At 40.6% G+C, this 144,179-nt stretch overlaps 3 protein-coding genes and 1 long non-coding RNA gene across 12 annotated transcripts; 2 read left to right on the plus strand and 2 right to left on the minus strand.

Moving 5' to 3' along the window:
- Positions 1-5,472: 5,472 nt before the first annotated feature.
- LOC133387904 (holocytochrome c-type synthase) lies at positions 5,473-22,905 on the minus strand. Of its 4 annotated transcripts, none has more exons than XM_061633725.1 (7): positions 22,798-22,905; positions 16,391-16,536; positions 13,126-13,268; positions 11,801-11,949; positions 9,107-9,226; positions 7,593-7,679; positions 5,473-7,463 (listed from the first exon to the last, which is right to left on the minus strand). In XM_061633725.1, exons 2-7 carry the CDS (start codon positions 16,494-16,496, stop codon positions 7,265-7,267), a joined length of 804 nt encoding a protein of 267 aa, XP_061489709.1. In that variant the 5' UTR covers positions 16,497-16,536; positions 22,798-22,905; the 3' UTR covers positions 5,473-7,264. The 4 variants fall into 4 exon arrangements, with proteins under 4 accessions (XP_061489709.1, XP_061489708.1, XP_061489711.1 ...); XM_061633724.1 differs by having other exon boundaries at positions 16,391-16,564; positions 22,798-22,902; XM_061633726.1 differs by lacking the exon at positions 5,473-7,463 and adding an exon at positions 8,163-8,385 and having other exon boundaries at positions 7,590-7,679; positions 16,391-16,564; positions 22,798-22,902.
- LOC133387906 (uncharacterized) lies at positions 22,894-36,464 on the plus strand. Its single transcript, XR_009763601.1, has 3 exons — positions 22,894-22,996; positions 34,668-34,785; positions 35,071-36,464. It is a non-coding gene; the product is annotated as an uncharacterized LOC133387906 (long non-coding RNA).
- TLCD4 (TLC domain containing 4) lies at positions 33,536-69,926 on the minus strand. Of its 4 annotated transcripts, none has more exons than XM_061633729.1 (8): positions 69,730-69,926; positions 69,077-69,137; positions 58,552-58,717; positions 56,081-56,170; positions 53,198-53,256; positions 51,219-51,313; positions 40,424-40,497; positions 33,536-34,749 (listed from the first exon to the last, which is right to left on the minus strand). In XM_061633729.1, exons 3-8 carry the CDS (start codon positions 58,707-58,709, stop codon positions 34,434-34,436), a joined length of 792 nt encoding a protein of 263 aa, XP_061489713.1. In that variant the 5' UTR covers positions 58,710-58,717; positions 69,077-69,137; positions 69,730-69,926; the 3' UTR covers positions 33,536-34,433. The 4 variants fall into 4 exon arrangements, with proteins under 4 accessions (XP_061489713.1, XP_061489712.1, XP_061489714.1 ...); XM_061633728.1 differs by having other exon boundaries at positions 69,569-69,926; XM_061633730.1 differs by lacking the exon at positions 69,730-69,926 and adding an exon at positions 69,262-69,548.
- A 21,122-nt stretch (positions 69,927-91,048) lies between these two features.
- On the plus strand, positions 91,049-132,980 carry ALG14 (ALG14 UDP-N-acetylglucosaminyltransferase subunit). Of its 3 annotated transcripts, none has more exons than XM_061633735.1 (4): positions 91,049-91,267; positions 93,843-93,994; positions 111,145-111,267; positions 127,509-129,163. In XM_061633735.1, the coding sequence occupies exons 1-4, from the start codon at positions 91,126-91,128 to the stop codon at positions 127,608-127,610; spliced, it is 519 nt and encodes a 172-aa protein (XP_061489719.1). In that variant the 5' UTR covers positions 91,049-91,125; the 3' UTR covers positions 127,611-129,163. The 3 variants fall into 3 exon arrangements, with proteins under 3 accessions (XP_061489719.1, XP_061489718.1, XP_061489717.1); XM_061633733.1 differs by lacking the exon at positions 127,509-129,163 and adding an exon at positions 131,281-132,980 and having other exon boundaries at positions 91,057-91,267; XM_061633734.1 differs by lacking the exons at positions 111,145-111,267; positions 127,509-129,163 and adding an exon at positions 131,281-132,980 and having other exon boundaries at positions 91,054-91,267.
- The last annotated feature ends 11,199 nt before the right edge of the window (positions 132,981-144,179 follow it).

The raw sequence follows: 144,179 nt of genomic DNA on the forward strand, positions 1-144,179 counted from the left end.
TTTCACAGAACCTTGAAATCCTGCATATCAAGGTATCTTTCATGAGAGATTTTGTTTGAAGGAAGAATTTTTCAAATGATACACATTTTGTAAAATTATGTCAGATAAACCATTAACAAAAAACTTATTTGAATCTTTAATTGCTATTATACAGTCAACCAGCACATTTCTTTGGAGAGTAAACTGTACTTTATAAAGGTCAGAAGAGATTTAAAGGTTGTAAATATAGTTTTAATTTTTTTCTTATGACTCCTCAACTTCACAAATATCTGATGGCCTACCATGACATTTGTGATGTTAATGCAATCACAATAGCATCATCCGGTGGAACTAATTCATATCTACAATTTGAGAAAGGTCAGATTTAAGTCGGGACCATCTGTGCCTTCATAAAGTCTTAACTGCATGTTTTATTTCACCACAAAAGGCAACATAGCTGTCATTTTCAGAGAGAAAAAATCAAGTCCCTTATTTTTGCAAGGTAGAGTTAATCATTTAGATCTGAGCAAATGGCTCACAAGTGCTAACATATTCCTGAATGAACTTAAAGGTGTAAAAAAACCTGACTAGGCCCAAGACAAGAACACTGTTCCTATTCAAGCAAGCAAAGTATGATGCAACTGTCCCTAAAGGAACAGTAAGAGCACAGAAAATTCTGTGAAAATGAATTTAAAAACAAAATGCAACTTAACATCAAATAAACTTATTTTCACTTATAAGAATGGCAAATGTTTCTGCAGAAAAAAGCATTCCTGAGAACAATTCATACCACAAAACAGTCTTCTTTCCTCAAAATGCAAGGGATGCAAATCAGAAAGTTAGAAAGCTTAGTATATTTACTATGAACTTTTTGCCAGATTTATTATTTATGTATTTATTTATTAGATTTATATCCCACCCTTTCTCCCAGTAGGAGCCTAGGGCGGTACTAATCAAATACATATTCTGTAGAGAAAGCATTTCTTGGAATGTTCGTATTACACATTTGTACATGCAAAGTCCATACTGATAAATTCAGGTCCATGTATTTTTAAAATTTAAAAATGACTGAGCATTTGGTCCAATATATGGCATACTAGAACCCAGACATAAGCTTTGTCCTTGCAGACATCCATGCTTATAAATGGGAAACTGTACAATCTTGACAGCAGCATTGAGAGGGCTTTCCAATCTTCACAAAATCTCCCCAATCCAGCAGGGGAGATCTGTAAGTAAATTAGGCTTCTTCACACACAGCTAATGCGAACACACACCTGTGTCATGCTTCACTCTGGCTTTATTGAACCAGTCAGGCTAATCTTTTAAAGCAGGTAGCAATGGGCATACCAACCAGGGTCACTAGTTACATGTGATAAGAGATTGATCAGAACCAATAACCTTTAGTCCAGTGGTTCTCAACCTTTTTTGCTCCATTCCCCCCTTTCACCATTGTTCAGAATATAATTCCCCCCTTCCCAAGATAGTCTCTCATAGCGTGTTGACGTTTCGAGAGTGACAGTGGTGTTTCTCGTGAGAGAAAAATATCTCAGTTTATATTATAACAGAATTTCTTGGAGCACTTTCTGGTCTTTAAATAATAATTTTTTGCAAATGAAAATAATGCTGCATGTTCAAGGATCGATTTTAATCTGTGACATTCAATAAACTTTATTGAATGTCGCAGATTAAATTAAAAACAAACTACAATTTTACAGATTGTACATAATCTATAGGACATCACACTTTGCTGAATAGTGGTCCCAATTCCCCCCCTGGAACCCTAAAATCCCCCCCAGGGGGGAATTCCCCCCTTGTTGAGAACCCATGCTTTAGTCATATACATTTTTGAGTCTGCATTCCTATGCACACTGATACAGAAGTCAGTATCTCTAGACATCTCACTCCATTGGATTAAGCTGTGAATTTTCCACTACAATGCTGTCAGCCTGGGAAACAAAACTACATGTTCTATACATCAAGTTTAGCTTTTGGTTTTCTTGTTAATTGTTTTCTTCCTAATTATTGGTTATAAAGACATGATATTTATATACATACATTGACATGGACTACTATGAGTTTGTAAACATCAAAGTAGAAAGTTTATCCTTTTACAAAGATGTATATGTATTAAAATCAATTATTTACAAGTGATACATAGCAATGTATTTACTATTTTCATTTACAGCTAGCCTCTTGAAAGGAGTAGATAAAAAGGAAACGTAAAATAGATAATTTCACTTAGCCTCTCTTTATACAATCTTACATGAATCCCCATGAATTATTTGAGCATAGAGAATCTTATATACAAAAACTATTTGGATGTGGAATTTCAGAATCCAAAATCCTTTGCCAAGCAGCAGCTTTATGTATTAAGGTGGCAATATGCTTCCTGCTGCTTCCAACACACTGCACCTTGGAATATAATGAAATATAAGAAATGTTCAAAAAATTGCAGCAATAAATTAACTGAGCACATTGCATGTTGCATTACTCTTGAGAGTAATCTTATTAGTAAGCAATATACAAATGAGCAACCACTGGTTATTTTTACTCTTTTTTACTCATTTTTGTGGGGTTTGAGTGCTGCTAAAAATTCAGGTATATAATTGTTACTTTGGAATATAATTACTAAAGCACAAGTAAACAAGCAGCTTTTAATTTTTTATTTTTTAGAAGAGCGTAACTTACAAGCCACTATACATGCATGAGATGGAGATTAATGATGACATGTTAGGGCAATTCAAATATAAGTATTAGAATGTGTCCACACATGACTTGAGGAATCAGTAACAAGGCAAACCGGTTATTGTCACTGAACCCTAAAGGGGTAATCCTCCAGCCAGAGAGCAGGATAGCCTGTTGTAACTCTTCTGCCAGCTGCCTTTCTTGGTAGCACACCACTGCTCTTTCAATCATGGTACAATCCAGTGAGACCATTCAAAAGCAGCCAAAGCCCTCCTGCATTTAGTTGTCACATTCTGTTGCCTGCTCCTCCCCAAGGCCTATTATGTATTTCTACTTCTGCTAGAGGTAATTTGCATACAGGAGCTCTGGGGTAGGAGGAGCTGCTGGATTTTGATGGTAGGGTAGAGTGAAGGCCTCTGCTGCAATTTAATGGCCACAGCACCCTGCAGGTAGGGTTGCCAGGTTCAGGGCCTGAGACTGATTCTGTATCTTTACGAGAAGAGAAAGTCAGCCAAGTGCAGGTGTTCTTCCAACCCTGTAATGGGAATACCACAAGGTGGAATTTCCCTTCCCCTGCACAACTTTTAAAGATACAGAAGACCTCTTGGTTGCCAGGCCCAGCCTCCAAGAGGTCTTCTGTATCTTTAAAAGTTGTCCAGGGGGAAGGGAGAATTCCACCTTGTGGTTTTTCCCATTGCAGTGTTGCAAGAAAACCTGCACTTGGCTGAATTTTCTCTTCTCTTAAAGATACAGAATTATTCTCAGGCCCTGAGCCTGGCAACCCTAAATGAGAGCCAGGTGCAAAGGTCATACAGTTAGAAGTAATGAACAGGGTGAGGGTGCCTCTGAGCACATTCTGAGTCTAGGAATTTGTTTTCAGCACCAGAACTAAGCCAAGCACATTCTCAGGCCCTGAACCTGGCAACCCTAGCTGCAGGTGATGGTGGGAGAAGCAAGGGTTACAACAGGGCCTTACAGGTGCCACTCTACACCCTGCTGTGAACAAGCAGAGTTCAAAACTGCACCCTAAATTTTCAATGTCAAGGCAACTTTCACATGAATATACAATGCCTTGCAAAAGTATTCAGACCCCTGACCAATGCTTGCATATTACTGAATTACAAATGGTACATTGTAATTTTGTTCTGTATACTTTATTTTGAAACACTGAAACTCAAAATCAATTATTGTAAGGTGACATTGGTTTTATGTTGGGAAATGTTTGTAAGAAACAGGAAAAAGTGGAACATGTTGCTTCCATAAGTATTCAACCCCCACTCATTAATATTTGGTAGAGCCACCTTTCTCTGTAATAACAGCTTTAAGTGTTTGGGGGAAGGTATGTACCAGCTTTGCACACAGTGTCAGAGGGATTTTGGCCCATTCTTCTTGACAGATTTGCTCCAGGTTGTTCAGGTTAGTTGGACATTGCTTGTGGACTGCAATTTTCAATGAGCGCCGCAGATTCTTGATGGGATTGAGATGTGGACTTTGACTGGGCCACTGTAGGACATTCACCTTTTTATTCTTGAGCCACTCCAATGTTGCTTTGGCCTTGTGCTTGGGATCATTGTCCTACTGAAAAGTGAATTTCCTCCCAAGCTTCAGTTTTTTAGTGGACTGAAACAGGTTCTCTTGCAGCATTTCCGTATTTTGCTCCATCCATTCTTCCTTCAGTTTTAACAAGATGAGAAGCATCCCCACAGCATGGTGCTGCCACCATCACACTTCACTGTAGGGATGGTGTGTCTTGAGGCATGAGCAGTGTTAGGTTTGCACCACACGTAGCACTTTTGAGTTTGGGCCAAAAACCTCTAACTTGGTCTCATTTGACTACAAAACCTTTTCCCACATCGCAGGTGGGTCACATGCTTTCTGGCAAACTCCAAACGTGCTTTCAGGTGGTACTTTTTGAGTAACAGCTTCTTTCTTGCCACCCTCCCTCACAGGCCAGTGTTACAGAGCAATTTATATGATGACTGGTACACCATTACTCCACTCCCAGCCACTGACCTCTGTAGCTCCTTCAAAGTGATTGTTGGCCTCTCTGTGGCTTCTCCCACAAGTCTTCTTCTTGTTCCAAGTACTGACTTTTGAGGGACGTCCTTTTCTTGGCAGTGCCTGGGGTGGTAAGATGCAGCTTCCACTTCCTGATTATTGATCCAATTGTGCTCACTGGGATATCCAAACACTTGGATATTATTTTGTACTCTTTTCCTAATCTATGCATTTGTATTATATTATCTTTCACTTCTGTAGAATGCTATTTAGTCTTCATTTTCCTTCAGATACACAGCCTGACCAATGATCCTTCAACAGTGGGGGTTTTATCCTGACAATGTGACAGCAACTTTAATGGTTCACAGGGGGATGTCAATGGTAAGGTAATTGTGTCCTTGACAGGGCAATTTCTTTCATCTATGTAAACTGGGAGTTTCCACAGCACAGGGGTTGAACACTTATGCAAGCAACATGTTTGTTTTTTGTTTCTTACAAACATTTCCCAACATAAAACCAATGTCATCTTACAGTAACTGATTTTGAGTTTCAGTGTTTCAAAATAAAATATCATACAGAACAAAATTACAATGTACCATTTGTAATTCAGTAATATGAGAGTATTGGTCAGGAGTCTGAATACTTTTGCAAGGCACTGGATCTTGGAGGACAGAACTAGCAGAAAATTTACTTTGGAAATTAAAAAGCCCACAGCCATTTAAGAAATTTCACTATATCAAATGTTTTGTGCATTAGTAAGTTATCACCTAATCATTGGTTTATAGCAAGATAATAAAATCAGACAAGTAATAAAGCAAAAATAGTTTAATAAAACCAAAGTCACACCTATGAAGTACAGTTGTCAGGTAACTGAAATTATCTATATATACAATGGACACACACATTAGAACACTGGAAACTCATATAGCAAGCGCATTTTGCAAACATGCTAATAGTCCTTGGATATCAGTCAGATGCAACATCCATAATGTAAAGAGGTAGAATTATTTTTATACATCTATTACTTGTTTTATAGCTACCTTGTAAAGATTTTCAGAGTCATAGTTAAAGATTGGTTTAGCAAATCTATTGTGAATCATGCTGAATAGATAAATCTCTCAACATTATTTGATCTCCTAATCAACATTATATTAATGATTGCTTCACTAGCAGATATACAATTTTATGCTTGTTCCCCCAAAACTTCTTTCCAAATGTTACTATATTGTTATTTTTTATGTAACGAATTGCTTCCCCCCCCAAAGACTTATTTGAAGAAGTATTCTCAAAAGACATGTGAACAGGCAATGGTTCATGTACAATAGTCTTACAAATAAGGTGAATCCCTCAATACCATCTCCGTTCACCTTGCTTTCTGCCTTTGTGCTCTGTCCTGTTAAAGCCAGGAGTGAAGGTAAGAACAGATTAAGTGTTCAGTCATTGTAACAATGTACTATGCTTCCCTACATACAAACAGCAGCACAGGTATATACTGATTACCAACTCAGCTATATAGATGCTCGACATAGTGGCATGTCTATAGCTATATGAACAAGGAGATGGTACAGGTACACATATGCAGCTTACCATTCACACGTTACCTGGAAGCAGTTGCTATTTTTCCAACACAAGCCGAAATAATAAAAACGCTGATGTACATATAGGCTTGAATTTAGTAGCAAATTTTGTCACCATTGGGAAATAAAATTCTTGCCTAACAGTCTTCAAACTAAAACAAAAATGCTTTGCCTTTTGAAAAAATTAAATGCAGTTCCTATGAAAATCTAATTAAAAATACATTTTTACATTGCATAAGTAGCTTTCGCATTGATATGTATTAAGACATCTTTCTACTTAAAGGGGCAAGTAGCACAGCCCAATCTAGGGGCACATAGTTCAAAACATGAGCAATTTTTTTCAGAAGAGCAACTTAATTAGCCAAACTCTATGTTAATTTTAACTTATTACATGGGCTCAAAAAGCAGGATGAGAAAGCTGTTGACTTGTATGATTTTTGACGGCTTGTTAAGTCAGTCAGCTATGCAACAAGTGTTTGTGCATGAAACATGGTTACTTTATGAATGTGTAAGGTCAGCATGGGATAAAATCTATGGGGACTTTAGTATATGTCACTCAAAAAGGATGTCAAAATGTGGATTTTAAAGGACTTTTAAAACACCATTTTCTTTCCTATTTTTTACAACAGAAAGCATAATTTCAAAACATACACACTCTTGTCCTCAAGATATTTTTAAATAAACTACTTTTAAAAGGTGCAATTGTTCTTCTGACAAGATTTATAATATCTCGTAACAGCTACTCCCATTCATAACAGTGATGCTCCACTCACAAGTTGAGTGCCTTCTATATTCCTTATTGAGCATAGGTTGCCATAAAGTTTTCCAGTTTTGGAAGAGCATGACCAAGAGGTAAACACAGGTGGGGATTTTTTAAAAAAGAAACACAGTTTGTCCCCCAGTAGCAAATAGAATGCTATTAAATAAATGTCCAGTCACCATAACCTTTATTAAAGTCCAAAGTCAGTGCAACATTATTTTATCATAATACGGTTCTGATAATTGTTCATACTGTGCCAATTTTGTTATGAAGTCCAGCGCCACCAAGCCACTTTCATCCTGTCCCACACAGCAGACAGGGAATCAAAAGCTGGACGGACATCCATAATGGTAAACTGATAGTTCTTATCTACTTCTCCTCCATCGTAATAGTCAATGACATATCGGACTTCCTTTCCACAGCGGTTAACAATCCAATCGTGTCTATCAAAAGGTAGTTCATAGCTAGAAATAAATAAAAATTATTATGGAAATCATATGTATCAAACATTAAAGTTAAAATACCCAGCAGAGCCCTGCCCCATACTAACCCCATTCTGTTAAACACAAAGATTCTAACTTAAGCCAACTTACCCCATCCACGATCTCATTCTAGCTCTTGGCGAGTACTCCTTAGCTTTACCACCAAAGCTAATAAGAGTTGGCCCACATGGACACTCCCTGAAAGGCAATTTCAGAAACACAATCAGCAGTCTAGGCTAAACCAGTATCTAGACTACACAAATACACAGTATTTGTCCAAGGCATATGTCTACCACACTGCCATAGGTACACTCCTTAGCATCAATTTCATAACAGTAAAATGAAATTATTAATTGATAGATATTTCAAATCCAATATATTACTTAGGAGAATAAAATATTTCTTATTGAAAGTACAGTAGAAGTATCAACAAAACTTCATTTTAAGATATTAACCTTGTGCAGCAATATTTATTTACAGAATAAAAACACAAAACAGTAAGTTAAAATACATAAAATACAATTATTTAAAATACATAAAATACAATAAGCATATATATACAAAAAACCCGAGAAACCTACATGTATATATATGAGTACAAATATGGAGAGATAATAGTAAAATCCACAAGATAAAAATTAAAAGAGAAAATTAAAAATAAACATAAAGTGTCAGACTCACCCATCAGACCCTCTCAAAGGCTCTCCGGAACAGGATAGTTTTTACAAGTTTCCGGAAAGCCATCAGGGAGGAAGCAGAACGGGCTTGAGGGAGTGAATTCCAAAGCCTGGGAGCCACAACTGAAAAGGCTCTCTTGCACGTGCCTGTCAGTCTGACATCTTTAATTCCAGGCACGCAGAGGAGACCAGAGGTAGATGATCTTAAAGCTATAGTTTTGTTCAAACTGGGGGAAGGGGGAATTAGTAAAGAGCTATTATTTTGAAGCCACTTTAAAAAAATCAGCAAAGGATCTACATTCAGAATTTAGCTAGCGTCAGACACAGAACATTATGAAAATGCCCATTATGACAGGTGAGTGGGAGAGAAAGGCTCCATAAGCTCCCTTTCAGTGGAGATCAGGCCTTCCGGTGTCAAACAGAGCAGATTTTTCCCTACAACAGTGTCCTTGCACATTTTTTACTTCACAAAAATAACCTCTTCAGAAGCTGGGGCTTCCCTTGAAATGCAAAAAGCAGCTTCAAAGAGGCAAAATTTTTGTCAGGACTGTGGCAGAGTTAAAATCCCCACCCCAAGTCCCAAGAATGCTCAAGCTCCCACTGGACTACTATTTATGTAACAAAGAATGGGCATGCTAATTGCACTCACATAATTCAAATATTATCTAATTTGATACTTAGGTACTAATTACAGATCCTCAAGGCCACTTGCAATAGTCCCCAAGGGTTAAAAAGTACCTGAGTAACATGCTAGTCCAGAAAGTGAAAAAAGCCTAATCATTGTTAGTGAAATTATCTAGGAACGACCTGCACCAACTTCTCATTTCCATTCAAAACAAAAATTCACAAGAACTAGAGAATTATTATGAGAAAACACAAATTCACCTGTATATTATTTCATTAAGATTTTATATCAGACTTTGAAGATAAAATCGTAGCTGTACTTGCCTGGCATGAAGCGCTTCCCATTTTAAAATTTCCTTCCAGGTCTGCTCATTATTCTGATTATGAATCTTGATTATATTAGTCATATCTTCAGGTTTTATGTCATCATCTTTCCACCTCCATCTAAAGATGACAATAATGGAAGAAGTTAGCAGGTATCAGAGGAGAACTATTCTATATAGTTCCATGTCTTTATTTTATTAGGGAGAAAAAAATCTACTGAAGGAATCTTATAGGATGAAATCAAGTTCCCATCTCCCTCTGACTCTCTTCCACTAAACAAAGATATAACTAAGTAGAGATGTTGTTTACCAAGCACGCACAAAGTTCAAATATGCTACTACTCTTATGTTTTAGGAATATATGACTTGTCAGCTCCTTGTTATTGTGGTAAGTCTTTGTAAGCTTTGTGGCTTTTCAGCAAACTACGTGTATACGTAACAGAATGTTGCCCTTTTTTCAAGGCACAGTCAAAAGAACTGTATTTAACAGGTTGAATCCAGTCAACTCCTTTTGTTCACAGAACTCTGATCCAGGACAGGCTCCTGCTCTGTGAAGTGGACATTCGGGTGGGCAGAAGAGGAAGGTGGTGATTTTCTGTGATTTCCCCTGCAGCCCCCTCCCACACTGTTTTTGAGGATTCTCAGGGAGGAAAACCAATGAAGATGACTTTCTCCTCCTTCCACCTATATGAACATCTAGTTAGCAGAATTCTGCTGAAGATAAGTCTGGTTTCAACCCCAATTCCTTACCTTGAGGACAAGGTGGATTATATTTTATTTTAATGTTTTTAGCCTGCTTTCTGAAAAGGCCTTTAAAGTGCCTTACAAAGTAAGAAAGGAATTATAATTAAAAAAGGAAAGAGAATACACACATTAAACATAACTAGTGCAGAGCAGCAGAAAAACAGGAATTAAACAGCAAAAATCACAACAAGGGAAGTAAAAGTCCTTCAAAAGCAAAGGTCTAACGAAATTAAAATAGTGTTGTACAGCCTAAGCGCTATTACTAAAAGGCCCTTTCCTGTATTGAGTGAACAAAAATCTACAGTAGAGAACCTATTCCTTGACTAATAACCAAAGACAAATCAGCACATAGTCAAGGTCTAATAAAACATGATATATTCTAAAAAATATGCAGAAATAAATAGTGGAAAATATGGTCTATGGCTGAAAACCAACAGAATGCACAATAATGACCAATTTCTAACGTACATGTAATTTACTCCCACAAATTTGTGATGTAAACTGCTTGCTGTGCTGACAAAATGTACATGCACGCCCAATGACAACACAATGATAGATTACAAAGGTATTCTAATACAGAAGTATAAAGTGCAAAGATAAAATACACCACATATATCAAATAATTTGCCAGACGCATTTTGACCTGAGACAAGTCTTCTTCAATGGCATCTATTCGGAAAGTTTCTCTTTGAGCGTGGATTTAGATAAGGCAGTACTTAAAAATATTTTTAAAATTTTAAAAATTATTAACATAAAAGAATATACCTGTTCTTATTAAAAATATACTTAAAATTTTAAAAAGGCTTACCAAGTGAACTAAGTTGCTGCTGCAGATACCATCTATGAAAAATACTTTACAATCCTTCCATAATTCAGCAAGATACAAGTCTATGTAAACATAACCACTCAGGATTATATTCCAATTCAAACAAGAATTTAAAATATAATTTATCTCAATAATCCATGAAAAGCTAACTTTATGGTTATGCCACTGAAGAAGACTTGTCTCACCTGGTCATTATTGTACAATCTGTTGGCTTTCAGCCATAGATCATATTTTCCACTACTTATTTCTGCATATTTTTTAGAATGTATCATGTTTTATTGCACCTTGACTTTATGTGCTCATTTGCCTTTCCTGTATTGCCACCAGTAACAACAGTGACAGGTTTAAGACATGACACAAGACATCTCCAGATTATCTCAATAGATGGGGAGGTTCATATGCCAAAAATCTATTACCATAATTAAAGATTAAAGACGCTATACTATCTACACATTTCAGTCTTTTCCTGTAGCTACCCATCTTCTAAAAAGCTTGAAGACATTTTTGATTAACCATGCAATGGATAGGTATGTTAGAAAGTCTGTCTTATAGTCATGCCTAGAATATGGTGTTCATACTCAATATTTTAAAAAAATCAGGGTTGATGGCCTTAAGCATAGCTTCTAAGCAAACTGACTTAGAACATAATCCTATGCATATTTATTTATAAGTACATCTCACTGGGCTTAGTGGGGTTTACTCATAGATAAGTGTGCAGAGGACTGAAGTCTTCGTAATCTGGGCTAGGCCTTTTCATACCTACACAGCAACATCAAATGGATGCTTGAATGAGTAGATGAGCCAACACTAGCAGTTTTTACATAATTTCAGATGTAATACTTTCCAGTTCCTTAATAGTCTAGATTTTGAATAGGGGTGTGTGTGTGAGAAAAGTGGGAACAGGAATAAACTAGGGAGAGAAAAAGATGGATGGGAGAAGCAATGGATGATGATGTACGCATTTGGGCGCTTGTGAATCTGCCCTAATCCCAGATGTGTTGGGGCAGGTTGCAATCAGTCTGAGAGGATAACAAGCATGAGCAGAGTGCTTTCAAGGCACTCTTTGGTTGTTATCAGCATCACCAAGCTACTCAGCAACTGATACAGCATCTATAATTCACTTACCCTTTTCTAAGCATTGCATTCCAAAACATCTGTTCTGAGGGATAAACCCATTTTTGTTCAGAAGCTGCTCTAGGAATAGATGACTCTTCTCTCATGGTAGACAATGTGAATGGTTGATCAGGGGATGGGAGCTGATTAGGAGGTGGCATCTAAATAAAATAGAACAAAAAACAGCTTTTCCAGTAATCAACTTTCCTCACTCTAGGTATACTTTTCACCCGCTCTATGTTAAGACATCTTTTAACAAGAACAAGTTTCATTAAGTCCAACACTTCAGGGGAATGGGGTTTTGTCCAGAGGCAGAATACTCTGAATAGTCCAACACATTGGTCACTTGCTATTCCACTCAGGTGTTACTTAATGTTTGCTTGCAAGACTTCTGTGCTGTTAAAACACAGACATTAATAAATTATTTTATTCATGCTTTATCATTCCCTGGTTGGCTTTTCATGAGACCTTCCTTTTTGAGCCTTTCGAAGGATGCAGATGTTCTCTGGGTCCGGGTCCAACACCAGGGGAGCTGATGCCCTTCATTAACAGTATTTATTTTTAACAGTTCTGTAACACCCTTCATTCAATTCAGATGATGTTTCAGGCTTAATAATGAACTAAGTTAGTGCGCATGAGTAAGTAAACTGACCAGATGATACACATTTTAAACACAAGTAATCAAGTCTCCAAGGATACTGACAGAGATGTCCCTGGTAGGAAAGCAAGGAGGCCAAAGGGGAATGATAATAGAAGAGAAATACTCATTTCAATAAATATTCCTGGAAGAACAAAGGGAGGCAATATCTAAAAGGCTGAAGTTTTCACCTTTCACAGGTGTTAGTCAAGATTCCTATATTTACAATCAAAACAGCATTAAAAATAACAGACATGAATAATATGCCTGTCACAAATATCCTAAGTTGCTTGCAAAAAATATAAACAGATGAACAGCAATAACTGTTTCAAAAATGACATCAGTTTGACAATTTTATAACTGGCAGATGTGGAGAAATTAATATTTTGAAGGCTACAATTCTATTTTTTGAGAGCAGCAAAATGCAATAATGCACTTTTCAAAAGCAGCATTGGGATGGCTGCCTTTTCAACCTGAAGACTTTAGTGCTTGTCTGCACTGCAGGATAGACAGCTCAAAGTAACCTCAGTTCAGGTATGTTAACAGATAATGTATGTAGAAGATGAAATAGTAAGCCTTTAGGAATTTAACTTGAAAGCTGCAGCAGAAATATATCAACATTGCTGTTGGCCTTGTAAGAATTTTAAAATATCACTTTTATATTTAATAGCACACCTCTAGGAAAAAATGTTGAAGTTACCATATTGCTAGGATCAATCTTCTCATGTGCTTGAGATTTAACAGGACACTCTACATATTCATAAGCTCTTTGTTGATGTGCAGGAACAGGCGAGTTCTGATTCACATCAAGAATGTCAGCTGGTTTATTATGCATTGGACAATCTGAAACAAAACAAAGCATAATTTTGTGTAGCAGAATTTGAATTTAAAGACAACTGAACTACTTTATTTTGCATTAAGCAAATAAATCAAAGTTTAATCATGCTGCTATATATATAGTCTAAAGTAGAGTGACCAAAAATGGATTTTGTAAGACAACCTTTATGGTTTATTGTGACACAAGGGACTAATTCTCTGCCACAACAAACTATGGATTCAAGACACTGAGGGAAGCAGTAGGTGGAAGGCTATGTCTACAGTCCTCTCAGAGCAGTGACTTTTCTCTTGAGCATTAGACCCATCGCAGAACAAAACCAACTAAATATATGGTTCAAACAAGCCTAATTTGCCATTCAAGTGCTCATCCAGAGGGCAACTGGTACTAAGCATAGGAGAATGGGAAGTTATGAGACTAATCTACACTCAGAACCACAGACTGAAACAGCTCTCTGTGAACATTTGAGATGGATAGAGCACTCCAAATCCCAGACCTGTCACATGGGTGAAGCAAAAGTATATCTCTGCACAACTTTGTTGTGCCAGGCTCCACTGCTACAGAGATCCCTGGCCAATGACAGCATGGATGGGCGGAAGGTACCACTGGCAGTAGCCAGTGCAAAGTCCTGAAACGGCATTTCGAAGCTGCAGTAGCTAAGGTTTCACTGGATCCTAAGCCAGCCCAGTGAGCCAGAAGTTACAGCCAGAAGGTGGGGGTGGAATCCAGGCCACTTTGCCAACCAGTCCTGGAGTTAATGTAGCAAAACACCCTGCTTTACCTAGACAGCACGAGTGGCGGGAACGTGGCAGCAGCTCCTCCCCGTCCGTTAAGCATAGCTGAAGCCCAGCAGAAGTTAGGATCAGATCCTTAGTTCACCTTTTAATTGAATTAATAGTGTGTATTTCTCTTCTGTAATTGGAGAACAGTCATTCACGAAGTTTAGTTGTTTGTTAGATTACTAGCTGGGGTTCCATTCAGAACTCACATAAACTGTTTTAAAACAGAAGCACTGGTTGCCTGTTTGTTCAAGGGCCAATTCAAGATTCTCATTTAGGCTGCAATCCAATACATGTTTGCTCAGAAGTATGCTCCATTGTGTTCAATGGGACTTACTCCCAGGTAAGTGTGCATTGGATTGAAGCCTTAAGTGTTTAATGCCCTGAATGACTTAGGCCCCAAATATCTGAAGGGTTATCTCCACCCCTACCAACCATCTCAAGTGCTAAGATCTGTAGAGAGGGCTCTTGGTAATTCCGTCAGTCTCAAAAGTGTGGGGAACGGTGGCCTGGGAGAGTGCTTTCTCTGTGGCAGCCCTGAAATTATGGTACTTCCTCCCCACAGAGATGCATCTATATTGTACATCTTTTGCTGTAAGTTAGGGCATTTTGTTTTGCTGAATTTACGTTGTTCTGGAGCAGTTTTACATGTTTTATCATTCTATATTCTATTGTTGTAACCTGCCCTGGGACCTTATCATGAAGGGCAGGTAAGAAATCTTAGAAGTAAATGTCAGTTATCAGTAATATCAGAATTCTAATCTTGGCTAACAGAATGTTTAACCTGAATTTACAAGCTTCTTGTTGCAAAGAAATAAACATAAACAAAAAAATCCTCTTGCTTTAACATCCATAGCAACGTTCAAGATGCACATCTGGAGCCTACTGAACCAGCCATATTAGCTCCAGGTCCACAATTACTGGCAGGCTTTGGTAGCTAAGTCCTACCGGGAGGAAGGGTGGGATATACATTTAATAAATAAATAAATAAACGTTATGGTTGTCAGGATCCTGCCTCTCCCCTTGACACAAATCTCCTGCAAGGTCAGGGGCAATCTCCTTGCTTCCCTTTCCAGGTCCAGGCTTGTTGGTTTGGTCCTACACTACTAGTGTTCTCCAGACACCTTGGCATGTAGCAGCCAAAGATGCCTTCCCTCCCCAACCTTTTCCTACTCCAGAGCTGGAAAGACTGGCAGGTGCTTGACTCGGCCCAGCGTAGCCAAGGCACTCCAGCTACCTCAACAGCTAAACAATCCCCACCCTTCACACTAACCTTTGAGTGGGAAAGATGATAGTGTTGGAAGTGAGGTAAGAGCAACTGCTGTTTGGGTTCATTTGTATTCCAGAAAGAAGATAGGGTTAGGGTCCTCCAGCTGGCCAGACTTGCCAACCTTTACCCATGCTCTTCTCTACCCAATTTCCTTCTGTTGTAAACTGATATGCTCAGGGAAGCTGACCTGCCCCTCCTTCATCTTCTTCTTCGACTGTCCGAGGAGAGAGGAGACATCTCTGTATTTGTTCTCTCTCCTGAACCATGAGGGCAATACCAAGGCTGTGGAGTTGGTACGCCATACCTTCGACTCCAGCTCCTCTATTTTTCTACTGTCTGACTCCGACTCCTTCATAAATGGCAAACGTATATTAACTAGTAATAACAAATTTATTGTAGTAAAATGGTAGCACAAGGCATTCCATCACCACCATGATGGGGCTGATGGGAGTTGTAGTTTAAAAAAGTAACTTTTCCAAGCTCTGGATTCACGTGGTGGTGATGAAATGCCTTGTGCTACCATTTTACTACAGTAAATTTGTTATTACTAGTTAATATACATTTGCCATTTATGAAGGAGTCAGAGTTGGAATCGAAACATTTCTACTGACTCCGACTCCACCCAAAATTGCTTCCGACTCCAACTCCACGACTCCAACTCCACAGCCCTGGGCAATAGCAAAGTCTGGACATTGCACCTCCAACGTAGTTAGTTAGAACTAGGTATGCCTTTCCTATCTACTATGTATTTCTATAAATAAAGTAGCTTTTTCTTATTTTACTTAGTCTTAAGTCTCAGCTATTTAGATGCAGGGTAAAAGCCTGCTTCTTAGGTAAATACACACGCTGGCACACACAGCTCAGAATGCTGAGTTACTCTGCATATGCATAACAGACAGAACCTATAAAGAAACTTTGGGGATAGTATTCACCCACCTGTGCAACTCCAAGGTCAGGACAAAGGTTGGGGCTTCTCAAGTTTACAGACCAACAAAAATCTATTCTTATTGTTAAAGGAGCCTCTTTATAAAATTTTAGAACCACTTTTCAAGAGGGTAGCTTGTTTAGATGAGGCAGTTACCTTCCATTTTCTTTTGGTGCATGGGACATTCTGAAGGTGCGGTCTGAGGCTGTTCTGATATATTTGCTTGGACTGCACTCGATGGAGAAGATGCAGACAAACCCATGTCAACTTCTTGCTTAAAATCAGATTTATTGACGGGGCATCTGAAATGTAGCTACGTTGTATTATTTACTAGAAAAAGGAAGAAGTAAAACCAAATGGGAGACTTACTAAGAAAAATAATAACTTTGATTAATTATAAAAACTACAAATTGAAGAACAAAGTTTATTATGAAATGGGAAGAAGCCAAATACCCCCTTTAAAATACAGTATACATGTGTGCGTGCACATATATGAAGTAAGAACATAACAGCGCTTTCAAATATGGCAGGTCGGCTTCTCTTACACTACACAGTAATCTAACCCATTGCTTTTTTCTTTTGCATAATGCACAGAGGAAACATGATATTCTCAACATGCAAGTGTACCTTGTATACCACAGAACTGCAAGTGTTTGCTCCCCTCAAAAAGAAAAGAGGTCCATTTTGTAACAAGTATCAGTCATTTACTGAAGTTCACTGGGTATTGGGTATAACTGTCATGAATTATAATCATGAACTATAAGCTTTAAATGTTTCAAGTTGTTCTCAGAATGCTCTCAATCTTACTTCATTTCCAAAAGGAGAGGTGCTTCAGCTCAGGCCTACCATCTAACATAGGATGGGTCCTATTCTTTAATTCTAATTGTATAGGGCAGATGTGACTTCCCATTTTGTTACTGAACCTTATTTAGAAAAGCTTTTGGGAATGCGTGACTGCTGTCTCAATGAATTGTTTTTAATTTGCTAGAAACTGTCTGACTGAATTCTTTATTGGCTGTTTGTACATTTTATCCTGTAGCATATTAGCTTTCTGTACATTTTATCCTGTAGTGTTTTATTGCTATATTATATATGTTTTAATGGCCTGTTGTTGCCTTGAGCTGTACTGAGGAAAGGTAGGGTATGAATGTTTTAAATAAACATATATATAAATAAATTAAAAGCAAGAACTATCAACTGCAAGTACACTCATATTTCCAACTACTTTCTACACACGTCTTTGAAACTTACAGAAAAATATCAGGAGTACTTCAGCCTTTACAAATATTCCTACTTGGAGAAGGTTTCACCTTAGGAATTAATGGCAAGCCACATGCAGAGCATTTCATGCAGTAATTGCATAGATTGGTTTTTCCACATTCAAGTAAAAACTGGGTAATGTATAAAGCAGTCCAAGTCTGGGTGCTTTCAGGTGGCCACAACAAGTATTCACTAGGATGGTAATAATCCTCTGCATGTCAGGTGTACAGAAAAAGAGGCAGCTACCTGAAGTGCATGAAGAACTGCAGTACTGAAGCAGTGGAGGCTGATCCATTAGGGTGAATGGGGCACTGGCCCATCAACCTCAGTCTGTCCTTAGTCAGCCCCCACCTGCCTGTCTGCTTACTTACAACCAGCCCAAGGGATGGCCCTGGCTGTCAGCTTTCTCCTCCTTAGTCTCCAAGGGAGGAGTATGGGGGGAAAACTAGTTGGCTCTGCCTTTCATTAGCTCTGCTCCACTTACTGTCAGGTTCCCTGCTTTCCACCTCACCAGTGTCAATGGGCATCAGCTACCACTGACTTGAAGGCCTCAAAATGAGGGGAGAAACAGGACAATTCGTAATATTTTTTCTCAATCTTTATAAAGAATGAGGGCTGAGAAATTGAAGGAATACAGTCCTTTATCTAATTCCAGTACCAACAATTAAAAATGTCTGAAACAGAAATATACACTTAGGGCTTATCCAAACGGAGCGGGATAATCCACAGTTTCCATATTCGGTTTGTCATCTGATAGTCCTCACTTTGCCTTTTAGTTCGCTCTTCCCCAATTAAAAAAAAAGCTTTTTTGCACCCGCACACGCAGCGGTAAGACCCCTACATTCTTTTCGCTTTTTCCAAGCTCCGCCTCTAAAACCTCCCCCTATCAACCAATTGGTCAGCAAAAAAATGACATATGCTCCTCTCCCCCTTTGCAACGAAGCACAATATGATATGGCTGTAAAGGAGTTCTCGCCTCTGAAGGAAAGGCTGCTGGTCGGTTTCAGGCCTGCCTTGTTTGTATTCTCCCTTTCCTTCCCACAGAGAATGAAATTGACAGAGCTTCCTGGGGCAGGCTTGAAACGGACCAGAAGCCCTTTTTCTTGTTTGCATTTGCGATATTACACTTACAGGAATGTATGCTTTTCTGCCTTTATTGATATTTAAGGAGATACACACGCTGGCAATTGCACTTATTTCTCCAAAAAAGCAAGAAACTGTCACACACCCCTCCTTCTCCCTTTCCTTCCCAGGGAAGAATGAAATTGACAAAGCTTTCCAGAGCAGGCTTGAAACCAACCAGAAGCCCTTTTCTTTTCTTGTTTGCATTTGCAATATTACACTTAAACAAATGTATGCTTTTCTGATTTGAAGCAAAAAACCCAGCAAGTACAATGAAATTGACAAGGCTTTCAGAGGCAGGCTGAAACCAACCACCCCCTCTTTCTCGCTTGCTGTGCATTGTAGATCTCACCCAGAGCGGCCGCCCAGTTTGCAGGCTGGCAAAAAATAAAATGCATCTGCGCAGTAGTTGCAGATCCTCCCCAACACCCCACCATTGCAATGATTGGTTCAATTTTCCCGGGCTTATTCTCACACATGCACAAAAGTGCAGATACGTGATTGGCTGAAATGAGGAGAAGGGGCAAGGGGAAATGCCCAAAAACCACCCATCAGCTGTAAAGTCCGCGGTATTGCATCGTAACTCCTGAAGGCACAGCGGATGATTCCCGATTTTAAACAGCAAATCGCATTTTTGCCGGTATTGCAAGGAGCGCGAGACATCATTTGGACAACCGAAAAATAATGAACACACATAGCGGGCGTGTCACACATTTTGCAGTCATCTGGATGAGCCCTCTAAACCTTCACCAGGATGGTGAAAGGCACCCTTGCTTTCTATCCCACTTCCATGATGAGATAGCCTGCCTCAGGCAGCAGCATTTAGGATACCATGCGAGGGCAGCAAAGGATCAATTATTTAGCAGATTATTATAAGGGGGAGAGGAGAGAGAAGAATCTATATTTCCTGCTTTAAGAGAATCTGCCCAGTGTCACTTTGCCAAGGAGACCAATTTGTAGGTTAACAGCTGTATGACACGAAACAATTCAACAAGTAAAACTCCCCACCACCACCGGTTATTATACTATAGCCAGCATGGATTTTTCATATTCTGCAATGTTAAATTGAAAATACCCCCCATGCCATTCTGATGCTTCCCATAAGCTCATTTCAAAACAAAACCTTACGAAACTTATAGTCCTGAGGGTTGCTTATCAACCCTCTAAATTTTCATGGCAATACACAAAACACTCAGAGAACTGAGAGTTCAAAGTGTAAAAAGAGGGGGGAAACAGACCCCTTTTGGAGTTTTTTCTGTCAGAGTTCTCATAATTTGTTGAAATAAATTAAAATCAGCCACGTTCAGAGTACTTGTAATCCTGTTCCTGACCTTACCATACTCTGACCTTCATCTTCTGCAGTTTCAAAGTTAAAAAATGCCTGGCTGATTTTTAATTAAATTAAGAAATGTAGCGTTAAAGTCAATGATAAGCCCAGGCATGCTCAGTGAGAACCAATTGTCAGTGTTCTCAAAGCCAGGCTTACAGTTGCTTGGCTTGCCTAATCAGGGGGCCACACCTACACCAGACCTTTATTTCACTTTTTTAGACAGTCTTGGCTTCCCCCAAAGAATCCTGGTTAGTGTAGTTTGTGAAGGATGCTGAAAGGAGACTCCTATTCCTCTGACAGAGCTCCAGTGGCCAGAGTGATTAACAATCAGACGCTCTGTGAGGGGAACAGGGCATCTCCTAGCAACTCTCAGCACCCTTCACTAACTACACATCCCAGGATTCTTTGGGAGAAGCCATGACTGTCTAAAGTGAAATAAAGGTCTGGTATGGATGTAGCCAGGGACAGCCTTGGTTTAAATATGGGTGGGAGGCTACATGTGCCTGCTGTAAAACAAAAAGGTATGGGAAACCCTGAAAAACAATGATACTGTTCAGAACGTTTTCCTTTTGGAAAGGAAAGGGGCTTCTCCCTGCCCAGTGCCCACCCATCCACCCAATCTCCTCCCCTCCCTCCCCCAGGGAAGTTTCACCTACCCTAAGTATAATTGCACAGAAGTAAATCCCACTGAACTCAAAAACCACGCAAATGATCAAACCTTTCCTCCCCTCCTCCTCCCTCCTATCCACTCCCTCTTGCCCCTTCCTCCATCCATCCCCTTCCAATCCCCTCCTTCCACCTCCTTCTCCCCTATGGTCCGTTTTACCTATCTTATGCATGACTGCACAGGAGTAAATCCCATTGAACTCAATTATGCAAATGATCAAGCCTGCCCTCCCTTCCCCCTCCCCTTTGCCCCTTCCCTCCTCCCCTCCCCCCACTCCCCTCTTTCCTCTCCTGTTCCCCATGGTCAGTTTTACCTATCCTAACCATGATTTCACAGGAGTAAATCCCATTGAACTCAATAAGCATGCAAATGATCAAACCTGCCTTTCTCCTCCTTCCCTTCCTCCTCTCCCGTCTTCCTTCTTCCTCCTCCTCCCCTGCCCACTCCAGCCTTCTTCTCTTCCCCCCGTCAGTTTTACATATGCTGAGCATGATTGCATGGGAGTAAAAGCATGCAAATGATCAAACCTGCCCTCTTCCTCTCCTCCCCCTTTGCCTGCTCCCCTCTGCCCTTCCTCCCCTCCCTCCTCCCCATCCCTCACGGTCAGTTTCACCTATCCTAAGCATGACTGCAGGGGAGTAAATCTCATTGAACTCAATAAGCATGCAAATAATCAATCCACTGGGAAATTGAGTGGCTATAGTGAATGCACCAGGGGAGCAGGAGACCTGACCTCCTCTCTGAGATATTGTACAGTCCTACACATTTGCTGTGAAGCTTGGAGGAATTTGGTAATATGTACCTCTGAGCATATGGTGAGTGATCTTGTTTTAGCAGGGAGGAAGCAACAATATTAAGGCAGTTGATAAGAGTTCAGATATCCACTTTAAATATGTTTGATTTGATTTGCAATTTTAGTGAACTTTCCTATAATAAATCATTTTATTTTGCTTCTGTTTCTGTGAATATGTGAATTACAGCAAGTTTGCAACACTACCCCCCCCCCCCGAAAACAACTGTGGAATAATGGCACTGACTATTCTGCACAATAGTTTCCAATAGACATGAGGAGTGTCTCAGTTTGCACAAGATAAAACAGTGGAAGGTGAAATATATTCTAACAAATTTCTAGGTGTGGTCTATGGTTTTAATTGGCCAATCCCCACTCTTCCCTAAGTGGAGTGGTTTAAGCATAGCAGGCTGAACACATGCATCTTGGGCAGGCCAAGTTTGTTTTTTCCAACAGCTAGAGTCATTGCTTAAGTAGCTACATGTTGTAATAAGTCTGATTTTACATCAAACTGCAATTTCAGATTCAACTGTTATTGCACCCAAAATAGAAATAAAACATAACCTCCAGTTTGAAACACAAAAGGCATTCATCATATGACATTAACTAATAAAAAAGCTTTGAAATTAATAAAAATAAATTTGACACAGATTTCTAGGATGAATGAGAGAAATATAATTTTCTGGGTTAGATTATCTGTAGAAACAGTAAGAAGAACACCAACAAACATACAAAAATGTAATTCTCCATCTTTGGAGAGGGCAGCCGTTGCCACCACCACTCACCATATGCTCAGAGGCACATTACCAAATACTTCCAAGCTACACAGGGAGTGGATTGGACTGTAAAAAACCAATCCAAATTGTGTTTGCATTTTTACAAATGTGTAGGGCAGTACAATATCTCAGAATGTCAGGTCTCCTGCTCCCCTGATGTATTCACTATAGCCACCCAATTTCCCTGCTTTTTAAAGTTTGATAGAACTATATGTTGGTTATAGGTATGTTCTTAAACTGCAAGGTTTTTTGTCCTATTAGTTAATATTTTATATACATATCAGGGGAAACCATGTATACAGAGCAGCATGCATTGACTCTCCCCCTGCCAATTTTGATCTTCATACCACCACAAACAGACCAGGTAGTCTGAGAGAATGGGACTAGCCCAAGGTCACGCCATGAGTTACGCATACTAATTTTTGCATCTCTGCCCAAGTAAATAGCTTGAAGGGCATCCATGCCATAGACAGAATGTCTCACAGACAGTCACAGTGCTCAGCAGAGGACTTAAGAGGCCACCGCAGACCCAGACCACTGTGACGCCCACGCGTGACACTACCACACCCACCCAACTCCCCGAAAAGGACGGTCGCAAGCAAGGGACGCGCCAGTTACCTCCATTGTAACCTCCTCGGCCCAGTCACGAGGAATCCTACGCCGCGGCTACTTCTCGCGAGAATCAACTCTGTACAACCAGGCGGAGCTAAAAGAATCAGAAACTGAACTAAAAATCGGGAAAGGGTGTGTAGGAAAGGGCGGGGCTTGTAGTGCAGCGGTTTATGGATACAGAAAGACTGCGCGAGGAGGAGACGAGGTAAAGTGAGAGACGTTATTGCTTGTTACCATGGTAACCGCAGAGGCCGCTTTTCTTCTGTCACGACTCCGCGCGTAAATTCTTTCAGAGCGTTTACACTTCTGGCTGGGAGAACAACTTTTTCTGTGTTCCGGCTTCATTTTGGGGGAACCTGGAAGGCGCGTTCAGGTCTCTGATAGGTATAAAAAAGAATAGCACAGAGCATGTGAAGAGTGCCTTTCCTTCTCTTTTAGGAACTACGCCTCACACCTTTGCCGGGAGAGGGCTATTAGGTAGCCACAGCTTCCAGGCCGGAGAGAGTTCAAGCAAAGCAAGATTGAGCGTTGCCTTTTTCGCTCTAGAAATTAAGCTCGGTGGTTAATGTGGCAAAAGTTGCTTTATCATGTCACTGAAGGACAATAAGGACTTATCATATGCTAGCAAATGTTGATCTTATTTATTTAACTTATTAAATGAATAAATCCCGATCTTGGATAGATAACCACACGATCCCATATTACCGAATCGTTTATTTTCCAGGACCCCATTGTCTCTTCAGATTTTCCAGATGTAGTTAAACCCTAACCCCCTACTCTAGCTCATCCCTGGTGGGGCTAATTGAGCCTCAGCTTCCACAGCTCTGCAGAATCTAAGAAATGCAAAAGCGACAAAAGTTATTATTTCATTTCGTTCAAGTGACATTCGTTGGTGTTGGCGCGGATAGGATTTAAACCACAGGGTGGCGTGGAAACTTTTTTTCTGTTGTCGACAGCATTCCCTTTGGGGTAGTCTGCCGAGGGCCGCATGCCTAATGTGGTGCTGGGGACTGGAACCAGTGACGGCTGGGGTCAGCACATAAAGCAGTGAGGTCACCCTTCTTTCTTTTTCTCTCTGTTGCCACCCCTTTCTCCCTCCTACCCAGCAGGCTGCTAGGAGAAGGATAAATGGCTGTTGGCAAAGGTCTGAATTTGATCACACACAGAGGGCTTTTGAAATTAGGTCGAGGGCTGCAGGTTGCCCCAGCTGTGTAATTGAGACCCGTGCAGAGTTTAGTGTCGGCGGTAAGGCAATGGCATTCTAAAGTTTGCATATGCCTGCTCTAAGTTTGCCTAATTAAACTTTTTTTAAAAAAAAAACCTTTTAAACAAAACAGTCATATTGATAACAAATATCTTTATTCTGGTACCAGGCCAGCACCAGAGCTTTAACAGAACCAAGGATGCTTTATAAGTGAAACTGAATGAAACAGCACAGATGGGACATTCATGTTACTTTTCTAACTTGCAAAATTAAAAAAGTAGTCTGATAGCCCTGACAAATTTGGCTACTTAATTCAAATTATCACTGGCATTTTATTTTTTGTGTTCTTTATCCATTATAAAATGGTAGTTGCGTTAGCTTGCAGCAGCAACAAAGCAGTGCTATAGGAGGTAATAAAACTGCAATGATCTTATGTAGACAGTAGTGAATTTCCTTAAGTGCACAAAAATGTGTGTATGTGTAATCAATAATATTGCCTACAAAAGCACTTATAATAGTGCTTACTAGAGTAAAGCAATATTTAAGTGTATCTGTTTTCACATGCCTTATTACTCTAGCTCACTTAAATACTTAGATTCACAAAACAATTAAAGTTTATAGTCCAATAGCTTTAAACATCAGTAGAAACCTACTACTTGTTTGTGCCAGTGCATCACCAACTAGAGACAATGAAAAAGAGCAAGGAGCTTTTGGTGGGTAGTGCTATGCAGATCTAAATTCCAGAATGGCTAGTGAGAAGGGAAAAAAGGAATGAACAATAGTTAAACAGGAAAACATACATTATTATATTGCTTTATTATGACCACAAAGCTGCTATTAAGACATTTCAGACAAAATGATAACAGATTGCCCATTACTATTATCAGGTTACAGGATGAATAATGCCTGAGCCATACCCTCAATTCATGCAGGATTTCTTAATGACACCCAACCTCAGACATTCCCAGGAACCCTCTGCAAGGCACAGGGGTTGTGCAGAAATCATACCACAATTCATCAACCAACAAATAGATGTGGAAAAAGGTTCCCTGAACATTTGAAAACCATAAATATAGAATAATGGAGGACAAGTGATACAAAACTTATGTTGCAAACTTATATTCCAGCTTGATCATTGAGATAATCTGCTGGAACATGTTGGTTGTCCCCCAGTTTGGTGAGGCTCAAGAAGTAATCAAGCCTTTAGTGTCATCGGTCCAGTCCTGTGGAATGCTCTGCCAGTAGAGATTCAACAGATATTTTCTGTTCTGACTTTTAAATTCCTGCTGAAAACTTTTCTGTCACCAAGTTTATAACAGGTAGTTGAGATAGTATCTTTCTGCAATAGTTAATGATTCTGATTTTAAATTTTTATATGGTTTTCTGTGTTTATATATGTTGTAAACTGCTTTGATTATTATATAGGAAGATATCCATAAAACAAAAATGTAAGACGTTACGCCGTCACAGCATAATGACATGACATAACATGACATGAGGGTGTGTGCAGAGCACACCGCGACAGGACTGCAAGCGAGGCATCAAAGAAACAAAGATGACTTGCGTAGGAGTGAGGTGACTGCTTGGCTATTTGGGCGGACAAGCAAGACGAGCGGCTGTGGGGGAAAGAGCCAGCGAGGCAAGTGGCTGTGGAGCAGATGGATGACGTGCAGACAAGCGAGGCAAATGGGGATGAGTGAGCGAGGGAAGCAACTGTGGGGCGAAAGATTGGTTGTAGGGCAGACAAGCGAGGCAAGTGGCTGTGGGGTAAATGAATGAGGAGCAGATAAGTGAGTCAAATGGGACAAATGAGCGATGTGAGCGGCTGTGGGGCAGAGGAGCAGTTGTGGGGTGAACAAGCAGCTGTGGTGTGGATGAATGAGATGAGCAACTGTAGGGCAGATGAACGAGGGGTGGACAAGTAAGTGGTTGTGGGGCAGATGAGTGGCTGTCGGGCAGACAAGCAATACAAGAGAGGTGATCAGCTGTGGGGCAGATGAACAAGGTGAGCAGCTGTAGGGCAGATGAGCAGGTAGCTGTGAAGCAAGCAGGTAAGCGGCCAGGGGCCAAGCGGAGAGGTGGCCTGGAATGATGTGTGTGTGTGTGCCTGGGAGGATGGGGGGGGGAAAGGTTTGTGACTGTGCTTGGGAGGATGCGGGGGAAAGGTTTGTGAGTGTGCCTGGGAGGATGGTTTGTGAGTGCCTTGGGAGGAGATGGTTAGGGGACCTTAGCAGTTGCAGGTGAAAGGGGAAGGACCAAGGGGTTATCATGGGGGGAGTGTGGGTTGGTGAGGAGTAGGAGTTTGTTGAGTGGTGAGGGTAGGCAGGGTTGGCAGCTGAAGTGAGCAGAGGCACAAGCCCTAGTATATAAATATTTTTATACATAAAGTAATAATCACTTAAGTCAGGCCTATACAAGGTGCCGCTGCCTTCTGAAGTCAGCAGATAGAACTTTCTCTGTTGTAATGCCCACATTATTTGCTAAGGGACTGAGATGACTCTACTTCATTTTTGGCAAGCACTTTTGATGAAATTTTAACATGGATTTCTGCTTTTATCATAATTAATGTTCTTACTGCAATTTTCTGCTTTAAGTGTTGCTGTTTTGTTGTAATTATTTTAGTTTCATGAATTAGTTCTGATTTGCTGTTTTTATATTCTTTATAACTGCCTTAGAAACCTGCTTGAAAGGTGGGATAAAATGTTTCCAATACAACAAATAAAAATATAAAAGCCCTGCCTTAATAGATGGGAAGACAAGTGCTGAATATTCACAGTGTATTTTGACTTTGAACTCAAAATGACACACACACTAAAACAAATTAGCTGCTCTATTAACACAAAAAGGATCATATACTTGCAATTCTGAGGTTCCATACTGTGGATATACTGTCACTCTTTTAAAAAAAACTTGTAGTTTAATGTTCAAACTTTTCTTCTTTCAAGAACCTTTGGCCACATATACTTATCCTATTATTTCTCATTTTTCACAAAATCAGCAAGAAGCAAGCAGGGTCTCTGATGACATACCTAATCAGTGACAGAGGAATAGACACTATGTGGTAAAAGCTTCTCACACTTCGGTGAGGTTTTACAGTAGAGGAAAGGGAAATCTGTTCCCCTTTCTTACTTTCCAAAATTTTTCCCATTATCACTGCATAACAAACCTGACTCCTTGAGTGATATAGCACAGCAGAGAAATATTTAAAGCAGGAGTGGGGAACCTTTAGCCCTCCAGCTGTTGCTGAACTACAGCTCCTATCAGTCCCAGCAAGCATGGCCAACGGCCAGGATGATGGGAGTTGTGGTTCAGTAGCATCTAGAGGGCCAAAGGTTCCTTACTCCTGATTTAAGGAGTAAGAAAGGGAAATGGGCTCCTTCCTCTTGAACCCCCTCCAACACATCCCATTAGCTCCAAGCAGCACTACAAGATTCCTGTTCCAGACTGGTTAGGGGGTAGGGATACACAGCAACTCTATGTTGCAGGGCCCCACTTGTCAAGTTTATGTACCCAAATGTAATACACTAGGATATATAAACTGTATATAAATTATTACATTTGTGTGCAAGGGCACATCATTTTTCAGTAAGATCATAAGATAGAAAATCACTTTCAAACTTTGTTATATAGGGGGAAAAAACCTTAGCTGATAACTACGTATTACCTTTTAATTGTGCCGCCTGAGGCACCTATCTCATTCTACCTCACAGTGGACTAGCCTTGTGTGTATACTGTAATTTAAAAAATCTGTTCTCCAAAGAAAATTGTGGCTATACCTTTCCACAGTAAAGAAACATTTTTATAAAGTAGCCATATTGAGAAACTGATGATGAGTACCCCCACATTGTTGTGTGGCAGGGCTTGGCTGTTTTACATAACAAAGTACCTGCAATTTGAGTGAATAAATTCCAAAAAGAAATACTGCATTCTCTTCCTTTATTCTTATTCACCAATGTCTTGAATACACATGCAACTTATTGCTTAGACATTATTGCATATACCTCAAACAAGAACAGCCTAGACAAATTTATACAAACAGCAAGGCTTTCAAATACCAGTGAAGAGCAAACTTATTTATATGCCTCTATCTCAAGCGACATTTAAAAGTATTCAAGCAAATGGGAAGATCTTGTTAAAGTCCCACATTGTTTGACCACCCTAGAGAGTCAACAGTACTATCTCATTTTCTTTGATGAATTGCCATTATCATTTTGCAGCTATTGGATCAATGATATTATAGGGTTTCAATTTAGTGCAGGAGGATTCACACCCATCATCTTTATTCCATCCCTGTAAGGAACTTTCAGTGCTGTCTTTGTCAAACTTTTTGCTATGATTTTGTAAAGGTGATTATATTGCACCCCTTTTCCAGTACAGATTTACAACTCGAGAATGCATCTCATTGTACTTATTTTAGTATTGTGAATGGCCAAAAAAAATCTGTGAACACTAATGCAGAAAGTACTGTTTGGCATTTAAAAATGCATTTGAAAGGAACTTAAGTCATGTGATTTATGTGTTTGAACCAGATTTTGACCACTTTCAATTGTGAATAAATTCTGCACTATTCAATTCTATTCTATTGAATATATATTGCCAGTATAACTGCTTCAGTTTGTAATAAATATTTATGGATTATGTTTAGTTGTATCCCTTGCTGCAGGAAAGATGCTTGATTCAGTGGAGGCTTCTATGAGCAGAGATTCCCCATAACTGTCAGACACAATTCAACAAACAACTTTTTCCATTCAGAAACCAGGTCAAGCTGGAGTCCCTTCACTGGAACTTCCAAAATCTGATTTACAAAAACAATGGTGGGGGTCCCTGACCCAAATCAGGACTGCTGCCTTGGTGAAGGGTTTAATCCCCCCCCCAAATGCTATTTCCCAGCTGAAATTCACTGGCCCTAAACCTTATTGCCCCAGTTTGAAAATAAAATTGCAGGAACATGGCCACATTTTTTTCCATTTGGGGCAAACAGCAGTTATGTGGTATGTGCAAGATTTTCAGCAGGAAATTGGCACGGGGAACATTCTCTCTCTCACTCTCACTCACACACGCTTAATGCAGATCAGGGCTTCTGCCTTTTTCTTTTTTTTAAGTCAAAATTCCAGTCACGGAGCTCTCATGTTATGTCTAATTTGGCCCACAATTGGATTGCTCAGAGATATGCCTAATAAAGGGGGGCGGGGGACAATAACATTGGACAGTCAAAAGTACAGGTATGGGTTACATATAAAGTATTCTCAGCTTCTGTATTTTAGAATTAACTAGGGTCCACATCAAGGTCATCTCATAATACCAATGTGACCCTAAGATTGCTTTGCAGGCTGTTACTGGATTGTTGTTGTTGTTTTATGTCTTCAAGTCAATTACAACTTACTACTATGAATATAAATTTCACTCATTTTCCCCACTAGGAGTCTTAACCCATTTGCCTTGCAGGTTTTAAGATTTTTTTTTGTTTTTGAAGCTAGTTTTTCAGGGCAATTGTTGCAGAAGAGGGTGAAGCTGGTGTTCATGTTTTTAACCGAAGTACATTAAAATAAAACTTGCCTTCAACTAGCATAGCAGAATGTATGTTTCATCCTGGAATCCTAAAACAGGACATCAAAGGGCTTAATTTAAGTGAAGATTTCAGAGGATTGTCAAGTTAATTAAAAGCACAATCCCATGTGTGTGTATTCAAAAGTAAGTCTCATTGAATTAAATGGAATTTACTCCCAGGTATAGAATTGCAGCCTGAATCACTGAGATCCAGAGAATTTACTTTAGGCTTGATCAAGGATTTGCTCACATCATCCCATTCAGCAGCTCAGTATAGCATAGATTTTCAGTGATTTATACCTATTCTTCAGTACTGATTTCCTGCACTACCAGATCCAAAAGTCTTGTGAATAACTTCTCAAGATTATCATACTTTGAATTCAGCATAGTATAAAGCTAAACTCTTCCATAAGAGAGAGATATGATCTTAGTTGACTTCCTCCTAGTAATTTTCTCAATGCATCAGTCAGATGCATAGGTTACTTTTCATCTCTCCCAAGATAATTGGATGTGAAAAAAGGAGGTAACTTAACTCAATTACAGCACCTTTTAAAACAAGTAAACATGACTTTCAAAAACCAACATCCTTTAAGTTCCAATATAATTTTAAGCCACATCAGTGTTTAAGTAAGTCCCTTGCTAAACTTTAAATGTGATTTATAGATGCTAGCACGTTAAGAGGGGCAGTGGAGTGTTTTTCACTTTCACCCACAGCAGGGGAAGCCAGGTTTCTAAGCTTAGGAAGCCAATTTCCCTCCTCACACCCATCAAGTTACTTAGAGGTGCTGGAATATTCCTGGCTGTGACCTTGGAGTATACAGGAATGTCCCAAGTGCACACATGCAAGCCACAATGCTTAGGATAGAGGGGAAAGTAATAACAGGTTAAAAGTAGTACTTGCTCTCACTGAACTTGGCTTCAGCATCCTCTTTTGCCTTTGTACCATCTTTCTCCGCAGAGCCTGTTATATGTGCACTCAAGAAAATAAACATATATTATATTATATATATTTATTATATATAAAATAATGTCAGAGGCCAAATATAATCCAGTAATCATTCTTTGGCCCAGACCTATGATACTACTTTTTTGATACTATAAAAGTTACCCAAACTGCACACAGTATCAGTGTGAAACACACCGAGTTTGATCCAGATGAAGTTATCAAGTCCCAAAGATCAGTGGGACTTAAGAGCAACTAACTTAGCCTGTATCCAATCCATTAGATCAAAGGTATGTATTTTAAAATTAGGAAGGAAAGAAGGCATTACAGAACAAACTATACAAGCATGAATAATGCTAGAAATTCTTTAGTGCCTCAGGATTTCAACTCCCTCATGTTATACCACATATAATGAATCTTGAATTGAAACAAAGAAATGAAACTACAATCCTTTGCATATTTAAATAGAAAAACAGTTTAAGTTTTATCTATAACTGTAATAAAGAAATAAAATTAAGTGGGCTCTCTGATTATGCATCTTGTACTTGATAACATGCTACATCCTCCTAGAAAAAATATTTTAAATCCCAAAATATGTGATGCAGAACAAATAAAGCAAAAATAAAAAAACTGAGGGAAGTTTGATATAGAGGACCCCGGCTTAGCTGGCTGGGCCCTGGCTCAGCCAGGCTACACCAGCAGAAGCCCTTCATCCCGGCTCTGCCACAGCAGAGCCAGGACCCAGCCAGCTCAGCTGGGGATCCACCAGGGAAGCCCAGCCCAGCGGAAGGCCCCAAAAAGGGGCATTCTAGGGGCATGTCAGAGGAAGGGCTGAGGGGTCTGCATCCAAGTCATGTTCGGAGCACTCCTGCAGGTCCCAATCCAGACAAAAATTATGCCAGGAAAAGTCGGTCTAAGAAAATAATTGCAATGGAAGACAATGGAGAGACTCCCGGTATGGGTATTTGTGAGAGCAAGCTTTTACTTTCCATTCCCTGCATGGAGCTCCCGTCTGAGCCAACATTCAGCCAGCCTGGAGGCTTCCAAACAGCAATTGGATGCTGCAGACCTTCCCGCAGGCTCCTCTTCCACAGGCTTCCCCTGAATTGGACTGGTCTGTAAATTAGGTCTGGCTCACTCACTGGACAAGTATAGATACATTTCAAAATCCTGAGCTGATTAAGGGACAGTGGTCAGTCAACTTCCAATAGATCCTTCCTGTTCAGTAGTGGGATCCTGCTATTTCCTTATGAACAAGAAGTGTGTTTCAATTTGTAACTGGGTCATTTTCTCAGTTCCAAAGAAAGGAATGAGGAAATGCAGATGATCACCCTCACCCCTTCCAGGTGATAGTGCAGCTACCATTCAGTTATGGCTGCTGGGGGGGGATGGAAAGCATGCCAATCTGGCTTGAGAAATTGTTGGGTCCAGCTTAACAGGTACATTTGAAATGATTAAGATAAAAGAATCAAGAAGGTATGTGTTGTTCCTTAAAGCACTCAGTGGGTAAATGCGCATTTGAACCACTGGCCTAAGGAACAAGGTGGTCTCTTTCTAAACAGAAACAAGAAGAGCTCTCAAGGCTACTTCCATGATTCTGCATAGGTAAGAAAAACATTTCTAGAAGATTTCTCTTAATACATCATATTAATCACTATTTCAAACATTTTTAATTTAGAAAGTTAAAAATGTTCAATTCTGTTCAGCAAGTAACCCAAAGTAGCCAATTAATCATTAACAAGTGTGTTAAAAGAAGGCACTTTAGAGTCCAAAGGGGCATATCAAATTAGAAGGGCTAAACAGCACCCTCTACTCTTCCTGCTTGCACTGAACAGCTGTTTTTTCATAAAAGGTAATGAGTAGACTATAAAAATTGTTAACAACTTTCCATTTCTAGAAAAAATGCAGATGGTTATTTATAATTTGAGTTTATAGACTTCTTTTCCAAATACACAAAAAGCCTTCAGGAAAGTGAAAGGATCTGCACATGCATGAACATCATTTGATCTTTCATAATTTGGAGACTAAGAGCTGAATCTGAGAGGTGCCACCATTGACAAACAATATGTTTGAGGTGATATGAAATGTCTCACCCTCTTATTCATGGTGTCTATAATCTTTCACAAATGCAAGTCAACACTTAATGTTGCAGTTATCAAGGGATGAACCTGCGTGCCCAAATAGGGCCTCTATATTAGTATGCAAGATACTGTAACACTAATATAACAGATCCAAATTGTCTTGATTGTCATTACAGAAATAAAACACTTAGAGTGAAATTAGAAAGACTTTTGATAGCGATCATTATGTTATGAATCCAAAAACGTTTAGCAAGCTGTTAAGAATTAGAACCACTCTGAGAAAAGGGGAAATGTGCATGTTGTAATAACTCTCTTTTAAAATCTATATTAACTAGTAGCCACAGGCTATTATTTGTTTCATAAGATGAATCTTATGATAATCTTTTGCATGAGGCTTTGCTAATAGAGCAGCAGTAGGAAGAACATACAAATTATAAACGAAAGGACAGGAAAGCAGCTTATTCTCTACAATATTCCTGCATATTTACATCACAAACATGAAAATGAACACAACATTATTAGCAAATTATGACACATGGTATTCATAACATTAAGACAACATTAAGGTCAACAGAACATATGATAAACACAATTTAAGAATAAATATAGTACACTATAAAATAAACTGTAGGCCATAATAGTAGAGAACATGTGTAAAACTAACGCAAACCAGTAGATTGCCATTATTTGTTCTTCTTACAAGTGTTTCCTTTTTACATGGTATTCATCAACAACATGCTTTTGCAAATATGTTGAGAGCTAAGTCACTTTGAAGAAAAGTTCTCTCTAATGAATGATCTACATCATTGTATCAGTTTTGTAGAGCTACTCCAGAGTTAAATAAAAGAAAATGCATTTGTTTTTATTAATTTTTTTTCTATTTGGTGAAGCAGTTGTGTTATTTTTTTCTAACTTGCTTTTAAAAAAAGAGAAGGACAAAGAAACGGAATACAATAGCTACAAGTTAAATTTTTCATAACAAGCACAATGGTTTTTATGACAATTTACATATTCCAAATTCATTAAATTTTCACTCCTTCAGTTGTTCACACACCACAGAAATCTTTTAGTTATATGACACTACATTAAAAATAGATATAGGTCCCAATAGCCATGATAAAGAAGAACACTGGTGCAAGAATTTTCTTATGTCCATACTGTTTACCATGCTAGCTTATGCTGGAATTCAGATACTTTAAAAAAAAAGTTGAGGGGGGGACCTGTAGCTATCCTTTATGTACAACAAGAATCAATATAAGTAACTGATTTTTTAAAAAAGAAAAAACTCAAATTCTAATTTATATGTTTATGTAAAATTGTTCTATAAATCCCAAGTCATGTGCATGTACAGTAGGCAGCAGAAAATGCTTTAAAAGATTATAGGCTCAAAACAAAATTCTTGCAAAAAAGTAAAAAAGTTGCAAAAGATGAAACCTCAGTTATGAACATCAAACATTAAGAAAGCAGAGAAACATGCCAGGAAAGTTGTCATATTAGCAGAATGTAAACCAAAGATCCTGACATTCACAGGCATTAAAAACACATCAGTCTAAGAAACCTGAGTGAAAATTCATAGGAACATAGTGCTTGAAAAGTTTGTTCCTTTGTGGGTTCATTTGTCTATTAAGTGCTTAGAACACACTGCCAAGGTTGATATACCCAGCATGTTATTGTTTCCCATTCACACAATGCAAGTCTTCACATAAAGTAGCTCTGGGTGCCCAGGCAGTGTGCCAAATGGAAGGCTAAATTTAACAGAGGTAATACCTTATTTCCTTTACAGGATGTTTTCATGGGAACAGTGTGCATTGTTCTTTTGATGAACCCAAAGTTGCTGTTAAAGAGTGTTGTCATCATTAAAGGTCTTCTAGTTAGATTTGCCATTCTTATTAGTTTTGGCTTCTCCTTGTCCAATAAGACAAATAACTTTGTAACATCCCTTTGTAATTTTGACCATCCACATTAAGTTCATGACATCCAAGACAATGCTGGAAATAAACCAGGCGCTTTGAGCTGCAAATCCCAGTTTGTGGAAAGCTTCTGTTCCAAACTCAGTAGCAACATTGGAATAATAAATTGGGATAACTATGATCCTCCCTAGGAAGAACGCAATTGTCATTAGGAGTCCATTGATGATGTTCGCTTTTGAAGCCTTGGAATACCCCAGGACTTCAAAGAACCATCTACAAGAGAAAGAGGATTAACAGAAATCAAATCAAGTAGGTAGTATGCTTTTCATTTTCTGCCTGTGTAACTTCTGAATACAGACTCAGATTTGAAAATAGAGCTTCATCAACTGTACTAGCATTCTGAATTCCTGACTCTTATCAGTTTCATTCCAAATCACTTTCATGCAGCTAAAAAGCTTCAAAGAAGCTCTCTACAAGAATATTCAGATTCTTGCTAATATGTATTTTTGTAATATTGCTAATATGTATTTTTTTTCTTTACACTGAATTGTTACCAGACACAATGTGAGCATGTTTTGTTATTTCTTTTTACAGTACAGGAATACCCCGCTATACGGACCTTCACTTTACGGACACTCGCGAGTATGGACATATTTACAGTAGCACCATTCCCCTGTTTATGTACGCTCGCTTTGCAAGAACGGACACTTAACGTCATGATGCCACCGCCCGATCAGTTTCCAACTACAAACTTGGAAGGCCTACTGTGTTTATTTTAGTTATAAATGCGTTATTTACATCAGTTATGCCCGTATATGATGATTGCGGTGCAGTATATGCATCGATAAGTGAAAAAAGGTACTCTTCACTTTAAGTACATTTTCGGTTTACGTACTCGCTCTGGACCCATTGCATACGTTAATGCGGGGTATTCCTGTAGTGTATTTTGTGAAATACTCTGTTCCATATCTTTATTATTGTAACATGATGTCCTCAATCTTCCTGGCAGATCCAAACTAATGGAACCTTAGCAATGAAGTAGCAGATCTAAACTAGATACATGAAAACTCTAAAAGCAGACAGAGTTCAGCACCCACTCCATTTTAGCCTGCAAGAAAAGGCAGGTGCTGGAAAAGTGAAAGTCACATCCTGCCAAATCTTAGCATCATAGCTTTGCCCCCTTCTCTCTCCACATGCAAGTAGACAAAACAGACGTCGGGCAGATGCCAACGTAATGGGAGTTGGTATTGTTGCTGTTCGGTAGCTCAGTTCTACACCACTCTGATAAAGCAGGAATATATTCTCTCCCCATAAGATTCCCCAATCTAGGTTTCTTATACTGACATAGTTTTCCCTGTGTTGTCCCATGCTTCCACACAGTTTCTGCATTTTTACATAACCAAAGGTGCATGAAATGGGAGTCGGAGAGATGCTATTCTATAATGTACATACTGGCCCCAAAATGAAGCCGGATGGTACCCAGCACACCTAGCAGGTTTCTCTTGGGCTCTGCCTCAGGTTTGTTTACCCAGAGCCTCACACATGGGCAGAGCTCACAAAGTGCAAGTGGGACAGACCTATGTTAAAGTTCATATATTCCTTTTTGTGCATATAAGCATACAGTAGGGCCCCGCTTATATGGCGGGTTAGGGACCAGGCCCCCGCCATAAAGCAGAAATCGCCGTAAAGTGGAACCCATTGAATATAATGGGTCGCGTCACGCAAAAATGACGTCAAAATGCCGCAAAATCAGCTTTAAAACAGGGAATTTCCCCTAATTGAAAGCTGCCGCATCAGCGGAACGCCGGAAAACAGAACGCCGTAAAGCGGGGCCCTACTGTACCATCTATTCAAAAACTTTCATACTAAACAACAGCTTCAGAAAATTATCCTCTAGTTAGAACTACCAAATAAGTAGGAAGGAAGGCTTAGATCTGGTTTAGCTGACAAATATTCTCCAACAAATCAATAAAAAATGTTGCTTCCAATTTCAAAATAGTATCTGGTTAATATACATCCTAGCTTGACATGTCATGCTTGTTATACTTTCTGCTGACAATTTGAGAAGGATACTGGGGTTGTTTATAGAAGTCATTGAGTTCAGCAGTTAAAAACAGAACTGTAGAGCATAACTTGACTATTTTTGTGAATGATAGAAACAGACATGTAAGCTAGTGTTATCAACCATTTACATTTTTACCATCTGGTTCTCTTCAAATTTAATGAATCTATGTATGAATGCTGATGGGATAAGCAAATCCTTCAGTCTTTCTGACCACTTTCTGCAAACATTTATCAAATAAAGTAGCAAGTTTTATTTTTAGAACACTTTGCTTCAAAAGAGGAATTTGTCCTTTTTCACTGATAAGGCTTCACAATCTAAAAAGTCTCAGTATGCATCTCTTGCTACTACAGCTTTAGCAAGATCATAGCTGAACCTTCCAACTGAACTTTCCTTTCAAGATCTTTCTGCACATAAGGATGTACATTCATTGATTATTCTTGTACATAAGTGGACGTCTTGGAGGTTCTTTTATAATGATAAATACAGTTCTTCCTCATTTCTAAGGGCTCATCCACACAGCGATTTAGCGTGTGTGTGGTGCTACTTGCATCCCCTTGTAATCTGCATGGTTCACATGACATTGCAGGCAAGCAAAAGCTACCACGCAGTTTCCCCCTTTAAATCCATATTAACCCAATCCAATTATTATGCAAAAAGGAAAGGAAAAACCGTCTCAGCTGCGCTATGCTCTTCCTTGTAGGCACTTTGCTTTGATTTTTTTTAGTGGGTGGGCTCTCTTTTAATGCCCCATCACGTGCTCCATCTCTTTCTGCCACCTGCAAAAGCTGCTGCAGCCGCTGCCTACTTTGCCTTTTCACTCACTCCCCCTCCGTCCCCCTTTCACTCAGGCTGGGACAATAGAGAAAGGGGGGGGTCTAGTCAGTTTAATTTTTCTTGTCAATTTCACACCAAGGTGCTCTCGAGGGAGTAAACATGTAAAATTAGAGGGCGGGGCCCCCAGGAACAGCAACACTAATCCTTCACAGAAGAACGCCTAATAGCGTGAATGGAAAACAGTGGATTTGAAGCTATCAAGTGTGGACCTTGCAAACCTATCACAACAGTAAAAGCAGCATCTTTAGCATGAAGGTATGCTCCCATGTGGAAGCAACTGCCAACAGGATGAAGTCTTTATCCATTTAGCTGTTGCACTAAATTTAAGTATAGGCTACAATAAGACCGCCTTCTGACTAAGTTCACAGCATGGAAGCCTCTGCCATGTGGCTCCACTGAGCACTGTGTTAGTTACAGAATGCCACCACCTGTACCATGACATAAGAAAAACCAGCTGCACAACTCCTTCCCCCACCAGTGTTGCTCCAGTGTCTGACAGCAGTAATGACAGCATGGGAAGAAACCATAATGGCAGCTCATCTTGCACGGCTTGGGGGTTCAGATATTACCTTTGTGGCATGGGAGCCACTGCCATTTCACTCCTTAGAGTGCAAAGGTAATGCACTTACATTGCAAAGGTAATGTCAGGAGGGGGTCTCAATTGAGTGCAATGGACTACAGGAACCTTCTTATAAAAAAGATGAAATTATTTGAGACCATTATCTCTTAACAGCATGACCGAGAAAGCATGCAAAAAGGAAACAGCATAGCTCTAATGTAGTAGAGAGAGGAGGCATATTTGCCCTTCAGTCCGAAGGATGTAATGCCCTTGCATCGTTCATTGTCTAAGCCACAGACTGTGGGAAGACAACAGCATCAGGGAATACTAAAAGAACTAGATTCTTAAAGACTTAGAAAGCAGCATGAGCTGCTGAAAGTACACAAGCAGTCAAGTGAGGGTAAAGGCAAGACTAATTCAAGATGACTTGGCACCCTCAAATTCTAAGGCGCAAGGGACCAAGCTTGACTTCTCTCTCTCATTTTATATATATAGCACTATTTGGTTAATGCTGAGTATGGTAATGCAGAAGACATTCTTTACATTGGTCTGGTTCGCATATTATGCTAAACCAAACAATGGCTTACCAGGGCTGTGCAAACATACTGCCTCCTGGAATGGAGTTTGTCCCTCCTTTGCAGCTAAGCCAAGGTCTTTAACCATGATCTATAGCCAAACCTTGGCTACAAGTCATGGTGAGGGAGAAGGGAACTTAACCACAATCCTGAGTTTGGACAAACCTTCACCGTGCAAAAAGAACTGTGGAGGAGCAAAAGGACCGTGGAGGAGCAAAGAGGTCCTCCCAATAGCCAGCACATTCACACTAAATCATGGCTTGCTTTAGCATTACATGTGAATGTGGTCACTGCCTTGCTTTTAGCATATATAGAAACACTCCTGATTAAGTTCAGATAATTTTACTTTTTTAGAAATAAGTTAGTTTCTAGACTCCCTTTATGTGAATAAAAGCAAAATGTTGATGCCCAGACAGCTCTTTTTTCTTTTTACAGATTTGACTGAAACCTTTGATGTATTTCAAAATTTATTATAGTGACAGTTTAACAAAAAGCACCACCAGAAAAAAGTTAGGATATACCTTGTAAAAGGATACACATATGCAATTCTTGGCAAGAAATACAGCTGCCAAAAATGCATCCGTTTACTAAGTCATGTAAAGATTTCAAGTATCCTTGTATAAGGGAATTTCAATCTTGTATGTTAAGTCTCTTCAGTTTATTTGGGTAAAAAGTCTTGCTTAGAAATGAAGATAGGTAGCAACATGGTTATTGATATTATTTTGAATAGCACCTTTGAAAGGATTTATGTCAGTTGCAAGAGAGGGAAAAATTCTAATGATCCACAACAAAATGTTACTAAGTACTCCAGTAAATACTGTATTAAAATTTTAAAAATTATTTTAATATTAAAATATATACTATTTAAAAAACATTTAAAATGTTTTTCATTGCTCTGACCATTACAAAACATAATCAATTTGTGCCTAAAAGTACCTAAACAAGTGCATCCCCCAATATCAACCATCTTGAGCCCTAGGTTGTAAACTGCTTTGTGGTTTTCCCCCCCAAAAAATATAAAGCAGTACAGGGAAGGCGAGGCCCCACCCAGTTGACAATGAACTGTGACATGTCTCCCATCTATGAGATACCCTCCCTTGTGAGGTGCAGCTGTGTCCCTCATTATTAACATTAACAGATTTAAAAACATACCTGTTCACCTAGGCATTTGATGACTGAAGTACACTGTACTTTGAAATTATTAGTTGTGAGGATATGTGATTGCTTTTAAAGTGTGTGTGTGTGTGTGTGTGTGTGTGTGTGTGTGTGTGTGTGTGTGTGTGTGTGTGTGTGTGTGTGTGTGTGTGTGTGTGTGTGTGTGTGTGTGTGTGTGTGTGTGTGTGTGTGTGTGTGAGAGAGAGAGAGAGAGAGAGAGAGAGAGAGAGAGAGAGAGAGAGAGAGAGAGCGAGAGAGAGAGCGAGAGCGAGAGCGAGAGCGAGAGAGAGCGCGAAGTTTTGCTGTTTGCCTCCCTGGGCTTCTTTGGGAACAAGCGTGGAACAGAAATCCAACAAATAAATTAATAATACATTTAGGAATGCTAGAATTATCTAACATGGCAAGTATCTCTAACATTTGGGCTTGCAAATTAGAAAGAGTACATCCATTGAAACCAATGGCCTTAAGTAATTCCATTGATTTCAGTGGGTCAGAACAGAGTATAAATTAACTGGATCCTACCTAGTGTTTTATTTGTTAGTCTGTAACATGGTTACCCTCACAATTACCCTTTGAAGTAGACTACTACTATTCCTAATATACATTTCTACGGATTGAAATGCCACTTGCTAAATGAATCATGTCACAACTAAGACCAGAACCCAAGTCTTCCGGATCTATAGTCACTGGACTACACACACATGTAAGGCAAAAGGTGAGTTAAGAACAGCTTATTGATCTATATAAAAAATCACCTACCGCTGATTCACAAAAGGAGTAGAGAATTCTGCAAGCAGACGAAAATTAGCAAAATATGCCAGCAGTCCTCTACCCTAAATAATAAAATAAGCATAATCAACAATCAGGAATCTCAGTTTTAAATATCAGAAAAGCAATTTAAAAAACCATTTACTATTTTATAAGATGACATAGATGTAGATTGAAACATACAATTAGGATTTGTACAAAATGCAAGATTAAGTGTATACAATTAAACAGAATTCTCTTTAGAAAAATGCATCCAGTCCTTCCATTTGATTCCCGCTCCATCCCTATGTGTCAAGCACATCCACTTAATATATTTTGCTATCTGTAGTTAAAATTAGATAAATTTAAAATGTTAAAAATCTTCAATACATTTCACTGGGCAATCACACTGGTTGCAATTCACATAGGTCATTTGCTGAAGAAAAATCATACTGAAATATAGGCTAATTTCTCAATTTTAAAGGCCATTATCTTGCTTGTCCTGGTAACTTCTCAACTGCACTATTTACTATGTAGGGCTGCCCCTGAAGGTTGATCAGAAGCTGTAATTAGTTCAAAATGTAGCAGCCAAGTTTATCCTAACCAAAGAGACCATGTAATAAGGATTTTGTATGTTCCACTGGGTGCCAGCATGCTTATATGCTAATTTCAAGGTGCTGATGCTTAACTTAAAAATTTTACAGGCTGAGCCCAAGATACCCATGACTCTCTGTTCTTTGTGCCTCCCAGCTTTTTAAGATTTGTTATGGAGAATCTTTTAGCAATCCCATCAATTAGAAGCTTGGTGATTACTGCTGAACAAGTCACTTCCAAAACATGAAACGCAGTGTAATTTGCCAGATTTAAGACTTCATCCTCTTAAATGGCCTATAAAGTCTTTATTTACATGAGTAGTGTGCCAATTGTATTGGATTTACGATTGTGATAAAATTTGGGTTGCCTTTGTTTATGTGGATTTATTCCATCGATGTTATATTGTGTTTCATTTTAAAGGCTGTTGCTTACTGTGAGAATCTAAAAGGCGGATTTGAGCAGATTTAGCCATTACTATCAATTCTGCACATGGCATCAGCAGATTGTAATGATCATCCATCAGAAACCCAGTGGAAACCACAGCATAATTATTAAACAAACATGATCCTGATGTATGGGTCTTTATGAATGAAGTGGTATGGGTGGATGGTTTGATTAGTATGAATTGGGTATGGATGGATAGATAGATGGATTTGTGTGAATGAAAAGAATATGTGGGTGGATGGATGGATGGATGAGAGAGTGCATGTGGATGGACGGACATGTGAATGGGGTGCAAACAGATGGGTATTGATTATGAATGTAACTTTGTCCCTGCCCACCACTGTAATGCAGCCCCAGGAAGGTAACCCATAAAGTAATGTGATCCTCTGGCTGAAAAACATTCCCCACTTCTGCAATAAATCATCTCCAGTTGCAACCACTATACTGCAGTTCTTGCACTATATTATACTGATTTTAAAAGAGAGCTCAGTTTAAAAGCAATTCATGCTCTTTGTATTGGTAATGACATGGATGAAAGTGAAATAGAAACTCCTAAGAAGATGGAGTTTCTAATGGTGGATGGTCCTGTAATGTAAGAAGTAATGGAAATGCATATCTTGGTTGAGTCACTCTCCCTCTGAAAGAGCAGTTTTGCAGTCCAGGGATAGCAAATGTGGTAACTCCAGATGTTGCTGAACTACAACTCCCATAATCCCTGACCATTTGACATGCTGGCTGAGGCTGGTGATAATTGCAGTCCAACAAAATCTGGCAGGCATGACACCGGCTTCCCCCATCCTACTCCAGTCGGGCAAGAAATTAAGACCTTTTGTTACGACAGGCTTTTAATACTGAATAAATTTTGTTGTCTGTGGAACTATTTTAGGGTTTTTTTGCTTGTTTTACTTTTGTTTTTATTGCTTTGGTTTGATACTGTCTATTTTGATTTAAAACAATTTTACATTTTCTAAATTAATAAATAAAAGATCCTGGGAAGGACTGAGTTATTTATCTTCCAGGCAAATCCTGGGAAGGACTGAGTTTAAAAGATCCTGGGAGGACTGAGTTATTTATCTTCCAGGCAAATCCAATTGAAATACAAGAAGGCTATGTAGTTGTAGCACTTGGTAGCTTGCTCCCGATTTAAAACACATATGCACCCACGTGCACAACCACACAATATTCTCTTGCCTAGTCTTATAGATTATCCTTCTGACTAGGTTGCCAATGTCAAGATCAGGAGCACAATGAGGTATGTTTCTGTTCCAACGTGGAAGGCTGATTCCAGAAAATGGTGCTGAGAGACCTGTGGCTCCCTCTTGTCCCCAAAGCTGTTTTAGCATCTACATGAAATTGCTGGGTTGAGAACACATGGGAATTTAGAATAAGGTATCATCAGCATATCCATGACACCAAACTCTAATTTTCCTTTTCAACTAAATCAGGTGAGGCATAGGAAGTGTTGAATTAGTGTCTGAGACCAGGAATGCTCTTGCTTGATGAGGGCAATAAACTGACGCTCAATCCAGACAACATGGAAGGCACAGTGGTGTATGGTTTGTGGGGTCTGGAGATGGTGTTCAAGTTAGTGTTTAATAGGGCTGTACTCCCCTTAAAGCAACCTTTCAGTCCCCAGATATTACTAGACTACAGTTCTCATCATTCCTGACCATCAGCTGAGGCTGATGGGAATTGTAGTCCAATATCTGAGAACCCAAAAGTTGGGAAAGGCTGCCTTAAAGGATCAGATTGTTGTCTGGGTGTGCTCCAAATTGAGCACTGAATGTCAGAGTGGCACCTGAGTTGGCTGTCCCATCTACAGCTGCTCCTGGAGGCAGGCCACAGAAATCCATGTTCTAGTAACCTGCAAATTGGATTATTGAATTGTGGATGCCTTTGAAAACTGCAGTTAGCTGAAAATATAGCTGCTAGGCTACTGACTGAGGCAGGCCAATGGGAACACACTGAATGTATGAAGAGCCTGTTGGATCAGGCCAAAGGCCCATCTAGTCCAGCAACCTGTTCTCACAGTGGTAACCAGATGCCTATGGGAAGCCTGAAATCAGGACCTGAGTAAATAGCACTCTCCCCACTTATCATTCCCAGCAGTAGACATTCAGAGGCATACTGCTTCCGACAGTAGAGGTAGAACATAGCTTTATCCTCCATAAATTGGTCTAATCTGCTTTTGAAGCCATCCAAATTGGTGGCCATCATTACCTCTTGTGGGAGCAAATTTCATAGTTTAACTGCACACTATAAAATACTACTTTCATTGCATCAGTTCACTGATGTTAGTCTCTTTCTAAGCACAATTCAACATACTGGCACTTACTTTTGAAGACTTACAGGTTTGGGACCTGTGTACTGGAGGACTGCTGCCTCCCCACAGCGATATGACTGTGCCCTAAATGCACCTGTTGGAGGCTTTTTTCAGGTTAGTTTTATTCAGGTGCTATGATTTTATGTGGAAGGACGCACATTTGGATTGTCCTATTACTACTGGCTTCCTTCCCTCTTAACACTGGTACGGTGGCATGTGCAAGTGAAAACAGCTCCTCTTTAAGCGCTTAATTCACTCTACATTTTTAAAACATGTTTCAGTTTTTTTGTTTCTTACAAACATTTCCCAACATAAAACCAATGTCACCTTACAATAATTGATTTTGAGTTTCAGTGTTTCAAAATAAAATATCATACAGAACAAAATTATAATGTACCATTTGTAATTCAGTAATATGAGCTGTAATATGAGTAATATGAGTCAGGGGTCTGATTACTTTTGCAAGGCACTGTATGTATGTGCTTCAGAAGGAAGCGTATATGTTCACTAAGGATGTTAAACTCATATGGGTCAAGCTCTCCACCTAAGCAGATGGCTCAAGGCTTACATCAAAGACACTTAAAAAAAATTAGTAACAAGAAATAAAAAATGAACTTCGGCACAATGCAAAATTAGGGTTAAAATTTATTTAGGCCATGTAAGCTATGATGGTAGTTTTGACATAATCTACTACAAGTGGGGTTTAATACTTCTTTAGGGGTACACTCGAAGCAGCATGATAGCTATTAGCAATAGTTGTGACAATTCTATTTGTTTAGTCTTCTCAGTAATGTGCGAGAAGGAATCAAGGGCAAACAAAGTGTAAAATAGTTTGCACCATCTTTGTAAAACACAATAAACCTACTGAAGCAGGATTCCCAAACTGTGGTCAGTGAACCATCAGTGGTCCACGCGCTTCATTCAGGCAATCTGTGGCATTTTTGTATTAAATATTCATACTGATGTTAAATTGTATTTTTATTGCTTCTTTTATTTATTTTATGGTGTTCCACTATATTACTGCTTGAATTCTAGGGAATGCAAATTGAAATACAATACTACAAAAGAAATAAAAGTAGGAATAAAAATATAATTTAAAATCATACAGCACCTAGCACAGTGCATTACAATAGCTGCGAAAGGCAGAAAAAGGTCCACCAAGAATATCAGCAATTTTCAAGTGGTCCACAGCAGGGAGAGTTTGGGAGTCACCATACTGAAATATATCATTGTGGTATACATTATTACTTAATATTTCTTTTGAATAAAAATATCTTAATATTATCTGCAGTATATTATGGGTACATGGGCTCATGTTAATTTTCTCATTAAAAGTGGGTTGTCATGAGAAATATTATGATGAAAGCATTAGACACATCCTGGAGAGAATAAGGTTTTCATTTTTTTCCCTTTATGATGGTTTACAATAGTTGTGGTTTCTTTTAAAACCAAACATTAATAATCCACCGTCAGTCATGAAAAATTTGTAGAAGTTGTTACATTCAAATGGAATCTCTTTTTAGTACAAAAAATACAGAACAAAGACAGACATGGACCGATGTATAATTTAAAACACTCTTTTCCATCCCATTCCTGTTCAAGGAGGTTGTTGCCATAGAAGAGCATCAGCTGTCAAGAGCAAAGGGAAGGTTTAAAATCAATCCTTCATTTGTCATAAGAGGACATTGCTAACAGCTTTCTGGCTTTTCTACCGAATTATACCTACTTGTGAAGTAAAAGCCAGATTGATGATATTTTAGGGTGCTTGAAATTGCTGGGGAGAGTTTGGATAAGGTATCAAATTATAGCACAGAACACACAGATTTGCAAAAAAAATGTAGTTTTACCAGTTTACTTACAAAATTAGATACACACAAAAGAAACAAGAACTAATTCACAAGTTTCATTATCTGAAATATCTATAGCTTTGGTTGGAAGAGCTCTGGCTTCAGTTAATGGAGATAAGCCCTCCTTTGCCAATGACTCTGCTGCTAAGTTCTTATGAAATGTTTACAAACATTCCAGTTGCTTATATATTTATATGTTGTCAGCACATAATCCCAAATAAGATTGAATGTGGCTGGTGATAAGAAGTTTAGCAAAAAAGGCAGCACCACTACTAAGTACTGGTAAACTCTTAGTCTGCTGTGTGTGAACGTAGTTGCATAAATGACAAAAGACTCATGGGGGAGATGGACACAACATCACACACACAGAGATTTCTTCTTGCTATGATATAATTTGCCCTCTAGGATGCACACCTTAACATGGTGAGGGGGTTTGAGAGTGCTGAAGAAGCTAAGAGCAATGCCGTCAGGAGTCTAGACCAAGAGGCTAGACTCCTAGTAGGGGCACCCAAGGTGGAATGGTCAAAGCTGAGACACCAGACTAAGATGCATCCAAACTCAGAGGAAGGCGAAATGCAACATGAGATAGTGCTGGAAGATGAGACCCCCGGGTCAGATGGCACTCACCGAGCTACTGGGGAAGAACAAAGGACAAGGACAAGTAGCACTGTGACTAATGACGCAACTGGGTCAAAGCCAAAAGGAAGCCCAGAGGCTGATGCACACAGATGTGAAAGGAGAGTCTGGAGTTTTATGATGTACACAATAGGAACACGGAATGTGAGAAGCAGGAACCAAGGAAAGCTAGAAATTGTCAAGCAAGAAATGGAACGTACCAACATTGCAATACTTCGTGTGAGTGAATTAAAATGGACAGGAATGGAACATTTTCAATCAGGCAACTACAAAATATTTTATGCAGGAAATGAGAAATTAAGAAGAAATGGGGTTGCTTTAATAGTGAGAAGTGATGTAGCAAAAGCAATTAGGAGCTACAACGCAAGGTCTGAGCAAGTTATATCAATGAGATTAAACGGGAAACCTATGAACATAACCATCATCCAAGTCTATGCTCCAGCAGCAAACGCAGAAGAAGAGGAATTGGAGAGATTTTACGCAGAAGTACAGGAAGAAATTGATCACACACCAAAACAAGATGTGCTGATAATCATGGGGGACTGGAATGCAAACGTAGGGAACAGAGAAGAACTAGGAATTGTGGGGAAATGGGGCTTAGGAGATAGAAATGAAGCAGGAGAAAGACTTATCGAATTCTGTGAAGCCAATAATTTTTTGTTTCTTGAAAACACATTTTTTGAGCAACCGAAAAGACGACTGTACACGTGGACATCACCGAATGGTCAATGTAGGAATCAAAATGATTATATAACTGGTAGCAGAAGATGGAGAAGTTCCATACTTTCTGCAAAAACAAGACCAGAAGCAGACTGTGGTACAGATCATGAACTGGTAATATTGAAAATCAGAGTAAAGCTAAAGAAGAACAACAAAGCAATCATAATGCCAAAATACAATTTAAATAACATCCCAGAAGAATATAAAGATCAAATAAGGAACAGATTTGGGGCTTTAAAATTAGTTGACAAGAACCAGAAGAACTATGGAGTGAAGTCAGAGACATTATCAGGGAAGAATGCAAAAAGACAATAACTCTAGTTAAAGAGAGAGAAAAACCTCAATGGATGACTGAAGAAACGCTTAAAATGGTTAAAGGGAGAAGGAAAGCAAAAGGAGACAGAAACACGGCTAGAACCCTAAATGCAACAATACAGCGACTAGTACGAAAAGAAAAATAACTATTACAATAGTTATTGTATAGAAATAGAAGAGGACAACAAAAAGGAAGGAACAAGAGCCCTATTCCAAAAGATTAGAGAAATTAAAGGGAAATTTAAACCAAGAATAGGGATGTTGAATAATCAACAGGGAAACACACTAACTGACTGAGATGAAATAAAAGGAAGATGGAAGCAATACGTTGAAGAACTCTATAAAAGAGATGACAGGATAACAGATTCATTCATGGAGGAATCATATGATGAAGAACCAGAAATTTTACAATGCGAGGTGAAAGCTGCTCTTAAAATACTTGGAAGAAACAAATCACCAGGAACAGATGGCATACTAATAGAGTTGCTACAAGCTACTGAGACTGAATCTGTCCAAACTTTGACAAAAATCTATCAACAAATATGGAAAACATAAATAATGTCCCACAGACTGGAAGCATTCCATATACATACCAATTCCAAAGAAAGGCGATCCCAGGGATGCAGTCATTATTGAACTATTGCCTTAATATTCCATGCAAGTAAAGTAATGCTCAAGATTCTACAACAAAGGCTCTTGCCATATATGGAGCAAGAAATGCCAGACGTCCAAGCTGGATTTAGAAAGGGAAGAGGCACCAGAGATCATATCGCAAACATACTGTGGATGATGGAAAGAACCAAGAAATTTTAGAAGAAAATCACCCTGTGCTTTATAGATCACAGCAAAGCTTTTGACTGTGTAGATCATGAAAAACTATGGAATGCTTTAAAAGAAATGGGGGTGCCACAGCATCTGATTGTCTTGATGTGCAACCTATACTCTGGACAGGAGGCTACTATAAGGACAGGATAGGGAGAAACCGATGGGTTCCCCATCGGAAAGGGTGTGAGACAGGTGTGTATTTTATCACCCTATTTATTTAATCTGTACGCAGAACATATCATATGGAAAGTGGAATTGGACCAAGATGAAGGAGGTGTGAAAATTGGAGGGAGAAATATCAATGATTTAAGATATGCAGATGATACCATACTACTAGCAGAAACCAGTAATGATTTGAAACGAATGCTGATGAAAATTAAAGATGAAAGCACAAAAGCAGGACTACAGCTGAGCGTCAAAAAGACTAAAGTAATGACAACAGAAGATTTATGTAACTTTAAAGTTGACAATGAGGACATTGAACTTGTCAGGGATTATCAATACCTTGGCACAGTCATTAACCAAAGTGGAGACAATAGTCAAGAAATCAGAAGAAGGTTAGGACTAGGGAGGGACGCTATGAGAGAGCTAGGAAAGGTCCTCAAATGCAAAAATGTATCATTAAACACTAAAGTCAGGATCATTCAGACCATGGTGTTCCCGATCTCTATGTATGGATGTGAAAGTTGGACAGTGAAAAAAGCAGATAAGAGAAAAATCAACTCATTTGAAATGTGGTGTTGGAGGAGAACTTTGCACATATCATGGTCTGTGAAAAAGACAAATTGTGTGTTAGAACAGATTAAACCAGAACTATCACTAAAAGCTAGAATGATGAAACTGAGGTTATCATACTTTGGACACATCATGAGAAGACATGATTCCCTAGAAAAGACAATAATGTTGGGAAAAACAGAAGGGAGTAGAAAAAGAGGAAGGCCAAAAAAGAGATGGATTGATTCCATAAAGGAAGCCACAGACCTGAACTTACAAGATCTGAACAGGGTGGTTCACGACAGATGCTATTGGAGGTCACTGATTCATAGGGTCCCCATAAGTCGTAGTCGACTTGAAGGTACATAACAACAATGATATAATTAGGTTCTTATGTCTATCACTTCAAATTCAGAGGCAAAGTACAGTTAGCTACAAATAGGGCTGAAAACATATGTACACAAATAGCAAAGTAGAACTTCCAAGTCTGAACCGCATAAGTGACTCTTTCAAACACTCCCTGAACTGGCATCTGCACAAAAGAGGAGCCAACCCCAACAAGTGGTTCCCTGAAGCCCTTGCTGCCACTTGAGAGACAGGAAACTGGGGAAATGCTGTAGCACAATTGCTGAAAGGAATGAGATCCCACCAGCATATTACACCTCTGCTCAAAGATTTGCACTGGCTGCCAATTTACTTAGCTTACGTGAATCAGAGTGGTCCACTTGGTTTTTTGCCAGCATTAACATAAAATAGGGGGGAAAGTTCAAAATAAATTCTTGCTGATTACAGCCACAGCCAGCAGCAAGAAAAGGTGCTGGTCTGAAAGGATGGCGAACTATAGAATTCAACTGGGATCTGGTGCCAGGTCTGATTTAGCGGATATTCTCCCCCATCCCTAGTATGGCCACCTTTTTTGCTGCCCATGGCAGCCATTTTGTGCTGGTAACCACAGCATTTTTATCAAGATATGAATACAGGCATCTCATTTTTTTTAAAAAAAGCACTAGCTATGAATATATAAAGGCTTTAACAACCTGTGACCAGTTTACTTGAGGGATCAACTTGCCCCCTTGTGCCTACTCAACTGTTCTGATATACAAACGTACACTCTTGCTAGTACCATAAGATGTTCACGCCTTCATCTATGAGGACTGATTCAAACTTTCAGAACAGCAGCACCTGTGCTCCGGAATGGCCTGCCTATTAACATTAGGCAAGTACCCTTGTTCTGCTGTTTTACACACCTGTTAAATACTTTTGCTTCAGCAAGTCTATCCAGACATATAAACAAATTGGCTTGGTTTGGATGTGATTCTAAGCCAAACCATGGCTTAGCATGACTGTGCAGGCTCCTGGAGAATCAGTATTACAATATTTCAAAGGACAATAGCAACTGCAGCAGTCAATTCTTCCCCCAGAATTGGATCAGGACCATGGTGTTGAAAGACAGTAAACCCTTGTCCCACCTCATTTTTGAATTAAAATCATCCCAATCCACAAGCTGTTATTTAATCTGTAGGTACCCATTATTAAAATTTTGTCTCCCAAAGCTATTTGCCCCATGGTATGTGTGCACTCACGTGTGTGTGTGTGTGTGTGTGCGCGCGCATACACATGCAATTCTGCAAAAGCGGGGGTGGTGGTTTACATACACACGCAGTGCTGTGATCCTGATCCAATTTCCCTCCACTGTCATGGCTATTCAGTTTTTTTCAAATACAAGTTCCTAAATATGGATTTCCTGCTTCACACCAAGTTGCACCCTAATAGCAATAGTTTGACCAGTCAAAATACGATTTAGTACTGAAAGAGGATAAGCTCTGAATAATTTTCCCACTTATTAAATCGGGCTAGAAATAACTGCATATAAAATTTCAAAAAATGCCACCACAATTTTTTCACTTCAGCAAAATTAGTGTTTAGGTACAAGTTATTATTTCATTACTGAAGTGCTATAATATTTGTTATGTCCAATAAACTGTATTTTCCCTTCAATTCCAAACTAGCTACTAAGAAGTAATACTTGATTCCATTACAAATGCTTAGAATGTTTGGTCATGATTACAGAACAATACGTAATGGTAGTGGGTCAATCAATTTGTGGACAAGAACAGTTAAGATGCTACATGAAGTGTAAGTTTTAAATTTGTTTAAAATGATGTTTCTGTTAAGATTGGCACAATATCCACGAACCCTACTATAACTAAGTATGTATAACCAAAATATCTGAATATTCTTCAACTTTGTACCCCAGTCCCATTTCCTTCCCTGTCCTCTGTCATTAACCAGACTGGGGCAGGCACTCTATAAGTGAATAATTAATTTTCAGAGTACTAATCCTATACAGTTACTTATAATGCTATTACAAAATTAACATGGCACTCACCAGTACAAAGGAGTAAGCATACAGAGCTACTAAATGGTGAATTATAAAATATATATCCCCAATCGCCTTCCAGTAGAAAATAATAAGCAACAAATCTAAAATGGGGGAGAAAAAACAGAAGGGTCAGAAAACTGCTGCAATCGTATTTCATCTTAAAGCTTTTAATGTTACTAGAATTTTTGGGGGAGGGGGATAATTGAAATAAAATTATGCAAATATTTAAGAGAAGCACTATTTTGTCACTTTTAATCTCTGCTACCAGCAAGATCTATAATAATTCCCATAATGAAAACTTAAAGGGCTAATATAAATAAGGTGTTTCGCATATCTGTCTGCAATGCAACTGTAATGCCCCTACACCACCAGTCAGTGCCAGGTCACAGCATGGTGGCACAGTGTAGGTGCACTTAATCCTAAGTAACTATATACTGGCACAGCAATGCTGAGATCTGGACTATATGAAAATCTTTCTGCATGGATAAGCCATGTAAGGTCCTTGGCCTGCCAAATCTTTTCCATGGTCTCCCTGTTGCTGCCATGTGCTGACTCAAAAGCTAGTCCTCTACTTCAGGAATACATTGTGGCGGGGTGGGGGGGGAAGACAGGGCCAGCCTGAGAAGGCCAGATATAAACAGCATTATTCTGCTCACCCTTTTGCCTCCAAACACACACATGCCAATTATCAGATAAGCTGTCCACATTTATCACTTTTGCACCAAATATTTGAAGAATTTTGTTGCAGAACTGGGATCCAAAAATATTTTTCCTTAATAAATTATATGTTAGCACTGAAACTGGGGACTTGCAATATAAAGTGTATGGGGGATTTCTGTTCTGTTCTGAGGAAAATGCTTCATATGTTCCCATCATTTTTAGTGAACATGCTGGGTTTTTCTCCATTCACAGAATAAAGCTGAAAGCACCCATTAACAGAGCCACTAGAACTTGGTGCAAATCAAATTATGCACTTTTATAATGATAAAATAATAACTGTCTACTTGCCAGTTCCATTGGGGGTATCTTTAATGCAATTTATTTAAAAAACCAAAGTCCACACACCACACTGCAGTGGCACCTCTAGAGAGAGGGCACACCACTGAAACTACTGACAATGAGGGAAGTGAGACTGGCAAAGAGCAGCTATAAAACAGATAGCAACCCTTTCTTCATGGTATCAGGGATTCATATTCCAGCACAAAATTAGGAACTATTGCCCCAAGCTTAGATTGTGGCATCTTACCATATATCAGCTATTTCCCATTAATATTAACCTCAGATTTAAATAATGAAACCAATTTTAAAGTTGTTTGATATTTCATGTGGTTGTTCTTATGGTGCTGTCATCCCTAGATAGCACCCACAGTTAGTGAAAAACTCCCCCCACAATGCCTGCTGCACTTTTGAAAATTGTTGTTTTGTCATTTGTTTTAGAACATGAACAAAAATATATTCATATATACATTTATGCAGCCCTTTAAAAATGGAGAGGAGGGAAAGAGGTTCAACTTTCACAGGAGCAAAACTGAACAGACCAGAAGATGCTTGCCATCTGGTTTAATCGGTTTCACGTCTCCTTGCATTTCTACAGTTATCAAATTACTGGTACTAGATCAAGGCTACTGAAGTGAGGCAGTTGGGGGAGGGTAATTCTTCTTGCTTCACAGGAATGACTGACTATATTCAGCCTTAAAGAACTAGAAGCTGGCAGAGGAACTAGGCTGAAGCCCAGAGCTGAGGTAAAATAATTTCAGAACCAACGCATATGCTTACTACATTGTAATTCTGTCAATAAGCATGTAATCACATTTTCCTGCTGGCATGATTTTTAGCTCCTTATACAAAAGGTAAGAGGTAAATTCTGCTTTCTAGAGACTGACATTCCTAAAGGTTAAGATTTTGGTAAATATTATTCTTGTAGAAGTTATTTTCTGTATGATGCAAATTACCATAAACCATAGAAACACCACTGTATACATTACCTGAAATGAGGTAGCCTGAAGTAATAGCAAGATTTAGTTGCACTGTAGAAGGATCACCCCTATACGCAAAGTCACAAAAGATGCAAAAGTCATAGCATGTACATAACACCATACAAATATGTACGTTATTAGATAATGCATATCGGAAGATTTGCCCCTTATAAACACCCTGTCCACCCTCAAGCCCATGTTTCTACTTCTCTCACGTTTATTGGATGATGTAGAGAATATGAAACATCTTATTTAAGTAACTTTGGCACATGACAGTCTGGCAAAATAGAAGCTCTTGAATAGGAGCCCTGGGCTCCTGCTGGGAGGAAGGGCAGGATATAAATCAAATAATAAATAGATAAATAAATAATAGAGAGACTATTAGGAATTTCATGTATGGACTATTAGAGAAACTCTCCATTAAAGAAGTCAAATTTCACTAGCCTTTTTTCCTTGCAACATTTTTTTCCTGTTTCTGCTGCTTTGCTAGGTTTTAATGGTGTAGACAAACAAAATGCTACTCTAACTCTTAACTGGTGGCAGTGTGTTCAACCTGCCAAACCAATTTGGCAGTCTTTCTGCCCCATCTTTGCTGCTGGTAGTGGCAGATAGTCTCTCTGTGGGCAGGAAACAGGAGATTGTCCTCTGCTTCCTAACCTTTATCGATTAGGCTAAATGAGTAACCTTTTTCAGTCCAAGGGTCATATTCCAACTTGGGCAACCTTCTGGGGGCCACATGCAGTGGTGGATGGGACCATAGTTAAAATGGGTGGAGTAACAAATGTAGACAGTAAGAGCCACATTCCAGGCTCACAAAAGTCAGAGGTTTCTAAATAGACTGTGAATGCACTGGTTGCTGCAAACGCAGCGAGAATGGTTTTCTGGCTGCATTTTGAAGCAACTCTGCCCTTGGCTGGAAACACCATCCTTCCCCACTGCTGACTTCAGGTCTTTCAGGACCACCCACAGCAAAGCATTGGGCCAATCACCGTCTCAGTCTGAACCTACAGCAAAGTATTTCCTTTGGCCACACCTGGAGGGGAACAGGTTGATCTACCAATCAGTTGCAAAATCTGTCTGAAGCTGAATTTTTAAAAACCCGCACTGGAGTCGATCCAACTAGATTTTAGAGGACAAAAGGGGCAGCGTTTGACTAGCATCATGTGCCCGTTTTCAGAAAACAGGTGGAGATGCACTGGAACTGGCACAACAGCAAATATGTCTCTACTCATATACCCTTTCCACAAATCTCTCCATCCTTCACCCAGGCAAGCAAGAGGCATTATCACAGTTAAGAACACATTCCAGCCAGGCAAAAAACAGCTGAGGAGGCTGGTGAGGGTCATGGTCTGAGGAGTCCCAAGGGCCAGACACAGATGCCTGAAGGGCTGCATTCAGCCCCCAGGCCTGAGGTTCTCCACCCCGGACTAGACATCTGTACAGCTGTGCATAACTTTGTTGTAATGTCTAAGTTAAATCAATTAAATCAATCTCCCAGGCATTTTGGCATGTGTTTTTAAATTGTTTTAAATTTTTTAAATTGTGTTTTAAATTGTTTTTAAAAGATGTGTTTTAAATTTGTATATTTGTTTTTAATGTTTTTAGTTACTGCAAACAGCCCAGAGAGCTGCGGCTATGGGGCGGTATACAAATACAATAAATAAACAAATCAACCCTTTTAAGGAAATAAAATTTGTTCCAGTCTTCTCAGTTACTTCTTTCTCTATTTCATGCCTCAAAACAACAGACAAAAACTTGAAACTTCACCATTAATGAGAAGTTCCCCAATTACAGTCTTGAGCCCTTGAAGTAGAATCCTGCATTTTATTAGCCAGTCTTAAAAACTTAGCAGGGGAAGAGAAAAAATCAGGCACACTTTTTTCTGCATTAGACAAGAACATCATGCTGAAAGAGGAAATATGGCCTTCACACCATCTCTGTATTTCACCTAATGCTGACTGAATCACAGCTCACTGCAGGTTAAAGCTATTTTTGAAGCTCGTAAGAATAATGCCCCCCCATTCTTCCAAAGGAAGATATCTCTCTCACTGAATAAACAGGCATTTAACAGTCCCATTCAGTAAATTTATGTCAGTTTCTTTCTCAATATTAAAAAGCCAGATTAGTATTTTTTTTCCCCACTTGTAGAAAAATCTAACCCTTCATGACTGTAACACTCCCCAGGGGGAATTAAGAGCAGGTAAACCGAACACAATGCATAAAACCAAGTGAGTTGCTCAACAGCAACTAGTCACATTTTTCTTTTGCTATTTTTTATATATATTTAGGGAAAACTCTGAAGAGAACTAATGACATTCATTTTCTAAAGAGACCACCTTCATTTTGCAAGGCTTCATGTCATCTTGACAAAACTTTATGGGGAGCAAGGTAGCCTCACATGGATTCTGTAAAAGGGTTCTATAATTTCAGGTGTTGCTTCATCAGCAAAGCATGTTGTGCTTCACCTACCTGCATCAACTACTTTTAGAGAAAAAGTACACATTGTATTGATCATCTCAATGCTGTAATAGGTTCCCATCCACACATTTTATTTGTGGTACCTCACAATGGTAACTAGTTTAAGCATTTATTTAGACAGGAGATAGTGGTTGTATCAATTAGGATGCTTAAAGATTTTTATCACCGTAAAGGCAGCTTCAGTATGCATCTTGAGAATTCAGAACCTCAAGAGTCCTTCTCCACACTGTATTCCACACAAATATAAAGGCTTCTAAGAATGCTTTAGAAGTTTTGTACAATAGTAGAGGTAAATTTCTTATGCGTTAAATCAACCTTGGAGATAATTTGACTAGCAGAACAAAGAGCAATGAAGTGGAGCAAGGAAAAGTGTGTGTGTGTGTAGGGAGATTTATGAGCAAGTATGTATCTTACCAAACACGGTCGCCATTAACAGCTTCATCATATAATAAAATATACAAACAAAATAATCCAACCACCAAGGCATGGAATGTTGATACTGTCCTAAAAACAAGCAAAACAACCTAATTAGGAATGAACCAGCTATACAATATGGGGAAGTGCAACTAATATATTTTTCTAGAAATTTGCACTTTAATCTTCTGTCAGAAGATCCTGTTAATACATATTACAAAATCATATCCAAGAAACAATAGTTCGAATTGGTGCCATGATACTAGATTATTTTGGAGTATGAGAGCCAGTGTGGTGTAGTGGTTAAGGTGTTGGACTACAATCTGGGACACCAGAGTTCGAATCCCCACACAGTCATGAAGCTCACTGGGTGACCTTGGGCCAGTCACTGCCTCTCAGCCTCAGAGGAAGGCAATGGTAAACCCCCTCTGAATACTGCTTACCATGAAAACCCTATTCAGTCTCACCATAAGTCGGAATCGACTTGAAGGTAGTCCATTTCCATTTTGTGCTGCATGCAGGGAACTGATTTAACAAAAGCTAGGCAGATACAAGTTTCAAAGAACATACTCATTGCAGGCCATTATCTGGTTTCTTGGTGGACAAAGAGGGAGCTCAGCTACAAGGCCACCCTACAAACAAGAGCAGGATGACATTAAAAGGGGATTCCCTATTATCCGCTGTTCACTTAAACCAGCAATTGACATTCATAGGGCATTCATTGACATTCAAACTTCATAGGGTTTCACTGAAGTATACTCTGCAGATACTGCATCAACTTAACGTGTCAAGTATCAGAAACTTTACAAGAATGAATTAATGGTGTTTAAGTTTTGTCTTAACTATGACAGCTGGCACTGAAGCATGAGAAAGATAGAGATTTGTCTTAATTCAGTGTGTTCATGCACATAAAGGAGTTCTAACACATTAACGAAGCTCTAGTGTGTGCTTTTTCATTCAGGTCATTGGTGGCATTGACAGCAGCTCTGTGATCATATCCCCAAAACAACCCCTATAACCAAATCCAGTGAGGAACCCCTTCTGTATATAGGAGCCCTGTGCATACAGAAGTCCAGCAGATCTTTGGAATGGTGCCAGAAATTTTAAGTACATTGAACCTTCATCTATAAAAGCCTTGGTTGGACACAAGAATTTATCGGGGGGGGAGAGGGAATGCAGCTTTTGTCAGTTCACAGCACATCTGTTTCATAGGATTTTAAGAGATAATGCTTGTTCAGCATTTTATCTTCCACCAGGTTTTGGCATTTCAGTTAAGCATTTCAGTTAAGAAATGCTTATCAGAAACTTTACATATTGTAATGCCACTTTTTAATGGCAGATAACAGTCTCCCAATATCCATTCATTTGGCACCATTCCAACAGAGAAAGATGCACTCAACTCAGTGTATTCTCTTAGAAATATAGAGCAATCCTTTTCCTTGAACTACAAGCAAATCTCACATCCAAATGCAATACTTTCAACATGAATCATTAAGAGCAGTAACTGATTTATAAATTGCTAAGCAGTTCATTTTCCCTGTGCCAAATTTCAAATTAGAAATTCTTCAGAGCAGGGTCTTCTTATACTCTGTAAAGTGCCATGCACACTGACAGTACTATATTTTCTTATGAGATCAAGGATTTCTCCTACAAGGGTCGTACAAAATATCAATTAGGCAACAAAATGAAATGGATTACTGCAGTAGGAAAAAATGTAGGTTAGATGTGGTGCATATCACAGATCAGTTGGTGCGCATTTCTCCATATTTTAGAACAAAAGTATATTGCATCTAAGTGGTCTAATTTATGGAAGACGACATCAACAAATAGAATATAATCCAATGTTTTTATAAGTCTTTTAAATTCAAAATAGCTTCCTATGAAATGGAGTTTTTGACTTCTCTCAATAGATGTCAGTTTGTTTAGGACAAGATAACACTGCTTCCTCTTTGCCCTGTTCTTGTGCCTTTAACAACAGATGCTCAGCAGATGAAGTTTTCTGGCATGGAGCTGAAGAAATGGGAAAAGCTTACATTAGTTTACAGGCATCAGCCTGTTGTTAATAGCACAGGAGCAGGGCCAGTAAAAAAGGTGGCACTTCTAAATAACAGGGTATTTTCCTGCAACTCATGTAAACAAAGTTAAAGACACCTTCAAAAATGGGAACCAAGATTCCCTAATATTAACCTCTATCTAATCTAAGTTTAATTTCAAATTTATTTCTTGTTACTTATTTACTATGTCAGTTTTATATTCTGCCTTTCAACATAGAACATCTAAGGCAACTTTGGGGTAAAGAAAAGAAAGTCTTTTTACACTAATTCTATAAAAAATATTTGGAAATAAGATCAATGGGCTTTTGGAAGTATGCTCTTTTGGCAAGTACACCTGGAAACACAATTTAATTATCGCAAAGTTTTAAATACACTGTAATGTATTTATAATCGTGCACCATTGTTTAGAAACTTTACCTTGAATTCCATTCAATCTTCTTCTTTTGATCAAGATTACTAAAACCAGAAGTTACACGTGCAGAAATCCAAGAACTTAGCACATGGAAGAGAAGTTGAGATATAGCAAAACTGCTAACGGCAACACCCAAATTGAGTTTATTGAATGCAGCCATCATTCTTCAGCCTATTAAGGGTGGAAAAAAAGGGTTCTTCAGTTCAGACATGGATTGACAATGAAAGTATATGCAAAAAAACAACAATGCTGATTTTAGAAACAAACAATATAAAATGCAGAGAGGTAACAATTCTCAAATCGCCATAGCTGGGAGGGGGGAAGAGAAGCAAGAATGCATGCATGCAGTTGGAGGTGTCCATCCAGGTGATGGGCAGTACTAACACACGTTTTATTGCATACATGTTTGTCACACAGTCCATTGTTTTTGGATTGCAGTCACAAAACAGTTCAAGAAACAATTCTAGCATGTATCTGGAAGTACCCTAAATAGATTGGTTCTGACTCCTCACGTTGCATCAGCTGGACAAGGATAAAATTTTAACTAAATCCTCCACATCAGGATAACTCAAAAGTCATAGTTATAATGGTGCAGTGGTATCATTATGCAACATAACTTTAAGTCCGTGTTAAGTGCTACACAGTTACAACTGTGATAGCATAAGGGAGGAAAAGGAATGTAGTGGAAGAATGGCCAGCTTAGTCAGAACTATATCCTTCCCTCAATCTAGGTCCAGCCTCCACAGTGCTGATATAAGGAGCTCATCTACACAGTGAATTAGTGTGTGTTTGGTGTTATTCACATCCCCTTTTAATTCGCATGGTTCACATGCAGTTACTGGCAAACAAAAGCTATCACAATTTCCCCCCCTGTAAATCCATACTAATCTAATACTCTGATAATACGAAAAGGGAAGGAAAAAACATCTTCACGCTGTATCTCTAGTACTTGCAAACACTTTGTTCTGATGCTTTTAGGTGGGTGTGTCAATCGTTCTCCTCTCCACGCCCACTCCCTCCTCCCTTCTTTTATTTCCTGTGGGCTGACAAACAACTTCCGGCTGCTCTCTCCCATTCTGCAAGCCTTTTTTATGTTGCTGCAAATGGTTATTTTTCTTTCCTCTAACTTGTGTACAAAAGCATAACACTGCTCACACAAAGATTTGTATTTCAGCTGTACCGTACCAGCGAAAATACAAATAATCGCACTTCTGGTTGTTGTTTTTAAAAATGAAACTAATTGGTAGAACAAACTGAGCATGCTTGGTTGCCAAGTAACCAGAGGGAGTGGAAATGTTAAATTAGAGGGCATGGTCATTAGCAAACTGCGTGATCGATCCTTCTGCTCAGTGTGAATAGAAAACACCATGTTTGCAGCTGGCACTGAGCCCTTACTGTGGATGGTACAAATAGAAAATGGAGGTAGAAACAGTGTCTTTAGTAAGATGCTGTCATATGGATGTCCAAAGTAACAGCAGCAAAATACATACCTATAATGAGAATTCAAGCCAATCCCCCAAGGCTACTCAGCAGCCAATCACCACATTTTGCCAGGAACATAAATCCCAGGATAGAAACTCAGCTCACAAACCAAGACCTACAGCATGTGGCTACATCACTCTGTTCCCATATTGTTGGACAAGGAAAATACAAGGTTCTCCCACCATGCAGTGGTGAAGGCACTAGGAAGCACAGCTACTTTTATTGGGGACCACCTAACACTTGTAACTTGTTTTTCTTTGCAAGATAAGAGCCAAGGCACATGGAGCAAAATGAAGAGAAATGAGATATATTGTTCTATTGCAGCTCCCTAAATCAGGTGCGTGAGTTCTGTCTTATTAAGGAAGATGTGCAGAGACGAGGCCCGAGAAGCATGATCCCACTTCCTCAGCTATGCCTTGAAAATAAACATGAGGCATGGCTTTGGTGAAGAACTCTACTTGTAAATGGAAGGTGGAGACAGTGTTACAAGGGGTTGTCATCATTGCTATAATGCCTCTTTCTCTACTGCTCTTCTTGTATTTTTTGATGTTGCTGCTGGGGATCCCAACTACTTACACCACTATAAGTTCCAGCAAAGGGTAACAACCTTATATGGACCGTAGGATTGACTTGCCTGTTTCAGACTTCAATGGTTTATTTTTTTATTTGAAAAATTCCCACCTTATAATATCAAGAATTAAAATCTATATTAAAAAATCTATAAAAATAACCTCAATACCGCAAAACAATAATATCAGCAGCCAAGCAATAAAACTCACAGATAAAACACAGTAATAGTAGTATTAGATTCCACACTAAAACCCTGGGCAAATAAAGACATTTTAGTCCAGTGCCTAAAGATCATGAACCTAGATGCCGTGCAACCTTCCTGGAATCAGAATACTGTCATGGAACAGGCTCTTTCACTAGCTGTCATCTACCTGACAGCAAGCATGCCTGGAGAAGGGTCTCCAATGACAATTTTAACAAATGAAATGCTCAAAAATCAGATGACTCATAACTCAAGATAGCAGCTCTAACATTCGAAAGTGTTAACAATGTAGAAAAAAATATGCTATTAAGAAGTTCTTTACCCCAAAATTGCCAAGCTTCGCCAATTTTTAAATATGTAGCCTAATTTAGAGGCCCCTTACTACATACACAAAGTCTTTCTCAATTTTTGCAATAATGAGCAAAGCTCTGGCCTGACTATGGAACAACATACAATGGGAGAAACTAAAAGATAAAATGAATTCAAACATAAAATAAAACAAAACATTAAATAGTTTTGGTGTATGAAGCCTATACAGCTTGGGACAAGGATACCTGAAAGATCATCTTACACCTTATATACCCAGTCACTGCATTCTGCAGACCTCATTAGGAAGTCCATTCTGCACAGCACAGGAAGCTGACCTTTAGTGTTGTGGCACCTATCCTTTGGAATTACCTCCCCTTAAATATTAGTCAAGTGTCATCTCTGTAACCTTTTTGGTGCCTATTGAAGACCATCCTCTTTCAACAAGCCTTTAAGTAGATATCTTTATCCTAGGGTGCATCTGTACTGGAATTGTGTAAGATTTTTTAAATGTATTTCAAGGGTTTTATCACTTGTTGTTTGCCCTGGGCTCCGTTTGGGAGCAAGGGCAAGATATAAATTTAATAATACATACATAAAATAAATACAGTTCCTACAATCCATAACCACTGGTTATGCTGGCTAGGACTGATAGGAGTTAACTTGTAGAAGGCACCAGGCTGAGGAAGGCTGTTCTACAGGATGCAGTGTCAGTTTTTTCAGAATGTCAACTAGGTCTCATGAGCCTAACTGTTGTCCTGCATGAACCAAAAGTGCATCATAGGATACACTCAACATTCTCCAGCTATTGTGAATTGCAAGGGAATATCAATAGTGATGGGGAAGAAATGATATTTCAGGGAAGCTACTGATCTTCTCAGGGAAGCTTGGGAAGCTGTTAGGAAAGTCCAGGGTTCCCCAGAACACTTTGAAAATCCCTGGTGTAGATTAAAAGCACTTAAAACCAAATTTACACCTATAAAAACAGACTCTATAAGCTGGAAGAAGTGTCTGTGCTTTACATTAAATATATTTAATATACAATCTTAGTATATCCTAGCAACTCAGTGTTGTTTTAATTAGCCATAGCCCCTGAGACTAGATTAAAACCCTGTAGACAATTTCTAATTTCGATAGAAAATCAAATGAAATTCTGTAGGGTGCAATTTACAGACCTTATTAAGAAACAATTTCCAGAGGGTGTTGACAAATGAGATAATATTTCTTCAAGATGCATTGATTTAATCTGCTAGGCAAAGCCAACAAAAACCCAAAGATATTTGATTACATTTAGCATTCTTTCAAAGTACATAATTCAAAACCATAAAACAAAGTTTGGAACATAGCAGAGAAGGGGGAGATACCCTTATCAACTTTGTTTTAGGAGTACCCCTTTTCAGGCATTTCTATTTTTGCCATTATGACAATTCGCCATTATGACAATTCACCGTAAACTGCATCATCTAATGGCAAGATTCAGCTGAAAATTGTCACTGAGCTGATGCAGTCTACTTCTTAAGATTAAGAGTGGATTTAATAAAAAATAAAGTCATGGCACCTTCAACTATAACCAGTAGCAAAATTCTTAATGCTACCGATATTCTCCCAAACATAAGAGTTTACCTGTTGATCCAGAACAGGAGAAGGTCAAATTTATGCACAGAAGCAGCCTTCTGTACAAGCTTTCCCTTCTGATTTGGGTCTCTGAAATGCAAATGATGCTGTACAGGCAGTTTCCCATGTTGGTGTCCTGTACATCTTTACTGTGCTCCAATGTGCACTGTTTTTGTTTTAGTTTGAACAAATGGGACCTACCAGTTTTTTCATTTTATCAAGCCACACCACACCAATAACATTTGACATGTACCATTTGTAAGTATTGACAGTATAGTCTTAATACCTTTACAGTACATATTCTTAAGGGCCAGGATCTTCAGTATGCACGTTTTGACTGTTTGCCACAGCTAGGCAAAATTTGTGGCTCCCCTGTGCTCAGGACTGAATTGCTTGACTGCCATCCTATGAATATTTAGGCTGCAATCCTATATATACTTATCTGAGAGTAAGTCCAATTGAACTTGGTGGGGCTTAGACTTACAAAAGACTGCACATACTTTCAAAAAGATCCCAGTGACATTAGTGAGGTTTACTTCTGAGTAAAGATGGGTAGGATTAGGCTGTAAAATGACACAGAAACCGAGGGCAATCTGAAACATACATATAATATTCCAATTCCAACCCAAATGGCTAAGGATTGGCCAAACCTTGCTAATAATATTTTTTTAAAACAGCTGCCTTTCTGAACATTTCTGTATGCACATCAATGTGACCCAAGTAATGGGTCTTACAATAAGGAACTGTCACACATCTTCAAAACAGAAATAACTCTATATAGAGATTCTATAAATCTGATTTTGGACAGTGTGTACTAGTGTACTAATTCAACAATTAGTAAGGCCTCGGCATAATTATTAGGAAGTGGATGGGAAAGGTTATCACTCCAGATGTTTATACAGAAATCATCCATGGCCATCCTCTTCTAAATTACTTGTAGACCACAGCATTTAAGAAAATGGCAATCAAAGGAGCTATTACCAAAGCAGAGACATAACAGCAGACTGGCCAATAGCACAAAGAGAAGCATATCCGCATATGAGGTGGATAAAATTACAAAAGTGAAAAAGTCAAAGGACAAGGAAGAAATCCCATGGCACTCTGTCTTGTTAAATACCCTACCAAATGGGAAAGTTTCAAAGAAAAAAACAAACCTACCCAAAGATTATTTCTTTGCAACATCATCTCCTCTCCAAACATAATTTTAAACCATACAAAAAAGTTCAGTATAAAACAGTCGTCCCAATAACTCCAATCTAAATTTGTCTATATTCAAAAGACATTTTATGCCCTACAATCAGATGCTCCTGCTTTCATCTGGTTTACATTATTTCCTGGCACCTGTTTAATGTTTCAGGTTCCCCAAGATGTCTTAATGATGGGAAATTCTATATGCACTGTGGATTAAAAACATAATTCCTCAAGGACTTCATATGTATTTTAAATCTTAAAGTACAAAAGCATTAAATACACAAGCTGCAATCCTATGCACACTTACCTGAGTGCAAGCCCCATTGAACCCAGTAGGATTTATTTCTGAATAACCATGTATAGGATAATGCTGCCAAATATATTTATAGATAGCTGTACTGCGCTTTTGCATATGAAGAGCACAAAAGAGAATAATATTAGTTCAGAAACAGAAATAGAAGTTTTACTTTCTTGACTTAAACAAAATATAAAATTACTAAGATATTCACTTCAAAGAGCCATACAGAATAACTACAGAAAGCAACAAGGCAACATTTAAATTATGCCAACAATGATAGAAAATATTTTCTAACTCCAAATATTGGAACATGAAGACAATACTACATTAACAGGCATCACACAGAAAGCTCAATAGGCTACAATAGTAGTAGTATGGTTTGATTGACCCTAACACTAATAATTCCACAGGTTTGCTATATTACATTCAGCAATATTTAAAACATTGTAATGCTGCCTTTGAGGACTACACCATCCTCTCAAGGCAGTTCAGAAAATAACAATCACGAAACATTTAAAAATCAATCTCATAGCAATAATCGCATAAAAACAATTTAAAAACCAGCAATAAAATAGTAAAGGTTAAAATTACTAGTGCATTATTCAATCAGTTAAACGTGGGTGTAAACAACCAGGTTTTTAGAGTCTATTTAACAGGAATTAATAGAGGAGCCAGACACACTTCCTGTGGAAGAACATAAGAAAAGCCTGCGGGATCAGGGCAGTGGCCCATCTAGTCCAGCATCCTGTTCTCAGAGTGACCAACCAGATGCCCGTGGGAAGCCCACAAGCAGGACCTGAGCACAAGAGCACCCTCCCTGCCCCGCCACCGCCAGTTTCTTTCGTCACCATTATTTGCTTCAGTTCCTCCGGATAGAAACACACTCATTGTGCTGCTGGTTCCAGTGCATCTCCACCTCTCTCTTCTGAAAATGGGCACACAACGCTAGTCAAACCCTGCCCATTTTTATTGTAAAATTTGACAGGAGCTGCTTGAGTGGTTTTTTAAATTCAGCTTCAAAGAGATTTGGTTTTCATGTTTTTAGCAAATAGTTTTAGCATCGCTTATTGTCTTCTCATTTTTTAAGCTAGAGTTTGTGTTCCTTTTTATTTTCCTCATTCAGACAAGATTTCTATTTTTTGATGGATGCTTTTTTGCTTTCAATAGCTTCTTTGACTCTGCTTCTTAACCACGCTGGCATCCTCTTGGTCCTGGTGGTACTTTTCCTGATCTGCAGCATACATTCCAGCTGAGCGTCTAATAATTGTGTTGGGGGAAACTCCCAAGCATTTTGGAGTAATTTGAGCCTTTTGATTCTGGCATTCAGCTTTATTTTTACCAATCCCCTCATTTTTGGGAAGTTTCCTCTTTTGACGTCAAATGTGACCATGTTGGATTTTCTTGGTAATTGGCCACTTATTTGTTGTTGTTATATGCGTTCAAGTCGTTACAACTTATGGCAAACCTATGAATCAGTGACCTCCAATAGCATCTGTTATAAACCACCCTGTTCAGATCTTGTAAGTTCATGTGTATGTTTAATTTAATTTCCCTAGGTCACTGCTCCCAATCAGTTCAGCAACACTTACATCTCACACCGGTCCTGGGTGCTAGGGTCCAGGGTCGCCGCCCCTATGGTCGGTTCCATAGCCAACTGTTCTAGGGCACCGTCATTTAGGGTTTCTTGAAATTTTACTTCTTTATCTTGACTGCAACACATATGTTGCTAGTCTATATCAGGGTAGTTGAAGTCACCCATTACTACAACATTTCCTAGTTTGGATGCTTCATCAGTTTCATGTTTCATCTCAAGATCTCCCTATTTTGATCAGGGTGACGATGAGAGAACGTCCCCAGTACTAAATTATTCTTGAGGCCCGGTATCACCACCGACAATGATTCTGTGAAGGAGTCTGCCTCTTTTGCGGGTTCTAGCTTGCTGAATTCAATGCCCTCTTTCACATACAGAACAACACCATCTCCAATATGTCCTTTCCTGTCCTTCCAGTATATCCAGGGATAACCATGTCCCACTGGTTTTCTCCATTCCATCACATTTCCGTTATGCTCAATATATCAATGGTAACACCTAAGACTAAGCACTCCAGTTCTCCATTCTTGGCTTGGAGGCTTCTAGCATTAGCGTATACACACTTTTATAAAGTGTCTCTCTTCAAGTGTGTTTGGCACTTTTGGTTTGGCATGTGGTATGTTTGCCTTAGATTGCTATCCTGTGCCCATGCACTCACAATGCCTAGTTCTAGGCCTACCCCATTTAAGTTATCATTTTTTCCATCTTTATCCCAGGGGGAGATTTGTTCTGAACCGGACCCTCCTCAGCTCCTGTTGGCTTGCCACCCTGGGCTCCTGCTGAGAGGAAGGGCAGGATATAAATCAAATAATAAATAAATAAAAATCAGTTTAAAAGCTGCTCTGCCACCTTTGTGATTTTAAGTGCCAGCAGTCTGGTTCCATCCCAGTTCAAGAGGATCCTATCCCTTTCATACAGGCCCTGCTTGTTCCAAAATGTTCCCCAGTGCCTAACAAATCCAAACTACTCCTCTTGACACCATTGTGTCATCCACGCTTTGAAACTACAAAGCTGTGCCTGTCTAGCTGGCCCTGCGTGTGGAACCAGTAACATTTCAGAGAAAGCTACCTTGGAGTTCCTGGCTTTAAGCATCCTACTAGCAACCTGACTTTTGCTTCCAGGATCTCCCAACTGTATTTCCCCATGTGATTGGTCCCAACATGCACCACAACAATTAACTCCTCTCCAGCACTATCTACCAAACTATTTAGACCACAGGTGACATCCACAACCATTGTATAACCTGGAAGGCAAATCACCCTGTAGTCTGCATGAAAGTTCCATAATGAGGGGGCTACAAGGCCCAGTCCCTTGTGCCTGCCAAACAGATAGACCTTGCTGGCAGATCCATGAGCAGTCTTCCATGGTCAATCTTAAGGGCTGATGTAGGTGGTCCTTCAAATAACCTGATCCCAAGCTGTTTCGGACTTTAAAAGACAATGGCCAGCATTTTAAATTGGGCTTAGAATTGTACTCAGAGCCAGTGCAGCTGGTGTTATGTGCTCTGATCACTTGTCACACCAACCTGACAGCTTCATTCCATGCCTGCTAGAACTTCCAAAGGCAGCCCCATGTACAGCATGTTACAGTAGTCTAATCTGGATGTAATCAGGACATGAATGTCTGTGGCAACGTCTGCTTTCTTCACATAGGGGTGGCACTTGGAAATATGCTGAAGCTGAAAAGAGTTGCTCCTTGCCTCGGCTACCACCTGTGCCTCCAAAGATAGCTTCTAATTCAGAAGAACGTTCAAACTTCACACCTGGTCCATCAAGAGGAGTGCAACCCAATCCAACAACAGTTGCACACCTTCATTCAGATCTATTTTCCCACCCACAGGACTTCTGTTTTGTCCAATTTAAGCCTCACTTTCTTTGCCTTAATTCATCCCAAAATTGCCTCCAGACACCATTCAAGACTTCCACAGCTTCCCTGGAACTAGGAAGCAAACATGAGAGGAAAAGCTGCATGTCATATTGATGACACAGGAGCCTCCAGTGGCTCACTCAATTGAGCACAAGTTTGGGAAGTAGGAGATTGTAGTTTGAGCCTCACCAGTGGGAAGGAAAGAGTATAGTATAGTAGTTAGAATACTAGACTAGGACTAGAGATATCAAGGTGAAAATCCCTCTTCAGCCATGAAGCTCACTGAGTGACCTCAGACCAGTCCCAATCTCTCAGCCAAACTTACTTCACATTACAATGATAAAATATGAATGGTGGAGAACCATGTACACTGCTTGAGCTCTTTGGAAGAAAGACAAAATATAAATGTAATAAATAAACTTTAGCCAAGACCTTTGAAGACTTCTGCCTACACCTTCATGTAGATCAGGGATGGGGTACCTGTGGCCATCTGGATGTTGTTGGACTGCAACTTTCATCATCCCTGACCACTGGCCATGCTCGCTGGGGCGGATGGGAACTGGAATCCCAGACCATTTGAAAGGCTGCAGATTCCCCATCTGATATAGATGCTAAAATGCATGGGAAACAAGATAGAAGCCCGAGGCACCCAAAAGGCCAATGACTGTGGGCTGGAACAGGAATCTCTCAGTACCACCTTCTGAGTTTGCCTTTCCAAAAAAGGCTGGAGCCACTTTGACACAATGCCCTCAGTCTCATTTTGGCTAGAAGGAAACGATAGTCAATCCATAAGGAAGCCCATCGTCAGTCGAATCCAAGGCTACTGAGAGATCCAGGAAAAGTGTTGTATGCCCTCCATCCTGTTCCCTGTTCCATTCCCTGGTATCATCCACCAGTGTCCCAAAACCAGGTCAGAAACCAGATTGGAAAGCAGTATCATCCAATACCACCTGGAATGCCTGAAAGAGTTTTTCCTTACAGTAATTAACTGTGAGGCACTTAAATTCCTCAACTCCAAAAGCACTTTGTGAAACCCTGGAGTGAATCTTTGGTGCATCATTTCAAAGCAGATGAGCCAGTTTTACAGCAGGGAAACAGCAGCATAGCTACTACCCTGTGATCTAGGTGGATAAAAGCTGAAGCTACAGTGACACTCAACTTATTGTTGGTACTTGGAGCGGGCTCTCCTGTCCTTATTTGTACTTTACTTAACCAGATTTCTAGCCCACCTGCAGAAGATACAGCACTACCACCACCCCATTTTCAGTTCCCAGAACAAGTTGTTTACACCAGACAGGATGGTATTGGGAAGAGAAAACAGAGAAAACCCAGGGACCTGGGGAGGAACAGTTGCATACCTCCCACTCTCCAGAACTCGTATCCCCCACACCAAGAGGGGTAACCGCTCACCTTATCCATCCTGTACATTCAGCAGTTGGAAATTACAAGAACTCCTCCCCGTAGTGACAGTCTGTGGGGAGGGAGGAGAGAAGAGGCTTGAAGCAACCAGCTTTCTAGTTTTTAACATTTCACCCACCCCACCCACAAAGCCACGGTTTCCGGGTGCAGGTTTATGAGCCAACACACAACCTCACCTGCCCAGCGAGTCCAGGAACCAACACGCTCCCTGTTTTATGCTCTTCCCGCGGCTGTTTATCGCTCACCTTCGCCTAGGTTAGCCAGTCCCTCATCGCACACCATACGAGGTCTGGCTGTATGTCAGGAAGAAGGAGCATCCCCTCCAAACCTGACATACAGCCGAAGGGCCTACACATTCTCCTTTCCTCGATATTACTAGGTGTCAGACTGTCCCAGATTTCCAGTCTTCCCTTCCGGAGGGAAGCCCTCACTGAAGGATTCGGCCGCTGCCCGCCCTCTCCTTCCTCACACGCGGACGCTCACCTGAGAGGGCTTACAGCGACCGCTTGCCTGGCCCTCCCATCTTTCCTCGCGGGTCCCAGCGGCGGGGAGAGCCCCCCTCACGCCCACACAGGGTGCTTCTTCGGTGGAAACTACTGCTGCTGTTTGCTGCTGCTACTGCGGCAGCCTTGACAGGCACTCACTGCGGGATCGCGTTACGCCATCCTCGGCCTTAAAGGGACCGCGTCGCCGTCTTCACCGCCTCCTGGATGTGAAGGGAAAGCCGGCAGCTAAGCCCTAAATTAACCACCGCCTCCTGGCCGCCCATTGAACGCCGTTGATGAAAAGCCAACAAATCCGCCACGCTGGCCAGCTGTGCACGGTTGTAATGTGGGACGACGAAGATAGCTACCTCCCTCCCACAAAGGGCATTGTGGGGTTAAGAAAAAGGCCGGAAAGAAAGGCGCCCTCTTTGGAGATGGGGCACGAGGCGGGGATTTGCTATAGAATCGGAACAATGCCCTCCCGTTTAGATGTTTTATTATACAGCCAGCGTGGATTTTTCACATTCCGCAATGTTAAATCGAAAATACCTCCCATGCCATTCTGATGCTTCCCATAAGCTCATCTCAAAACAAAACCTTACAAAACGTATAGTACTGAACTCAGAAACGCTTGCTTAACAACCCCGTTAAATCTTCATAGCGATACACAAAACAGTCAGAGAGAATCGAGAGTTCAAAGTCTAAAAAGAGAGAAAAAAACCTCAGAGCCCTTCTGGACATTTTTCTCTGAGTTCTCAGAATGTTGAAATTCGTTAAAAATCAGCCATGTTCACAGAGTACCTGTAATCCTAATACTGACCTTGCCCCATACTCTGACCTTCATCTTCTGCAGTTTAAAAGTTAATGTCTGGCTGATTTTTAATTAATTTAAGAAATTTTGGCTGGAAGTCTATGATAACTCGGGGCATGCTCAGTAAGAACCAACTGTCAGTGTTCTAAAAGCCTCACAGTTGCTGGGCTTGGCTAATCGGGGCCACACCAGACTTTATTTCACTTGAGACAGTCATGGCTTCCCTCAGAGAATCCTGGGAAGTGTAGTTTGTGAAGGGTGCTGAGAGGAGACTCCTATTCCACTGACAGAGCTTCAGTGGCCAGACTGGTTTAACAGTCAGCCACTCAGATTGAAGGTCTGTGAGGGGAACAAGGCGTCTCCTAGCAACTTGCAGCACCCTTCACTAACTACACTTCCCAGGATTCTTTGAGAGAAGCCATGACTGTCCAAAGTGAAATAAAGGCCTGGTGTGGATGTGGCCAGGGACAGCTTTGGTTTAAATTTGGGTGGGAGGCTACATGTGCCTGCTGTAGAATAAAAAGGTGGGGAAAACGCTGAAAAGCACTGATACTGTTCACAATGTTTTCCTTTTGCTCTCTGCTAGCCTTTTGGCTCCTTTTGAGGACTTTTCCTCTTTTAACAAGCCTGTTAAGTTGAGACCTATCCCAGTCTGTGTTAGAATTGCTTTTAATATGTTTTCTTTAATAATGTTTTGAACCCTTTTTAAAATATATATATGTTTTTAAAGCTTAAAAAAATTTTTTTTTAACATTGTTTTGTTTTAATATATTTTAAGGTCTTTTTATGATGTTTTAAAGTGTTTTTATCGTTTCTGTTTGCCGCCCTGGGCTACTGCTGGGAGGAAGGGTGGGATATAAATCAAATAAATAAATAAAGGAAAGGGGCTTCCCTTCTGCCCAGTACCCACCCACCCAATCCGCTCCCCCTCCCCCAGGTCAGTGTTGGACTGTGACCTGGGAGACCAGGGTTTGGCATCATGCCATTAAATGTCCGTAATTGCGAAGCACGCGTATGTTAAGTGGGGTATGGTGGCGTATGGAGCATGTATGTTATAGCGAGGCGACGTTAAGTGAAGCAACGTTAAGCTGGGTATGCCTGTAACAGTTTTAAAGAGTTGTGGGAACTTGTAATATGCACTGTTGCGATACTCTGGAAGAAGTAATATCTCAGATCAAAGTAGCATTGGAGGTATGTGTGTGACAAACCAGCATCTAAGGCAGGAATGGGAAAACTATGACCCTCCTATTATCCACAGCCAGCATGGTCAGTGGTCAGAGATGTTGGTAGTTTAGTTCAATAACATCTGAAGGGCCACGAGTTCCCATCCCTAAACTAAGGCACTGGTCATCAGCTGATAGGTTGGAAGGCTGACCCAAAGTAGGTCACATACAACGGAATCAAGTGGGTCCCAAAATGCATATTTAGCATCAAAGTGAGTCCTAGGTCTAAAAAGGCTTAAGACTAGTGATCTAAAACAAGTCCCCAACATTTCTGAATCTAGTAGTACATTTGGAAATCTGAGATACTGTCATGGGCACCACCATAAAATGGCTGTCATGGGGAGGCTGCCTAGTTATAAAATGGCTGCTGAGGGGGCCTGCTTGTCACGAGGAACTTACCAAAAATTGAGGACAAGACAGAGGTTGGATTTGAGCTCCAGCACCAAATTACAAGGTAGCCCTCCCCAAAGAAACAGGCAAAACACCCCCAAAAGGCAAAAACCACATACACCCCCACAAAAGGCAATACACCAAAAAAAGAGACAACTCTCCCCCAAACACTCCTCTCAAGTTGCTCCTCCAAACTTACCAAGTAGCAACATAAATATGTTAAATATAATGTGTTTTAATCGTTCTGAATACGCTATTTTAAATTTAAATTTCTGTAATCTACCCTGGGACCTACTGATGAAGGGCAGGCTATAAATATAATAATAATAAAATAAAATCCTGGCAAACTAGGTACTAGCCTCCAACCACCCCACCCTCTTTTCCTTTACTGAGAGACAGCATTCTGGGGCAAGGAGGGTGGGGTGTCTAGAGGCCTCTACTGAATTTTCCACACAGCCCATCACCACTTAAGGTAAAAGAAATGGGTTTTTTGTAAAATTATAGAACAAATTAAAAATTGGGAGGAGAAGGAGCTTCAACAGGCACCAAGTAGGCTGCCTGTGGGTATTATGTTGGGGATTCCAGGGATGTGTAAAGAATATTGACTGGAGTAATTGTTTTGGCAGTTTTAAAGATAACAAACTTATAAAATGGCAGATAGCTGAGAGGGGGAGATTCTAATAGGACCACAGATTTGCAGCACAATGTCTAACTCCAAAGTAAGTTCACTTATCTAGGAGTTAAGTATAGGATTGCAACCTTAATGGCTAGATTCACACACATTGTAGCTGCAAACAAACACTGAAAAGGGGGTAAAATGAAACCAAGTAAGACTTGTTGATTAAAGAAGGTCTGAAGGACATGACAAGAAATGGTCACCACCACTCTGTGAGAATGGAAAGTCATGAAAATGTAGAGTCGCTCCAGCAACTGCTACGTGAACCTTTCATTTCTCACCAACAGTTCATGATGATCAAATGTTGCCAAAAGGTCTTGTTGTTGTTACATGCCTTCAAGTCGATTATGACTTATGGCGACCCTATGAATCAGTGACCTCCAAGAGCATCTGTCAAGAACCATTCCTCCATCTAATCTTCAGAAACAGCTATCACCCAAGGTCACAAGCAGCATTTCACAACTTTATCCAGGTAAGAAATTACACTGATGTGTGTCCAAGAACTAATTGTTGGAATGTATCAGAAAATTTGAAATAACTACCTGTTTCATCAGAAATCTGACATTGTAGATAAGACAATAGATCAGATAGATCACGTCAAGACTGGATTTTTTAATCATGATAAAATCACTTCTGTTTTAATTCTATCCCACTCGTCTTCCTGAAAAGAGGCATTGACAATCTCAGCAGGAAAAGGTCCCAGTTATCTTTTGAAGATTTTCAGATCTTTCATTTGCATGTATTGCTATTAAGGTTTTTGCTCTTTTTAATTTTCACGTGTTTCACAAACTCTGGACATGGCCAGAACTGTGTGCCTATTTGGGTTTTTTCTGAGCACCATGTGTGGAACCATTGCAAAGGAATCAGAGAAAGTGATATTGGTTTAAGCCATGGCTTTTTCTACAACAACAGCTGTGCACGAAATTGTACATTTGCATGGACTACAACATAAATACAAGCCTAATTAGTCCCTGGAACCGTTGCCATATTTAATGTAAGCATACATCCTTATTTGGCCCTGAGAGCTTTCTCTGGCAAGCATCTTCCGCTGGCAATTGGATAAAGTCTACGACTTGGGAAAGCCACTGCCTTTCCTCATGAGGGACATCTCAATCACCTGGATGATCATTCTGATTGACCAGAGGCCCCTCATGACCTCCTCGCAGTCATGCAGCAGGAAAAATGTATTGATAATAATTACTATATGTTGGAATTAATTAACGTCCAATGTCTCCTCCATCCAGCCCTGTTATTAGAATAATAATAATAATTATTATTATTATTATTATTATTATCTAAAATTTATTCGACGCCTATCTGACAGGACAACCTGTCACTCTAGGCGACATACAAAGGAATAGAACAAAACAACATATCAAAATATAAATCAACAGGTACATAATAAAAATACTAATCACAGTAAAAACCCCAATATCAGACCACCCCCTTAGCCACCTAACTATAGCACATTTCATTCATCTGACTGTACAAAGAGCCATGTCTTCAGCTGCCTCTGAAAACACAGAAGTGAAGGGGCTAGGCGAGTATCAACCGGTAAAGTGTTCCACAGCGTGGGAGCCACAATGGAGAAGGCTTTAGACCTAGTACCACTTAATCTGGCAGCTCTGATAGATGGAACCACAAAAAGTCTAGCGGCTGACGATCTTGTCCGCCCATCTGCTCCAAGAAGAGAGAGTTTGTTCTTCAGATAGATCGGACCCTTTGGGTTAGAGCTAACACCCATGATGAAGTTTTTTTTCCCTGTACTTGAACATCATACAGGTCCCCAAAGTGTTGTCTCATGGACTTAATGCTTGCTAGGGTGCTCCATGTTTTCCCCCCTCTTCAAGCCTGCTCTTACTTCATGGAGCAAGATTTCTCCAGTCTTAGCTAGATTCCTTTTATTTCCATCATTTCTCCATCTCCTTGCTTCTCAGCTGTGTTTGTTATTTTTTTCAGGTTAGTTAGGACTTTTGTGGGAAGCACTCACCAATGTTAAGAAAAGCTTCTTTTGAATTTCATTAGAAGAGTTCTAAGGAATCCTGAGTGGAAATTGAATTTTGTCACAAGGGCCACCTTTGGGGGATCCAGCCATCCCCTGAGCCTTCCAGGTACCTTTTCAGAAAGCAGAGGCAACTAGTTGTTTCTGCATACTATAAAAGACACATCACACAAATCTACTGAATCGCTGCCAGAAAATGTGGACTCAGCCAAGACCGTGCTACCACAGGACACAGTGAAATTCAGAAGACCATATCTCTTTACTCCCCCTTCCCTCTGACAGGTAATTATTAGTGTCTTGCTTCTGTCTCCCTTTCTCAGTCTTGCTGTCTTTCAACTCTCAAGATTGTCCAAACCCCAGCCATTTGCAATCAAGAATTTTCCCCTGGTGTTAGGCTTCCGCCCTGGGACCTGCTGGTGAAGGATGTATTGTTGTTGTTGTTATATTTTTTCATTGGTGGTTCAAGCCACATTTTCCTCACTGTCTGTGATTTTGTGTAAATAACTATTTTAATTATAAGTGATATTTGGGTTCTTCCTAATTCCCCCAAGTAAGCAAGATACAGTATTGGTGTTTCTAAATTGGTAAAAATCTAGTCAGTAACGACAGTGGCATGTAATTATCTGCAGATTAAAGATCTCCAAAGTTTACTTCTGTGAACCCAGGTGTAAAATACAAGTTCATGTGTATGTGTACAAAGACACACATCAGTTAACACACTTCCAGATGTTTCTCCTGCATTGCTTATTTTCTTTTATAAAAATATTAAAAAGAAAACCTTCAGATTGCCCTCTTTCAGTCATCCTGTTCAATTTCCTAACATTTTATGTCTTCGTTAACAATTGTGAAGTCTGATTACATTTTTCCTGAGTCAACTATTATGAAGATGTCTTAATTTGCTGCATAGAACATTATAAGAATGTCAGACAATTGTTCTGTACAGTTCCAAACAAAAGCGTATCAATTTAATCTACAAGCAATAAAGCAACACTTGCAGACTAAGAATGCAATCCTGTCCATACTTACCTAGCAAGACTTACTTCTCAAAAGATACAGTATCTGCAGGATTGTACTCTGGTGACCTCTGCTTGGATTCCCACAATGTGCTGCCTTTGAAAATACTCTGGAAGCTTCACCCAGAATAAGGGTTATTAACTGGGACTGGTAGTTTCAACAATACTACACCAGTGCTTTCAGCCCATTTGTGTGCCCAACTCAGAGTGCTGTTTAAACAAACAAACAAACCATGAATGCCAGGTAGGGATGGAAAGATCTGTCTGTTTCAGTTATCTCAGTTTCTCATTTTTCCAACGTTAAATTCAGTTCTCTACATTTCTGCAGCAATCTGTGATTTTTTTTTTAAATCCTCATGAAAATTCTCCACCATTTTAGCGTGAATTTCTCCAAATAAACACATTTTTGTAGGCAGTTTTGACACAGGTACACATTTTTGCAAGCCATTTCTCAACATTTCATGCCTTTTTGCATATTATTTTCATTCGTGTATTCATTTTTATGCATGCTTTCCCCTAATATATGCATTTTTGTAAATGTTGTTTAGTTGGCAAACTGTATCCAGAAATTCTAATACAGTAAATGCAAATTTCAAAGGATGGCTGTGTTTCGGTTCTCATATTGTTTTGGAAATTGCAGATTTGATAAATTCTGCTTGAAATGTGCACTGAATTGAAATTCTCACCCATCCCTAATGCCAGGTTACCGTCTCCCACATGTATTTACTGAGACACTAAGATCATCATGGGATGGCCTTCTCCACGTGCCCCTGCCAAGTGAAGAGTGGCAAGCAGCTACTTAGCAAAGGGCCACCTTGATGCCTCTCCACTTGTAGAATGTTTTTCCCACAGAGACTTGCTTGGTGCCTACTCTGTGGTCTTATAGTCTGTTTAGCAGCAGGTGAATAAGACCTTTTCCCCGCTAAGGCCTTTTGAAATTTTAAAGTATTTTCTAGTGTTGCCTGAGAACTTCCTCTGCCTCTGGAGTTTTTATTTATTTATTTTGTAGTATTTGTACCATGCCTACTACTGAGGTTCTCGAGGCAGCTTACAATATATTTAAAATATAAAAAATAGATAATGATACAGTAGCTACTAGAGTGGGGCAAATGTGTATGTAAGTTTCCCTCCTAGTTCTCCTGTGAAACTGAATCACCAGGCCTAGAATTGATTGTTGAAGCAGCCAGATGACACAGAGAAATATGAAACCCCCTTGCACCAGGCTGGGTGTGGTGATTGGGGGGAGGTGTTCCTCTGCTGCCAGTGCAAAGCTTTCCCTTCCACCTCCCACACCCACCCCTGAATGGTCAGACAGAGTGCCACTGGTGGGATCCCCACTGAGGGTGGCCAGCAAAAGACCTCAAAAGAGAGCATTCCAGAGATGGGGATGGGCTGAGCCACCCCAGCCCAGCCTCACTGTCTTTGTGTGATATCTGTCCCAATCCAAATCCAATTGCTGTGACAGCACCAGGCTGGCATAGTAATCATCATGCTCATGCTCCCTCACCTTACAACTATGATTTATCATCGTTTTTGTTTTTCTGGTTTATAGCATTTTACTTTTTTATAGTAATCTGTTCAGAGAATTTTGTTATTGGATGGCATATAAATATTGTTAATTAATCAAAGTCTGCTCTTTTAAGCATAAGAGGGCCCTGATTCACAACTTTCTATTAGCACACTCAAATTCTTCTACTCAAAGTATATATAGATAGCCCTCAAATCATATTAAAGTTTCTTACCTTGCAGTGAAATATTTTCACACTGGTAGTCCCCAGCACCAAATGGTTAGAGATGCTAATTCAGATGAGGTGTGTCTTTGTCCTGTATCTTCTTTTGTTGCTCAAGAGTCTTCTTTCCCCTCATTTTTGTATTTTGTATCACATGTTCTCTTTTCTTTATTTGTTCTTTCTCTCTAAGGATCTCATTTGGGGTAGCATTTCTAATGCCACTTATTGCAGAGATAGTTTAAGGTTCAGAACAGCCTGTAAAACAGCACAGCACATTTTAAATGTTGTGTCACATCAGAATGCTATTTGATGGTTTTAACTTTTATTTATCTATTTATTTGCTGCAATAAATATCACATGGTCAATTTTTATTCTGTAGCAAAACTGGCATATACAAGCACTAAATCTCATCATAAAATCCATCCCCCCCCCATTTTCTCTTCTACCTCCCCTTTCTACTTTCTTTAATCTTTGCTACTCCACACACTCTTTAGCCATACTCTTCTGGAATGCTCCCTTGTTTTCCTCTTTGAAGATTCAAGCTCCACCATCACTCACATTATCCACCACATCTCTCAAATAAACTTTAACCAAACTTGAAACAACGTGACATCCTTCCCCCCCCCCCCCCGCTCCTCCTGGGCCTCTTTGCCAAGACAAGATTCTTATTCTGAGCAACAGAAAGAAAGTGCAATAAGAACATAAGAACGTGCCATTTCCCATAGTGGCCAAGCAGATGCCTATGGGAAGCCTATAAGCAGAACATGAGGGCAATAGTCCTCTCTTGCTGTTGTACCCCAGTAACTGGTATTCAAAGGCGTGCTGCCTCTGTGTAGTCCCCTACCCTATAAGGATGACCTCAGGGAATCCTCCCTGTCCTCTCACAGGCACACTACAATATTCTTCCTAATTTGGTCCACTCCTCAATGCACTGCAGTTAATAGTTCAGCATTTGTACTCAGCATGTTGCATCATTCTCAGGAAAAGTGATCCCAAATTGTGCAGCTGTATGTGTGTATTGTGTGCGTGTGTATCTCTCTGTCTGTCTGTCTCTGTCTATCTGTCTATCTACACATGCACACATAGGCATATGCATACAAACACACAAATATTCCACTACCCCAAATGTTTTCAGCTCACGAGTTTAACCTGAGGGCACAATTGAAGATCTCCAAATACAAACATACACACGCACACAAGAAATTCTGAAGCGCTTAATTTCACATGTATAAGCTCCCTTGTGACTTGCACATAGCAACAGAAAAGCTATAGAATGGGATGACAAGCAAAACAGAATCTTGTGACATCAGAACTGCAAAAGCTGAAGGATGTTTACAGTGAGAGGAGGACAAGAATGAGGCAAAACAATGGTAACATCATCAACTTGTATAGCATTGGGGATAGTATTTGAGAAAGAAACTTTCCAAAGATGGCGAAAGGATAGAAAATTTTCTTACATCTGGCCTTCATACATGGATCTCTTTGTGTGAGGCGAGGCTGGGTGACAGAAACTATTCACATTTCCCAGTGGCACTGTTGGGTCTGTTGACTGGAACCCTCCCCCCCAACCCCCCAGTGTGTTTTTTATAATATTCTTTTATTTTCTAAGTGTGATAAATTATATTTTTAAAAAAGAATAAAAATAATTAAAATATCCCATGCTGTACTATATTTCTGCAGCATTATTTTATATGTAAGTATTTTGCAAGTATATGTACAGTATTTTTATACAGTTATAAGCACTGTTGTATGTATCTGTTTATTTGCTGGTTATTTTAGGAAACATGGAGTGTGTATGTATATATTATAGTATTAGACATTATAATATAATAATTTACATAATAAACACATAATAGTGTTTATAAGCATTAATTGTTTGTATTTTTACTGGAAGCAGAGTCGGTTGGGGGAGAACTCACTTTTTTCCCCCAAGCCTAAAATGGGATTTAGTAAAAAAATCCATGCGGATAAGCTTGGCGTTGAGATTTTCAGAGAAGTCCATCTCTAATCAAAACTTAAACGTTCCCATATTTGCACGTGCCCAAGCAGCTGGCTAGCATTTCAACTGCAACTTTCGGAATACTAACTGGAACATGAATGAGAAACAATGTCTTACGAAAACATTTAAAGACATGGCCCCATGAAATTCACTTAATTAAACCTGTTAAGTAGGTTGTGACAATATATCTGGTTGAGTTCTGACAGTTTTTTAAAAAAATGTCCTCCCACTACCACAATGACATTAGTTGGGGGGAAAATACTTCTTGCTGTGTCTTTTGTTATATGAATGGAACAAAAGTGGGGAATGTGGTAAAACGTACAAAATATACTACAAAAAAGTACAGGAAATTAGTAAACAACCCTGGGCCTAAGGATATTTGCACTGTCCAGGAAAGGAACTGAGAATGCTCAAGTGAAATCCTGAACCTGATTGGATCCTCTTAATATGAATTTGGCTACCTTAATTAAGAATGAGCCTATCATTATGGTCTGGCATGCCAAATCATAGATAAGTGATCAGGAACTTAACTAAAAGGACAGTTTTTTCCTAATGTCTCTTAGGGTAGAGACACACTTACTCTTGTACCAGTTCCAGTGGGCCTCCACCACTGTTTTCTCAAAATGCGGGCACACAACGCTAGTCAATCTCTGCCCCTTTTTACTCTAAAACTTGGTCGAATCCTCTCAAGTTAATTTTTTTAAAATTCAGCTTCAGGCAGATTTTGCGACTGATTGGAAGATCAACCCGTTGCCAGTCCAGGTGTGCCCAATGGAAACACTTTGCTGCAGGCTCAAGCAGAGACAGTTATTGGCCCTACACTTTGCTGTGGGCAATCCTGAAAGGTCTGAAGTCAGCAGTGGGGAAGGAAGATGTATTCAGCCCAAGGCAGAGTCGCTTCAAAACTCAGCCAGAAAAACCATTCTCACTGCTTTTGAAATGATTAGCGTGCCCATATCCTTCATCATTGCAAATATAAGAACCATCAGTTTCTGGGATAGACAGCTCTCAGCTAAACAGGACATCACGGGTCTCAATTTATTTAAGGTGTATGCTTTTTTTAAAATGTAAAGAGTTAGTGCTAAAATCTAAATAGCTATTGCTACTGGGGGTGAGGTAGGACTGGAAAGGCTGTGGGTGTGTAAGAAGAGTTTAACCCTTTCCCCCTCTACTGCAATCTTGATGAAAATTCCTCCCAGTGGCACCAAGGGCAGCCTTCCTCCCAATGCAAACAGCAGTATGGGAGGATGGATTTGGGGGGCGGGGGGATGGTTAAAGTTGCCACAGCCCGAATCCTGCTTGCCTTCTCAGTGATGGCTGTTTACATTTTTCTTTAAACTGCATGTTAAATACAATAATGTATTTAACATCATGCATAGTTTGGCCCCAGAAAGCGAAAGAGAGGACACCAGAGGGAATTTTGGCATTTCTCGCTGCACTGATTGGATACAGTCTGCTATTTACACCTAGAGCAATCAGATTTTACACCACTAAGTGAATGTATAGTGGGACATTTCAGCTCTAGCTATGAAGCCAACATATACAATATAAAAACGGGTACAAAAACTGACTGCATTAACTGGACTTAACTAACTTTTCCATTAGGCCTCAGATAAGTCCGAAAGCCCTGTAGATGTGGCAGATACTTAAGGAATCTTAACGCTCCCCCAATACACAGAAGCTTTTTGCAGAGTTTGGGTAAAGGTCATAATTAACAATGGGATACCAAATTATGTCTACTCATTTAATTTCTGATGTGATTTTCCAGTCTGAAGAGCATCCAACTTCTCCGAAACGCCTCACTCTGCATATATAGCTGTTCTAGACTTCTCATATCACAGCACTGCCACTTGTGTTTGCTTCCTAATTAAAAAAATACTGTCAGATTACTTTATACAGGACAGAACATGTCATAAGCTAGAAACATAGTAATTATAGTACACTGTAATATATAATGACCTAGTCATTAGAAAAAAACCCTTTTATCCTATTGCCACACCTACCCTTTTGGACAATCATGACTTCCTGTCTTCTTCAGAGTAATATTGTGCTTTTCCTTCACCATCGTAAACTTGGTGCAAGAAATCCACATCACTTTAAAACTCTGCAAGCAAACAGACATTAAAGATCATGCCACCTCAAGTAACAATTAGTCTCCCAGTCTTCAAAATAGCTGTATCCGATTCTTTGCCTGGTAACTGATGAAAATGCAAATGGACTGCCTTCAAGTCGATTCTGACTTATGGTGGCCCTATGAATAGGGTTTTCATGGTAAGCAGTATTCAGAGGTGGTTTACCATTGCCTTCCTCTGATGCTGAGAGGCAGTGACTGGCCCAAGGTCACCCAGTGAGCTTCATGGCTGTGTGGGGATTCGAACCCTGGTCTCCCAGGTAGTAGTCCAACACTCTAACCACTATGCCACACTGGCTCTCCTGGTAACTGATAGGTAAAATAAATTATTGTATTTCACTTGGTAGACTAAAGAAAATTAATTAAAATTAATTTAAGAGAGTGTGTGCACTCAATATTAACAGCAGGGGAGCAGGTCTAGAGCCTTCTTGTGATGAGCAATCCTGTCTGGCCTATACCGGAGGTCTGCATTTCACTATAATGTCTACAAGATGTTGACTGAGCTGTATATCACAATTTATCACATTCTTTGTCAAATCCATCTAAGCTTGCAGCCCTCCCCATGTTGTGGTAATAAATTGTTCTGTTGTCCTATCTGAATATAATAGCAGTATTATGAAATAGTATATTGAGATGGAGAAAAATATCTGTTGGCCCAGTTTGCACATAATGTTAAACAATGGTTTAGTGTTATGAGAATGAGCCTAGGTGAACCCTCTTCCTGCAAGGATGGGGTTAAAAGCTTTTGCTTCCATTTTACATTAACCACAGTTTACAGTTATGTTAACCCTAACCTCTGATTAATCTTAACTATTGTTTGTTGAAATAGGCCAGCTTCTTAAACTATAGTTTGAAGTTGGCTTGTCACTAACTGCACATTGTTCAGTTTTAGATGCGATGGCAAGCTGCAGTTAAACAACAATGGAAGTGAAAGCTTCTGACTTCTTCCTTGCAGCTGTGCCGGAGGAGGAGGGACATGCAAGCCCAAGGCATGCCTATGATCATTCTCATAATGCTAAATCAAAGGTGAGAAACTTGTGACCCTCCAAATGTTGGACTCCAGCTCCCATCAACCTCAGCCAGAATGGCCAATGGTCAGGGATGACTGGAGTCATCTGGAGGCCACAGGTTACACACACACACTTGATAAAGTCTCTGCAAACTATTTACTAAACTCAAATACCATTAAATTTTCAAAGAATTAATTTTTAATATTCAAAGCTAATAGCAGTTAAATCAATTGAACTTTTCTTGGTAGGTACAGTATAGACCACCGAGGGAAGCAAAAGTATTCCCTCTCACATCACCACCCAATACGTCAAATATGGGGAAACTTTGGCCCTCCAGATGTTGCTGAACTACAACTCCCTGCTTATTGGCCATGCTTGCTGAGGCTGGTGGGAGTTGTAGTTCAGCAACATTTGGAAGGCCAAAGGTCCCCCATTTCTATAATACTGCAGCACCAATAACAGAATGAACTCGAGTCAGATGCCCAGGTCTAGTTTTCTAGGCCCTGTTTTTCAGGAACATCAGGTGGAATAACAAACTGGACCCCTCCCAGCATTTCAGAGAAGATTAAAACAAATACAAAGGCTTTGGGCTGGGCAGCATAAATTACATTTTAGTTTATACTGAAGTTTAATCAACACATCAGCCTTCTCAGTGTGGTACTTTTCATATTTTTAAATTACAGCTTCCGTGGTCCCTGGCCATTGACCATGCTGACTAGGGCTGATGGGATTTAGAATATAACATTTGGAGGGTACCGGGTTGGTGAAGGCTGCAATACACAGCCGTCAGACGTTAAAGGGTGGCCAACTTTCCATTATTTTATTGTGAGCTTTCAAATTTGTCAGTTAAAACTGATTTGTTTTGTAGAAGGTATGAAAAAGCTAAGGTTTTGGTTTTTAAAGATATGTTTCTAAGATTTTGTGAGGGAAGGCCATTGAAAGAGAAGTGCCAGTTTTTTTTAAAAAAACAGGCACTTCTAGATTCTTTCCTGCTCTTGGCTGTTTTAAAAACCAATTGTAAGAGCAGTTTTTCCAAAATATTTTGCAAAGTTCACAGATCGCTAGCAAAATATTTTTTCATGAGCAATTCCTCTCAATTACTACATATGCAGCATTTTCTTCTGTAGATAGTGCCACTCAGTCTGTCTGCTATGGAAAGCTCTTTCAGCACATTCTGTTTCTAGTTTTCTGCAGTCAGATCGATAGGCATTTGACAAGGAAAAGGCTGAAAGGGTCTCACTTTATGCCAGCTTCCAGAAGGCTGTTAGTAAGTATGTACTATAACAAATTATCCCACAGAGTTTCTTCCATTTTTTCCCTTGAAAAACACTGCATCAGAAGTCTAATCCTGGGGTGGGAAACTTACAGTCCTCAACCTAATGTCATATGATCCTCAGCATCATTCAGATCTCTGGACGCTGTAGGCCCACTCTTACTCACCAGACAACTCTTCTGGGTATTGATTTATTATTATTATATCCCATCTTTCCTCCATGGAGCTCAAGGTAGAATGCATGGTTGAACCTCTCTCCATCTAATCTTCACAACAACCCTGTAAGGTGACATGAATTAAAAGTTTATTTGCTATATATTTTCCTCCTCCTATATGTATCAACACCTAAACATGTCTAAGCATTCATGTATCCATACCATTATTATTGATATTGTTATTATAATGTCACTGTATGCTTTTGCACTGCTATGCATTTACAACAGATATTACTCTACCACTGTATTTACATGTATAACTGTATCTTTTTAAAAGTGCATTTAAGAAACACTACTAGAATTAAACACAGGTCAGGATGTATAGTTTTAACACCATATAATCTAATAGTATGTAGGATATTCTCATGTTATTTAGAGATAAAGCCAGGAATGTTTATAACTTTCTCCATCTTGTTTGTAAACAAAGCGCAGTGTCTGTTACATTTCTTGTATGCACTATGGAACCAGCTGGTTGCCCAAGGCCACTGATAACAGAGTGGTCTATGTTATGATAACAGGTACTGTAGTGGAGTGAATGAGTAGAGCATGAATGAATTTCTCTTTCTACGGCTTATTTGTGGCTGAAATTGGAGAGGGCTTGGAGGCATGGAAGGTAATAAAATATGGGGTGTCTGGAAGGAAACATGAACAAATAATACAAATCTGAATGCAAGTCTGAGCACCCAAAAAAGATCCCATGATAAGCAAGCAACCTCAATTTGGTGCCAAAGCTGGTATGGGATAGAGGAGATGCAATCCTGACAGAGATGTGCCAGCATATTGATGTTAGAGTCACAGAGTGCCAATTTGACCAATTGATGGATGAGATACCAGGGGTCAGTGAGGATATCAAGGATTATCAGGACTATAAAGACACCCCAGCTTCACCAGAAGATTTGAGAATTTTAAACCACAGACAGCATCAAGACTCTTGAGGGCATGCCTCCTCCTCCCTTCTCCAACTCTCTTCTTTCTTGCTACAATACTGTTGGCCACCACCTACTAGTGTGGGAGTAAATATGAAAATTTAAGATTATAGGGCTTATGTATCTCTGAATATTTGCATCGGGGTGACCCACAAGGGCACTTTTGGCAGTGTTAATTAGACGTCTTTCAATAAACCTTTTAAAACTTTTACACTGGTGTGGTCCCAAAACTCCTGCTAGTATCTTGCTGCCCCCAGCTTGATCAAAAGGAAGCTCTGGGTGTATTGGCAAGATCTGATTCCCCGACATGACGTGTCCAAGGTGGGTTAGACTAAAAGAAAGTGACTGGCCCAAGGTCATCCAGAACCCTTCATAGCTGTGTCGGGATTTGAATCCTGGTCTTCCAGGCCCTAATTCAGGGGTGGGGAACCTTTTGCAGCCCTAGGGCCACATCCTCTTCTGGGCAGAGCAATGAATGTAAATTTTACCTTTGTGCTATAGGCTCCTTCTTACGCACATTCACACACCCCTTTATGTCCTCCACCCAGGGAAGTGGCATTATCAGAGTTCAAGCACACATTCCAACAAGGTAAAAACACTCAAGGTGGGATGTGGCCTTAGGAGAGTCCCAGGGCTTGGAGGGCCGCATTCAGTCCCTAGGGGTTCCCTACTCCTTTCCTGGTCTTACACTGTAACCACTACACCAGAATGATTCCCTAGAATAGCTTCTGCTTCCTCTTGCATTTCATGTGTGTAGATAAAAAAGGATGGGGTGGCTCAGAGAAAGAGCTATACAATACTGCAAACACCGCCCATTTTTGGCTGTGGCTTCACCCACCATCAGCTGTTGCTTGACTTTTCCCATGGGTCAGTGGCCCTTCATAGGAAAAAAGTTTCCTCACCTGATTTAATGCATTCTATGAGAGGTTTTTCTCCAATCTGGATGCTATCGTTTCTGTTTGCCACCCTGGGCTACTGCTGGGAGGAAGGGCGGGATATAAATCAAATAAATAATAAAGGAAAGGGGCTTCCCTTCTGCCCAGTACCCACCCACCCAATCCGTTCCCCCTCCCACAGGTCAGTGTTGGACTATGACCTGGGAGACCAGGGTTTGAATCTCCACACAGCCATGAAGCTCACTGGGCGACCTTGAGCCAGTCACTGCCTCTCAGCCTCAGAGGAAGGCAATGGTAAAATGACCTCTGAATACCGTTTACCATGAAAACCCTATTCATAGGGTCAACATAAGTCAGGATTGACTTGAAGGCAGTCCATTTCCATTTTCAAACATGATTGCACAGAAATAAATCCCACTGAACTCAAAAAGTATGCAAACAATCAAACCCACCCTCCCTTCTCCTCCTTCCTATTCCCTCCCTCTTGCCTCTTCCCTCCCCCTTCCTTTGCCCCTCCTTCCCCTTCCCAACCCCTTCCAATCCCCTCCTTCCCCCTCCTCCTCCCCATGGTCAGTTTTACCTATCTTAAGCATGATTGAACTCTATAAGCCTGCAGATTATCAAACCTGCCCTCCCCTCCCCCTTCCTTTGCCCCCTCCAATACGGTCCTTCCCCCTCCCCCTCCTCCTCCCCCTCCCCCATGGTCAGTTTTTCCTATCCTAACCATGATTGCATAGAAGTAAATCCTATTGAACTCAATAAGCATGCAAATGGTCAGACCTGCTTTTTTCCCTCCTTCCCCTCTCCTCTACCTTCCTCCTCACCTCACCTCCCCCTTCCTTCTTCCTCCTCCCCTGCCCACTCCAGCCCTCCCTCCCCATGTCATTTTTACCTATCCTAAGCATGATTGCACAAGAGTAAATGCACTGAATTCAATAAACATGCAAATGATCAAACCTGTCCTTCTCCCCTCCCTGTCCTGCCTGCTCCCATCCCAGCCCTCCCCTCTGTGTTTCCTCCCCTCATCCCCTGTGGTCAGTTTCACCTATCCTAAGCATGATTGCAGGGGAGTAAATCCCACTGAACTCAATAAACATGCAAATAATCAATCCACTCTCAGCAAGCTTGCACAGGATCCCATTTCTTACCTCCCGGATTAAAAAGCAGGGAAATTCACTAATTTGTCAGAATGCAAACACAATTTGGGTTCGTCTTTCACAGTCCAATCCACTTCCTGTGTAGCTTGCAAGAATTTAGTAACGTGCTTCTGAGCATATGGTGAGTAGTGGCAACACCTGCAATCAGCCCAAATAATAGAAAGAAGACATGTGTCGTCCTGATCTTGTTTTAGCAGGGAGGAAGCAACATTATTAAGACAGTTGATATAGTTCAGATGGTCACTTTAAATATGTCTGATTTACTTTGCAATTTTAGTGAAGTTTTCTCCTATAGGAAATCATTTTCTTTTATTTCTATTTCTGTGAATATGTGAAGCAGAGCAAAACTTGCACTAAAAAAACTCCAAACATAATTGTGGAATAATGGCGCTGACTTCTGCAGAATAGTCTCCAGTGGACCTCAGGAGTGTCTCAGTTTGCACAAGATAAAACAGTGGGAGGTCAAATATATCCTAGCAAAATTCTAGGTGTGCTCTATGTTTTTAATTGACCGTGCCCACCTTGTCTTAAATGAAGTGGTTTAAACATAGCAGCCTGAAAACATGCATCTTCTTTTTTTCCCCACAGCTAAGAGTCACTGCTGAAGTAGCAACATATTGTAATCAGTCTGATTTTACATCAAACTGCAGTTTCAGATTCAACTGTTAATGCACCCAAAATAGAAATAGAACATAACCTCCAATTTGAAACACAAAAGGCTGTCTGCACCATCATATGACACTGACCAATAAAAAGGCTTTGAAATTAATAAAATAAATTTGACACAGATTTCTGGATGAATAATGAGGGAAATAAAACTTTCTAGTTTAGATTCTCTGTAGAAACATTAGTACCACAGGAAAGAAGCAAAGTAAGAAGAACACCAACAAACATACACAAATATAATTCTCTATCTTTGGAGATGGCAGGTGTTGCCACCACTCACCATATGCTCAGAGGCACATGTTACCAAATTCTTCCAAGCTACCCAGCAGTGGATTGGACTGTGAAAGACCAACCCAAATTGTGTTTGCATTCTGACCAATTTGTAGGGCAGTACAATATCTCAGAGAGGAGGTCAGGTCTCCTGCTCCCCTGGTGCATTCACTATAGCTGCCCAATTGCCCTGCTTTTCAGAGTTTGATAAAAATATCTGTGGGCTATAGGTACATTCTTAAACTGCAATGTTTTTTGCCTATTAATGAATTATATTATGAATGCACTGAAAAGATAAGTAGCCACCAATATAGATTTGACTCTCAGCAGTGAGAAATGTAATAACTAAATGGTTCTAGTGCTTCACTAATTTGGAGTGAATAATTGACAACGCAAAGGAAAAACTGATCAGTCAGAGAAACAGGGATTTTGCAAGGAGTGAGTTATGCATAGGGTCAAGCTGAATTTTACTGAGGCCCACCAGTCAGAACATGGCAGTGCAGGGGCACAGCCATTAAAAAAATGGTGGTGGATGAAAGTGGAGTTTGGCATAATCATCTGGCAATTATTCATATATTGTCCCTCTTTGGACATTGCCAAACTCTTTGGCCACAATAATTTCCTTGTGGCAAGGAGTACCATGGATCAGTTTTATTCAGCCTAAGTACAGACATTGGTTTTGGAGGTATTGTGCCTCAGTCTCCCCATTTTAGTTAGAATTTGCTGGTCCAGAGGCTAAGTGAATAAGGCTTTTTATTTTGTATGTGCTCTTCCCCTTTTCATAAGCCTCTCAAAGTATTTTAATTTATCTCTTGTAATTTCATCTCCCCTTCTCCTTTCACACTTTTGTACCTGATCCCTTCCCACAAACTGCTTGTTTCTTTTTATTGTAGGGACAGCTCTTATAGGAGAAATAAATAAATAAACGTAAAATCACATTTCCCCTCTAAAACCCTTTCTATTCCCAGCTGTTGTTGTTACCTTTTATAGCTCCTTTTAATTTCCTTCAAGGCACCCTCTGGCCCTTTCCCCTCCCTTCTCCCCCCCCCAAACTTTTCTGTCTTCTTGCCAGCTTCACCCTGCATGTGAGGAGCTGCTGCTGCTGGCATTGGGCCAACCAAAAGGCTCTGGCAAGGTGCTTGAGTGAGAAGGCACCAGGTGAGCTGTGGCACTGAGGCCCACCTGAAAGTAGCCTGAAAACTGTTGGTGATCTCCAGTCCACCGTTTGAGAAACAGTGCATTAAAATAGTCAAATTCATTTTCCTTTTTAACATACAATTAACATACAATTACCGTAATATTATAGGAATGCTATACTTTTATGTGTGACATAGAGATTCTAATTGGCAATTGTAAGGATTACATTAGGATAGCACTGATTAATATTCTATATGCATTAAATGGAAATTGTCACGCAGTAGGACATTCCTAGATTGGTTCACTGGAGAAGGTGAGTAATATGGAAACATAAATTCCTGAAAATAGCTGTGTTAATCTGTTATCACAAGAACAGTTAGTTTTGTGGCGCTTTAAGAGTGTACAGCCCAATTCTATGTATGTTTCTAGTAGGGAATACGTTCCAGTATACTGTGGGAATTTGTCCCTAAGGGTGCACTGCATAGAAATGTCTTACGGTACAATCCTATACATCAGGGCTTCCCAAACTATAGTCTGCGGACTACCAGTGGTCTGTGAGCTTCATTCAGGTGGTCTGCAGTGCATCCATGTTTAATATGCATATTGACTTTAACTGTATTTTAATGGGTTATTTCTTATATTGTATATTATTGTATTACAATTCAAATTCCATAGAATTCAAATTGTAATATAGTAAAATAAATAAATATAAAAAATAAAAGAATAAATCACAGTTAAAAATCATGCAGCATCTAGCACAGTGCATTACAATTGCTACAACAGTTAGAAAAATCATGAAGTGGTCTGCCAGAAACCCTCTGCAATGCAAGTGGTCTGTGGGTGAAAAAGCTTGGCAACCACTGCTATAGATGTTTTTAATCAGAAGCAAGCTCCACTATGTTCAGTGAGGCTTACTTCCTAGTCAGTGCGTTTAGGATTACAGCCTTATTGTGGCATGATATTCTTCCTTAGACAAAAGTCAATTTCCCTAGGGTTCATTTTATGCATCTCACGAAATAAGTTCCTGCCTACAAAACCTCATGCCACAATCAATTTTAATTTTTAACATGTGAAGAAATTGTTAGGTTACTCAGGTTATTGTGAGCAAACAGCATATAAACATATTAGGGAAAGGGGCACAGGTTAAAACCTGGCCTGAGAGAGGCCAAAGAAGTGGATTGCTAGGCAGCTGTGTTTTGTATTTCAGGGATAGGGATCCTGTGATGAACTCCACTCCCAGCATTGGCCATGCTGGCTGGGGCTGATGGGAGTTGGAGTCCAACAACATCTGGAAGGCCACAGGTTCTTCATCACTGTAGTCGAGCCTTTCCCAACCTTTGGGTCCTCAGATGTGCTGGACTACAGTTCTCATCATTCCTGACCATTGGCTATGCTGGCTGGGGCTGATGGGAGTTGTAGTCCAGCAACATCTGGGAGCCCAAAGGTTGGTAGTGTAGTCAAATTACCTTCCACACGTAAGAGCATCACTTGCTGGAATATAAATCCCAGGCTATGGTGTGAAGACACATAAGGCCAGCTCCCTGCTAAAGCTAAGCAGGGTCAGGTCTGGTCAGTGCCTAGATGGGAGACTGCTTGGAAACCATACATAAGCCGCCTTGGGTTTCAATCATGAAAAGAAAGGCAGGGTATAAATGTAATAAATAAATAAAAGTGTCTCTCTACGACTTACGTCAAAGAGATAAAAACCCGATTTATGCACTAAAACAAGGCATAAGCATAACAATGGAGAGTACAATTCTCACCATACGCCTATAACTAAGCACGCCCGTTTTGGAACTAGATAACCCCCTTGTTTATTCCAGGAAATTTTCCTCTTTTGGGGGAACAAAACAAACAAACCAAAAATCTCTCCATCTGCCTGCAGACACTGCCTGGAAGCAACAGGGGGCGGTGCACACGCTTTGCCGGGGAGGGGGGGGGGTTGACAAGTAATTGCCAAGATTTTTGAGCTGCTTCGGCTCCTGTAGTCCCCGGGTACAGTAGAGGCCTGCCTCAGTAATGGCCTCCCTATGGAGTCCTTCTGGGTAGAGCTGGGCATCGCTGTCTTCCTTTTCATCTTGCTCCTGCTCCTTGTTACGCGGTTCTTTTCGACGAAGCGAGCGCATGTCCCGCGTAATACTGCCGTCAGCCTCCTAGTGGTGGCCGGTTCTGGTAAGAAAGAGACGCCGGTATCAGCCGACTCACCGGATTATGATGAAGCGCGGTGTAGTCCATTCGGACTACAATACCCAGCAAGCAAAGCAGCGGGCTTTTTTGCGGGCTTGGCGCGGCTTGGTGTTTTTTTGCGAGCTTTTTTGAGATTTGTAGTCCATAGAGTCGGTAGAGATTGGTACGGATTGAGATTTGTGGACTCTTTCGAATTGGGTGACGTGGACGACAGCGGTTAGGGAAGCTACCGTAAGGAGGCATCGACTCAATTTATAAAGCGCCCAGCTGAAATTCTATTGGTCTGAACGTAAAGTTAGTTGGTCGCAGAGCTTGGAAAAGTTACTTTTTTTGAACTACAACTCCCACCAGCCCAATCCAGTGGCCATGCTGGCTGGGGCTGATGGGAGTTGTAGTTCAAAAAAGGATCTTTTCTAAGCTCTGGAACTTGGTCGCCAGAATTGGAGAATGGGAAACTAGAACGAACTGTTACCGAACCATTATTGCTTTTGGTGAGGGCACATATAACATGGGCATTGATGGCTACGTTTATAATGTGGAGCATGTGTGAACCTGCGTATTATGAACGCAGATGTACCACCACATTGAGGTCCTCTGCCCTGGAATGTAAGCCTCGTGTAGATGGGTGGCACCAGTTTGCAAGGTGCAATTGATGTGTGTGTTAGGCACCCAGCCACAGCTGCACATGTCTTTAAAGCAGGTGTGGGAAACCTTTGGTCCTCCAGATGGTCTTCCGTGTCCATTGGCCATGCTTGCTCACTCTGATGGGAGTTATAATTCAACATCTGGAGGACCAAAACTATCCCACACCTGCTTTAACGGAGGCTCCTTAAAAGGGTAAGTTTTACTGAGATGGTCCAAGACATAGTTGCCCATGGCAGAAAATTGAAACACACCATCCCCTCATAGTGACAAAAAAACCTCTGTCCCCTAATTGTACTATCTATGGCAGGTGGCAGAATGAGATGACCGCTTCAGACAGCAGATAATGGGGGTAGGGAGCAGCAGCAAGTGTGTGTGTCATGGGCCCTGCTCTGTGCCCTCTAAACTAGCCTGCAAGGGAGGATGCTGGACCAAGATTCAGCTGCCAGTCTGAATGGCTTCTGTTCATGGAGTGAAGGTTAGGAGGTGCCATCTTGTCTGTCATCTCAGGTGGCAAAATGTCTTGTGCCAGTCCTGTGCCCAAAGTGGGTGAACTCAATCTGTGTAATAGTACAGCTCACCCTGTGCTAGAGAATCAAGAGGCTGTTCGTATAGAGTCTGAGTGTAAAAGAACTCTCGGTGTAAAGGGCAGCCAGATTCATGCACAGTAATGTCCCTGTGCCTCAATGACTGTATATAGATGAAAGTTTCTTGCACGTGTATCTCTGTTTGCTGTGGTGTTACGATAGGAAAGCTGCACCTACTGAAATTTTCCCTTCAGGTTAGCTATGAATAGCAAGGGAATCCTGCTTCAAATGGGATTAGAGCTCTGAGCCCAAGTAGTAAATCATGAAACAGTTCATGGAGGGAGTCAGCATAGAGGAGGGGTAGGCTGTTGGTCTGGCATAATATAGATATACTATTAAATGGGTAAGGGGCATTGCTCAGTGGTAGAGCACATGATTTGCATGGAGAAGGTCTCACATTTAATCCTTAGTGTTCTCCAGATAGGACACAGGCCTTTCCCAGTTCTATCTGGAACCCCAGAGAGCCACTGTCAATCAATGCAGACAACAGTGAACTAGATGGATCATAAGAACCCTGCTGGATCAGACCAAAGGCCCATTTAGTCCAGAATCCTGTACCCACAGTGGCCAACCACATACCTATGGAAAGGCCACAAGTAGGACATCAGCGCAAAAGGATTCCCCCCACATGTTCTCAGCAGCAACCGATGTTCAGAGGCAAACCACCTCTGACACTGGAGATGGTACACAGGCATCATATCTAGTAGCCATTGATGGGTTTGACTTCTATGAATTTGTCTATCTCCTTTTAAAGCTGTCCCAGTTTATCCGAGTTGGTATAGGGCTGCTTCTTATGTTCCTAATCTAATCCCAATAATTAGTTTCCTTTTAAAACTGACAGCAGCAGCACCTTAGTAGGATGCAACTTTTCTTGCAAATATAGACAAAGAATGTAGAGTTTCCACAGCGGAAAAGCTTGCAAACTGCAAAACAATTTTCTAGTATATTGTATGTAAGATTTTTCCTTTCGGAAGGTCCGGGTCCAATGTATATTTAAACTAACTTTAAAAGATAGCGCTTAACTGTAGTTGAAGTGCATAAATATGAAATATTGCCAAAGCATAAGGCAACTCAAACATTTGTTGACTAAGAGGGGAAAATGTGAAATGACTGAACTGAGAACTGTAGCATTTTGAGATTATTTAAAAGTTCTCCCTATGGTGTTTGATTTGTAATGATTCTGTAACACCTGCAAGTCATCTTTTGATGCTGCAGTCATCATGGGATGAACGTGTGTGTGAGGCTGGCCAGTGGCAAGGGCAAGCGGGCGGGAGACACAGCCGCGTTCTGCAGTTGGTCAAGTTCCATAAACCAACTTCTGTATTTTTCAGGAGGGCACACTACAGAAATCTTGAGGTTACTTAGTAGTCTCTCCCAGACATACTCTCCGAGACATTATGTTTTGGCTGATTCAGACAAGATGAGTGAAGAAAAAATCTGTACTTTTGAACAAAAAAGAGCTGAAACATTCTCCAATTCCTTGGTAAGTTGTTACATCTTTATTGATAACTGTTTGTTTACATTTTAAATGTGAAATAATGCCTTAAGTTGTCTGTCAGATTATTGGTAGGACCTCCAATATGCACTATATCTGTAGTTCCAAGCATGCCCGTGTTCATTTTAATCAGCTGAGTTTTATCTTTTTCCTTACAGCACACATAGCCCAACAGTCTGCCCAGGTTCTTCCCCTGCCCCCGCAAATGCACAAAGATAATTCCCACAAAGTTGGAACCCACAAAGTAAATTCTTTTCTACCAAAAGGCACACAACGCACCATACATACTAATAGCTGAAGCAAGAGAGGACAGCAGGTAGATCTGTGGGTGATTTACAAGCGGATCAGAGGTGCATAGGAAGCTGCCTTATACCAACTCAGACCACTGCTCCTCTAGCTCAGTGTTGTTCACACTGACTGACAGCAGCTCCCCAGAGTTTCAGACAGGGGGCATTCCCAGCCCTACCTGAAGATGCCGGCAATTGAACTGGGGACCTTTTGCAATCAAAGCAGAGGCTCTACTATTGTGTTAACAGATCTTCCCAAACAGGTACCTGACTCCCAAATGTTTCGCCAAAGCAAACAATAAAAATGTTTTCCATCTTCTTTAAACAGGAAAAAAAAAAGCCACTGGGGGTGGGGAAATCCAGGAGTGGATTTTTTTGTGGGAAAGGACTGTGAGCTCAGTTTTGATACTAACAACAAATTCCTAGGCTGAGCATGTGCTCAGAGCCACCCTGTTCCTTAAATCTAAGAATATGTTGCCTCACTCCCCAAAGTCTTGTTTTGCACTCTGCTACTACAGTTGGCGGACCTCAGGGCTCTAGTAGGAAAGAAGAAGTAGAAGTAGATCTCATAAGCCTGAAGTCTCTCCATCCTGGAGCTAAAGTGTATGTTGTGTTTAATGTGAATTGAAACATTGGCAATAGTACACATTTGTATGGAGAGGTGAAGCATTAGTAGGATCAGGGTGTTAGATACACATTCCTAGCTTTGTGTTTGACTTCAGCTCACGTATGAAACATGGTTAAACTTTTCCTCATTACAGCTTTAATCAGTTCAGCATGGGAAATAACCAGTTCTCAGTTCTGCTTGTGCAGTGAAGACAAACTTGGGAGGGAGCAGCACAAAGAAATGTTTCTCTTGCTACATGTAATTATAACAAAATACCAGAAAGAAGGGTGGCGTTTGATAGGATCGTTTATAAACGTATATTAACGTACATCTGTTTTCTTTTAAGCATCTAACAAGTTATGTGTAACCCAAACTCAGGAAAATGAAAGCTATGTTTCACTTGGACCTGTTTCTGAAGGTTTTAAATGTTGTTATTGTTAAAAGCTTCTAGGTTTTGTTTTGTTTTCTGTTGAGCTTTCTGTCTTGTGCTTATCTCCACCAAGTGTCTCTTACTTTGTAACCTTTATTACAGTATAAGTTTGCTTTCATGGTTAGTTGTCTGATCTAGTTCCTATCAAATTCTAAGGGTTATGACTCAACTGAGAACTGAAGTAACTGAACCACGTCACCGTTTTGTCTCAGATCTCAAAGACTGAGTTTTTGTTTCCACTTGGAGGGCATACATTTTTTTCTTGTTTGAACGCTTGTATTTTTCTGCATGGAAATGGAAGAAGGAACTCCCCTCCCCGCACAGAACAAACAATATTATCAGATGAAGATGAAACAGTAAATTTCAAAAACTTGTTTACCTGAATATATATGTCACCTGATTAAAGAAATTGTAGTTGATTAGCTGTGAGCTGTACAGCAGAGTGCTATGCATGTCTACTCAGAAGGTATGTCCTACTGAGTCTAGGGGGGTTTTCTCTCAGGGAAATAGGCATAGAATTGCAATGTCAACCAATTAAGGATGCACACGTTTTACACTTACTTGGGAGTAAGTCCCATTGAACTGAACTTCTGAGGGGCATATATAGACTTATGCTGTAAGGTTGCAATCCTAAACACTTAACAGCAGGCTCCATTGAATGCAGTGGGACTTCCTTAGTCTAGTGTAGGGTTGGGAAACTTGCGGCCCTCTAGATGTTTCTGGACTACAACTCCCAACATCCCTGATTATTGGCCATACTACCTGGAGCGGATGGGAGTTGTAGTTTAGCAATATCTGGAGGCTACAGGTTCCCCATCCCTGGTTTAGCTTATTCAGTTTGATTTATACATCACTTCACACAGCCAAAAGAAGTTGAGAAGCCAGATTTACAAAACAATAAAATGATACATCAAAGCATCTATTTAAATAATACAGATATACTAAAAGAGTTCATCTCTTAACCCCCTCCCCATCACCTAATAACATAAAATAACCATTCCATGTAATACAAGAGCGATCACCATAAAACAACCACCAAAAGCCAGACCATTAGTAGTGTCCAAATGCCTAGGAGACTAGAAAGGTCTTTGCTTGGTGCTGAAAAGATGGCAAAATCTGCGTAGAGGTTTTTACATTTAAGTGGTATACAGATTCCTTTAAATATAAAATAAATAAAGTCAGGACGAGGCAAGCTTCCTTGGGGAGAGCATTCCATAATTGAGGCTAATACAGAAAAGGCCTGTTCTCTCATTGCCATCCTCCGAACATCTCTTGGAGGCTTACTTCTGGGTAAACATGCATATAGTGCTGAAATTCTTTCCATATTGGTTCCCAACTGAATACAGTGGGGAACAAGCCAGGCATCGGGTTCAAAGGTCATTTGTTCAGTGCAGGGAGTGGCTCCTTGCATGCAGTCTGCTCCCATTCTCAGGGATCTGTCATGGGCAATAGAGTTAAAATATTTTTAAAATGAGAAATGCACTCAAATAACACCAGTGGGGCAAATCACATCATTTCACCCAAATAAAATAGGTGAAGTGCCCTTATGGTTATGTGCCTCACAGTATTTTTCTCACTGACATTACTAAAATTCCTGCTTCTGCTCTCTGTTTGGATAAGACATTCCAAAGATTAAGGATACAACATTCTTTGCATATGCAAGATGAAAACAAACAACAAAATAGAATCTTAGATATAAATGAGAACTGGCAGCCAAGGATCTTCCGTTGTTTGAAGATTTTAAAAAACGACTAGGCAGTTTCCTTGAGATGGAACTTTCATGTTCAGAGGTATGATTGCCAGATGTTGAAGACTAACTTGTAGGCATTTTTCTCATGTATGTGTTGGAGATGAAGCACAAACTGGATCGACTTTTGGTCTGATCTGACATGCTGACCTGCTTTGCATGTAACATGAGATGAAGATGAGCTGTGGCAAGCCTTGAGCTTGCATCCTTCCTGCTCCCCACCCATTTCCCCCCCTTGGAATATTTAATTTCTCTTTTAGATTAACCACAGCTCACTGTGTTGTCCAAAATCATTAAGGTAGTCAGGAGGCTGTTGTCCCTGGAGGGCACACCACTAGACCCCTCAAAGGCTTGCTGTGACATGTTTCCACAGTACTTTGAGGATAAAAGTGTTTATTTATTTATTTATTATTTGATTTATATCCCGTCCTTCCTCCCAGCAGGAGCCCAGGGTGGCAAAGGCAAGATGTTTGCCTTCAGAATGATCGTGACTCCATGGTTATGTCAGTTCCTATCATCTTACCCTGCTTTGTGTGATCAGTTTGATGCAGGCTGATGGCAGGGTCAAGGTGCTTGTGGTAATGCCCTCTTGATCCCTGTCCTTGGTGGTTAATTAACTCTCTGGCAGGGCATGATCAGTGGGGTCCAGGGTGTGGTTAATGTGGCTTTATAAGAGGGAGTGATCCCCACTGCGCTTAAAGAAGGGGTGGTATAGTCACTCCTAAAGAACCCCTGGGCCCAGTGGTTGATGACAGTATTTGGTCTCAAATATCCTGTTTTTGAGGTAGGTGATCAAGCGAGTGGGTCGCTGCAGACATTCTTGGAAGACGCTGATTATCTCAACCCATTCCAGTCTAGCTTGTTGACTTAATTGGCCTTGGTTACCTTGATGGATTGGGAGAGAGAGAAGGGGAGCGAGATCTTACTTCTCCTTGATCTCTGTGACTTTTGATACATTAGCCATAAGAACATAAGAAGAGCCTGCTGGATCAGGCCAGTGGCCCATCTAGTCCAGCATCCTGTTCTCACAGTGGCCAACCAGGTGCCTGGGGGAAGCCCGCAAGCAGGTCCCGAGTGCAAGAACACTCTCCCCTCCTGAGGCTTCCGGCAACTGGTTTTCAGAAGCATGCTGCCTCTGACTAGGGTGGCAGAGCACAGCCATCATGGCTAGTAGCCATTGATAGCCCTGTCCTCCATGAATTTGTCTAATCTTCTTTTAAAGCCATCCAAGCTGGTGGCCATTACTGCATCTTGTGGGAGCAAATTCCATAGTTTAACTATGCGCTGAGTAAAGAAGTACTTCCTTTTGTCTGTCCTGAATCTTCCAACATTCAGCTTCTTTGAATGTCCACGAGTTCTAGTATTATGAGAGAGGGAGAAGAACTTTTCTCTATCCACTTTCTCAATGCCATGCATAATTTTATACACTTCTATCATGTCTCCTCTGACCCGCCTTTTCTCTAAAGTAAAAAGCCCCAAATGCTGCAACCTTTCCTCGTAAGGGAGTCGCTCCATCCCCTTGATCATTCTGGTTGCCCTCTTCTGAACCTTTTCCAACTCTATAATATCCTTTTTGAGATGAGGCGACCAGAACTGTACACAGTATTCCAAATGCGGCCGCACCATAGATTTATACAACGGCATTATGATATCGGCTGTTTTCTTTTCAATACCTTTCCTAATTATTGCTAGCATGGAATTTGCCTCTTTCACAGCTGCCGCACACTGGGTCGACATTTTCATCGTGCTGTCCACTACAACCCCGAGGTCTCTCTCCTGGTCGGTCACCGCCAGTTCAGACCCCATGAGCGTATATGTGAAATTCAGATTTTTTGCTCCAATATGCATAATTTTACACTTGTTTATATTGAATTGCATTTGCCATTTTCCCGCCCATTCACTCAGTTTGGAGAGGTCTTTTTGGAGCTCTTCGCAATCCCTTTTTGTTTTAACAACCCTGAACAATTTAGTGTCGTCAGCAAACTTGGCCACTTCACTGCTCACTCCTAATTCTAGGTCATTAATGAACAAGTTGAAAAGTACAGGTCCCAATACCGATCCTTGAGGGACTCCACTTTCTACAGCCCTCCATTGGGAGAACTGTCCGTTTATTCCTACTCTCTGCTTTCTGCTTCTTAACCAATTCCTTATCCACCAGAGGACCTCTCCTCTTATTCCATGACTGCTAAGCTTCCTCAGAAGCCTTTGGTGAGGTACCTTGTCAAACGCTTTTTGAAAGTCTAAGTACACTATGTCCACTGGATCACCTCTATCTATATGCTTGTTGACACTCTCAAAGAATTCTAATAGGTTACTGAGACAGGACTTTCCCTTGCAGAAGCCATGCTGGCTCTGCTTCAGCAAGGCTTGTTCTTCTATGTGCTTAGTTAATCTAGCTTTAATAATACTTTCTACCAGTTTTCCAGGGACAGAAGTTAAGCTAACTGGCCTGTAATTTCCGGGATCCCCTCTGGATCCCTTTTTGAAGATTGGCGTTACATTTGCCACTTTCCAGTCCTCAGGCACGGAGGAGGACCCGAGGGACAAGTTACATATTTTAGTTAGCAGATCAGCAATTTCACCTTTGAGTTCTTTGAGAACTCTTGGGTGGATGCCATCCGGGCCCGGTGATTTGTCAGTTTTTATATTGTCCATTAAGCTTAGAACTTCCTCTCTCGTTACCACTATTTGTCTTAGTTCCTCAGAATCCCTTCCTGCAAATGTTAGTTCAGGTTCAGGGATCTGCCCTATGTCTTCCACTGTGAAGACAGATGCAAAGAATTCATTTAGCTTCACTGCAATCTCCTTATCGTTCTTTAGTACACCTTTGACTCCCTTATCATCCAAGGGTCCAATTGTCTCCCTAGATGGTCTCCTGCTTTGAATGTATTTATAGAATTTTTTGTTGTTGGTTTTTATGTTCTTAGCAATGTGCTCCTCAAATTCTTTTTTAGCATCGCTTATTGTCTTCTTGCATTTCTTTTGCCAGAGTTTGTGTTCTTTTTTATTTTCTTCATTCGGACAAGACTTCCATTTTCTGAAGGAAGACTTTTTGCCTCTAAGAGCTTCCTTGACTTTGCTCGTTAACCATGCTGGCATCTTCTTGGCCCTGGCGGTACCTTTTCTGATCTGTGGTATGCACTCCAGTTGAGCTTCTAATATAGTGTTTTTAAACAACTTCCAAGCCTTTTCGAGTGATGTGACCCTCTGGACTTTGTTTTTCAGCTTTCTTTTTACCAATCCCCTCATTTTTGTGAAGTTTCCTCTTTTGAAGTCAAATGTGACCGTGTTGGATTTTCTTGGCAATTGGCCAGTTACATGTATGTTTAATTTAATAGCACTGTGGTCACTGCTCCCAATCGGTTCAACAACACTTACATCTCGCACCAGGTCCCGGTCCCCACTGAGGATTAAGTCCAGGGTTGCCGTCCCTCTGGTCGGTTCCATGACCAACTGATGTAGGGAATAGTCATTTAGAATATCTAGAAACTTTGCTTCTTTGTCATGACTGGAACACATATGCAGCCAGTCTATGTCCGGGTAGTTGAAGTCACCCATTACTACCACATTTTCTAGTTTGGATGCTTCCTCAATTTCATATCTCATCTCCAGGTCTCCCTGAGCATTTTGATCAGGGGGACGATAGATCGTTCCCAGTATTAAGTCCCTCCTGGGGCACGGTATCACCACCCACAACGATTCTGTGGAGGAGTCTGCCTCTTTCGGGGTTTCGAGCTTGCTGGATTCAATGCCTTCTTTCACGTATAGAGCGACTCCGCCACCAATACGTCCTTCCCTGTCCTTCCGATATAGTTTATATCCAGGGATAACCGTATCCCACTGGTTTTCTCCATTCCACCAGGTCTCGGTTATGCTCACTATATCAATGCTCTTCTCTAAGACCAAGCACTCCAGTTCTCCCATCTTGGTTCGGAGGCTCCTAGCATTAGCGTACAGGCACTTGTAAGCAGTGTCTCTCTTCAAGTGTCTTTGGCACTTGTGGTTAGGCCTGTGGTAATTTTGCTCTTCTGAATTTATATCCTGTGCCCCTGCTCTCACAATGCCTACTTCTAGGCCTACCCCTTTTAAAATTTCATCATTTCTTTGGTTTTTATCCCAGGGGGGAGGTTTATTCCGAACCGGACCTTTCTCAGATCCTGTCGGGTTTCCCCCCTCAGTCAGTTTAAAAGCTGCTCTGCTACCTTTTTAATTTTAATTTTAATGATCTCTTCCTGGGCCAGCTCAAAGATGTGGATCGAAGCCACTGTTTTACAGTAGTTCCTTTCCTATCTCCAGGGTCAGTTCCATTAAATAGAATTGGATGAGTGCTCTTCAGCCTTTTGGTAGCTAGGATATGGGGTTTTGCAGGGCACAATTTTATCCCCAGTTCTATTTAACATCTATATGTAGCTGTTAAGAGTGGTCACTGGGGGATTTGGAGCACAGTGTCATCAGTAGGCTGATAACACCCAACTCTGTTTCTCAATAACATCTGAAATGGATGTGGCCATGACCTGTGCCTGGGTGCAGTGTTGGGCTTGATGAGGGCCAATAAACTGACCTTGAATCCTGGTAAGATGAGGCTCTTCTGACAAGCAGATCTGGGACATAGGTCAGTTGCCTGTTCTGGACAGGGTTGTACTCCCTCTGAAGGAGCTCTTACATAGCTTGTGGATGCTGCTAAATGCAGGAGTGGCTTCATTGACTCGGAGCACCTTCTGCCACTTTAGCTGGTGTGACAGCTATACCCATTCCTTGATCAGGATAGCTTAGTCCAGGCTTTAGTAACCTCTAGATTGGATTACTGCAATGCATATATAGGACTTCCCTTAAGACTGGTTCAGAACCTACAGCTAGCACAGAAAGTGGTGCCCTATCAAAAGCGCATAACACCTGTGCTGGGAGAGTTACACTGCTGCCAATTTGCCACCAGGCTAAACTTAAGGTCTTGCCATCGGCATATAAAGCCCTGAATAACTTTGGACCAAGTTTCTTTCCGGAACGCTTTACCTTATTAAACCCTTGCCTGGGCACTTCAGTCCTTGAAATAGGAACTCCTAGTTGTGCTGTGCGCTCCCAGGGTTGTTCTTATAGCCACCATGACCAGAGCTTTTAATGTGGCCTGTTGGAGTATGTTTCCAGTGAACATCAGGCAAGCACCTACAGCGCTGGCATTTCAGCAGCTAATTAAACACACCTGTTCTTCCAGGTCTTCTCTGAGGGATGATGCAGCTATGTTGATGTATTAATTTGATCGGTTGATTTGTGATGCATTTGGTATTTGTTTTATGGATGTCATTTTGTTGTTCATTTTATGCTGTTGCACATGATATTTTTCTTAATGTTGGCAGTACAGAATTTTTAAAACCTGGACAAACTGGTTAATCTTAACTATGGTTAGTTAAAACAAGCCAGCTTCAGAGCATCGTTTATGGTGGCTTCTTTCAACTAACCATAGTAAAGGATAACTACTGTTTAGAGTATGAACGACATGCAAAATTGTGGTAAACAAAAGCTTCCAAACTCCTTCTCATAGCGTGGACTTCCCGGAAGTGAGTGCTCAGCTGGTGACTGTCTCTGAGAGATCTCTGCCTCAGAGGAAGCTTTTTTCAGGTTAAAAGCCAGTTAAAAGGAAACTTTGACTGGCTTAAATGTTCTCCAAGGTATAGGAGAACCGATCAGATTTTCCACAAGACTTCGTTGAGCTGTCGGCGGCTGGAATTGATCAGGAAATCCCTGAGATAAGAAGGCATGCCGATCGGCTGAAGACGGAGTCAGGATTTCCATGCAAGCTGTACTGGGATAAAGCGAAGCGTTTTTTTTCCTTCTAAAAAAAACGTCCTTAACCAGCGAGCCTACTTCTGTCTAAATCTTATCATTTGGCTTAAATTACTACAATAAAAGGGATTTGTTTACGAATCAGCAACTGAGAAACCTGGGTGAGTCATACTTTTTCTCTTTTAAATATAATTAAGGAAGAAAGAAAATGTAAACAACTTATATATTTTTTTTACGACAAAAAGCTGGCCTGAATTTGGAGCTTTAAAGTTTAAAAACGGATGAGAGGTAATTATTATTTGATGGAAATATATTTTGGACTATTTTTCTCCTTGGACTATTTTTTTTTGGACGAATCTGCTGTTCGTATATGTTACTAATCGCTTGGTGTTGGCTGTACTGGGAACCAGGATTGTTTTGCATTCTTGGACGTAGATAAGAACTGTGTTGTGCTGGCTGGACTATAATAACAGGCCTGGAATATTAACTCTTTTGTTGGTGGAGGAAAAAAAAAAAAGAAATAGACTGCCTCTAGGTTTTGGAACAGTGGTTAATATCAGAAATTAAAAGCTTGTTTTGAAAATGACAACTAAAAAAGCAACTAGGGCCCAGGAGCGAAGAGGTTCTATTGACCCACAGGAAGGGGCTATACCCCCAGATATGTTTCAAAAAATAATGGAAGGGATTAATGATATAAAACAGGAAATGAAAACTGAATTGATAGATATAAAAGACTATATTAAAACACAAGTGGATGAGATTAAAGGGACAATTGGGCAAATAAAGGAGGATGCAAAAAATACTAAAGAAAAGGTACAAATCTTGGAGAATAGAACAGATATATTAAATCTGGAATTAGAAAAAAACTTGGACTATTTGGCTGTGACTGAAATGAGAAATAAAGAGCATTGTTTGAGATTCCGTGCAATCCCTGAGGAAACAGGTGAAGACATCAGAGATAAAATTGTTAATGCTTTAGTAAAATTTCTGGATTTGAATGAAGATCGGATGGAATTTGAAATAGACAAAGTTTATAGAATTAATTCCAGATATGCAACAATGAAAAAAATTCCAAGAGATGTGCTTGTTCATTTTATAAAGATGACGACCAGAGATATGGTATTACAGCAACACTTTAAAAATACCTTTAAAATTGATGGTAAGGAAATATTGGTGATGAAAGAAATTCCTATTAGACTTCTACGTAAGAGAAAAGAATATGCTTTCCTTACAGAAAAACTTAAGCAATGCAAAATTCAATTTAGATGGGATGTTCCAGAAGGAGTGATCTTTACATTCAGACAACAGAAATATAGATTGAATACTGTTCAAAAAGCAAGGGACTTCTTGAGAAAAGCTTCAAAAGATATGGAAGAAGATAAACTCAAAGATATGGATATAATTCCTGGGAAACAAAGTCAGCAAGGATATGCAGAGGAGGGGAAGGAAGATGATGGATTAAAAGGAGCATCAGGCACATTTTAAAATACACGCTTAAAGATGGATTACAAATATCTAACTTGGAATATAAATGGAGCCAACACGGCGCAGAAGAGAAAGAAAGTGTTTCATTATTTGAAAAAATTAAAATTGGATATAATTTGTTTACAAGAAACTCATATTAAGAAGAAAGATTCCAAATATTTGATTTGTAAAAATTTGGGTGAAGAATTTATTTCAGCTGGACCAAAAAAAAAAAATGGAGTTGTTCTTTACATTAACCCACAATTGCTTCCTAAATTGGTATTACTGGATGATAGTGGTAGATTTGTGGGGGTTGAAATTACTTTACAGGTTACAAACATTTTGATAGTGGGTATTTATGCTCCCAATGAAGATAAAACAAGGTTTTACACAGGACTTATGGAAAAATTGTCAGAGTTTTCATATGATCATTGGTGCGTCATGGGTGATTGGAATGGGGTAATCTCACCAAAAATTGATAGGCTTTCTGAAAAAAATATCAAAGAGACACAGGGTAAATTACCGAAGATTTGCTTTGAACTGATGGAACATTTAGAATTGGTGGATACCTGGAGATATATAAATGATAACGCAAAGGAATTTACTTATTTTTCAGAAAGACACAAAACATTCTCGAGGATTGATATGATTTGGATGTCTAAAATTCTAGCGAAGGATATTTTTAAAATGGATATATTACCAAAAACTTTTTCGGACCACAATCCTGTGATATTAACTTTAAAAAAAAAAATCTTGGATTTAGATGGAGACTAAATGAATCTTTACTACAGAATGACAAAGTAGTACAAGAATGTAAGAAGAAATTAAAAGAGTTTTTTGAACATAATTTACATAAAGGAACAAGTGAAAATATCGTTTGGGATACAAGTAAGGCATTTATGAGGGGATATTTTATTAAATGTAACTCTGAATTAAAAAAAAAGAAACAACAGAAAATGCAATTAATTTTGGAAGAAATAAAACAAAAAGAGGAAGAATTGAAAAAGAATCCAACTAAAGTTTCTATTGTAAATCAAATTAAAATGTTACAGAAACAAGTGTCAATGTTGACAGTTAGAGAAATGGAAAGGAAACTAAATTTTGCTAAACAAAGGACTTTTGAATTTGCAAATAAACCTGGGAAATGGTTAGCATATAAATTAAGAAAAGAACGTCAAAAAATATTATTTTAAAGATACAAGAAGGAGATGAGACGCTGACAGATAATGTAAAAATCAAAAAGATTTTTCATCAATATTATTCAACATTGTACAAGTGTCAGGAAATTCCATCTGAAAAAATAGAAGAGTATATATCTAAACAGAATTTGCCTAAAATTACAGATTTTCAGAGACAAGCTATTAATGGCCCTATTACGTCAAGAGAGATATCTGAAGCTATAAACAAAATTAAATTAGGAAAGGCGCCAGGACCAGATGGGTTATCTGCAATGTATTATAAATGTTTGGAGGAAGAACTCTTGCTACCTTTACAGTCTACAATGAATTTTATTCTGCAAGAGGGAAAGATACCGGATAGTTGGAAAAATGCTAATATAACATTAATACCTAAAGAGGAGCAAGATTTAACTAAAACAAAAAATTATCGGCCAATATCTCTATTGAATAATGACTATAAAATTTTTACAATGATCTTGGCAGAAAGATTGAAAATAATATTGCAACAATTTATTCAGGAAGATCAATCAGGGTTTTTACCTAAAAGACAATTACGTGACAACGTCAGGAATGTCTTGAATGTGTTGGAATATTTAGAACAACGAAATGATAAACAAGCAGCTTTGATTTTTTTAGATGCTGAAAAAGCATTTGATAATTTGAATTGGAAATTTATGTTTCAGGTTTTGGAGCAAATGGATTTTGGAGACAATTTTATAAAATGGATTAGATCGATTTATACATCTCAGAAGGCCCAGATAATTGTTAACGGAGATTTAACGGATTCATGTGAAATACAAAAGGGTACAAGACAGGGATGTCCATTATCTCCCCTTTTATTTATTCTGGTCTTAGAAGTGCTGCTTAGAGATATAAGGCAAGATAAAAGGATTTCGGGATTAAAGATAAAACAAGAAGAATATAAATTGAGAGCCTTTGCTGATGATTTGATAATTGTACTAGAAAACCCTTTGGAAGGAATTCATATATTGATGGACAAATTAAAAGAATTTGGACCGTTAGCAGGATTTAAGATCAACAATCAAAAAACAAAGATGTTGGTGAAAAATTTAACTTTAAGGGAACAGAAAGAGCTAATGGACAAGACAGATTTTACAATAGAAAAAAAGTTGAAATATTTAGGTATCATTATGACAAATAAAAACTCAAAGTTGTTTCATAATAATTATGAAAAATTATGGACAGAGATTAAGAAAGACTTGCTAAGATGGGATAAACTACAACTGTCATTAATGGGTAGAATATCTGTGATAAAAATGAATGTATTACCGAGAATGATGTTTTTGTTTCAAACAATACCTGTAATATCCTCTGATTTACCTTTTAAACAATGGCAAAAAGATATCTCTAAATTTGTATGGCAAGGAAAAAAACCAAGAGTTAAATTTAAACTACTACAAGATGCCAAAGAAAGAGGAGGACTGGGATTACCAAATCTGAGACTTTATTTTGCTGCCTGCTGTTTAGTCTGGATAAAGGAATGGATTTTATTGAGGAATAAAAGACTATTGGATTTGGAGGGCCATAATTTGAAGTGGGGATGGCATGGATATCTATGGTATGACAAAGTAAAAGTAAATGTAGACTTTAACAATCATTTTATAAGACGTCCTCTGTTGAAAATATGGAATAGATACAAACCAAGGTTTTATTCGAAAATACCATTATGTGTCTCAAGTCAAGAAGCGTTTTATAGAAGAGAAATGACTGGAAAAGAGAAATGGTTAACTTATCAAGAACTATTAGAAAATGTACATGGAGAATATACAATGAAAGAGAGAGAACTGACAAAGGAAGGATATAGTTTTCAATGGTTTGCCTATTTACAATTGTTAGAAAGATATAAAATGGACAAGAAAATGTATGGGTTTGAAATAAGTAAATCTGATTTTGAAATAGGATTGTGTACAAATGATGAAAATATAATTGCGAAAATGTATAAACTCTTATTGAAAATGGATATGGAGGAAGAACAAGTAAAAGAGTGTATGGTAAAGTGGGCAAAAAAATTTGGTCATAACATACAAATGGATCAATGGGAAAATATGTGGAAAAAAGGTTTGAAATTTACACTATGCTATAATCTTAAAGAAAATTTTTATAAAATGATGTACCGTTGGTACATGACTCCAGAAAAGTTGTCAAAAATGTATAGTAATGTTTCTAATGTTTGTTGGAAATGTAAACAACAAGAAGGATCATTTTATCATATGTGGTGGTTATGTAAAAAGGCAAAATCATTTTGGGCACAGATAGGTAGGAAGATGCAAAAAATTCTAAAGATAAATATTCAGTCAAAGCCAGAATTTTTTTTATTGGGTTTTATGGATAAACAAATAGAAAAGAAATATGGAAGAATAATATTATATATGATTACGGCAGCAAGATTATTATATGCACAAAAGTGGAAAACGGAATCAATACCAACAATGGAAGAATGGCTATTGAAATTAATGGATTTAGTAGAAATGGACAAATTGACATGTTTACTTAGAGAAAAATCGACAGATACATTTCTTAAGGAATGGAAGCCTCTCTTAGACTTTTTGTTGAAAGATCAAAATAAAATGATGATACTGGGATTTGACGATTAATTAAGACAGCCTACGGAGAAAAGGGACTCTGTATGTATACATTAAGGGACAGGTTTGATGTATATTATATACTTATAGCTGATCTGCGACAAATCGGAAGTCAACTATTTTATTTTCATTTTTTGTTGATGTATTGTTATGTTTTTTTGACTTTTTTTGTTTGTCTTTTGAAAAATTTGAATAAAAATTATTAAAAAAAAAAAAAAAACTCCTTCTCATAGCGTAAGAGGGAGTGTGCAAGCCCAAAGGTCTCTGAGGTTCATTACCGTAACACTAAATGATGGTTAGTATTACAGCTGAGCTGTAACTCTTATGTTGTTTCACCTTAGTCATAATTGGAAAAATTCAAACATATCATAGTAGGGATTTGTTTTGTACTTGGCAAAGCTAACTGTGACAAAATCTATAGATTTATGCCCTAAATATTGCCACAAAGGGATGTGCAAATTGCGGGGATGCTTTGCAAGATATGGTTACAGCACAACATTTTAAATATACAGTAGGGCCCCGCTTCTCGGCATTCTGCTAATATGGCGCCAGCGGGGGCGATCAGCTAGAGGGGGGGCTGGAGCTCCCCACACTCCAGCTGACCACGCCGGAGGAGGGGAAGATCAGCTGTAGCACTTCTCTTCCTCAGGGGCAATTAGACTCCCGCACTCCAGCTGACCACGCCGGAGGAGGGGAAGATCAGCTGTAGCACTTCTCTTCCTCAGGGGCAATTAGACTCCCGCACTCCAGCTGACCACGCCGGAGGAGGGGAAGATCAGCTGTAGCACTTCTCTTCCTCAGGGGCAATTAGACTCCCGCACTCCAGCTGACCACGCCGGAGGAGGGGAAGATCAGCTGTAGCACTTCTCTTCCTCAGGGGCAATTAGACTCCCGCACTCCAGCTGACCACGCCGGAGGAGGGGAAGTACAGCTGATCTTCTCCTCGGGGGTGGTCAGACTCCCTCACTCCAGCTGATCGCGCCGGAGGAGAGGAAGATCTGATCTTCTCCTCCTCTGCTGCGATGAGCTGGTTAGGTTCCAGACCCCCGCGCTAGAGCTGATCTGCTTTTCAGCGGTTTTCGCTTTCCAGCAGGGGTCTGGAACCTAACCTGCTGTATGAGTGGGGCCCTACTATATACCTTCAGTTCAGTTCAGCTTATGCATCTTACTGTCCACTAGGTGGGGCACTGTGATAAGTCAATTGTTCTTGTACTGCACAAGTTGCATTTTTTAGTATTGTTTAAGAAGTATGGAGAAACGTTTCTTTACATTTTCCAAGCGTTTTTATGTGGCTATGCTGCCATGATTCCCAACTGTGTGCCTTCTGGAGTCAGATGAATTATCAAACCCCATTTTATATTTGTCATGGGATTTAAAAGCAGGTTGGAGCTGGATGCTGCTTGTGGGGTGGGTGGGGCAGGAATCCTGTGCAAGCAAGCTCAGAGTGTCTGCTATCTTTTGCATATGGAGAACTGTGGAACATGGAAACAGGTTGCAATCTGGAGCCCATAGCAATGAACCCAACCCAACAGGAACATCTTCTACATCTGTTTCTTTTTGGGCATGGAACTGAAACAGCCTTGGTCGCCCTGGTGGATGATATGAGGAGGGCATTGGATAGGGGAGAATATACCTTCCTCGTCCTCCTGGATCTCTCAGCGGCTTTCGATACCGTCTACCACAGTATCCTTTTAAATCGCCTAGAAGGATTAGGAATAGGGGGCACTGTTTTACAGTGGTTCCGTTCCTATCTCTCAGATAGGCACCAACGGGTGGCGTTGGAGGATGAGGTCTCAGACCCTTGGCCTCTTAATTGTGGAGTACCACAGGGTTCTATCCTCTCCCCCATGCTGTTCAACATCTATGTGAAACCGCTGGGGGCCATCATCAGGAGTTTTGGGCTGCAGTGTCACCAATATGCGGATGACACTCAGCTCTATCTCTCATTTAAATCCTCACCAGAGTTGGCTGTGGATACCATGTCCAAGTGCCTGGAATCCGTAAGTGGATGGATGGGAGAGAATAGGCTGAAGCTAAACCCCGATAAGACCGAGGTGTTGCTCGTGGGAGACAAAAAGAGGTTGGGAATTACAGACCGGGTGCTTAATGGGGTGAGTTTACCCCTGAAGGACCAGGTCTGCAGCCTCGGGGTCATTCTTGACTCCCAGCTGTCTATGGAGGCTCAGATTTCAGCAGTGAGCCGGGCAGCTTGGTATCAATTGCATCTGATACAGAGACTGTGACCCTACCTTCCTGTTCATCTGCTCCCACAGGTAATACATGCCCTAGTCTCCTCTCGCTTAGACTACTGTAATGCGCTCTACGTGGGGTTACCCTTGAAGACAGTCCGGAAATTACAGCTGGTACAAAATGCGGCGGCACGCTTGATTAAGCATAGCCGTCGCTGTGATCATATCACCCCAGTGTTAATAGATCTCCACTGGTTACCAGTTGTCTACCGGGCTCAATTCAAGGTGTTGGTGCTGACCTTTAAAACCCTCTACGGTTTCGGTCCAGTTTATCTGAAGGAACGCCTCCAGAATCACCAACTATGCCGCCTGACAAGATCAGCCTCACAGGACCTTCTCTCGGTCCCACCGGTCAAAACAGCTAGGCTGGTGCGGACCAGAGAGAGGGCTTTCTCGGTTGTGGCCCCCACCCTCTGGAACTCTCTTCCCCTTGATCTTCGACATGCTCCCTCCTTGATAGGCTTTCGCCAAGCCTTAAAGACCCGGCTTTTCAGGCAGGCCTATAAGATTGAGGTGGATTAGTTTCTCTGTTGTATTAACTGAAGTTGATTTTAAATTAATTGTGACTGTTGTTGATGTATATTGTGTTTTATGATATTGTAAGTCGCCTAGAGTGTCCGCTAACCCGGACAGATAGGCGACTCAAAAATAAAATTTATTATTTATTATTATTATTGTGTGGATGGGAGTTGTGTTGAACTACAGCAGCAAGCCAAAGAGAGGACCCTTATGGAAACCATGTACTGTAAGGATTCATCTGTGTAAATCTGTCACTTTCTTCCCTTATTTTCCAAGTTCACCCTCCATCGCATTCCCAGAAGTCGGGAGGTCCGTCAGTTGTGGAGCTCCTCCGTGCTGACAACTGTGCGTTCCATGTTTTACTCTCTCCCTTTGACCTTCAGACTCAAGCCAGATTTGGTATGTAAAACAACTGCTGTAGAGAACTAATGAAGAAATGCTTGTCTGTTCCAAAAGGAAATAATTATTTGGAGATAACAAGCCTTTGGAATGTATACATATACATTTAGAACTGATTTGGGCAGAGTTCATTTGCCTTGACTGAGTTCTCCAACCTTTAAGCAGCTCTCTTGTGAAAGGCAGCATTTCAGGCCTGGCTTCAATCTGGCAGTGGGTACCCATAAAAAGCTTGCCCTTGCTAGGTATCAGCTTGAACAGCTTATTTATAAAGGGGAGGGCAGAAGTTAGGATCAGGATCTGCTAGCAGAGATCTCAACGATTTGCAGCAGATTAGAAAGGGTTTCCGACTCCAAATTGTTTAACAATAACAACAACAAAATGACTTTTTATCAGGATATTGAAATCAAGGCTAACCAGGAATGAACTTTTCTGTGAAAGGGCTGTGAGCTCAGTTCAGTTCTGGTATTGAAAACAAACTCTTAGACTCAGAATGTGCTCATAGGCACCCTGTCCTTTCATTCTAACTGTGTGCCCTTTGCACCTGGCTCTGGTTGGTAGGATCATAGGATTTTAGTAAATAGCAAAGCCAATTCAACCAACCTGACGTTTGCCCACTGCTGCTTATATAACATGAACATTGTGTTTGTCTTCTAGTTATCTATAATAAAGAGAAAGAAATGTGACTAATAGTACTTTGAGACTAAGAGTGAGATCCAACAATGTACAACAGCCAGCAGAGTGGGCACCCTTGTCAGAATGGATTCCCCCTGCAGCCTGCCTTCAAATACCCCCAAAATCTGCTCTGGGTGGCTGGGGGACCCTCCAGAGCCGATTTAGGGGGACATGGAGACTTCAGGGGAAAGGAGAGGAAGGGGAACTCCTATCACATGAGCAGAAGCCAGCTTCCATGATGTTGGATATTGTCCTAAGTCCTTAGAAGCTTTTTATTATGAATGGCACAAGCCTTCTTAGGCAACAGTCTACTTCATCAGATGCTACATTGGAACTCTTATAAGGCAGATTGTCACTTAGGAAAAACTTTTGCCATTTTATAACAACAATTGTCTAAAAAGTTAGAAGAAATGCTACCTTGAGACTATCTGGTTAGTATTGCACTAAATTAATATTGGCAACCCACTTTAAACATACCACCTGTCATTTTTTTGTTTCCATGTCTTTCTGCTAGGAGCATCACCTATTAATTCTGTGTTTGGTTTGGTTTCTGGCAAGATGAATAATTAAAAGGCAATTATAAATAAAAGATGAACAGCAGCAAAATTCCAGAGCCCAGACCATTTTAGCAGTTATTTTAATTTCCAAAAGGTTTTACTGTCTTTATCTTGTCCTATCAGTTGCAACCTGCATTTAGGTGACCTGCTTTCTTTCCAAAGGGACATCTCTTAAGAGGCTCTGATTCAACTTCATAATTCCCTTATTAGGCAATCTAAGACCAAATACAGTATCTGGATATGGGGGAAAAGGTACCAAAGAGTTGAGTGTGAAGTGTATTTGATTCAGAAGAGGAAACAAAAGAAGGCTTTTTCACTTCCTCACCATTGGCTCCATGTGTTCAGCACTTTGCCCAATTGTCATGACCATAGGGGCAAGAACCACCTTGTGTCTTTCCTTTGCTGAGATGGGAGAGGCAAATGCCTTAGGCATTGTGACTGTGCTCTGCCTCTACTACTACCTTAGGGGTCCTCTGTCTGCTTTACACCTGCAAGCCAGTCATGGACTATACCAGTAATTGAGAGTCTGTGTCACAGATCTGTAACTAGCAGGATCACCTGAGGTAGCAAGGTCAAAAAGAGTGACCACTGCATAAAACCGTAGTTCTGCTCTGTAACTCTTTTCTTCAATATCTTCTCCTTCTGCCTCCTGCCAGCTTCCAGCTGAATTGTAAGGTGCTAAGCCAACTATGTCAGAAGCTGCCATATGAATGCACCTGTAGAACAGGGGTAGCCAACATAGTGCCCTCCAGATGTTGCTAAACTACAGCTCCCATCATCCCTGACCATTAACCATGCTGGTTGGGGCTGATGGGAGCTGTAGTCCAACAGTAGGTTCCCATGCCTGCCTTAGAAGTTGGTTTTAGTACTTTCACTTCTTGCATCTCTCTAAACTTGGGATCATCAGTTGGAGACCCCCCATGCCCAATATGGCTCCCTGAGGAACACCCACCCACTTCCGCCACAACCACCCAAGACAAAAGCAATGTGTGGACAGAGTTGGGGTTGCCAGCAGTCCCCTGGGATGGGGGATGGGGTGAAACACTCTCCATACGTCAGAGTGACTCTCCCATAAAGCTAGTTGCTGACGAAAGGGCTAAAGAAAACAAAGGAGCGATCTTTGTGATCCCATCTCTAGAATCACAGAATAGTAAAGTTGAAGGGGCCTATAAGGCCATTGAGTCCAACCCACTGCTCAGTGCATGAATCCAAACTGAAGCATAGTCTTCTCTACTCTCCCTCCCCTTTCTTTCCCCGTACATTGATTTTCACTTTTCATTAAAGAGAAAGTAAAATGCCTTCATTCAAATGAAACAGACAGTCTTTATGCGACGAGTATATTAGAACGTTGCCTTGTCACAGTGGTGGTTTCATTTAATTAGTATCAATTGTATTGAGTTTCCACCATAAGGGAAATTGTCTGGAAAATCAAACAATCCATTGCATTACTGAAGGAGATGATGTGGAAAAGTCAAAGGAGAAAGGGTAGTGCTGGGCAACTTAACTGTTGCATAAATCAACCAATCCTTTATTTACTGGAAAAAAAACCTATTATGGCACAAACTAGGAACAGCAGTGGCTAGGTTTACTCACCCAGGGATAGTTTAATTTCTGTTTTAGCTTTTTCACTTGAAATAGCAGTGCCAAAAAATACAGGTCTGATGCCAAAGTGCCTCATAGATTTTGTTCTGGAATCTCCTTTGTGATTTTTTTTTTAAGTGGCTCTGATCGCAGTGGAATGCAGTTTTGCCAGCGGACAGTGATACTGTGTACACTGTGTGCTTAGCAGAAGCAGGTGCTTTGCTTTACAGCGAGTTCTAACCTGGCTTATGAGCTGGTGTGCATGAGGGCAAAGGGTGTGAGCTGTCCCTGGTTCAAATCTCTCCTCAGCTGTGGATTTTCTAGAGCTGGCTGTAACCAATCAGCTCTTTCCTCCCACTTCTGTTGGCAAGACTGTTTTTCTAAGGACTGCTGAAAGAATTTGTATGATATGCTTTGGATATTCATAGGAACACATGAAGCTGCCTTCTCTAGAGTCAGATCATCTAGTTCTGGGGTGGGGAACCTTTGGCCCTCCAGGTGTTGCTGGACTGCAACCCCTTTCGCCCTTGACTATTGGCCATGCTGACTGATGGGAATTGGAGTTCAACAACACCTGGAGGGCCACAGGGCCTCAACCTCTGATGTGGTTCATCAGCTAAAGAGAGCACCACACACACAAACACAGAAAATATCATTCATGCATCAGCCACCCAAAACAAATAGGTCTTCAAAGACCTTCTAAACAACTGAAGTGTGGTAGCTCTGCACAAACCAGCTGGCAATGAATTTTAGAGTCATGGGGCTACCACAGAGGACCTCTCCCTCATGCCTAGCAATTTCACCAACTGTGGTGGTGGGCAAACTAAGAGGTCCTCCATTGTTGATCTTAATGTGAGGGCAGGTTGAATACAGGTGTAGGTAGTCTTTCAAATAACTCAGATCCAAAGCATCTAAATGTTAAAATCAGCTAATGCAAACATTTGTAAGAGAGGCTCCACTAACTGCTTTCTGTTGTAAAACTGAAGTAAGAGATGTTAACCTCCTCCTCTTATAAAGTTTCTCAGGAGAGGGGAATCTGATATCTGATAACAATTGAATGGGAGAGCTGGGTATCGTTTGATAAGATTTTCCCCCAAACGCTTGAGGTCTTAAATCTTTTTTTTTTTTTAACCACCCTGTTATCATTCAGCTTGACTAATATATTGCACGGACATTTATCAGGCTCGGAGTATCTACTTCTGAGCTTGAAAGCCACCTCAACAACAGCATATATTTAACTGCATTTGGGTGAGAGGGTGTTTACTGAAGCGTGGCGTGCCACATTCTTGGCAGGCTACCAGGTCCTGAAGGTTTAGAGGCCTTTGGAGGGGTGGAACAAAAAGTTGGTCCTGAGTTGACAGCATTTGTCAAAGGCGTCTGCCATGGAGCTCAACTTCAAAAGTGTTAAAAATAGGAAACACCAAGAAAAGCATCAAATGAAGCCAAAATGACATAGTTGCAGGGCTGGGATTCGTGGAGAACACTAGGCGTTAATCAGTGTAGGCAGGTTGCTGTTTAGTTCTTGTATTTCTACTGTCCTGTTAATGAGGAAGCAGTGGGATTCTGGAATGCTTTTAAAAAGTCAGTTGTGTTTAGCAAGACCTGATTGTGCAAATTCTTGTGCCCTCCCAAACTCCTCTTGACTACAAGAAATCTGAGGAGCTCATGGAATGCAAGATTAAGCAAATACAGTAAGCGCTGCCTCCATATCCCTTTGTGGAAATAAGTGGCCGTCAAGCAGCTTTGCCCACCAGTAGAGCTTTGCCGGTAAACAGCTAGAGCAGCTGGCAATTGCACACGCATATACACACTCTACACCAGGTGACTGATAGGTGGGCAGCCCCACCCACCTGCCAAATCTGGCCCACGAGGCTATGAGCAGCTAAGGATCTGGCCCAGGGAACCGACAAGGTTTCCCTGCCCCTGCCACAATCCGTAGTTCTAACCCAGGGGTGGGGAGCCTTTTTCAGCCAGAGGGGCTGCATTGCTTCACAGGCCACCTTCTGAGGGCCAGTTACCAGTGGAGGTAGGGGGAGAAGAAAGTGGGTGTGGCCAGAGAAAGAAACTGAACAGGACCAGAGGCCAAAGTAGGGGGAGCAGTAGATGTGATTTTTACACTTTGTCAAGTGGGCTACACTCCGGCCGTGCAAAAGTGAGAAGCGTTTCATGCATGCGTGCGCAACACACATCTGCCCATCCTCCATCCTGGCAAGCAAGAGGCACTCAGTTGGGCCCAGTTCAGGAACACACTCTGACTAGGCAAAAGCACTGAAGGAGGGTGTAGAGTAGGGCCAGGGGAGGGGTGTGTGGTCCAGACAGAATCCCAAAGGTCAACTAGAGAGGCCTGGAGGACCACATTGCCTTCCTGGACCTGAGCTTCTCCATCCCTGTTCTGAACGCATAGAAAGATTATGTGCTTAAAACCTGTAGCACCTCCTTGGTAGCTTCTCCTGCTTCTCATAAGCTTCGAAGCAAAGTCTCCCTCTCCCTTTCCTTCTCTCCAGTACTTCCCCACTCCATGCTGTGCATGAGCAGGAGGTGGACAGAGAGAAAGATAAAAAAACGTCCAGGAAGACTGGACAGCAGTCATGTGTATATCCAGCATTTAGCCCATTTAAAGCATTTCATATATATTGAATAATCCTAATAAGAGTCCCGAAAGGTAGCCCAGGAGTGTTGTCCCCAGTTGCAGTAGAGAGAGAGAATGCCTGAGGAAAAATACCTTGGGGAACATAGGAAGCTGCCTGATACTGAGTCAGACCATTGGCCCGTCTAGCTCGGTATTGTCTACACTGACTTGCAGAGGCTCCCTGGGATCTCAGGCATGAGTCTCCCCAGCCCTATCTGGAGATGCCGGAGATTGAACTTGGGACCTTCTGCATTCAAAGAAGATAGTCTGTCGCTGAGCTGCGGCCACTTTGCAAGTGCCTGGCTTGAGATCTGAACTGGGGAACTTACTGGCTTGCAGCCTTCATAAATGCTCATATGCTTAAACAAAACAAAACAGGCTATTTTTCTGTTATGCTTGGAGTGCTTTCTCCTCCGTGAGAGCATTCAAACGTGTGCATGCACAAACCCTGCACCCACAGCCTGTAGCCTAAGGTGATGGAGCCCAGAAAAAGCTTTGCCCCTTGATTCTACTGACTGACCTAAGACACTCCAATGTTTTCTTGCCTGCTCCATGTGAGAGAGAGAGGAGGCCAGGATTCCATCGGGCTTCCTTAACCTTCATGGATTCCATACTTGTTTACAGCTGGATAGGCTAAAGGCAGCCATTTCACTTAAGACTGAATGCAGTGCACTGTTCATGAATGCAGGCAGATACTCTATATCGTTTGGCTACCATATCTCCTAAAGGCGCCAGGTTAGGCACCCTAAAAAGGATTTGAAGTGGGAGGTACCCCCCATGTTTTCTTGTAGCATTGCAGAGATGACTAAGTACTGTAAGATGCTGGATTCATGAGCTTATTAAGTTCACCATAACAGATACAATTGTTATAGAAACACACAGTGGAACTATATGAAAGGCGATCTTTATTTCACTTAGCTAAGACTTTCCATTCTCTCTACAACTCTCAAAATGTCTTAAGTTCATAATGCTTCAGTAGCATGCTAAGATAATAAGGTATTTGTTCCTTTGTATCATGATTTCTATTAGGGCTTTTTTCTGCTTTTTATTACTGGGTTACTTTCCAGTATGTTCTTGGTTTCTTATGTCCAGATTGCTGGAGTTTTTCACTTACAGATCACACCAAAAAGCTCATCAACCATTTTTTTTAAAGGAGATTTTCTTATTAGAGGGAATTTAGGAAGTTATTTTGTGGGATATTTCCACCCATACATTGTCTGGCATAGTACTACTCTTTGTGTCTAGCTGGCTCCTAATGAGAGGAAGGCAGAATATAAATTTAATAAATAAATTTAAAAATTAAAAATAGAGAACAAACATTTGATGTGTACGGTTCATATACTGACCTATTGTGGGTAGGTCAATATTTCCCATACAGCTGGCCCCTGTGAGAACAGAGTGCTGGACTAGATCTCTTCTTATGTTCTTATCTTCTGCCCCTCCAAGGCCTGCCTGAAGTTAGGTGCAGCTGGATCTGGTGTCCTAGGCAGGCAAAAAGGCAGGACTGAAACACACTGCCAGAACTGTTTTCTGCTCTTTTTGGCACACAATAGTGCCGTCCCTCTTTGCTTCTCATTCTCTGGCTAAAGCAGTGCACTGAAAATGGAGAGTGCAGCTGATACCCATCCCAGAATCCTTAGCAACACTAGAAGGTTCTGTGTGAAATACCAGTTCCTGAGAGTTGCTGGTGACCAGGGCACCAAGTCAGAGGCTGCATTGCAAGTACAGTTCCTACCTCCAAGCCTGATAGTGGTGACCACGGGGATTACCGAATCCAAGACTGCTAGGCAAGAGCCTACTGAACCAGATCCCATAGCATCGGGGCCAATTGAATTTGAGCCAGGACCTTCATGGGTGCCTTCCCCTAGGTCTGAGTTTCTTACACATTACCTCGTCAGTCGGACAGCACAGGAATACACCAGGCAGGAGGCCATGGACACAGGAGAAGTGATTGTCTTCAGATCAGAGGGTTGGCCCTTTAAGAGGCTCTAGTTCTCCAAAGGGAGATGAAGCATGTAAGAGGTGAACTGGAGACAGAGGATCAAAAGGCCTCAGTTCATTTTCAACCCCTGTTGGAGCAAATTCCTCGCTATTACTTATTTCATTTATAAATAGCTTCCTGTGAGGCATCTTGAAGCAATTTCACTGTACAATAAAAACATATATGAGGCAACTGCATATATAAGAGCAGTTAAAACAATTGCATATACTGTATAAAAACAATTTCAACTGCGATACAGATATGGATTGGGATAAAAACCTGGTTTCTTCACTTAGAAGGCTTGTTGAAAGAGGAAAGTACTCAACAGATGCCATAAAGAAGGTGCCTGTTTGATATATAATGGAAGGGAGTTCCAAAGGGTAGGTGTCGTTATATTAAAGGCCCAATTCCAACATTATGTTCAATGGACCTTCTAGTAAGATGGTATTTTCAGGATGCTCACCTCCTGCAGAGCGTAGTGATCAGCTGAGGGATGAGACCATCTTTTAGGTACTTTCGTCCCAAGCTGTATAGGGGTTTGCACAGCAGTACTAACACCTTGAACTTACCCCAGAAGGTAATTGGCAGTCAGTGCAATTCTTTCATTGGCAGCATAACATGATGGCAATATTCTGCCCCAGTAAGCAACTGAACCACCACATTTTGCACTAGCTGCAGCTTCTGGGACAACCTCAAAGGCAGCCCTACATAGAGCACATTGCAGTAGTCTGATTTGGAGGTTACCAGCACATGGACAACAATGATCAGCTTCTTGTTGTTATGTGCCTTCAAGTCCATTGCGGCGACCCTAGGAATCAGCGACCTCCAATAGCATCTGTTATAAACCACCCTGTTCGAATCTTGTAAGTTCAGGTCTGTGGCTGCCTTTATGGAATCAATCCATCTCTTGTTTGGCCTTCCTCTTTTTCTACTCCCTTCTGTTTTTCCCAGCATTCTTGTCTTTTCTAGTGAATCAGGTCTTCTCATGATGTGTCCAAAGTATGATAACCTTAGTTTCATCATTTTAGCTTCTAATGACAGGTCTGGTTTAATTTGCTCTAACACCCAATTATTTGTCTTTTTTGTGGTCCATGGTATCTGCAAAGCTCTCCAACACCACATTTCAAATGAGTAGATTTTTCTCTTATCCACTTTTTTCACTGTCCAACTTTCACATCCATACACAGAGTTCAGGAATCAGCTATCCCAGTCCAAAAACGGCCATAGCTGTCTTATCAGCCAAAGTTGGTTAATGGAATTCTTAGCCACTGAGATCACCTGGACCTCTAGTGACAGACATGGATCCAAGAGCACCCCCAGACTACGAAGCTCAGCAATTGAACCAAAGCAAGCAATTGAACAATTATCCAGATTCAAGAACCACTGACCCACAGTGCTTCCATTTTACCAGGATTCAGAGTCACTTTATTGGCCCTCATCTAGCTCACCATCTCCAGCCACTATTTTGGGGCTTGCACGACCCCTCATAATTTAAATGTTGCAGAAAAATAGAGCTGGGTATTGTCAGCATATTACACCTCATCCCAAATCTCCAAATTATTAGGAACTCTCCTTGGTCCTGCAGCAATTGATCTGCTCTTGCAACTTTGCCCCATGGGGTCTTTCACATGGCCAAAACAAGACACCCAGTGTGAAAAGCTTGACCTCTTGGCCTTCACATCTAATTTCAAGAAAAATGTCCTTAAATAGATTAGAAATATATTTGTGCCAATAATAAGAACTGCAAATTGCTAATATGAGACTTTCATATAAGCTATAGTGAATGCATCTGTGCAATGTTCATTTTGTTAATATTAGGCATGGCACAGCCTAAGCCAAGCACACTTTTAATTCTATCCCAAGTACTTCGGGAGGGCACTGTATAAAACCAGTTGAAACTGCATGGCGCTTTTCAAAGGTAATGATCTGATACTATACACAGAACTGCAGTATGCCAAATTTAGTATGAGAGATTTCAGTATGAGAAAGTTAAGAACCTGCTTAATTTTCCCAATCTATTAAACTTAAACATGCTTAGTTTTGGCTGAATCATGCCAATTGTTCTGAATAATTAAAAAACAACATCAGCTTGCTGTACTGTTCAATCACTTATACCACCCATATTAATTTAAGTCAAGAACAAGGCTGGCTATCCTGTAACCCTCCCAGATATTTGTGAGCTACAGTGTCATCACACCTTTGAAACAAATTCCTCAACTTCTGGAGGGCCACAGGTTAGCTTATCCCTGGTCTAGATACACAATCAAGTGTTGCACGACAGCCAAATCAAACACACAATTGGAAAATATAATGGCTGGTATAGGAAGATAGAAATACCAAGGCAAAACTCCTACATTAGATGCAGAAAAATAAAAACCCCACGATCATTCTTAAATCCCATTCATTTGAATGGAACCTAAAGTTCAGCACAACGTTTAGTTGTCCCCCTTATTGAAATGAGACTTGAACTAACTTGCTATGGATGGGACCATCATTCCCTATTGTTTTTTGTACAGTGTTAATAGTTCAGGAAGGAGGCTTGGGGCCAGCACTTCTTCTGTTGTTGTTAATGACGAACCTCTCCTGAAGCCCATTAACTCATCCCTACCGCCAATTACATCAGGAATACATTTGGTGTACTGCACTTCTGTGTACAGTTCCAGATCATCACCTTCTAACGGCGTTAGAACATGCAGTTTCAACTGGTTTTATGCAGTGCCCTCCCGAGGTACTGGGGGTGGGAGGAAGCAATGATATGATCTCCAGGATTTAGAAAGAACACAGTGTGGCTGATAATTACCTAAGCAATCATAGCTGATATTGTAAGAGAGGTCTGAGTGTTCTTTGTTTCATCAATAACAGAGTCTGCATTCTTTGCGATACTTGCTTTGGAAATATCCAGGCTGTCAGGTCTCTTTTTTGGCTAGAGATTGGGGGAGGGGGAAGCGTGGAGTTTAAGTTGCCTAAACATGACACTAGGTGCACACGTGCACACAGGAGTCACAGTTCTGCTATCCGTTGTATTATGGAGGGCAGGGGGCAGAGCAGCTCTACGTAATGGGTACCTTCTCGCTCCTCTGCTTGTCACCTCCGATCTGCTGTTCTGCCAAGTACCCTGCAGTGTGGTAAAACAGGTGCTTGAAGCCCAAGGCCTCCTTCAGTTCACCTTACAGTATACTACTCTGGCCTGGGCTCTGCATGAGGCTCCACTCCTGCTTCTGCTGAAAGTAGCCTGAGCAGTGGAGGCTGGTCTGTTAGGGGAAATGGGGCAGCGCCCCACCAGCCTTAGCCAGCCCCCACCTCTCTGCCTTCCTACTTGCATGCAGTCCAGGAAGTGGTCTGCTCCTCCCCCTTAGTGTGAGTGTTGCCTTTGTAGGCCTCAACAATGAGGGCGATGGGGGCAGAACTAGAATTAGTTGACTCTGCCTGTCATTGGCTCTGGCTCTGCCTGCTGTTGGCCTTTCTGCCTTCTACCCCATCAGTCCCAGTGGGCAAAGCATGCCAAAGTACGGGGACCTGAAGGTTGTGGGACACCGCAAGGTGATGTGCAGGGAGACCTTGGCTTCATGTAGCTGGTTGCCATGTTGCCACATGGTCACCACAGTAGCATGGATGCATGGCCTAAAAGGAAAGGTCTTTATTTTTTACTTACTTGCTTGCAGGCTCTCTAGGTGGTTTTGAAGGGGAAATAATCAAAGCCCTAAGATAAAAAAATCAAACATGAAATCTAAAACAGAACAAAACTAGCAACAGAGAATTACATCAGTTCAAAGGATTTTAAAAGCACTAAAAGATTTTATGATTGAAAGGTCTGGGGAAAAAATGTTTTGCACCTTCTACTGAAAAGACCACAACATATGAGCCAGGCAAGCCTCCCTATGGAAGTTACTTCTCAGCTGGCGTGTAACCACTGAGAAGGCCCTCTCTGTAGTAGCCACACTCCCGCACCTCATTTGGCAGGGGTGCTCAGAGACTGAACCTTTCTAAGGAGTCACTCTGGATCCTGTTTTCCATGTGTGCAAGGTGTGAATTTTGGCTTCTGTGATAAAGCTCCCCTCCCTTCATAATTGTCTGGGTTACAAGTGGGCATTGTGATCAGCAATTGCCCTTTTCAAGGCCTCCTCTGCACTATTCATTTAAAGCAGCATTATACTACTTTAAACAGTCATGTCTTCTTGCAAAGAATCTGGGAACTGTAGCTTGTTCAGGATGCTGAGAGTTGTTCGGAGACCACTATTCCCGTCACAGAGGTACAGTTCCCAGAGTCCCCTGATTTAAATGTATAGCACAGATGGAGCCTAAGTCTTTAAGTCCCAGGAATTCCTGTATACCTCTGATTTCTCTCTGCTATCCATGCCCTGTTTCTTGGTTCTAATGATGATGGTGTTGGTGACGACATAAATGGATAAACATAGTATTCTGAATGTACTCTGGCTGGTGCCAGAATAATATTCTTTGGCCTATATTCAGTATCTGTATTTATGTAATCTGGAATGCCTACTTAGTAGTTCACAACCTACTTCTGCTAAAAAGTTACAGTTTGATCATTAACACTCAGGATGAAAATTTAACATTGGTTGTCAGTAGCACTGCGTGTTGTAACTATAGCAATGCATATGTCCCCTTTTTATTTATGTAAGTTTTTGTGTATAATTCCCATTGGCACAGCTTTAGGGCATTTCATAAACAATAGTGAAAACCAGCACTACAACCCACTGTATTCCTTGCTCCTCTTGCTGCCTTTTAAAATGTTGTTCCAGAATTTTGGTAACTAGACAAGCCATCTAGGAGGAATGGAGGATTCCAGTTTGCAGTTTCAAATATGTCTTTGAGGAACCTGAAGACTGTTCCTGGGATGGAGTGTGTTTAACTGTGCTCCTTCAGTCTTTCCATCATACTGTCTTAATTTCTTGATCTGGCATGTCTCACATCTGTTGCACACCATCCTTTTTGTTGACTATGTTTCAGAGGGGCTATAACTCAGTGGTACAGCTAAGGTCCCAGGATCAGGCAGTCACCAGTCAGAAAACCCAGCGTCTGGCTTGATAGACCAGTGAACTTCCTCACAATAAAGCAGCTTCTTAGGTTCACATGGATGCTCATTTATGAGCATTTAGGCAAAGGTGCATGTGTCAAACAAACCCTCCCTTTTCTGTTGGCAAATTAAATCTACCCCCCCCCAGTTTTTTGCAGGTCTCTTTTATTTTGATTGTTAAGATGTGCTACTCTTTCTCAAAGGCAATTTCCCCCCATCTTTACATAAAGAAAGCATAGGATATGGTGGTACAGCCCTCCCTGATGCCAGTGCAAATATTGGAAGCAACCACACTACAAAAACAGCACATTGGAAAAGGGCTGCCATATTCCTGGGAATGTACCAGGCACTGCTGCTCATCTGAACATTATTTATTTGTTTATATTTATAAAAATATTTATATATCACTATTTCGTTAAAAACATCAAAGCGGTTTACAACACGTTTAAAAAACAACCATAGAATGAAAACAGTAAAAATGCAATAAAAACAAAGGTCAACTGTCAGCATAAAGATCAACATTCTACTTGCATTTAATTCCCATGAATCTGACAACTTGTACCCACTGAGAGAGGTTTCTGGCAAACTGGGGGTGCCAAGTCTAAAATGGGGAATCATGAATCCTGGTAAGTGCTTAGAACAGGCTTACAAATAAGCACTTACCTAGGCTAAATTTACATGTATCCCTGGGCAACTCGAGTAATCCAGAGTCTTTAAAAGATCCATACAACTTTTGTTGGACATGGACCTTTTAAAGATATGAGATCCATTTCATCTCTTCAGTCCAGTGCTCTATGATCATTGTTTCCCCATGAGTCCATCTGTTAATACTTTTACTTTCATACTTGCCAAAGCTGCCTTTGTATTGTCTGGTGTAGCTGAGATGCTCTCCCATAATCATGAAAGGCAGCTCTCTAGTTTCACTCCTCTTCTTGGAATTTGGAAGGTTAAGTGTTTGAAGGAGCTACAGCTATTCTTAAGAAGAAGCAGGCTGAAGAATATTGGAGGGGGGGATTTATTCTCAGGCTCCCTGTTCCTAGATGTGTTGTGGTTACTCTGGTTTAGCCCTGTTAATTGAAAGTAGCTCCTGGATCCCAGTTTAGCAAGCACTGCCAAATTAAGAAGGCATGGAGAATGGGAGAGGGCCACCTTCAACTGCAAAGTCAAGATGTGAACCATTCTTTGAAGTAAAATGTAAATTGCAGCCCAATCCTAAGCATGCTCTCTTGAAAGTAAGTCTTGCTGAGTTCAGTGGAGCTTATTTCTAAGTGAAAATGTTCAGAATTGCAATATTATCTCTATGCATGTTTATTCTGAAGCAATCCCTGCTGTGTTTGGTAGAGCTTATTCCATTGTAAATCAAAGGCTGCTCTTACCTGAGATAAGCCTCACTGAATACAGTTGGACTTATCTTTCAAGTAAGTATACTTAGAGTTGAGCTGCCCATGACAGTATGGGTAAAAAGGGATGTGAATTGTTTTTATTTATTTTTTACATTCAGCCTTTAAAGGAGAGTAAGGAAGAATTTCTTCTTTGAAGTTACCACAGTGCAGAGGTGCTAGATATTTCTTTCTTCACCAGTCCCAGAACAACTGTTCTTTTGCCAATGGCTTGTAATGGTATGACGTTAAAGGATTTGTTTTAATTTGTAAGGGAATGTTTTTAATTTTAAAAGTCTATGTATGTGCAGGCAGACAGGCTATTAAGAGTTGTGGGCTGGTAATTATTGTGGACCTGTTTGCAAGGCTGGGTTAGAGAAATAATTGCTATACAGTATTTCCAGGAAGTCAGAAGGATGTGGCTTCCCCACTTTCCACCTGGGGCTCTGAAGATAATGCAGGTGACTCTCTGTCTTCTGGACGGACCAGAAAATCACATCTAAGAAGGAGGTTTCTATAACCAATGACCAGCTGAGCAGTTGTTACAGCAACCTCCGTTTAACTTCAGCAGGTGTCAATCACCTGACATCATTATGACATCAGATGGCTGACAAGTGGGTGGTCCCATCCACCTGTCAAAGTTGGCCCACAGTGGGTGGGGAAAGATAAAGATCCCATCTCGGGTGTGGAACTAGAACAGCCAATGGTCTGACTCAGTATACAGCAGCTTCTTGTGTTTGTATCCTTAAAAGCGAGGCTGGGGGGAGGCCTACCTGTTTGTCGTTCTGGGGCATCCTTGTGTCACAACGCTGGGAAAACTTGTTTCTTCTTCAGCATAAACTTATTCCACCTTCATGCCCCTCCTAGCAAAGAGCGTAGGGAGATCATCAGGAGAGAATGGGGTGAGGCTTCCTTATCTCTGACTTCTTTGCAGTTGCTCTCTCACCCATATCATTATAAATCAGTTACAACCACCTCTGCCCCACTTGCGCTCCAGCTCTGCAACTCTTGACAATGGAAGCAACCTGTCTTCTTTCTCTCAGTATTCTAGAAAGCTGCCAGAGCTCTCGGAAACTTCTCAGAGGCTGCAGTGGAGAAGGCTTGGGTGGGGGCTGCAAAGCCTGCCTACCCGCGGCTGGCTCTCTTGTTACCTAGTCATGTCAGAGGTTCTGTATGACCAAATGACAGAAATGGAGAACCACCTTTTGTGTAACTATTATAATTTTAAAAACGTACATGACCTAAAGCGTTCATAGCTGGAAGGCCACTTCCCCCAGTACGTCCTACTTGACATGCAGCTGTTGTAGAGCTAGCATCAGTGTGCCAATTGGAGCTTTAAAAGCCCAGAAGAAGGCACTGTAAGTGGAAACCCCCAGATTATGGAACCTGCTTGAGCCTGAGACTGACTAGATGTTGGATTTTTTTGGGGGGGGTGGACCCACTTTCACTGGCCAGGGATAAAAGGAGAAAGTTGGTTTTGCTGTTAAGTTGTGCTATTTTCACAATCCCTTTTTGAATGTTTTGAATGTAATGTGCTAAAAGCAATAGACCCTAAACTGCTATCATGGGTGGTATAGGAAAATAATTCAACACACACATGTTGGGTTGCCTAAAATTTCCCAGGAAGGTTTGGCTAGAACTCAGTAAAGGGGTTACTTATGTACAGGTAAGGGCCGTAGCTCAGTGGTTGAGCATCTGCTTTGCATGCAGAAGGTCCCAGGTTCAATCCCGGGCATCTCCAGGTAGGGTGTTGGGAAAAACACTTCCTCTCTGAAACCCTGGAGGGCCTCTGCCAGTCAGAGTAGGTGATACTGAGCAATATGGACCAATGGTGTGACTCAGTATAAGGCAGCATCCTATGTTCCTGTATATAAATCCCATTAAAACCATGCATGCATAATTAATGGCAGGATTTCACCTTAAGCGACCCAGCAGGGATTTCATCTAGAGACTCCCACATACAAATCCAATGTAGTAGCGATTCTGCCATGCCTACTCCTCAGTGTGGGAAAGGCCCTTATAGTTGCTCTGTGTTTGGTAGGGCTCTGGCAAATAAGGGAGTACAAAGATGTTGTTAGGTGTCTTCATGAATCGCTGCCAAAGCCCAGGAATTATTTGGCCTCAAAGCAGACCTTGGCACAGAACATGGAAATACAGTATGTTGCGCTACCACTCTTGGTCTCACAAAGACCAGTATTTATGGTAGTTTTCTGCTCTGATAAGATCCTGAAACCTTCTTTCAGCAAAATGACTACATGATAAAAATGTGTACATTTGCGCCAAGGATCTGGGATCATTGTCCTCTTTTTGTTTCTTTTAGCTTCTCCAGAGCGAGAGATTTCCAAAGTGCAGTTAAAATACACATAGGAGTTTGTTTGTCCTAAATCTGGCTTTCTCCCTTCTTTAGGCAGTTTGGCTGACATTTAATCCATGCAAGGCTGGGAGCTTTGGTTTCTACACTGGAACTAGTAAATGTCATTCGAACACATGGACACATTCACTATACTGAAGCAGTTTTCATCTGCAAAGAGTCAAAGTTCATTGTATGCCGAGTCTTGGGGCAGAAAGCTTCTGCTGTCTTGTACATTTTGCCAAGCAAGGATAAATGTACATCATCTAGACCTGTTTTCTCTCTTGGTCTGAGGGGAGGGTCATGTGTGAATGTGTTGTTTTGCGTAGTTGTATATTTCAGTTGGGGGTGGTTCATTCCATTAATTTTTCAGTGTTTATGCAGCACCATTCCAAAGTAAATGCCGTGTGTTCCGTGGGGCCCTAGTGCTTAGGACTGCAGGTTAATATGCTCAGTTCTGTGGCTGGTGCTACACATAAAGAACAGAAAACAGGAGTCCCATGTCAAGCTCTTCTCCTTGGTGGTGTCTAGTTCACCTGTATCCTAATGCTGTTACGATCAGCTCACCAGAGCAGCCAGTGAAATGTGCATTGAAATGATGGCAGACATTGTGGGGTGAGGTGGGGTGAAGGAACTCAACACAGGGATGCAGGCTTTGGCAGCAGCCTATTGTTCTTCGTAGTGTAGTTCATAGCATGAACGTGGAAGACACTTGAAATCCCTGCAATGGAATTGGGAAAGAAAATGATACAAAGCCCAGAGGAAACCTTTTCAGCACAGACTAACCCACTGCTGTGTGAACACTGGGTCATAATGGTTCTATAACAGCAAGATTATCACCCAATTCAATAAAACTTAGTGGAACAAGTTTACGCACACTTAGGTTTGTTCAGTCAATTTGTTCTGAAGATTTAAACTTCTTTGGTCAATTCGTTTAAAGGAGAGAAAGGAGGTGATGCATGCCCTTACCTTAGGAGACACCATCTTAGGCTATGTGTTCCCTCCTGTGTGAGAGTGAAAGGAGAGGGACTCTTCTAATGTGGCCCTTGCTGGGCTTATGAGTATATATTAAACTAGGAGTCTCCACCCCTGTGTACTTCAAAGCCAGTCCTGCTACCTAACCCCAGGAATGGGAACTTCAGGCACCTCTGCCTCCCTGCTGCCTGTTCCTCCGCAGCTCCCTCGCCCCTGCTGTCACCTGACCTGCCTGCCTCCCTTGCCCATGGCCTGCCTTGCTTGCCATCACTGCCTGCGTGAAAGCAGCCTAAGAAAAATATATGTATGGAAATGTGTCGGTCAGTTATTAAGGAAGGTCTCTTCGATTGTTGCTGCACAACAACTCCCGTCATCCCTGACTTTTAGCCATGCAGGCTGGATCTGATGGGAGTTTGATTCTAACAACATCTGGAAAGCCACAGGATCTCCACCTCCGATTCAGAAGTTTTTTAAACTAACGGATTAATTGTTTAAAGGTTGCAGCCCTAATTAAAAGAACACATCCACTGCTTCTTCCGTACATTCATTTTCTTGTGAGCTGGCAATTGAGGGGGGATAGTTGGTGCTCCACAGGGGGCTAGATTTGGCCCGGTTTTTGATGCCTTGAGTAGACTGTCACACAGAGGTGGTCCAAATGCTGCTGTGAACTAGCCTCATGGAAAGTCCTTCTGTGGTAAGTAGTACCCTGGTGAAAATTCAACATGGGAAGGGGCAAGAATAATAGTGCAGTTCTGCCAATGCAGAATTTGTGAGGTAATTCTTTTTTGGATTAAAACTGTTGAAGAGTGAATAAGAAACATAGGACGACGCCTAAATTAGCATTGCAGAATCCAAGATACTTTCCTACCCTAACAGGGGAACAAGTTCCCATCAATGGAAGAGTAAGTCAAGAAGGGGAGATTCTGAAAGCAGATTGCCAGTTTCTTTTTTCTTATTAGCTGCTCCATCTCCATCATAGCCTACGAAAATAGTTCTCTGAAGCCTAATTATAATAAATTCATGGATGACTCATACTAACCACATTTGCAATCCCTCTTCTCCCCACAGAAAACTTGGATAGTCCCAGAGCATATTCCCTGCTAATTTTCTCAGAACCTCAAGCTTCCTGGGCTCATGTTAAGGCACATGTATTGATTTAATATTTTTGTAGTAACCTATCTGCCTTAGAAGTTTGAGGCAGTTAGCATTAAAAACAGCACAAAACACTATCAGATATCCAACGTGCAGAACAGAGCTACGTGAGAGGAGAAATGGGCTACTGGCAGAAATGGCATTCCCATGTTGAGCTCTTTCTCACATTTATTTTTACTGTATTTCTTATACAAGGTGGTATATATGACTCTTCTCCATCTCCATTTTGTCTTCACAACAACCCTGTGTGGTAGGTTAGGCTGAGAGACTGCGACTAACTCAAGGTCACCCAGAAAGCTTCATGGCTGAGTGGAGATTTGAACCGTGGTCTCCCACATCATAGTTCAACACTCTAATCGTTACACCATAAATGACATTATGCTGCCATTAATAGATTGTAAGCCTGCAGGCAGTGCCCAGTTAATTTTAGCACTTAATTGATTATCATTAATGTGTACTTTCCCCCATCGTACACACAGACAGACACATACATACACATATCTGCCCCATAATTGCCTCCCCCTATGCTGCTTTCCCGTTGTAGTGGAATTATTTTGCCTCCTTCCCACCCCAGATTCCTAATTTTACCTCTGCTTGTGATCCTTTCAGCAGAGAATGGCCAAGCACCTTTTTAACCTGCTTTTTTCCAAGTGATCCTCCCCCTCCCTCAGTCCTTTTGATGGTGGGGCAGACCGTTTCTCTATCTCGAAAGGACTGCAGGGAGAAGGAGATTTGGTCTTGGAGGTGGCCCCTGAGCATTACAGCAGCAGGTGGGATTGTCCCATTGCTTATGAATGGATCACAAGGGGAGATGGAATTGGTATTTTTTGCCTGGGTGAGGTGGAGGGACCAGGGGCAAAGGAAGCGAGACTCCCCCCCCCAAAAAAAAAATTATTTGAGAGTTTCTACATGCATGTGTGTAATACACATTCTCTCACTCTCAGGGTGCGATTATACAGTGGTCATAGGTAGGAAGGTTCCTCTTTTTTAATCATTCATTTAATCCTCAGTATCTCTAGATAAATGTTGTGTTTGTTACATTTATATCCCGCACCCTTCCTTGCTGAAGTGTGCCCAGGGCAGTTAACAACATAAAATCAAATAAAACAATATCCAGTATACAATAATTAAAATGTCCTAAAACTCTGATGCTTAATAATATCTATCCCCTCCCAAAGGCCTGGGCAAATAAAAAAAACCTATGTAACAATTTCATAGCCATGTTAGTCTGTTGCAGCAAAAATGACATCAACTGCAACTGCCCCATAATTTACCATAATAAATGTGTTAAGTCTTTAAGGTGCCACAAGGCTCTTTATTGTTACAGAGAAATCAGTCTCGGATGGGAGAGCCTTTTTCCCATCCTGCAGTTGGTATCCTTGTCACACTATTCGCCCTGCTCTGACACAGCGTAAGCCATCTTCACATGTTTGCCATACATTGCAGTTTACGGAATAATAAAAACTTATTATAGGTTCCCTGCACCTTAAAATCCCAAATGTTGACAACAAGGAAGACAATAAAGGTAGAAGGGTACAGAGAAGAAAGCTTTCATGTTTTCAATCATTATTTTGTTTTGAATTCAAACTGCATTAGCTTTTCACTCTTGTTTTCAGTACTCTATATAACTGATTATATTTATACTCACTATTAATGTGGGTTTGTATAGTTTAATTTTATATGTGACATTTTTTTCTTTTAGGTTTTGTGCAATGGCCCAGGCACATGTGTTCCCATATGTGTATCTGCTCTTCTGCTCAGGATGCTGGGGCTAAAGAGTGTCATCATTGTGTATGTCGAGAGCATCTGCCGTGTGGAAAACTTGTCTCTGTCTGGAAAGATCCTGTACCGCTTTTCAGATTATTTCATTGTTCAGTGGCCTGCACTGAAAGAAAAATATCCCAAGTCTCTCTATCTTGGGCGAATAGTGTGACAAGAAAGGACAAGCTCAACTAGCGCTAGTACCAACTCTGGGTTTCCTTTGCCAATATTACCTTTGAACTTCTTTCCAACAGTTCCTTCATAAGTTTACCCAAGTCTAGCAAGACTTTTTAGTGGATTCCTAAAAATAAAATGGACTGTATGTGTGTGCCATCCAGGATCACATAGCTGACACCCTAGGGGTTACACTCCTGTTGCAGTTGCCATCAGGAATCTCCCCTAACTCTGCTATGTCCCATTGGTTTCCGGGAGTGTTCCCTTTGACCCTGTGCTCGCTAAAACAGCCCCTCTCTCATGGGTCAGGGAAAAAGGTAAATGGAGTAATAAGAAATATTGGTGTGTGCAAAATGGCATGGCAGAGAGGATCCCTATTTTGTAGTGTCCGTCTAAGTGCATGGCACTGTACAGAGTAGGATAAAAAGCTTGTATTTATTTCATTTCTTTTATTTTTTCCTTCCTGCTCCCTCCCCCATCAACTATAAAAGATGGAAATGATGTTTGATGTGGACTTGCCCTTAAGGTATCACCGAGGAATAATGGAATTAGGGCTGGTGCCTGGCCATCAACTAATTCCCTGATCAGGAAAAAAAAAGTTTTCTTCACATACTGTTACAAGTTTTTCTCCCGTCATGAAGGGGATGTTGGTTGGTTCTACACCATGAAGTCCAATTGAGATGCTACTTAAATTATTTGCACACAGTTTCTCCCTGGCTTGTCCTCTGTAACCCCCTTATAGTGTAAGACTATGTGGCAGGTTGCGGTTCTGCATTCTCACTTCAAAGGCCATTCAAGGGCAATGGCTGTAGAGCCATAGTGGCACAGAGAGGTTGCTTAATCATGTCCCTTAAATTCTAAGAAACAAAATCTTGTTCTAATCCAACAGCCCTTGTTTCCTGTATGCACGCAGTGAAATCCCTGGTGAATATTTTGAGCATAAAGGAAACAGTCGCATTAATTTGGCTTCAGGACAGCTTTCATTCTGTAGCCTTTCCAAAACCCCCAAACATTAAATCCAGTATCATTTTTCCTTTTGGCCTGTCGAAGTTGGCCCTGTGATCTAAAGTGCGCTTTCTAAAGCATTGTGTTTAATTGTTAAGATAAATAAAAAGGTAGCAGATGTCACAAATAGATGAAGCATTTGTGCAGGAGGGAGACAGATTTTCCAAGCCGAGCATTAAATCTTTTAACAGTGTTGAATTACAGAGAGGAAACTGTCATTAGAAAGCAGTGAGACTCTTTAGCACACTTTGCAGCCCCTTGTGTGAATACTTAAATGAGCATTAATGATGCCAACAAGAAAAGAAAAATACCACTTTCTCAGTGAACTTAAGTATGCTTAGATTTTGTATGTTTAAAAGTTCAGGACACATTGAGATAGCACATGAAGCTGCCCCCCTCCCCAATAGGAAATGGCATTTTCTTTCCAACGCTATTGGAAAATAAATACTGTGGGAGGCTGAATTTTGTTAAGTCTATTGCATCCTTTTCAGTTCATCTGGCAAATCAGAATTCTGTATGTTCTGTATATAAAGCGATGTAAACACATCTATCATCTGCATACACTGAGTCATACAGATTAACAAATTTTGGCTGGAGAAATGCATACATTGAAGAACGCAACAGAAAAGTGGCAGTGTTCCACATGATGCATCAACCGGAGCACGAGGAAGCCAAACAATAATCCTATGTGTTACTGCAAGAGGCTGATGATAGCTTTTCCTTTCTATATTAACTGACTGTTTTGATAATTTGTTCTTCAGGATGTAGAGATAGGGAGAGGGATAGTTTTGTAGAGGTGTAGGTGCCTATAGTCTGCAAATTACTCAACTTTTTTTGTTTTTAAAAATTGCTTCTCTGGGAGTATTCATCTTCATGCTGCCAAATGTTGATACACAGTTGACAAGGGAAAGAACATTATCAGAAGGCACTCCTCAATTTGGTCACAAAATATGCTTAAATTAATGTCCCATGAGGTCTGGTTCAGATTTTGGGAAAAGCTCCATTTTCATTTCAGCAGAGAAACTGGAAATCAGCATAGCTCTGACTACCCCATAGATCACAGACGTTGGCTTGGCACAAGCTTCTGAGGACTTTGGCTTTTACAATACTAATCATAAATTGCTGGGCCTTGTAGGGAAGGGGCAAGGCAGTTTTGATGAGGGACCAATGTGATTTGAACCTTTTGTTCCAAACGTTCCTAATATGCCATGCTATATAGTGATTAAGAGACTAAGCTGTACAGCAGAAAGTATTTGATTCAAATGTCATCTCAGTTATAAACAAATTCAATATCCCTAGAAACCATTCTCATCTCCAGCAATTTCAACATAGAGATAATATCCTACCTTATAGGGTTGTTTTCAAGATTTACTGAGATCATAAATACATAATTATGAATGCTCTGAACACTTAGGAAATGTGTGGTTTAATTATTATTCATTATTCACAATCACCAGTCTATGAATCCTATCCCTTTTTCTCCACATGACAGTAGTAGCCCAGTCCATAACAAACTAAGGCTACAGTCCTAAGCACACTTCCCTGGAAGCAAAACCTATTTGAATCAACAGGGCTTGCTTCCAAGTAAAGATGCTTAGATTTAAAGTTTGTCATGTCAGTTCATGATCTGAGGGAGGAAGCAGTAACCAGTAAGAAAGTGCACAGAGTGTATATATAACAGCTCAATCTTATGCATATTTACATGGAAATAAGTTGCTGTTGAGTTCAGTGGAGTTTATTCCCTTCCCAAGCAAGTGTGCCTAGGACTTAAGCCTTATGGTAATAATAGCAGTCAGAGTAATTTTTTAATTTAGCACAAAATTGTGGGCATCCTGTGTTGACAATTTCAAAGACAATACTTTATCCCACCCTTCCTCTAAGGTGCTCAAGCTAGCATACCTAGTTTCCTTCCCCCACTTCTCATTTTACCTTCATAATAATTCTGTGAGGTAGGTTAAGGTGAGAAATAGTATCTGGCCCAAGGTCATCCACTGATCTTAACAGCTGAGCAGGGATTTGAATCTAGATTTCTCCTAGTCTAAGCCTGATCCACAAATACAGAATAGTAGCTCAATATTACATGGTGGGAGGAAGGGCAGGATATAAATCAAATAATAAATAAACATAATTCCTTTACCAATAATAAATAAGCATTCCTTTACCAAAAGAAAAGAAAAGGCAGCAATTACCTGCTGGGAGGTAATTCTATGTGAGCAAAATCTATAAAACTAGTCTATTCGATAAGAGGCAGCATGCTTGCAAGAATAAAGCCTAGTATGTGCTCTCTCAACCCTTGTCCATCAATTTTGAGACCAATTGGGGAGGGATTGACTAGGTAGATCGAGGGGTTGGTTAGCCTTGTTAAAGGAGGGAATGATGCCCACTGCATTAAAAGAAGTTGTGCAATCTCTCCCGAAGAGACCCTCCTGCAGCTGTTATCCCTTTTTTGGGCAAAGTGATGGAGAGAGTAGTGGCTGACCAACTGCAGATGAACCTGGATGAAGCAGATAATCTAGACCCATTCCAGTCTGGATTCAGGCCATGATACAGCCTTGGTTGCCCTGATTGATGACTTCTAGCAGGAGAGAGGCCTTGGAAGTCCTGACCTATTGATTCTCCTTGATCTCTCAGCGGCAAGAAGCAAGAGGGGATCATATCAGCCTGCTCCTTAAATCATTGCACTGGCAGTCACCGGGCTCATTTCATCTTGTTGGCCACTGTGATAACAGGATTCTGGATGAGATGTTCTTAGAACTTATTATTATTATTATTATTATTTATACCCCACCATTTTTCCAAAACTGGAACTCATGGCGGCTTCCAGATAAAAAATACATATAATTAAAAACATACAAAGTCTACATTAAAATAAGATTAAACTATTTCCAATATTAAAACCATACACACATATAGCTAAAAAAAATCAAACTAGTTTAAAAATGATATAATAGACATTAGCAATGCAGCACCCTTCACGCCCTATCCTTAGCCTTCAATTCCAAAGGCTTGTTACAATAGGAAGGTCTTTGCTTGTCGGCGGAAGGACTGCAAAGAGGGGGTCATTCTTACCTCCCTAGGAAGGGAATTCCAAAGCCTAGGGGCAGCCACCGAGAAGACCCTCTCACGCGTCCCCACTAGTCATACTTGAGAAGATGTGGGTATTGAGAGAAGGGCCTCCTGAGGATCTCAGGGCCCGGGCAGGCTCATACAGGGAGATACGGTCTGATAAATAGCCTGGACCTAAGCCGTATAGGGCTTTATAGGTCATCACCAGCACTTTGAATTGTGTCCGGAAACAGAGTGGCAACCAGTGGAGCTTTTGTAACAGGGGGGTAGTACGGTCCCTGTAACCAGCCCCAGTTAGCATTCTGGCTGCAGCACGTTGTACCAACTGAAGTTTCCGAGCAGTCTTCAGAGGCAGCCCCACGTAGAGCGTGTTACAGTAATCTAAACGGGATGTAACTAAGGCATGTGTCACCGTGGCCAGATCAGACACCTCAAGGAATGGGCGCAGTTGGCGCACTAATGATCAAAGCCCTGAACAACTTGGGACACAAGTAATTGAAGAAGCGCCTTTCCCATTACCTTCCAACTTTGTTATTAGTGGGAGAGGCCCTGCTCATGGTTCCTTCAGTGTTGATGGTAAGGACGATTGTCACACGAGACAGCATTCTCAGTGGCAACACCCTGCCTATGGAACCTTCTCTCAGGTGAAATCAGGTTGTTCCCCTCTCTACCTTCAGGCACTATTCAAAAACTCACCTATTTGCTTAGATCTTTGAGGTATGATTGGCGTTAGGCAGGTATTATTTAGGGCTATTTTAGATTACCAGGAAGTGTTATATTTTAAGATTAATGCATAAGATACAAACATGGGAAATAAAATTTGAAGAAGAAATTAAGAAATATTCCATCCAAAGTAAACACATAGGCATCAGTTTTCATTGTGGAAAACTTTTTTTGGTTTCCAGTGCATCTTTATCCCTGTTCTTAGGTGTGAAATAAATATTCAAAAGTAACCATGTCTGCTGCTTTAGCTGGAGCAGAGCCATTAATATATTTAAAGAATGCTACATGAAAGCTAAAGGGATAAAGTGCTGCCTTGGGAGGAATTCTGTGCAATATGTGTAGGTCAGCACTTAATATCCTTGGGAATGACCTGACCCTGGCTTCTACTTATGTGTTCTAGCTTTTGGCCTAGTAACTCGAATGGGGATAGGGGGTTACATTATCAGGACTTTCTGCAACGTTGCAAATTGTTTTGGTAAATAAGGGAAGATGTACTGTCTGTTATGGCTAAAACTCTTTTCTGTTCCCTGGGAATATTTATTGTATGATCCTTTAGAGTTTGTGTCCCTTAATTTGTTCTGCAGCCTAAAAGATGCCCCTCTACCACACTTGCTTACAGGCGGAAGGATTCCCATAGCTCCGTGGTAGCAGCGGACATCGGTGGTTGAAAGTCTCTGGTTCAGTCTCCCACATTTCCAGTTAAAGCAGGCATAGAGAACCCGTGGGCCTCCAGATGCTGGTAGACTCCAACTCCCATCAGCCCCAGCTAGCTGATGATGGAAGTTGTAACATTCAGAGGGCCACAGATTCCCCATCTCCACATTAAATGATCTCAGCAACAAATATGGGACCTCTGTCTGAGCCAATGGACGTTGTCACTCAGAGTTACAACAATACAGACCTAGAGGGACCAATATATGAAACATTTTTAGAAAAAATGGGCTCCTACATGGAGGAAGGGTGGGATAGAAATCTAATACATAAATAACAAATCTAAGTGGTATCAAAAACAAATTACAAATAAAAACCAGAAAATAGCAAATACTTTATGACAGGGATGGGGACCGTATGGCCCTACAGATGTTGGATACCAACTCCCATCAGCCCCCCGAAGCCAGTCCCCAGGGCCAAAGGTTTCCCTATCCCTGCTTTTAAAAAAATCCGTTAAGAACAAGGACAACACAATCAGCTGCTAAACAGGATAACCCTCCTAAACAAAAAAGGCCTGAGTAAGCAGAAAGGTTTTTAACAGACATTTAAAACATCCAACTGATGAAGCTTCCCAAATTTCTCTGGGTAGGGTATTCCAGAGTGTTGGTGCTCCAATTGGAAAAGCCCATTTCTGTGAGGTTTTCAGGTGGCAATCCACAGGCCTGGTATGGTCAGCAGGGCCTTCTCTGAGGAATGCAAGGGGGGAGGGAGAGCATTTGCAGGAGAGAAGATAGGAGCAGGGTACTTAACCCTTCCCCTGCCTCCCACCTTTCCTCTTCAACCCCCCTCCTCCTGCCCTCCCCCTCCACTTGATCAGCAAAACCCAGCTGGGAGTGGGGGAGGGGAGACGTGGCCAGGTGGAGAGGTCCTGAAGGAGAAGATGAAAGCTCTCTGTCCCACTCACTACTTTTCAATTGCCACATCTCTCCCCACACACACACACTGCTTTGTACATTGGCAGCAGACAATGGGTTGGGAATCCCTACCAGCCCTACATAATACATCATCGTTTTTCCATAAGGCAAGGGGGAATGACATTTAAAAACTCACCCTGGGCAATGTGGAGGCAGGGTGGTAGAGACTAAAGGGAGAGAAATATAGTACTGTTTGCTGCCCTTAGGGTAGGGCAGCAATAAAGAATGCAGCAGCATATATTTTGCAACTGCTCTAATGGTGCTCTGTCAGTCTGGATATATTATAGGGCAACCCTATTGTTCCTTGTAGGGCTGCCCAGGGCAGGATGCATGCCTCTGTTAAGTTTTTAATTTGCAAAGTCAATTTGACTTTGATCTGTGCCGCAGTTTCACAGGCAGGTGTCTTAAACCCCCCTTTTTGTAGGATTTTTGAAGAATCACTCCTGGCTTGTTTAAACTTGTTTAACTTGTTTTTAAAGTTCTCTAATGTCAACACATTAACAGACCCTGGAACAGATGAACTCACCTAAGTTGGGAAAATGTCTCATTGCCAATGGGACAAGTAAGATTCATTTAACGGAACAGGCTGTTTTGTAAGCCCTGTCCTCCCACCACCACCGAAAAAGGCCAAGGCCAAAACACATTCTAAAGTCAAATCTGGTGCAAATGCCTCAGCAGATCATACCCTAGAGAGGAAAGATCTTAACCTAACTTTAACCTGTTAACAACAGACAGCACAGCTCAGTTATTGCTGGCACCTCAAAGCACAAGTGGAGGCTGGCCGCAGCACAATAAAAGGAAATGGTGGTAAACATTCAAGCCAGCTTTTCCTTTAAAAGATTTCAATTACCTTTGAAAATCATTACTTTTGAAAATCTTGACACAGCAGTAGTAAAATTAGCATCCAGGCTTTTAATAGCTCTTATCTGTTGGTGGTCACAGGTTATAAGGGAGCTATTGTGTTAATTTTGAAATGCACTCATTTGTGGATAGCTGCAATAGAATAATAAAGCTATTAGGATGGAGACCAAGTGTGATGGAGTGGCCAGAATGCTGGACTTAGACTGGAGAGACTTGGGTTCAAATCCCTACCCAGACATAAAATTCACTGAGTGTTCTTGGGCCAGTCAAACACCCTGGCTGGGGAAAAAAAGTCTGCTTAGCTCCTGTCAGCCAGTATCTTCTCATGTCATTTAGGTTGTCACCATCCTCGTAGCAGTGCAACTGATGCTCAGACATTGTTGGGCTTAGAGGGCTGAGGAAGGATGTGTCCCCTTCATTCATCCTTAAGAGTCCTCATGACTTTGGCCACCCAAATCTCTCCCAACAACTAGGTTAGGTTAACGCTTTCACTGCAAGGCAGCAAGTATCACCCTGTGCCATCTTTGACAAACTAACTCACACATCAACAGGGTGACCGGACAAATCAACTGACACTATGAAATGTTTTTGTTGGTAGCAAGAAGCTTATAGGTCACCTTTTGACTGCAGGGGCAACACTTTCATATTGACACAGCAAAGTCTGGGATATCACAGTCTCAGAAAAACTTATTTCCAAACTCAGACTTCTACATGGACATACAAAATGGGACATTTTTGCAACTAAGTGGTATGATTTTATTATCTACTCCAACAACGGGTAATGGCATTGGACCCACACTACAATATGCCAACATTTGGAATGCTTAATACTGCATTTGGACTTTGGTCCCTTCTTAATCTGATTCACTGATATGATCCTTTCTGTCTTTTTAATAGCTATGTGCGAGCCACCATGATTCTTTTGTCTTCAGGTATCCCAGGGAAACTTCATTGTCTGTTCAGGAGAAACTGAGATATTTAAAAGGCTTTAAGTTTTTTAACTGTAAAACAAAGGAAACTGGCTAAATAAACTTTTTTTAAAAAATTAACCTGTGCCATCCTCTTTCTTATGCTTTCCCCCCCTCCCTGGTTATTTCCAGAAGACAGGAAGGAGTATTGTAAGCCCTACCAAACCAGCCAGCTGTATGCTACAGTCCTTTTTATGCCAAGACATTTGGAATGTTTTGTGCAATCAATCTGCCGCCTTTCCCTGCCTCGCTCTGCATGTGGCTCCCATGGCAGACACACCTTGGGAGTACAAATCAACTCAGGAAATGCCACCTGGCCTCAGCATTTGGAGTTTCCTTCTCTGCTGTGCTCATCGAGAGGATAAGCAGTGTCAGCAACAACTTGCAAAAAGCATTCCCAGCAGGAAGCTCGCTCTGTGAACTGGCTGCTCGGTCCTGGCCTTGTTTGCAGTAAACTCACATGTATCGACAGGAAGTCATACCGCCAGGAGACCTCACTGAAGGCACTGGGAGATGTTATGAAAGTGCAGCAGACACATGTTGCTTGTTCTGCACGGCTTCTTCCTTTCTTTAATGGAAACTTCACATGTGCAACGATCTCTCACCTTACATAGCTGCTTCAGAGTCTCATAGAGAAAAGATGCTCCAAAGTAATTGATCGTGAAAAGTAATATCAAACCAATTATTTTGGCTTCACAATCTTCCTGCTTTGTTAATAACGAAGTAATAGAGCAGCAGGTTCCAGAAGGGAAGAGATCCCAACCCTCCTCTATGTACTTGAAGAGTGCTATCATATCTCCCCTCAGTCTTCTCTTCTCCAGGCTAAACATCCCCAGTTCTTTCAGTCTCTCTTCATAGAGCTTTGTTTCCAGTCCCCTGATCATCCTTGTTGCCCTCCTCTGAACCTGTTCCAGTTTGTCTGCATCCTTCTTGCAGTGCAGAGACCAGAACTGGATTCAGTATTCAAGATGAGGCCTAACCAGTGCTGAATAGAGGGGAACTAATACCTCACACGATTTGGAAAGTATACTTCTGTTAATGCAGCCTAATAGCGTTTGCCTTTTTTGCAGCCACATTGCACTGTTGGCTCATATTCAGCTTGTGATCAACGACAATTCCAAGGTCTTTCTCACATGTTGTATTGCAGAGCCAAGTATCCCCCATCTTATAACTGTGCATTTGGTTTCTTTATCTTAAGTGTAGATCTTTGCATTTATCCCTCTTGAATTTCATTCTGTTGTTTTCAGCCCAATGCTCCAGCCTATCAAGGTCCCTTTGAATTTTTGTTTCTGTCTTTCACGGTATTAGCTGTGCCCCCCAATTTTGTATCATCTGCAAATTTCATAAGCATGCTCTGAACCTCCTCATCCAAGTCGTTAATAAAAATGTTGAAGAGCACTGGGCCCAGGACCGAGCCCTGTGGTACCCCACTTGTTACTTCCACCCAGTTTGAGAAGGAACCATTGATAAGCACTCTGAGTATGATTCTGGAGCCAACTGTGGATCCACCTGATAGTTGTTCCATCCAGCCCACATTTACCTAGCTTGCTAATCAGAATATCATGGGGCACTTTGTCAATGAGGAATAGAAATACAAAGAATATAAGCATCCAAGGACTTAATTTAGTTCTTTACAGGCAATACTCAGGTATGTGTCTCACTTGCAAAGCTCATATGAAGACTCTTCAGGTTATGGAAAATATGGGTTTTCAGATCTGATAATGTCTGAGACAGCTGGTGTAACTAATTACCTGCCCTGGCTGAAAGTGGAATTCAGAAACTGTCTAGTAGAAGGTTTAACATTTGTATTTCTTACATTTGTACCTGTTCTCTCTCAAAATAAAAGCCCATAGTAGGTCTTGAAGTAGTGCCCTGAAGGCTATTAGGTAGAGAGATACCCTACCTTTACCCTACTAGCTTTGACCAAAGTAAAGAACTACAGAAAGTGGTCAGTCAAGCAAGCCTCTTTGCATTAACAGGCCAAAGCAGAATAGAAGATACTATAAAAGCTTACAGGTCAGGCTGGTTCACTGATCTTAACAACTGGGAAGACCCACGCTTGTTGAACGCAGACCACCTTCATCAACACAGGTACAGGCACTGGTCTGGCAAGTTCAAAGCAGTGGCTATAAAGTTGTCAAATTTTATCCTCACAGCAACCCCATGGGCTCAGAAGTAGTGAAAGTAGAGACTTCCCTAAGATAACCCAATGATCTTAAAGTGAAGATTTGAACCCAGGTCTCTTCATTCAGCTTCTGCATACCAGCTGCTACATCAGAATTAATTACTAGTCATAAGAAATCATTGGAAGCCCCCCTTCAAAATGTAAGTAACATGCTTAGCTCACACCCCTGCCCCTGGTCCCATTTGTAACTCACCAATGATATTTTAGAATAGCTTTCTCTGGAATGTTAGGAGACGTTTAATAATAATCTGTATTATTATTATTATTATTTATTTAATTTGTATCCTGCCCTTCCTCCCAGCAGGAGCCCAGGGTGGCAAACAAGGCACTAAAAACACTTTAAAACATCATAAAAACAAATCTTAAAATACATTAAGACAAAACAGCGTTAAAAACATTTTAAAAACTTTTTAAAAAGCGTTAAGCACATTATTAAAAAACATATTAAGCAATTCTGACACAGACACAGACTGGGATAGCTCTCAACTTAAAAGGCTTGTTGAAAAAGAAAAGTCTTCAAAAGGCGCTGAAAAGATAGCAGAGATGGTGCCTTAATCATCTATCAAAATATATTGATCTTCTATACTAAAAAAAAAAACCCAACAAAGTCTTGTGCCACCATAAAGACATAACATCTGTATTGGAACTGCTTTTAAATATTTTTTTAAATATGTATTTAAATATGTTTTGTTTTAATGACTTTAAAGATGTTTTGTTTTTAATATATTTTAAAGTCTTTTGTTTTAAGATGTTTTAAGAGTGTTTTTGTTTGTTTCTCTGAGCTCCTTCTGGGAGGAATAAGTCCATAAATAAATAAATAAAATGGAATCTTTAATGATGGGTGCATGATAACAAGAGTCTTTCTGTATAGACAGAGGCATTGCAAGTGGAGCAAAACGGTGTAATGTAAGTTTGTGCTAGAGTAGGCTTAGAGATGTAAAATGTCCGGAAATTTTGAAGCCATGGGGCGGGGAAAGTTTTTTTTCTGGTTTTGGGAGGTAAAAAACAAAACATTATGAAAAAATTGAAAAAATGCAATATTAGCACTTTCTACAGATTAAAAAGTCACTTTGTTCCTTCAGGAACATAAAAAGTAATTATGTACAAGTTGGTTTGGCATAAAATTATCACATTTGCTATATTAAAAGTACATTTTATTCAAACAATTATTACAAATTGAATTTACTTGTTCAAGCTCCTGAACTGTTAGGAACACCTGAACTGTAAGGAACCTCTTTCGTTTTGCCAGTTTATGAGGAGCAGGCAAAATTAAAAAAAAAAAAAAACAGAAGAAACCATAAACATTAATAACAAAGAAAATCATTTATTTCTCCACTAGTTCTTCACAGTGTGAAGCAGACATAAAGCACCCATTCCCATAAAAAGAACTGAGAAAAGGGGGGGATCAAGATTCAATGAAACATTTTATTCATCATACTAAAACAAAACATTCCATAATCAATTTTTTCTTCTTTTCCCCCCAATTTTTCCAATTGGGGGACGAAGAAAAAAGGCTTCAGGAAAAAATGGGGAAAAAACATTTCCCCCCTGAATTTTCCCGGGCCTTCTAATCTCTCGGTGTAGAAAAGCTTGAGAACTGTTGCATATTAGATCCACTTGCCTCTCACACTCTTTGACACATTCTGAATGAACTTCAACCCCTCTCTCCTTTACTCTAAATTTCTTAATAAAATTATGATGGGAGGGCATGCATTTTAGGTAATAGACACATCCTTATGGTACTATCATAATACATCCATTGCTAACTTTATGGTCCTGACACTTATAGAAACATAGAATAGTAGAGTTGGAAGAAGCCTATAAGGCCATCGAGTCCAGCCCCCTGCTTAGTGCAGGAATCCAACTTAAAGCATACCTGACAGGTGAATATCCAGCTGGCTCTTGAATGCCTCCAGTGCTGGAGAATCCACCACCTCCCTAGGTAATTGACTCTACTGTTGTACTGCACTAACAATTAGGAAGTTTATCCTGATATTCAGCTGAAATCTGGCTTCCTGTAACTTGAGCCCATCATTCCGTGTCTGGCACTGTAGGATGACCAAGAAGAGATCCTGGCCCTCCTCTGGCCCTCCTCTGTGACAACCTTTCAAGTACTTGAAGAGTGCTATCATATCTCCCCTCAGCTTTTCCTCATAGGGCTTTGTTTCCAGTCCCCTAATCACCCTTGTTGTCCTCCTCTGAACCTCTTCCACTCATAAAATCAATTAATTAA

This window comes from Rhineura floridana, chromosome 6, assembly GCF_030035675.1.
Source record: "Rhineura floridana isolate rRhiFlo1 chromosome 6, rRhiFlo1.hap2, whole genome shotgun sequence".
Taxonomy (NCBI): Eukaryota; Metazoa; Chordata; class Lepidosauria; order Squamata; family Rhineuridae; genus Rhineura; species Rhineura floridana.

What these genes read in the sequence shown, in the direction of transcription:
- ALG14 (XM_061633733.1), top strand. Translation starts at nt 91,126, where the DNA reads ATGGAGTCCTTCTGGGTAGAGCTGGGCATCGCTGTCTTCCTTTTCATC. An exon ending in CCTAGTGGTGGCCGGTTCTG is followed by an intron (nt 91,268 to 93,842) that starts GTAAGAAAGAGA and finishes TGTATTTTTCAG; the next exon opens with GAGGGCACACTACAGAAATC. An exon ending in AAACATTCTCCAATTCCTTG is followed by an intron (nt 93,995 to 111,144) that starts GTAAGTTGTTAC and finishes TTATTTTCCAAG; the next exon opens with TTCACCCTCCATCGCATTCC.
- LOC133387904 (XM_061633725.1), bottom strand. Translation starts at nt 16,496, where the DNA reads ATGGGTTTGTCTGCATCTTCTCCATCGAGTGCAGTCCAAGCAAATATA. An exon ending in GCACCAAAAGAAAATGGAAG is followed by an intron (nt 13,269 to 16,390) that starts GTAACTGCCTCA and finishes GTTTTGTTTCAG; the next exon opens with ATTGTCCAATGCATAATAAA. An exon ending in AGATTGATCCTAGCAATATG is followed by an intron (nt 11,950 to 13,125) that starts GTAACTTCAACA and finishes TATTTTATTTAG; the next exon opens with ATGCCACCTCCTAATCAGCT.
- TLCD4 (XM_061633729.1), bottom strand. Translation starts at nt 58,709, where the DNA reads ATGATGGCTGCATTCAATAAACTCAATTTGGGTGTTGCCGTTAGCAGT. An exon ending in TTCAGGCTACCTCATTTCAG is followed by an intron (nt 51,314 to 53,197) that starts GTAATGTATACA and finishes CCCCCATTTTAG; the next exon opens with ATTTGTTGCTTATTATTTTC. An exon ending in ACTCCTTTTGTGAATCAGCG is followed by an intron (nt 34,750 to 40,423) that starts GTAGGTGATTTT and finishes TTTCTCTTGTAG; the next exon opens with ATGGTTCTTTGAAGTCCTGG.